Consider the following 144179-nt stretch of genomic DNA (forward strand, 5'->3'; position numbering starts at 1 on the left):
GATGCAGGGCCTCAGCCCAGCGCCTCTGCCCATGTGCTGACCCAAGGCAAGGGGAAGTCCGGGTACTCTCCACACCGTCAAATGCCCACAGATCTCTCCTCATATTGCAGACTTTTGTTTAGAAAAATGATCTTATTTCATGTTAGCATGGTTTTTTTGTATGTGTGTGTCTTTTTCTTATTAATCGGTACCGGGGATCAAACTCACGACTGCCTGCTTGCAAGGCAGGTCCTTATGCCACTGAGCTAAATCCCCAGCCCCTCATGTTAGCAATGTTAAATAGTTGAGAATCTATGTCTATTCTCTCAGGAAACATTAAGTTCAAGTTGGTGGCTTGAGGTCTATTATTAGCCAAGCTATAGGGCCTCAGTTTCTCTTTCTGGAAACCTGAGCTAATCCAGGTACTAGTGAGTGGGCAGAAGATATCCCAGAGGATGAAAGCATGCTGTATGATGAGAAAAGACCATCAGTATAATCCCAGACAGAAGGAAGTCATCTTCGCTTGTAGACGCATACTGAATAGTGAGGTGACCAGGTCCAGGCACTGGCTCACAAGCCTATAGGCAGCATGGATGCAGTATCTTGGAGGAAAGACAGGTAAACTACAGTGTGAGGCACCATGTGGTAGGTGCCATCCCAGCACAGGTAGAGACGGCCATGCCTTCACGCAAGTTAACAGTGTGGGTGTCAGAATTAGACAACCTGGTCCAACTGCAGAGGCTACCAGGGCCCCTGCTCTGCCTTTTTCTTCAACCCTATTGAGCCCAGTGTTCTCCTAATCTGTCGATGAAGCTGCCCTGTGATTCAAGTGTTGCTTCCTCCTGTACATTAGGCCTGCGGGAGGCCGTGGGAGATGCAAACCTGCTTCCCTCAGCTGGGTTCAGTTGCCTTCCCCTTTTCTTGTTTCTCTGGTTGATTAGTTGGCTTCTTGAGTCAGAGTCTCGCTCTGCAGTCCAGGCTGGCCTTGAACTCATTATATAGGCCAGGCTGACTTCAAATTCGCGGTGATCCTCCCACCTCAGCATCCTAAGTGCCGGCATCACAGGTGTGTGCCACACCTGGAGACACTGCCTTCTATAATGAGAACCTGGTATGTGCCCTAGTATAAAAGTCTCAGGGCCACCAATGATCCTCTATTGGTTCACTTCATTATACGTTGTACATAACTGTGTGTGTGTTTACACATACATTGCTGTGTAGGTAATGAACATAGCACAATACGCAATTGAAGGGATTTTCTGGGGCCATTCTATCTGCCATTTTCTTACTTTTACAGCAAAGTTTTATAAGTAAAAATCACAGAAGGTATAACCTCACTGAAATGCCAGCTCACAGGTTATGGGGAGAATTCAGAGGGAAAACACACATAAACCTTAGTGTTGGGCCTGCACAAAGCAGACAGTAAAGGTTAAGGTAAACAGGATTATAATACTCCTGTTACTGTTTTCAACTGAGAGTGGGCACCTCGGTGCCTTCTGTATGGCTTTTACTAATGTAATTCTCCAAAGGGAGAGAGAGGGGGAAAAGGGAGCTCCCAGTTCCCCAGGGGTCAATGAATTTTCCTAGACAAGAATGAATGTTTCACTCACAGCCACTGGAACCAGGTGAAGACCTCCAGTGTCAGGAGCCAGGAGCAGTGTCAGAAAAGAAAAAGAGGCCCCTGAGGAGTGAAAGGCAGTGGCCTCTGGTGACACGAGAGGAGGCAGAGGGTAAATGTCTGGAAAGCTATGCCATGCTTAGATGGCCTTTCATATCTGGGCTTGGTTCAGTTAGGAATGCAGGTCAGTGGTGGTTTCTGAATTGGGGAGAGATGAACGGACATTTGGAGTGGAGAGCCTAGAAACATGGAAAGTGGGGAGGAAACTGTAAGCATTTATGGGAGAGAATTCTGTGTTCAAATTCTGTGAGCAATGACAGAGGGAGGGGGAAACAGTTTACTCAGTTGATGCTTGTAAACTGCCTGTGGTGAGTAGCTTTTTTTGCTAGTATTAGAACCCCTCAGAAATGACTACTTTTCAGAGGTGTCTGCCAGGTATAACTGGTTTTTTGGTTTTGAGTCTATTGCAAGATCCTACCTCTTCAATTTGTTGGGGATGAGAAGTTGCTGCCTGCTTTCCTCTGGTTCTTTGGCACTGGCCCACCAGATTTTCTGTGACCCTTAAGCAGTCTCAGTCTTGGTATACCAGGAAGAACAGCAGGTTAGAACAATTGTGTCACTTTGGCTGAAGTGGTAAAATCACCAATAAAAACAGCAGCAAACACAGCCTAGAAAATGACAAACTGAGGTAACCACTAATTGGCTGCCTTTAAATGGTAGGGACCCAGATTTGTGGTTATATAACAAAATCTAAAACAAACTAGAAAATTACACTCAGTAAATAAACCCTCAACATGTCAATTTTATCCTTGGAAAAAAATTTAAAAGGAGTTAGGGAAAAAATAGAGGAATAGAAGAAGAGGAAGAGATTAGAAGCAAGGCCGGAAACAGGGGGATAATGCAAACTGGCGCACAAGACAGGAGGATAAAGAGAAGGAAGAAATAGAAGGAAAACCAGAACTCCTACCTCAAAGAAATCAGAAATCATGCTCGCACTCATAAAAATGAGATCTAACAATAAAGGAGAAAAAAAAAAAGAGAGAGAGAAAACCACTTCGAGGTTTGTCTCTGCTGTCACTGCTAGACAATACGTGGAGACTGAGTGCAGATCTGTGCTGATTTATCCCAGCAAGCCCGCAGGAGCTGCGTAGCTGGGTAGTGGGTAATCTCAGTGAACCTGCACTTTTATCTCCCCTGAAGTTCAGGCTGGTTTCTGGCCATGACAGTGGAACTAGACCTGTTTGGCCATCAGCGTGCCTTCTGCAGGATTCAACTCAGCTGGAAGCTGCGATCTTCTGAATTCTGAGCTGTGCTGGCCCCTCTCCAAGCTGCCCCCAGGTCAGTCCCTGTCTCCTGCGCAGGACCGAGCCTCAGCACTCACCGCCAGCCGGTGCCGCCCTTCACGTGCACTGCTCCCCTCTGCCCCTCATCTCTCTGTGGACGCCTCTGCTGTCACCAGCAGTGGCTCTGGGTCTGCAGGTTTGACCTGCTTCTCTCATGCCGTGAGTGCCAGCTCAGGGAGGAGACTCTGCTGCCATCTCTTTCTGCACTGAACCCTCTCTCTTCGCTCTCCCGGTGTTTCAGTTCTTGCTTCAGGTTCTTCCTGGACCCAGGGGCCCACTTCCCTCCTTCTTGTCTCCTTGCCGTATTCCAGTGCCTGCACTGCAGCTCTAAGAGACACTCTTTCTCTGCCTCTTACTGCTCTGCCACCTTCCTGGGCTAGAGGGAAGAGAAAGATATTTCATGGCTTTGACTGAGAAGAACATCGTGATCTTAAATTGCACTCCCATCTGAAACCTACTGTCTGCCTCAAACAGTTCTGGAACACGGTGAGGGCAAGGGAAACACAAAAGAATTAAATAATAAAATAAAGTTGTATTCTTACAAGAAATAAGTGAATATAATTATCTCTATCAATCACTTGCGTTTAAGCTATGAATTTTCTGGTGTCCAACAGACACATGTGTGCCCTTATGATGCATCATATCATTCCAGAAATTCAATTTTATTTTTAAAACACACTATGGAGCTTTTCATCACATTTTATGTGAAAAAGACGCAAGCTCTACTATGTACTTAAGTATGGCACTGGAATTCCTTCTTTCTACTGGTTGAGGGTTAGAGAATATTAATGCATACCTAAGTCTAGGATTTTTTACAGAATTATTTTACAGAATATCATCCTATATACATGAATTACACCATTTCCCTCTGTCATTAAGCCAATGTTTAGATTTTCATCGGTAACATGAACATACTAGATGATGTAATGGTGATCACGGGGAAATAGATCTTCCATTCTTGTAATAAGGGTAATGATCTCCGTGTAGGGAGATCTTTTGTTTAACAAAGTGGTCACTGACAACCTATACCACTCAGCTCCTACCTTTCACATGTGTACTGTATCTGCTAGCATGGCTTCTTTCAAAGGCTATGAGACCACATTTGTTGCAAATTTTTGACCACTTATGGGTCTTAAATCTCTCTCTTTTTTTGGGGGGGTGTGGGGATAGAATCATGTATAATAGCACTTTACCAATGGACTGCACCCCATTCCCCCCCCCCCATTACTTTTGCTTATTCCTCTGATAGGCATTTTCAAGCCAAAAAATGAGAAAAACAGGACAAAGTCTAAAGTCTTTCTGGGATTTTTCCCTTGCAAAGGCCAGGGAGACCAGGAATGGCAGTGCATTCCTGAAATCCCAGCCCTCTGGGAGGCTGATGCAAAAGAACTGTAAATTCAAGCCTAGCCTGGGCAACTTAAGAGACTTACCAGAACCCTGTTTCAAATTTTAAAAAATAGAAGGGAATGTTTGTTTGTAGCTCAGGGCAGAGGCCCTGGATTCAGTTCCAGTACCAAGAAAAGGAACAAGCGAGAGGGAGAGGTGAAGGAGGAGAAAAATGCCAAAGAGCAAATGGAATCTGGTTAAGGACTCCGTGTCAAAGGGTGCTATGTCACACACTCCAAAGAAGCCAAATGATAGCTCTTCAAAAAGTAACCACACTACGCGGTGGCAGGAGGATCAGTCAGCCCACAAATTTGAGACCAGTTTGGACAACATAAACACCTAAAAAACAGACAAATAAACATAGAGGCACCATGTGATCTGGAAATCTCACTTCTTCACATATATGTAAAAGAACTGAAAATAATGACTAAATAGACATGTGTACACTCATGTTCATGGCAGCACTGTTCACCACAAGCCAAAGGTGGAAACAATCCAAATGTTCACTGAGAGATGAACAAATAAACAAAAACATTCAGTGGGCTGCAACTCTACTCAAAACAATGGAGTCTTAACACATGACACAGTCAGGACAAACCTTGAGGACGCTGTGCTAAGCAACAGGCCAGTCACAAATGGACCAGCACCGCATGACTGCATTTACATGAGGTACTCAGAGCAGTTGAACTCATAGAGAGCAGAACTGAAAAGGTGGTGACCGGGTGCTAAGAGGAGGGGAGAGGAGGAGAAGGGGCTCAGTGGGTAGAGCTGGGAAAGATGGAAACCTGGGGTGGAGGAAAGCCAGTGACAGTGCAGGAAAATGTGGATGTATTAATTCCACTCGGAAATTGTTAAAATGGTACACTTTATACGATCTTACCACATTTGTCACATGCGTTCACCACATTATGCACTTTATACGTTGTGTATGTATTTTACCATTGTTTAAAACGTCAATTACAATACAGAGGGTAGTTGACAGAATTCTCAAAACTTTCCAGGCTTCTTCCCTTGTCCTTAATAGTCTTCCAAAACATGTGAGCACTTTCATGAGGACAGAGTGGTGGGTATGTGTTTGGAGGTGAAAGTGTAGGCTCCTCTAGGTCTAATCTCCCCTCAAAGAGGCTATCATCTGGAACAGGGCTTTTAGGAGTGTGTCTCTTAAGATAGATCATCCAAGGAAGCGGGGCAGCGTGGCTAATAACTGCCCCAGTGTTAGAGGAGGGTACCAATTACTGGGTCTCTTTTAGAAAGTTGTTGCTTGCATGAAAAGCAAGGAGTTCCCTGAGAAAGACCCAACAGAAGTTCCTATTTTGCCCATAGAAGTTTCATTCTAGGAATTTTCTAATTCTCTGAGAGCCCATCTTGGATCAGTTTGCTCCTGAGTTTTCCTGCCTTTGTTATCTGGAGATGAGTCCCTTGTTTTAGAGTCTTGGTGAGCATGTGGTTTGGTTAGAAGAAAATGGAAGATGTTTTTGAAACACAAAGGCTGTAAAGCCAAGGCAGGCACTCAGGAAAAGATTGAGCTTGGGAGACATGGCTACCAATTTGGAAAGGGTTAGCCCAAGTGGAGAAACACAAAGACACAAGCGGCTAACAGTTGACTGTTAACCTCCCAGACTCAATTCAATGTGACAGTGACACTTCACAGCGCATTGCATCCAATCTCATTTGAAGCTGACAAAGATTGTTTCTGCTTTACATCTATTGGTTTATTAATGGTCTACAGCCTCTTAAGCAGATGCATATTCATTAGGTAGCCAGCTGTTAGGAGGTTCCCAGATGTCGAATGTAACTCTGTCTTGAACATGTTTTTTTTTTCCTTATCATGAACAAAGTAATTCAGGCCTCCTTATTAAAGAACCAGTTAATTACTAAAGCGATACCTTATGGCACCCTTTTTATCATTCAAATCTAAGAACTCATGGGACATCTAAAAAATTTGGTGAAGAGACAATTTTTAAGATCCAACCTTTACTACATAGATAGATGCTATATCCTATAAACACACTTCACATTGGAGGAGTTAAAGGGATGTGAAAAAATTTTAACTGACAAATTTAGCAGTTGCAGTATCTTTTCTTGGTTTATTATAGTAACTAAAGGACAGCATTGATAAACCCAGTAAGTTAATTCAAATTAAACTATTTTAAAATTTCCTTTGCATATGCTTATTACTTTCCCATAAAAGGTTTTTGAAAAATGTTTCCTTGTATAATTTATGCCTCAAACTATATTTTTGAAAAAAATATGGTAGCCACCTCTCCTAATAAGGGAAGTTCAACTATTGGTAATCAAAGAGTATTTTCAAACTACCGAGTATTTCTAAATGCTCTTTGAAGCTTTAAAGATGTCAACTCACATATTGCCAAGAACATCTTAAATCTAGGAATTCCATTTCTAGTTTATTTGACATAAGGTGTCTCAATTCTATGTGCGTTTTGTTTCTGGTGCTGGGGATCACTCTCAGGGAACTCTACTACTGAGCTGCATCCCCAGCCCTTTTTTTGTTGAGATAGGGACTAAATTGTTCTCGGTGGATTTAAACTTGTGATCCTCCTACTTCAAACCTCCCCAGTGCTGGTGTGTCCCAGTGCTGGTGGGTCTGGCTTATGAGGGCACTTTTTGAAATGGAGGCAGTAATGAAGCAGTCAGCTACCAAATGTTTTTGAGATTTGGCTAATACCTTGTGATAAATTAATTACTGTTTTACAAAACAAACAAGTGTACCCTTGAAGTGTACCTTTCAGCAGAGATCAGTTTTTATTTGTTCTGCAACTCATCCCCTGCCATTTACCTTTAGAAAACATAGACAGGTTACATAAACATTTCTGAGCTTAGTTAAAAAACATTTTAGTTAACAACCATTTACTAGTTGTCTACTGTGTGTGAAACACTACATAGGGTTTGGGGATAAACTGGCCAGAAGTCAGGGATAGGCAAAAAAGAACTTAACATTTATCTGTACAGCATGTACAATCTCTAAATTCCAAGGTCTGAAATAATTCATCTTGGGGTAATGAGGAACAGTGGAATGAACCTGGATTTGACTTCCAAAGTTCTATCCCAGGAGTGGCTTCCCTAGCTACCTTGATCTCTTACAATCTGTTTCCTCATCTGTAACAAGAGGACAATAACTGTCTTACCTTCTTAGCTTAGGACTATTGTACAAATGAGAAATGAGTGTAAATTCACTCTTCAAATTGTAATAAATGCAAGCTATTTAAAATACTCTATTTGCTTTTATGTGGCCCCTTATATACAAACAATTCACATCTTTCACATATAAATGAACTACGAATGCATTTGAGCATTGATAGTATCCGAATATTGCCATAAATTTTTCCTTTTTTTTGGCACTGTAGATTGATTGAACTTGGGGCCTTTGAACTGGGCTGCTTGCTCGTCCGTTTTTGAAATAGGATCTTGCTAATTCTCTACCTAGGCTGGTCTTGAATCCTTTTTTTTTTTTTTTTTTTTTTCTTTTTTTAATATTTTTTTTTTTATTTAAGGAGAAAAGAAAAAAAAGTGAAAGGGTACAAGTTATACAGATTTACAGAAGAAAAAAATGAACAGTAGGAAATCACTAGTTAATGGATTACATATTGCCATCTTAAAAATAATTGTTCAAGTCACAAAATTAAAGCTTGTAGAGTGGACATTCCAACAATGATACTGCAAACAGTTCTGTTCAATGATCCAATAAAACTCTGTGATATCATTTTCTATCTTATACACTTAAATATACATGCAGATATATAGTTTAGAGCACTTTCTTTTCCTCTCTTTTGTACAATGACTATTACACATTTTGGGTTTCATTGCTCCCACGGTTCTTATTGCTTTTTTGGAAGAGAGTAAAACCAAATGAGACATAACAGGACAGAATCAGTCAAGTCAAAAGGGTGGACATAATAGATAATATAAAAACATAATACAAGGTGATCAACAATGGTTACCATAATGCCTCCCGCTATCTCTAATAGAATTGCCTATATCATTAGTTATAATACAATTGAACAAAACAGTAAAGAACAAAACCGACAAAACCAAAGCATTGGAGACATTGTAGGTCTTCAAAAGTAGATAAAAGTCAATGAGAATGGGCGTTATAATGAATCTCATTATCTTCTCAGCTGATGCCTAAACTTTCGAACCTGATACTATCCATCAAAACAGAATAGGGGAACATCAGTCAAAAACAAGATGGTGAGAGTAATACAGGGCTTCAAATCGAGATAATAGAAAGTCAAAGTGGGTTACTATAATATATCCTGCTATTTTTTTCCCTTTAATTAAACGGATAAAAATAAAAAAGTAAATAATGGAGTGGAGATTGAGAAAAAAGAGGGCATAACAGCAAAACAGCGCAGATCAAAACATAACCATTTAAGCAGAATAGTGTTTCACCACCAGATAATTCCGACCTAAAAGTAGTTACCATATTGACTCTTTCCTTGAAGTCCTTGAGTACAACTTCATATACTGTAGCATTAGGTATATCAAAACAATGCCTTCTGAGTAGCTGGGATTAGACAAGCTCCACCATGCCTTGCTACACTGAAATTCTTGAAGTCCAAGTAAATGAGCCCTAATGAAAACTGTGCCCAAGAAAGCAAATCTTCAGAACATTCCATTTTCGGTGATAGTTCTTTTCAAGGAATTTCTCAGGAGAGTGAATAATTATTTCACACCCTAAATACCAATTATTAGCACTTCCTCACCTCTCTCTCCTACTCTACTCCTTTACACGGAGCCCCACGCACACCTGTTAAAGCTCTGGCAGTTCTTTTTTCTGTTTTTCATGATGCAGCTGTCCAGGGCTAACCTACTTCCTGTGGCCGGGCATCACTGCCTCCTTATTCTCTGGAGGACCTTCCGTCCCATAAAGGCCCATCTCAGTGACCCCACAGATTCCTCCTGTTCTTTACCAGCAGCAGCTTGCGTCTGCCCTCTGTAACTCTTCTTAAAAAAGAAATTATCAGACTCAAAAGATGTTCCATACTTCAATCATTACGAACAAATTTTTATCTACTAGTTCCCCAAATCCTGAAATGAGGAATTCTGGAATCATCTTTCTCTTTCCATGATAAAACCTGCCAAGTGTATGTACTAACATTTCACCCTGGATTCTGATCAGTCACTGAACACCCATAGTTTTTTGTTGGGGGACCTTCTGCAACAATCTTTCAAAACTTTTTGACTCCTCTATTGTAAGGAAGTGTTTTACAGGTCACAAGACAGGAATAGGCCAAGATGCCCAGTCAGGGATTGGGATGGCTATTTCACGGGACGGAGACCTTGCTGGGTTGTTCTGGATTGGGCACACTTTTTCTACACCAGCACTCTTCTGTCAGGTGTCTGCCAGAGAACATAAATTACAGAAAGCTGCCAAACCACAGCATCCCTTGCAAACAGATCAGAGGTCTTAATCACTCTCTTCATGGATAAAGTCAAAGTTTACAATTCTGCAGGCATTTAATACCTAAACGACACTTCTCTCAAAAACCCCAAACAGGTAAGAAACTCACTCTTCATAATTATAAACACTAGTAGATATATACCGAGTACCTGAAGAAATAATCTCCAAACTGAGAAACTGCTATGGCATCAGATTTTTAAATTCAATGTCCAGAGGGCAATGTGCTTCCTGAGGACCACTGAAGGGCAAAAATATTTCGTTATATTCCATGAAATCACCTTATAAGAATAAATCAAGCAAATGGATCTATTATCCATTATACTAAGAAACAATCTTACTGTATAATTCATAGCACAGCTCACTAACTGCGGACTATGGGTCACCGAGGGGTCCTGAGATATTTTTCAAGGAGCTGCAAGGTCGCACCATTTCCAACTACTTATCCAGGAGTCCAGATGGTTTCTCATACACAATAAACGCCACCAAACAGCTTACCATGGCAGACTGGAAGCAGAAACGAAGGACCTGGCTGTTTCTATTACACCATGCACTATGAGACTTGTGAAAATATAAAGCAACGCCACTCTTCTCACAAACTTTTATTTTGGAAAACATTATAAAAGTACAACTTATGTTAACATGTAATGGTTTGTTAACCAAGTAGTATCTTTAAAGCTTCTCAATTTTAATTTTAAATACAGTAACTATTGATATAACCCATATAAACAAAGGTTCTTTCAGTGTGTTAGGGCATCTCAGTTTTTAAAGCTGTGAACAGAGGGGCTGTTAGCTCAACGGCATAAGCGCCTGCCTTGCAAGCAGGCAGTCGTGAGTTCGATCCCTGGTATCGATAAAAAAAACGAAAAAGACAAAAAAAATACATATATATATATATATATATATATATATATATATATAAGCTGTGAACAGATTCTTGAAACCAAATGGCTCCGCCCACCAACTATAAGCACTCCTCTCATAAGAGAAAGGTGTGCTTGGAGCACCAAAATAATGCAACTGCAAGATGTACAGTTAAGAAGTGTTCACAGATCAGAACACAGCTATTCAGAAGAAATGAATCCATTTTTGGCTGCCAGGACTTCAATTGTTCCCAAATCTCTGGAAAGCTAAGTATGTGAAGAGGACACACACCCATCCCCCACCAACTCGGGTGGCCAAAGGAAGCAGGGCAGGAGCTGCTTATGTCTGGAGGCATAGAAGGACTAGCAAGGCTGCCATTATTACAGAAGACACAAAAATTAAGGTCACACTGAGTGAAACGTAAACAAAAGCCCCACTTCCATGGATTTTGTCTTTGTAAGTGGTTGCTCCTCTGGGTATTAAAAAAAGTTAAGATCTTGATCAACAAAACTACAAGAATTCAATCAATAATAAATTAAGATCGCTACAGCTTATAAAACCAGGAACATTTTAATGAGAGTCATTTGCGTGGCAAATCATATACCAAGAGCTCACTTTAATAGTTCTTTCCCCCACATCTGCACTAATGTGTAAGTAGAAACGAGCCAAAAACAATTAACAATTTTGCCAATTTAAAAAAAAAAGCAGTTAAAATCACGTAGCCAGTAAAATTCTCAATTTGAAATGAACATGGAACAGTCTCTTAGGCTTTAGTAAGTACACTCTGCTTTTAGGAATAATGCAGGAATGTGAACTTTTGATTTGTGGTGCAGACTAAATGGCATTCATGTGCGATGTTAAGCACAATAACTGGCACAAATAAAGCTGTTGATGTGAACACATTTACATAAATAAAAAATGCGAAGCAGAGAAACATTTACAGCACATATGTCAGTCTGATGGCTCTCACTGATCATTTCATTACCCAGCACCTCAGGACTTTTGAGTTTGTTTTAGGAAAAATGCAGCCCAGGAAGGCCAGGTAAACTGATCAAGCTCACTGATCTTGATAACTGATAGCGAGAGGGTGAAACAGGATTTCACCTGCTTCCAAGTACATGTTCTTTTTTCTAGGGTGGGGTGTAGACCACAGGAACTGAGACATAAAGCCACTTTACTCCAGAAGTCCACTGAACATAAGCTGTGCTTTGTGCCTAGTACATATTTGGCTTTATTTCCAAATGCTTTACTTAGAAAACCATGATGACTGATCTATGTAACACAAATATAAAGTTATAAAAGGTAAATGCACCTAAGAAAACCACCATTTCATAAATATTTGAGGAAAAAGTACTAACTCTGATCTTTAAATAAATGTAACTATAGGCCCTAGTGATTTTTGAACAAAACTGGAAGCACCTAACCAAAACACTGCACGAGAGCATGGTTTTTTAAGCTTTCAGAGAAGTACAAATCTAGAAATGGAAATAAAAATGAATACGTGGATCCACCATACGTTAACTGTGAACAGAACTCTCCCCGCTTGTATCAGTCACAATATAAAATATAGACAAAGAGAAAAGCTCTGGTTGAAAAGGAACAGGCAGATAGGCAGCAAGGAGTCCAAAGGTAAAGGAACATGATTTCCTGCCAGATCCAAATGATTTTCGCATTTTTCTGTCTTTCTTCCAAGTTGCCCTCAGCTGTATCTTCAAAAACTGATCATTAAATCAGGCCTTCAGGGAGGTCACTTCTAGGCGTTTCTCTTTTGAGGATTGTAAGACAAAAAACACCGGTAAGACAGGAAACTGTATGCTGGTGTTCCATAAAAGAGGGGAGATACTGTGTATTCTCAGAGACACACAGGAAGGGCCTGGAAAATGCTGTAGGCAGAAATCTTAAGAAAAAATGTAAACACAAACGTTCAGATATAAAATATTTCCAAGAAAAAAAATATGTATTCAATGTATTTCCAAGAAAGTGAACATACACTCCTTAATTTAAAGAAAAAACTTAGGATTACAGGTTTTAAATGCAAGGGAAGCTATTCTACCATACTGCCACCAGAGGTTGGCTTGATAGCTCTGAAGTAACAACACTTGAAAGCTCCTATTCTTTGAAACTAATTTAAACACATTGAATTGTTGAAAGATTAAAAACCACAGTCAGCTAATTACACTCTCTCTCATCTCTTATTCAGCAAATGAATCACTTTTCATTACCACTTAGCTGAAGTACATGAATTTCTGCCTAATTAGAAATGTTGTAGATGGAACATTAGCAAGAATGGAGCAGGTCAGGATATCTTTGCTGCTTCATTTTTAATTCCTAACAGTAGGGCCTGATAGGAAAGAATAGAGAAGTCATTAAATAATTTTGAATTATTTATAAAAATTACTTTGCCCAAATTATAATTATTTTTTCCCCAAATGGTCTCAAATGTCTAACAGAATGAAAAAAAAGCAGTTCAACATTGATTTTAATGAACATTTTAATGTTATGTATAACAGATCATTATGAATACAATGGAAACAAAGTTTTATCAACTTAATAAAAAAATTTCAACATAAAGTAGGGAGGTAATAATTTGATAACTATATTATAATATTTATTTTTAAAAATATTCTCAGCTTGAAGTTGAAACAAATAATTTTGCATTCCAAACTCTAAAATCATGATTTTCATGTGAGCTTAATGTAGAATTACAGCAGGAAAACAGAAACATTTTAATTAATTTCCTTTATTTGTCATTAAATCAATAAAATCTCTGACTGCTACAGGTCTCCTTTAATAATATATATTTAATTCCTTTCTAGTGGAACTGTATTGCTAATGCCATATTATATACACTCAAAACCCAAACAAAACAAATACTGTATAAAATCTAAAAGTGAACATTGCTCAGTTCTCTCATTTAACTTACGGTTTCTGTGGATAGTCACCATTTTGATATTTTGAAAAGACATCAAAAAAGATAAAAATAAATATTTTTCTCTTTTGACTAAGTGATGGCTACCGGGATAAACACAGAAGAAAGTCTTGCCAAGTGAATCACTGCAAATTGTGAATAATGACTACAAAAAACAAAAAATACTGGAAGTGTTTTCTTCTTCTTTTAAAGGAAACCATACAGCAGTCCTGAAAAAAAATTTTTTCATAGTTCTGCACAAGATCATTATGGCAGAAGACAAAGAGAAATGTCCCATAGCGATCACCAATTGCTTTAAAGAGGTTTTGTTACAATAAAAATTTGGATAGTATAACAGCTGTGTTTCTGGAACATTAGCAAAAGTATATACATTCCAGTTACCTTTGATTTAGCCATAATCACATATGTATGCCTTTTTTGGACAAAAATATATATTTTTATAAAAAACTGATCATCCAACTTTAATGATTTCCTATATGGACTCAAGAGGGTAGTAAAAGGAACAGACCCAATTATGACAAGGTGATTCAGGGACAGAAAAATCAAGTTCCTCAGGAAAAGAAAAGTATAAAATTAGAGATTCAAACACATTTATCAGCCCTATTCTCGCCTTCCCACCAACGATGTTAAATGGACTTTTCAATTTATAAAGGCTTTCAGTGGTCTCATCGTGCTATTTGTGAGCTATCCTCTCTTGAGAAAAATTATTCTGACTGCCTCATCTGAAGTGCTCTTGTTTGGTTCTGAAATACTAGGTACTTCATTTTTATAAAACAGCCTTTTTGGTTCATTATGTATGTTTATTTTAATTAACTGATAAAAGAAAGGGGAGCTGATTAGCATTTTCCATCCCAATATCACCTATCTGCCCAGCTAAAAATTCTTCAATCTGTTTCTTTATGATCTCCTATTTGCTAAAGTTGGCGAAATTTGCAAAGGCATCTTGCTTAGGTTGCAAAGTTCCAGAAGTCATGGCCATGTTGGGCATGCCCATTCCCATGGAGCCTGTCAAGCCCATCCCAGCAGCCGACATCCCTATGTTCATGTTCATGCCTATCATGCTCTGGTTCATCATTGGAGCAGTTCCCAGAGGGGCCATTCCCATGGTGCCAGTCATCACATTGGGCATACTCATAGGCACGGGTCCCCCCAGCAAAGGGTTAGTTTGTGGCCGGACAGGAAGCATATTTGGTGGAGAACTGAGATTCACGGCTCCAAAACTTTGAGTCATCACATTCAGAGGCTGCTGCATATCTATCAGAAGAAAAAAAGACAAAAGAACCTTACCAAACTAAATTCTGAACATTTAAAGAACAGAAAACCAGTATAATTTTCCTCACATCAATACTTCTAGTCCCAATAAATTCCTTTACAGAGATTTTATAAGAGAAGTCAATAAATTTGCACTAATTACATTTTTTATTTAGATTTTTAATACAGAACCAGGGTGTCCTAAGACCCACTTTGTAGCTCAAGTTGGTCTTGAAATCAAGGCCATCATGCCTTGGTCTCCTGAACGTGGGATTACAGGCATGTACCACTATGCCCTGCTACATTGCTTATTCTTCATAAATATTTGACTCTAATTTCAGAGATACAAAAACACTAAGAGTGTGAAACATACAATTCCCAAGATACTGCTACAAAATCTACTGTAGATTCTTATTTAACATACTGTCATGAGCTAGTGTATATTAAAATCCTTAAAAAGTTTATATTCTTTGACTTACTATTTCTAAACATTATACTAAGGAAAACTCAACTATTAAGATTTATACAACATAATGGACTTATTTACAGTAACAAAAACTGAAAACAATTTAACCAAAAGAACTGAATACTTATATGATTGATAACTATAAGTCACTTTTCCTAAGAATATTTGATGCAAGAAAAATTCTAATGTTGAATGCAAAAAGCTAGAAACAAAACAATACAAACAATGATCCCACACATTAAAAATATACTTTAAAAAAATGGAAAAAAACTGTAAAATGATTCTTTTTCTGTCATTACTTACAAAATGATTATATGGCAAAAAAATTTTATTTTAATAAGGCTTCCAAAACTCACCATAATACCATAAATATTATCACACCAAGACCAGAATACAGTCAGTTAGTGCGCCAGGAGAGATAAGAGATATAAAGTGACCATCACCCAAAAAAAACAAAGTAAAATACACAATGAACTATACTTCACCACATCTTTTATTAGGTAGTTTTGCTGTTGTTGTAGCTATTTTTATTTTAAGGCTTGAAGTAGTCCTGGAACCAGGGCAAAAGATTAGAAGTACACAAAACTGGGTTGAGGCCACTTACTCTGCTGCTGAATCATGGTATTGAGCGATGGCTGCTGGGGTTTGGACGGCTGCATACCAGGTAGCAAGTTGTCTAGGCTGATGTTTACACTGGGGTCAGACCAAGTAGAAGGCAGGGTTTTGCTGACGGATTTCTGGACCATATCTGTATTCTGATTATAGAGAGGATTAGGCTTCTGCAGCACTGTGCTAACATTTTGCAAAGGCTGAAAAATAAAGAAATGCTCTAAAAATTAAGCATCTGTCCTATAAAGATTATCATAGGGCAGTTTAAACACAATAGACTTCTGAAAACAAAAAGAGTCTCAAATGCTGTATACTAATGTTTGCAAAATCCTGAATCACAAACTTCAGGTCGCTCTGAAGTCCCAATAAAGTTTAGAGTTGAAAAACCCAAATACATACCTAAAATAATAATTATTCTTTGGTAAGCCAATGCCTAAAATATATACTCATCAGCAAATGCCCAGGGCAACTACCAATAAAAAATTAGTATAGTTTTAAAGAAATATAAGTGGAAATTTGTTTATTTACTGTGGTGCTGGGGACTGAACCCAGGGCCTTCACACTGAATTGCATTCTCTAGTCTCTTTACTTTCTTAGTATCTTGCTAAGTCCCTAAGGTGGCCAAGGTAGGTTCAAACTTGTGGCGGATCCTCTTTGCCTCCACCACCCAAAGCGCTAATATCACAGGTGAGCTCAGAAATTTGTTCTTACAAAAGAGTTCAGGATGACTTTTCATATATGAGGCACAACCATCAAACAACAAGTCCTATTTCACATATCGTTACCGACATCTCTTTGATTTGAGCACACTTCTGCATAAAGTGAGCTACACTAATGGAACTTCATATGGGCCAATTTTGGAGAAAGAACTTCAAAGGAAGAAGCAGAGGTGCTTGGTGAGTACTAATAGGAAAAGCACAGAAGAAAAGAATCACACAGGAAGAAAAATTTAAAACATTATTTTACAAAGACATATAACATAGGTACAATTAAATCAAAATTTAGGTTTCATATAACCTAAATGTTTCTGTTATATGAAGAATCATCTTTCTGCTTTTTTCTTCTCCTTCTTTATCCTAACATCCAAGAAAATCTACACATTTAAATAAGTAACTAGCTTCATAAAAATTCTCAATAACTTGAGTCAAAATTACCAAGTTCCTGGTACAACTCAGACACCTATTTTCCACTCTGAATTTGTTCAAATTCTAAGCTAGTAGTAGATAATTTGAATTTAACTCTATAAAAGTGAATTAAAAAGCTCCCATATAGCTGGGTGTGGTGGCGCATGCCTGTAATCCCAGCAATTGGGAGGCTGAGGCAGGAGGATTGCTGCAAGTTCAAGACCAGCCTGGGCTACAAAGTGAGCTCAAGGCCAGCCTGAACTGCATAGTGAGACCCTGTATCAAAAAGACAGACACACACACACGCTCCCACTTTGTTTCCCATAAGAAAATAAAAGTTGAATGAGCAGCCTATATAAAGTTTATATAATGTAGGTCAGCCCCAAAATAGGAAAAAAAATTCACACTTGAGGGAATGATTTTTCTATACTACTAGTAATGATTATTTACCATTAATGACTGATTTTTTTTTTTTTTTTTAAAGATAGGAGTCTCTTTAAGTTGTTCATGTAGGGCTCAAACTTTTTTCCTCCTGTATCAGCCTCACTAAGTGCTGGGATTACACATGTCTACCCCTGTGCCTGCCATGAATAATATTTTTAAGGACATGACCAGAAATTTTGTTGAGTGCATGCTTATAATGGATGAAATAATATATAGCAATACCTTGGTTCACAAACACTTTGGTCTGCAAACAATTCAGTTCACAAACAAGTGTTCAGCAAACTTTTGCTTCCATTTGCAAACTCGGTATCATGTGACAAACACTACCACAGTAATCTTCCCCAAAATCGTGAAATAAATTAAGTTTGTAAACCAAAGCACCACTGTATCTGTTTCTTTGTATTAAAAACAATTTTAAAACACTATTAAATACCAATCTGTTCTAACTCAACACATTTTAAGCATATCCCTTCTCTGTGCAAGGTGCCAAACTTGTCTACATGAGCTACAACATGTATAAAAAGGCTTTGCCCTTCAGAACCCACATGACTATACTAGAGAAAAGTGTGAGATAAATGCACTGTGCAAAACTGATACAGAGTCATGTGCCACCAAAATGTTTTGGTCAACAATAGACCATGTAATATTTTGTGGCCTAGTGTCACTGAAGCCATCTTAAAGTTCATATAAGTACATTATCATGTCTGCACACTGACAAAAATCAGACTACACTGATCCCTACGCCACAAGTCAATACACTACCCTCCAAGGGCTTCTTTATATTTCTTACATTAATCTATCATTTAAAGTATCTCAAAGATTATAAATCACAATTTCCAAGGCAAGCAGACGACTTACCTGTGATCTTGATAAGGGCAAACCAAGCCCCACAGTGTTAGTGCTCATCAAAGAGAAATTCATACTCTGAGAAGATGTCATGGTTGCTTGGGATGAGCCCATAAGATCAAACGGATCTGAAGAATTTGAGGCAGCTACAGGTGGCCCTAAAGCTGGCTGTGATCCACTGACAAGTTCTACTGCTGGCTGGGAGGCACTGCCGAAGAGCTCACCACTGGAAGGAACAGGGGCGGATGGGGCTTGGTTGAAGGCACTCCAGTCACCGAAGTCTCCATTCCCACTTGTTGCTGTTAAGACAGGAAGAACTATAAAGGTAAGAAACTTTCTGAAATGCCCGACTATAATAGTCTATGAGCTGAAACTAATTAGAGTTGATCGAAGTCCATTCTGATTAACATCTGCAGGTACCATCTTCATCTGGACATTATTCTTTCTCATAAATATTGCACTACTGTTAACAAGGTGGCAAAAGAAAAGAAATTTCTGTATCTCTTGGCAGGCCTGTAGGTGACACACAGAAGCTACCATAAAAATTTATTTTCAACCAAGTCTATGTATCAAATGTGCTTCTCTCTAAACAAATATGATACAGCCCGGGACTCCAAAAAGCAAGGAGACTGGTTATGCTTCTTTGGGGAGCTCCTTAATCCTCAGGTGCGGAGATATTCAGTAAACTCATACAACTCAACTTACTGACTTCTCTCTGTTTGGAAGGGTTCAGACAGAAATTTCACTGTAATTTATACTTACGTAATTTTTTAATCCCAAATTCATTTAAAAAATAACCCCAGAAAAATATGGAGGAAAAAAACCTAATAAAATCAGGAGGGGTTAATAAAAGTCTCTGAAGTTCTCACTTCGCTACAGTCTCCCCAACAGCAGAAGGGCCACAGGCACAATCTGTACAACCTTAGGCACATTGTTTCACTGAGCAAGTTCAATTTATTTAAATAGAAAGGGAGAAAGGGAATTTCTGCTAACATTAAAAATAAAATAACGAGTAGAAACTAGAAAGCCTCACCACTATACTTTAAATTATAATTACAAGTTTGAGACGGAATACATTCACTATAAAAACTGGTAACACATGAACTGACAGCGTGTGTTGGTTAAGAGTGCAGATTTTATACCCTGCTAGTTGTGTGACCCTGAGGGAATTACTTAACCTTCCTGTGCTTCACTTTTAAAATTTACAATGTGAAGGTTAAATAATTCAGCGTATAGTAAGTGTCATTTAAGACTGGTTACTGCTACTGTGGATTAAATGGGGAAGTCCAGACATTGCACTCCCTTCTCTTCCACCATGCCACGTAAAATGTAAGTCAGTTCCACAAAGCCTAAATACATAATATTAACTATTTGGAACATGGTGATCATTAAAGATAAGTGATAAAATTGTTTTTAAAGTACGTTACGTATGAAATATGCCTAAGTAAATACGCCTTCCATAAGAAAGAGACAAATGGATAAATATGAATAACTGGAAGTTGAAAAAGCAAAAGCAAAAGGTGAAGAAAATTCTACATTAAAAACTGTCATGTGAAAGTGAATAGTATGTATTTCCAAGTTAATTAACACCATCTTTGCACTCCCTGTTCATTTACAACACGGGAATACATTTTGTCTAGCCTAAAAGGTAACCAACTACTGTAGTATTGTGTCTCATTATGCTAAGTATCAGGAGAGAACAATAACATGAAGTCTTAAATATTATATTCATCTACTACCATATTAAAACGTAAGCATCCTTAAAAGATAAAATAGTATACTTAGCGGCCCTAAGTTCTACGAACAATTTAGTATAAGAAGTGTGCTAATATTACCTCGAAGTTTCACAAAAACGTCTTTGATCTTCTTTACAAAAGAGACTAAAGAGTTTTAAAATTAGTTCCATATATTAAACAATTTGAACTCATTTAAATAAGGCTGCTGGGTAAATATGTAAACATTATGCTGATTTTTTTTATTTGCTTGATCTATAAAGTAGACTGTGATAGGAAACTGGGGCAAAATGTACTGCCCGGTCTGAAAACTCAGCATCTGAAATGATTAATCATGGGAGGAAGAGATTTCTAATGGGGCATATATTGTTCTGAAATGATTAATCATTGTTGTAACAGTTTCAGCCCCCTGTGCAATGGTGATCAGGTTGTATTAATCACATGAATAGAGACCAAGAGATGCATCACTTAGGCAATATTAACGTATTCAAATTATCTGCATAGTAGGCAACTTTACATACAGAAACTTTGAGAATTACAAAGGGAGTCTGTAAAACTAGGGCAATGTTTATTTTTCACTTTGATTTGCTTAAAGTTCGATATCAACCCTTAGAAGGTATAATCATACTTCCAAAATGAAGTAATTACTCAAAATTTTTATCTCTGGGAAATATTTGGAATTTATTAAAGTAGGTTGCAGAAATAATCCCTAGCCACGTTAAAAAGATACACATTTTTATTCATAATCCTTTTGAACCTAAATCAGACAATACTAAATATACATTTTAATCCAGTTTAATACAATAAAATTATTATACTTGTAATGAATAATAAGACTAATTCAGTTACATTTTTCTCCTTGCCTTTACTTCACATTTATGATTATTACAGCTAAATTTTTAAATATTCTCTAACTCTATAAACTGTCCAGATTTTATAAAACATACATCATATTCTCTTTACAACCTGCAAGAAAAAAGGTATTTAATAATGATCTTAGTTTCTATTTGACACACTTCTGTCGATACTGCTTTATCCTTTTAAAGAATTTTGACAAGTAGCATTATTCCTAATTTTAAAAAATTAAGTTTCATTCCTGAAAAATCATATAAACTCAATATGAATCATAGCATTTTTGTTACAAAAATAAGATTACTTATTCTTACTCACATTTCCCCTCCCACAGCTAAACCAGATGGGTAATTTTCATTAGAGGTATCTGAACTGTGTGTGTAATGCATTTGGCACATTTAAAATTCTGGTCCCTCAAAATATTCTGAGAATAAACTACTTAGGAATTATGAATTATAACTACCACAAAGATAAAAATGAGAAAAAGCAGTTAATTTAGGGGAGAGGGAGTTACATATTTTACAACCTTCTCACCGCCTCTGTAAGTCTGGCCAATCAAATCACCTCGTACCTTGGGAAGGGAAACTGCCTGATGCAGCTGCTGAGCCAAAGTCAGCAAATCCCCCAAATAAATCAGCTGATCCTCCTGGAAGTCAAGAGAGAGAAAAGTTAAGCTGTTAGAAATAGAGAACAATTGCAAGCAATCTCAGGAAGACTTTTTAGCACCACATGAAAAATACACATACTAGTGGCCTCAGGCCCTGTGTAGAAGCTGTTTGACCTGGATTTTCAATTAATGTTTCCGGTATGATCTCAGAATACTTCACATTCTTCAGTCTTAGATGCAGGAAGATGATACTACATCTACGATTAAAGTTATCCCATGTTTCAAAAGCACAATGTGGGCATACAATTTACTCATCAATTTTCATCTTTATAAGACTCTTTCATGGATACTTAAACTTGTGTAAAACAATGCCATGGAGTAAGATATTCACACAAGTAAATGAATTAATCCTTGACTGGACCTTTGGTTTAAAAAAGAAGTGAAATGTGGAAAAAACTAAATTGAGAAATACTAATGTGACATGATATACTAAAAGAATAGTATTTTTAATGTTAAACTTTCCAATATAATTATATTATGATTACAAAGGAGAATGTTCTTAAAAGAAAATATGTTAAGTTGAAATATTTTAGGGGCAAATGATGGTACTTGCAACTTCCTTTCAAATAACATAGAACAAATATTATACTATAAAGAACAAACAAGTAGAGAGAGAAAGAAGAAACTAATTTTCTGTATGCTTAAGTTTTTTAAATAAACAAGAAACTTTATGCCTTCAAATCACTTTGTGTGCATAACATCCTATTCTCATAGAACGCTTATGCTTTTTTATAAACACTACATGGGTAATAAGGGTAAAGATATGTACTTTTATTGATAATTTGAGTAATGGTTCAACTTTTTTTTAAAGACTATGTCATTTTTATTTCAAATTTTAACATTCTATTTTCTTTAATTATCAATGAAACAATGAAAGGTCTAAAACCTTAAGTAATTGTTTTTATTTCTGACTGTCCTTAAAGATGTCATCTTGGAAGAATCACCACCTCAGAGCCTGGAGCAGCAGCTCAATTATGGTGCTTTTAGTGTTATGTGAACATTATATAGGTTACATCACAACTGCTTAGCCTGCAGTGCTTAGAAACTAGCCAGGTGGGACTAGAACATCTGGGCTGCACTCAAACATCACCAGGGACAGCTTCCAACATCTGGTGTCATTTCTGAATTGTCATCGCTGCAAGACATTCTGCTCCATCTGCTATACTCAACTGGGTTAATTAAACTAGAACCATCTCTCCTTAATAAATGGCCAGCAGTCATAAAAGGAACAAATCAGATCCTGACACATGTGTACTTGGTATTTTTTTTTAAGGCACATTTTCTGTAGTCAATTATCAGCAGGCATAACTAATTCTTCCTTCCTTCAACATTACAAAGGCATGCTCATGTATGTATCATCCTTGCTCAGCAGCAAACTAACACTAACACAGGTTCTCTACTCTTACCAACACCATAGCTCATGTCTTTTTAATTCATTCAAATGGTAATATTGAAGTGACTTCTCCTTACAAGTACACATATCATGATAAAATGTGATGAAAACAAACAACCAGTCAGTTTAGAAGCTTAAAGTCTATAAATGAGAATATATATTAATAAAACTAACAGAGAAATGAGTGTTGCAAACAGTTGTTGCCTATTTTTTCTGTGGTGTCTTCTCATTTTAAAAATATCGATCAAAGCATACCATTGGGTAATAGAATGATAGTTAATCAATTATTATAACATCAAGGGACTTGAAAATGTGGAAATGAGATTATTTTAATTTGCTTCATCCAGGCAGTGGATAAACACCAGTAAGTAATTTATTATGACAAGTAGGGATTTTCTAATCTTGACTAGTCAGTCTAAGCTACAAAGAAAATTCAGGTTGCAGATAAAAGCACTAACTACCACAGATCACAGCTTAAAATGGGTGATTTTATTTTCACTTTCCTTAAATTTAGTATTTCATATAAACACATACACTTTATTCTGCTGTTTCACTTTCTGCCACCTACACTAAATTACAGAATTTTCACAATATTATTCCTCTCATTACATACTACTAGGAATCTGATTTCAGCATGACTAATTTAAGAACACTGAGAGTACAGAAACATGCACCTAGATATTTTACTAACAGAAGCTCTAAAAAATGTTCTTATTTCATTTAGGAAAAGTTTCTTTGTGCTCTGAGGGACAATCCACACCTATGAACATGATATACATTCTTTTGTTGAGTTTAAAGTTCAACAAAAATTTTCTGTGCTTAAGGATTTCCCCAAGATAACTTCTACCTAAGGAAATACAAATAAAAGTCTACCAAAAATTGCTGCATGTGGAAGAGTGCTAATTTTCACAAGAGCTATCTTTCATGATTCCCACACGAGAGCTGTCATTATAAATGAACCATTTCCATCTGCCTTTTCAGGGCAGCAAGGAGGTTATTTACAATCACCAGCTGGGAACATGTATTTTCCAAAGCAATACCATGAACAAGAAAAATATGGTATGGTCAGACAGTGCTTAAACCACAAATGGAAATTTTCTTTAACAAAGAATTTTGTGTGGACTACATTAAGCAAAATGAGCCATGAAAAATTCTAGTATCTACAAAAGGAAATGACAAAATAAAAAAAATCATAATGATAAGAATTATTCATAATCTATAAGAAATTTTTCTGCTTACCAAGCTGAAAGATTTTGAAAGCTGCTAGTGTGCTAATTTATTTATAATAGAGAAAAAATGGGGTAGAGGGAATACGCTAGTAAACAGAAAATAAGAGATTGGTTAAATTATAGTACAAGTATACAATGTAAGATTATAAAAAGCAATGAAAAGTTCAGTGAAACTATACAATTGTAAGGAAATGGTCAAGGAGATTTTGGGTAAAAAGTAGTTTACAAAATAAAACAAAACAAATCCTTTTACTAGAAGTTGGAAAGATTTCACATGCAGTAAATTCTTAAATATACAAATACACAGAAAATATTTTTAAAAGAATTTTTAGTTATTAATGGTTCACTTTATATGTCTAAGGTGCAATGTTTTTTCACATTTCCATAGTAAGCATGCAATACTTTTAACCATTGATGAGAAGAATATACTAAAACTAACTTTCAGTAACCTTGGCTTGAAACTAGAAGACAACCTCCATCCAAACTGCAATACATGGGGCTGGGGATTTAGTTCAGCAGCACAAGCACTTGCCTTGCAAGCACGCAGTCATGAGTTCGATCCCCAGTACCAAAAAACAAAAAATACTCCCCCCCCCAAAAAAAACCCCAAATTGCAATACAATGTGGTCTACAGAGGATGTGATAAGCTGCTTTATAAGTCATGTAAAAGTAATTAGTGAGTACAAAATAACAGGTTCAAATGTAATGAAAAATTATGGGTAGTCCTCTAAAATTTTTTTAAACCAAAACTACCAAAAATACTTTGGTTGTACTGACTATACTATACTTTCTCTTCAATCTCATTTATTGTTCTAGAAATACACAATAGTATGTTAATCAAAATCTAAACCGTTTACTTACAAAAGGACAAAGATGACACTGGATATAGATTTTAAAAAAGGAATGGCTTTAGCATTCTAACTGAATTATTTTTTAAATATTTAAATTATGCATTTCTTAAAATGCTTAAGAAATGTTCTGTATACAAATGCCATCAAAACATCATGTAAGTGCAGAGTTTAAAAGAGCATCACCATAATGGGACATTTATCAAGATAATCTCAAGTAAATCCTAGTGACTGTTAAGTACAAGGTTTCATCTGTGTAATTTTAAACTTGGTGAGATAATCTATAATGATATTCTATTTTTGAAGACGCTAACAATAAGAATGTACTAAGACATTTTTAAAAATTTTAAGCATTTTCTCAAAGGAGATATTTATCTGATAAGCAGTACAGATGCCACATCTACTTAGTTTTATAATTTATGCCCATTTTACTTGCATTGTGCTACTATTATAAATATGGGCACATCTGGTAAATGACACCCAAATGACATACCAAGTAGCAATGTTAATATGGTAGATTCTTGCACTTTCTTATGTAGATGATAAAGATTTAATATCTAATTTCTTTTCACTGCAGAATTCAATTTAAAATATATTATTAAAATATTTAAATAGAGATGGGTAAGTAAATTTATGTACTGACTGAATGGAGATCCACAGTAACAGGCTAAACACACTGACTAGAAGACCACTTTGAAAAATAATTCTAAGGTCAAGCCGCATTCAGTTATTTTTAGACAATAATGATAAAAGTATAAGGTAAGAAACCTTTCAGATTTCAGCCCAACTTTGCTCTCAATTACTGGATTAATTTTAACTGCTATTTCTATTTAATTAGTCAATCTTACTATTTGCAAAAGAGAAGAAAAATCACTCAAAAGATTTCTTGCCAAGCAAAAGGAAGCATGTTAGTATTTAATAATTCTCTCTGTTCAAAGCAATCTTGGTATCACGGAGGAAAAAAGTTACATTCACTCATCTGACTTTCTTAGTTAATTCTTCAGTGACTGCTCCATTAAAACTTTCCACAGACGCATGAAAAGGGCTCATGAATTTTTCATGCTAGGAAGTCCAAAATAATTGATACTGTGTGACGCTATGTCTGTATTATATGACCACATGCTAACTACTAGTTAATACTACAGATCAAATCTTAAGCATTCAAAAAGAGTATATAAATTGTTAAACAACTAATGTAGTTGTTTGTAACCTTGGGCATTATACTCCAATAAAGATTAAAAGAAAAATGTTAGGAACAGTTATAGTTCAAGAAAAAAGGGGAAAGGAACCGTAAGATCTTGGAAACCAGGTCAAACCAGTAGTCCTATAAACTCACTTCTTATACAAAATAAAAGGGAAATAACTTATACTCTGATTTTGCTGGTCTACATTTGAATATAAAGTGGCATTTAACAGGCTTGGAAAAACTGTCTTTAAACAGAAGTTGTAGTTTCTGAATCTTATAAGCACCCAGATTTGTGTCTAGTTAAAAAAAAATATTTGTTGGACAAATGAACTGAAAGGCAAACAAAATCTAGGCAAATCCATGTGGACAGTAATTAAGATTTAGGGAGTTGGACCTGGTGGCTCAGACCTGTAGTCCTTGCTCTCTGGAAGGCAGTAAGATCACAAGTTTGAGCCAAACCTGCACAACTTAGCAAGACTCTGTCTCAAAATTTTAAAAATGGACTGGAACTGTCACTCAGTTGAAGGCCATGGGCTCAACCTCCAATACTAGTGGTGGGAAGAGAGTTGGGAAAGCAGTAAATCCTTCAGAGGAAAAAAAAATCAAAAGTAGCAGTCTTAATGTAAATTTTATTTTTCCAAATTTACTTGAAAAGATTAAAAATGAGAACTATGATGCTTCCAAAATCTTTGATCATGGAAAATTTCAGGAAGTTTACTATATCTTGAAACAGTACTCATTATTGTTAGTTAAACACATAAGATATAAGGAATTTTATAAATTATATTATAGTGACATGAAGATACTATTATCAGTATTTAATTATAAGGTATCATAAAGAGGTTTTGCCAGGTCTGAAGGTCAGAAAAAGATGTACAACCAGGTGTATTATTTTTTATTTGGTACCAGGGATTGAACTCACGATTGCACTTGCCAGGCAGGCATTTAACACTGCTGAGCTAAATCCCTGGCCCCTCCAGGTTCTTTTAAGGGAGAATCTTAAGAAAAAAGTGCATATGTAAAGAAGTAAAAACAAAAATAGCAATACAGTATTTTCTAAAGAATGCTAAAAGCTACAGGAGCTAAAGAAAAAGGCACCAGGTCTCCCTTGTTTTAGGCAACCAAACACTTCTCCCCCCAATAATGCTCAAGGCTCACTACTTTCACACTAATTATAATGAATATATATACATATATAGATATATGTACACACACACTTCATTGCATTCTTTATATGACATTTTAAAAAATGATTAAAATCAAGATTTTTAAAAAAATATGGAAGGTTACCTGCTGTTGACTGACTGGTGGCATCAAACAAATCAACAAGGTCACCAGATGACTTGCTGCTAGGCACTGAAGTCTTAAAAAAATACATAATTATGTACTTACACGTTTCCACTAATTCTTTTCTAAAATCAATTCTACCCACCTATAATTCCCACTTTAGAACACATACACTTGTAAAATTATCTAAACAAGGACACATTTTCTGAAAAAAAAAAATTTTTATGGAGAAGCATAAGCATTAAGAAATTCTATTCCCAGCACTGAACAATTCCTTAATATCTATATTGTTTTCTAACTCATTCCTTTTATTACTGCATTTCAATCTGGAAAATATACCTCCAAGACTCCACTTACTTCTTGATGGTACATTATCAGAATCACTAAAAAGTCCCCCTAAAATAAAGTGTAACTGTCTAAGTGAGACTCTGCTCTTTAGAATCATACAAAGTTCTCCTTACAAAGACTGATACCCACTGAGTCGGAAGCCAAATTCCTATCCAGCACTAAAATTCTATAAACTTTATAAAGTATTATTTATACATCACAAGCTAGTATAATTCTTTGTCTAATATAACTTGACATCTGTTTTATAATTAGTTCTCAAACTAACAATGAAATCTTGACTTCTATGTTTAGTTCCTCCACAGTACTAACCACTCTGACAATCTATGCCTTCTATGTTCAACACATACATGCTCAATTAGAACTGAGGCAGTAGGGAAACATGTAATTCCTACATATGATATTTACAATACTTTGGGATAAGATTCTCAAATTATTGTAAAAAAAATGATGATTTTCCTCATATAACCATATATGAGTATGAATTCTCTATGACAGGCCCCATGTGTTTGGCTTTTAATTATTACAACTACCTATTAGATCCTCTACAGCAGTAAACTACGACTGTCTATACCAAGAAGGGAAGCCTGAGACCACAAATACATAAGAGAGATATTTCCTCTCTTTAAAACTCAAGTTGGATTAGATACTTTTGAGGTTTTCAGCAAAACTGAAAACAAAAACAACCCCAAAAACCAAAACCACCACCACCGCACAACATGTGTGAAAATTACACACCACTGCAGAAGAGACTTGGCGAAAAGTTTGCCAGCAAGTAGGCCTAATTTTATGTTTAAAGTCAACTACGATTTGCTGGATACATTACAAACTGTTTCCCCCAGCTTTTAAATTCTGTTGTAAGGCAATGCATGCTGTGTAAGGGTAGTGGGCAAAATGACAGAAACAGAAACTTAACCTTCCAGAACAAACTTTCCCTTCGACAGATTTCTGTGTGAAAGACCAGCTTATGGCCAGCTATCTGGCAGGTGGTAATCAAGGTACAAGAGGCAATGTCTTATAGCCTTGATCAGTAATGACAACAAGCCTCCCTGTATAGGCGCTGTCTCAATGTTGAATGAAATCATTTTTCCTGTTTCTTTTGTGCCTCTTCTGTCCTATCTATCTATCTATCTATCTATCTATCTATCTATCTATCTATCTATGTATCTTAGCAGTGTCTCACTACACAGCTCATACTAGCCTTGAACTTACTATGTACCCCAGGCTCACTTCAAGCTCATAGTGATTCTCTTGACACAGCCTGCCAGAGTGCTGAGATTACAGGTGTGCACTATCACATCTAATTCTGTTGCCATTTCTTAAAACTTCCAAATACTACTTCCTGCTTTCCTTAGTGAATGAAGCTGTGCAATATTTAGACGGGAACAGATGTATCATTCTGATTCATACCCATTCCCCAGTGAACCAAGAATCACTTCTACTTTCCTAGAAAGTACATATACAAATCACTGGGCAACTGGACAGGCTTCTTCCCCCAAAGAGATTTCTTACTACTACAGACCAAGGAATATATGCCAGATGATTTATACTTAATACAATTGGTTACAAAAGCTCAAATTGACTAATGAAGAAATTTTAAAAGTATTTATAAAAATAAGCCATGTGTACTGTGTAAACTCCTGCCATTCCCACCTTAACTGAAGACTGAGGTGTGTGGGTTGAAGCATTCTGGTCTGGACTTGCTTTGTCCCCTGTGTAATGCGCTGCTGCTCCAAGATCAATGGTTTTGGAAGGATTGGCTGTGCGCTTGTGTCTAGTTGTGGTGGTCTCTGTGGCCTGTGTGATATGGATGTGCTTTGTCGTCACAGTTTCTTCTTCATCTTTGAATTCACCTTTGGGAGATCTGCCTCTTCTTGCTTTCTTTTCTTCATCACTGTCACTAAAAGATATTAAAAATGAAGCAAATAATAAGACTTGGGATTATTTTAAAATGTAGTCCTCAGTGATTTGAGTTAAAGAATTTCAAATGCAGTAACTCCAGGAATTCACACTTTGACTATTTGACAGGGATCAACACAGTATCAGCTAAGCAATCTGAATGAAGATGTGAATATGGCGGTGGGGCACAGAATTCTCTAGCTAAGTCTAAAACACAAAAGTCTTTACATAAACATGTACAAATAAAAACTGTTTAAAAAATTGTTTTATTTATTATAGATTGAAAGCTTAATTAAAAGATTAAATACTAAGACTATGCAGATCAACTGTTAAGACTGGTTATTTCAAATATCTGCATCTGACAACCATTATTTGGAAATGAATGTGTGCCAATGGCTACACTTCCACTTTGTAACACAGTAACATCACCAACTCTCATGTACTAAGGCACATATGATAAACTATTACAATTTCAAGGGGTACTTTAAACATGTCCTATTTGAGTTCAAATGATTACTCTTATCTGTAAATGCAGAAAAATATGAGGTAATGCACTTTACAACTGTGATTTTATTTTACTACTGTCAGACCTTTACAATACTATGTAAATTGTTTTATAGAAATTTAACTATACTGAAAATGTTTCTGAAATAGTTTCAATTGCAACCCCTCCAATTTTTTTCTTTTGAATAATATAAAAAAGAGAGAGAGAGAGAGAGAGAGAAAAAAAAAAACCTTTCATTTTCATTTGGGAATGAAAATGGGAGCAAAATCTGTTCTCCAGTAATAAGGTATTAGTTCCTTTTTTTGGATGTAAGTAGGACAAAGAGAAAAAAAAAGAACCTTAAATATGTTCCATTACCTATATTACTTAATTTTTTGAATACATGGTTTAATTTATAAATATAAATAAAATGCTCTTATGACTATTACTGATGCAATATAACTGACTAATATAAAACAATTTCTACTTCAATACAAATGAATTTAGAACTTACATAAATCAAAGATTAAAAAGAACAGCTTCCTACACAGAGCAAAGGGGCTGTGTTTTTATACACAAGCATTTTACAGAACCTGTAAGTTCTGGCAAGTGGCCAAGAGTGACTTAATCACTTCTCAATAACAAATGACCTAAATATTCCCACCATCAATCCAGTAAGTAAAGTTGGCATTCTTTGCCTTTTTAAGCCTAATTTTATTTCAGCACAAGATTTCTTTATAAAGTTCAGAATATAAATCTGACTAGCACATAGTGAAGCAGAACTTCTTTATGTTATCAATGTTCAAGAATTCCTAACTCTAATAATGAACAAATAAGGGTGAAATTTTGGTAACTTATCAGAGGTTACATGCACCTGTTCCCCCACGAAAAATACAGCATGAAGAAAGGTCACTGTGTCCTTATTATTACTGTGAGAAATCATACTTGGCATATCTTTACTCTTTTAAATGAGAATATTCTATATAAGAGATTTAGGAACTTGTAAATCCTGTTTTAAAGGTAAGTTGGGAAAAAAGGGAAAAGTAAAGAGTAGGGAGAAAAGGAAGAAAAGAAAAAAAATGAAGGTGGAAGGGCAAAAGAAAAAAGTAACAACATAATACTATACATAGTTGTATCTCTAATCTGCCTATACTACCCAGTTCCCATCCTTTTTCAGGAAGTATCATCAGAATAATGTATGGCCATTGTGTGTTCCAAAAAAAGCCAAGAACATCTGCACAAGCTTCAAGAACATTAAAGGGGTAGGAGGAGCCCAGCATATCTGAAGTATGTGTGGTTTTCCCAAAATTTAATATATATAGTTATTATACACATATTCGCAATATTTAAAGGAGCTAGAAACATAGTTGTACAACACAGTGTTAAACTCTGCCCTTTAAAGATCATATTCTAGAAATATGAAAAAATTTAACATACAAACACTGAAAAGACACTAAACAGTTAAGAAATTGTTTAAAAATTATATTTTTGCTTGTGTTTAATTTGATGGCCTCTAAAAACGAACTACCAAAGTATTTCTAGTTTAGGAAAAAAGGTGATATTTAATTATAAGAATACACTTAGGGCCAGGGATATAACTCTGCAGCGTAGTGCCTGAGGTGAATGCCTGAGCAAACGTGAGGATGTGAGTTCAATCCCTGGTACAAAAAAAAAAAAAAAAAAAACCAACAAAAAAAAACCCAAACAATATATTTAAAGGTGTAGTTTCATCAATTACTGTGTTACTTTAGGCAGGTCCACACACTTTGAATGAATATCTAAAAACTAAGGGTAAAGCCTTTGCTCCACTTCATTCAACAGAAATACTGTATTGTAAGGCAGAAATAATAAAGGCCTTGCAAAACAATGCCCTTCAAATTATCAGAAAAACTAGCTTACAGTTATAGTGGTAGGTGAGGAAAAAGTAAATGTTGCAGAATTCTGTATAATACTCTATGTAATACTAAATTCAAATGCCTAACATCAGAAAATGAAGTGTATGAAAATAGAGGTCTGTATCAGAAAAAGTTTGGTTCAAAGGTCACCTGGATTGTTTTTGTGGTGTGCATTGGTAGAGAACTGTAACAAAACATCAAAGGAGGCCCAGCACAATTGCATACATCTGCAATTTCTAGGAGGCAGAGGCAGGAGGTCACAGTAAGTTTATATATATGGAAAATCAGCAATGGCCTATGAAATGGTGACTAGTAAAACCATGAACTACTCCCTGTTTTTGTCCAGGGCATACTCGCAGCAGTGAAACTTTTCTATATCACTTTATAATGTAAACATCATGCATTTGTGAAAACTTACTGACTGGTTTAACAGAATATGTACATCAGTATGAGTTTTCTAAATTGACAAGTATTCTACACTAATGCAAGACGCTATTAACAGGAGAAACTGTGGGGCGAGAGATGTGTTGGCAACCTTTGCACTTTATGAACAGTTTTTCTGTGAACCTAAGACCCCACTAAAAAGTCTTTATTTTTTCTTTTTTAACAAAGCTGAACTTCAGAAATGCTAATACCTCAAATAAAAACCCAGTAGCATAAACTGAGCAGCTTTTTCAAGAGGCCCTGGAGACAATGTTAATACCTGCATCTTTCTGGCGAGTCTTCTCTATCTTTCCTCCGGAACTTGTTGATGGTGTCATCAATTGTGCTTCCAATTTTATCACTCAGTTCGCCTAATTTATCACTGAATGGAAAAGCACTCTTGTTTTTATCCCACTCCTCATCCCATTTTGATTTGGGCTCAGGATCATATCTTTCACCTATACAACACATTAAAAAAAGAAGCAACTCTAAGGACATTAAATTCAAATGGTAGGTACAGCCTTTATTCCTGAACCTTTTCCTAATAATAAAATCATTTTCAAAGGAAACAGAAAGCTCTTACAGTGCTGAACCAACACAATTACAGCAAGGCACAGCACATAATGCCAGTCATTTAGTGTCCGGAATGCAGACTCAAAAGGTTTTTTTAATAAAAACTTTCACACCTTTAATGTGAAGCATTCAAAAGTTCCCAAAGGCTACTGAAAGGAGTAACAGAAAATACAAAAATCAACACAAGCTCTATAAGCGAAAGAGATAATGGAAATCTTTTTATTTTTCAAAAGACACTTAATGTATTATATTTCACTTCTGTTTCAATGGTTTTTCAAAGTTGAGAACAATAGTGTCTTAAAAACAGAAAGCAAAGCTGGTAGATGTCAGTAGTCTCAGCTATTTGGGAGGAGAGGCTGAGGCAGAAAGATCCCTGGAGATCCAGAGCCACCCTAGACAATACAGAAAGATATCATCTCAAATAAAAACAACACCAGAAACAAACAAATTAACTAAAGGAAGACCTTCCTGGATGCTGCATGTCACAGCATGCTGCAAGGTTGTGGCAACTGTCACTCTTTAGTATCAAATTCAGCGGATTTCAAGGGCATGCGAAAAATTTTATAATTGTTAAAAAGAATAGTCTAACTGCTAAAACTGCACATACTATAATCATAAAGTAATTTCAAGTAGCTCTGAACAATGATGAATATTCAAAGACCAACTGGAAATATAGGCTGGGACTGGTGAAACCTAGAAAGCCTCTGCATGAATTTGAGAATGTAGGGGAAAAGATCATGGCAATCCACACAAGACCACAAAAATCAAGATCTTTACAGTCCTTGCCCTTAGGAGCCCAATGGAAAGATAAGATTATGAGATACAAACCCTTTTGTTTTCACGTCCAAATTCAACTTAAAAGAGAAGGATATAGACAAATAAAATAATGTTTCTTTAAAAAAAAAAAAAAAGAAAAGAAAAGAAAATGGTAAAAACTAAGGCAGGTGGGGAAGAAAAGCAAAAGAGAAGAGAGAAACAATAAAATCCCAAAAAGTGGCTCATAGCCTTTGTTAACAAGTTCTGATGGCATATATGCCCTTTGAAGACTGTAGAAATCCATTTTACTGAATTGCCTACTAAAATTTCAAGACTAAACTTTCTGTAAAGGTCTGAAAAGTTTAAAATACAAGTGGTAGGAGGCTGGGGATTTAGCTCAGCGGCATAAGCACCTGCCTTGCAAGCAGGCGGTCCTGAGTTCGATCCCTAGTACCGATAAAAAGTTAAAGTTAAAAAAAAAAATACAAGTGGTAGAGTTGAGTATATACAGCTGAGTGGTAGAGTGCTTGCCTAAGACGTGCAAAGTCCTGGGTTTAATCTCCAGTACCACCAAATAGAGTAAGACAAAACAAACTAACCAAAACCAAAATCAAAACCAATCCAAACAATGTAAGTACTAAATCTGGAAGTGACCACCAACTTAAGAAAAACATGGTAAAATAACACAATTTAAACCAGGATTTTTTTTTTTTTTTTTTTTAAATAAATGATTTCAGCTGTGTGTGGTGATCCATGCTTATGATGCCAGCACCTGGGAAGCTGAGGTGAGGAACAGCTCAAGCTGAAGCCCAGCCTGGACAACTCAGTGAGAACGTGCCTCAAGACAAACATAAAAATAAGCAGCAGTGTAGCTCAGTGCACAGGTCCTAATTTAATTGCTACTGCTGGGCTGTAGGAATAGCGGGTAATATTCCAATGATCTGTGTGCACATTTCATTGTCAATACAGAACAATGAAAATACATGAAAACCATCAGTGTGGTAGGCATCATACTACATTAGTGCTAATAAAGTGGACAATGCTAAACCATCTTACATAAGAATGAAAAAGTACAAAACAGCTTTGTACCTGAAAGCTGAATACAAGCTTTGATGAAAAAGTTGAGTAATTCAATCTGAGAAATACTAATAATAATTAAACAAATTATGTGTTACAAATATACAGGTTTAACTCCACTTTCTAATACCGATCCTACAATTATTTCGCTGTGATTTAGTCTAAAAACTTCAATTTTTAAAATCTATCTGACATAGTTATATATTGTAATAGTTTAAAAAAAAGGGTAGAAGAAAGTAGAATGAAGAAATGAATTGCAACAATAATTTGTACTTAAAAACATATTAACTGCTATAGCTACAACTGAAAAACGTAAGGAATATAATAATCACTTGGATAAATAATCTGATTTCTTATTCTCCTATAGAAACATCCTCAAAACCTGTTTAAATTCTTTATTTAAGAGAAATATGTCTGTGCAATTCATAAAAGTTTTGTGCAATTAAATATTCTTCATTTTAGGGAAATAATCTTGTCCAATTCAATTTCTTATTCTCTTACAGAAATAACTTCAAAACATTTAAATGCTTTAAGAAAAATAGTCTTGTCCAACTCATGAATTGAATTTTACATAGCACCTCAATATAAAAAAGGGAAGTTTCCTGCTGTTAGAAACAATAGAACAAAGCAGGATTTTTTTTGAGGGTAGGAAAGCAAAAGAACAAAGGAATGAGATCTTTTAGGTAATTACAAAATATAATAGCAGATTTTCACACAGTTCCATTGAAGGTCTATGTAAGCCAAACATAGATGGACCTAGATATGGGAAGAGGGAGCCACAGAGCCACAACAAGCAACTGCTTAGGTGCACCACACTGGCCTGCTTTGTGCACACACAAAAATGACCAGGAGAATGTGGGGGCTCGCAGAAGAAAAGACAAAGCCAAAGGGACACTCTGTGGAACAGTTATTTTTGTACATGTATTTTAAGTACCTACTAGGCTTTTGTATATTATTATATTTAAAATAAGCATTAGAAGTGAATGTTCTAGTTGCCTGTGAATGTGTTAGGTACAAAGTAAATAGTCCCAGGTGAAAAGCTAAAAATATCATTAATCACCTTTTTCTGTATCAAATCATAGACTGTCTGCCACACATGGTGCTGCAATCCCCAACACTCATGAGGCTGAGGCAGGAGGATCACTAGGGCTGGAGGCCAGCCTGGGCTACACAGTGAGTTCAAGGTCAACCTGAACTACATAGTGAGACCCTGTCTCAAAAAACAAAACAAAACAACTCCAAAGCAAAGCAAAGCAAAGCAAACAAACAGAAACAACCAAAACCAAATTATATGCTGCTGAATTATGGGAAGAGAGACTGAGACTGCATAGTCTTACAGAAGCTTATGTTTTTGGTCAAAAATACGAGTATAACTGGTTTTGAATTAGATGGATCTGCTGATCAAATTTTGTGTTTTTATGTTCTTTTGAAATACAAGAAAATACAAGAAAAAGTTCTTTTTTTTCATTTTTAAAGAATGGTAACCCTAAGAGATAAGGATACACATGTTTTATTCTCTTTACATTAATTCAAAGTTTGTAACATCTAATTATCCATTAATGGTTAAAGGTCGTATTCTTCAATCCACACTAAAAACAGGAAGATTCCCATGATCCATGTCAAAATGAGTACCCTACGTATTTTAGTATTCTATATACTTCTTAAGACAAATTTAAAAAGCACTTTGGCACTCTTCGGTATTTCAGGGATCCCTAAAATCCATTAAGGAGCTAAGCTAACGCTTAGGTGCCAGCCTGTCCTTGATACTCACTGTATCTGAATCCTCCAACACTGTCTGAGGAAACCCCAACATATTTGTCTTTGTTTTTCTTTGCTTTTTTCCGCTCTTCACGGAGCCTGTCGTCATCCTGGGCAAATTCAACCAATTCCTTCACTTTCTGGCGAATATTTATACCTTGATCCTTGCCATGTTCATCTTGAGGATGGTAAGAGAGAAACAAAAACCTTAAGAATTCACTATGTCCCAAACTCTTTAAGACAAAACAAAGAACTAAAGCCAGCTCTTCAGTAAGAAACCAACTTCAATATTTGGAGGAAAAAAAAAAAAAAAAAAACAGAAGTAGATTGTCGTTTTTAACTGTTGTTTCCTCTTTGGCAAATTTCATGTTCTGAAATGCCTTTTGGGTTGAAGGACCCCCAAAATACCATGCAAGGTCAATTAAAAATCCAGTGACAAAGATTACTTGATGATGACCATATAAAATGAATCTGTAAATGTCTTCTATTCCTATTTTAATATAATAAATCAAAACAGTAACCACTTTAACATTTTCATGACTGAAAAGCACCCCAAATATCTTGGCTTCCCCAATACAAGTATGGAAACATTAATTACCAGAACTACATATAGCAGACAAACTAAATTTTTAAAGTGCTTTCAACTAAGGTAAACTACAAAATGAAATGTGCTTCATTCTCTATCCTCTTTCACATTCAAAACACACTCTGGCCTTGCTGCCTTTGCACAGTAAATACTATTTGGTGGGAGGGGAAAAAAACCCAGCTTCAAACAGATGTGTGTGTTTTGGAGCTCTAACCTTTTCTTCCCATATGATTAAAGCTACTTCTTTATGGACACCACAGGGGACCAGTCTCCAGTGCATATTTTAATATAAACCCGAACACTCATGTTGTATTGGTTCTGTTGTTATTAGCCAGTCTTTTCTGCAAGTTCTTGTCTTCACTAATTAATACTCTAGGGCCCCACGTCTTGGATTCTGCACTCGTCACACAACCAGCAACAGTCACATTCTAATTAGAGCAGAGAAGCTTCTAAGCTGGTTCAGGTGACTGACAACTCCAACTACTGTTTTAATTTGCTTATAAGATTTTTCTATCGCTCACCTACAAAGTGGTAATTTTCCAGGGATCGCAAATCATAAATGTGTTCTCTGGCACTTGTAACAACACGTTCTGATCCATTTCTTATGAGGTAAGCTAAGAGCAGCAACGACTGTAAAAATACAAAGCACCAAATCATTTAGTGAAATGAATTCTGGTAAGGCTTTGGTACATGGTTATAAAAAATTCCAACATTAGCAAATAAACAATCTTCATTGTGGCCATAGGGAGGGTTTTTTTTACTTTGTATTAGACTTTACATAGTCTTGAATTTTTACACTGTCAATTTGAAGGTCCTATAATATCAACATAATAAATACAGATTATTCAATGGGAACTGTGTATCAAAAATTTTTTAAAAATCAGTAATTTGGATTTTTGAGACTATCTGAATATATAATACAAATAAAATGAAAGATTTCATAAAGCTGGCTCAGTTTTTACTTTTTATTAGAAATTTTAGAACAACTGTTTTATAATTACATAATTCCATGGTATTCTTCCCAGATAAAATTTCATTTTAAGGTTGATATAGCTTTTGTTTAAAAAAGTTGCTGCCAACACAATAAAGAAAAACTTAAAATGTTTCAGAAAATTTTAACAAAATATGAATGAAGAATGACTTCCAATGAATACTGGAGATTTTATGGATGTTCTGGGATTAGATAATAGTGACTCTTGGACAACTCTGTGAATATATTAAAAACCACTCTGAACTGTATACTTTGAACTCAACCCTGCTTGACCAAACCTGACTTAAATGAAAATCTAGTCACACTAATGAAATTGAGGGGCACAAAACTTCATTCTATCTGAAGTTTATTACTTTTTAAAAGTAGTTTCAAGTATTAAAGCACAGCAACAAAATCCGAAAGTCTCATTTTGAAAAGCATTTTAATTTATAGAAATTTCACTATTTCATTATACCTACTATGCAAGCAGATGGAATGACAGCAAATGTTTTCAGAAACAAAATAAAGAGCACTAAACTAAAGCACGGATCTTCACTTCTGAAAGTCAAAATGTTCAAGCTCCAAATATCAATGTTATCTGTCATTCTGGAAAACATACTTTGTGTAGCAAGAAAATATGGTGGGAACAGAACAAATTATCTTGTTTTAGAATTCTATCATAGCTATCTATACATCAGAAATACAAGAAAGGCATCAGATAAAATGTACATGTTCACAAATATAAAATGTTAGAGAAGTCTATATGTTATTGAATTTCGAAGTATATTTTTGGTGCTAAAAACTGTTACAATAAATTATGTAAGTTTTTACATAGACAACAAATCATGTTAGCCTCTTCTTACCCTAACTGCTGATACAGTAAACATGTATCCGATGAAGACATTATCTTTGATAAACACAAATATTTTTAGCAGGAAAAAATTAACAACTAAAAATATTCAACATTTAAAAGTATTATGATGCCAGGTGTGGTAGCTGAGGCCAGCGGGCTTCAAGTCCAAGCTCAGCCTAGGTAACAGTGAGATCCTATCTCAAAAATAATAAATGGCTGGGGATGTAGCTCAATGAAGGGCCCTGGGTTCAATTCCTGGCATAGGAGAATGAGGGTAGATTTACTATGGTTTCAAATATCTTACTTTGAGAATAGTTGTTTATGGTGTCCAGAAAACAACACAAATAATAAATCCATTTCTTTTATGTCTATTAAATAATTTAACTATTTAATGATTTAATATCCTTCAAAATAATTTCTATATGGATGTCTTAAAATTTCAAGCATTTAAGTATTACCAAACAGGCTTATATTCCTACCTTATAAACTCTTCTCCAATTCTTCTTGTTGTCTTTTAACATTCGGGACCACAGCATGTTCATAAGTTCTGGAAACTGTTCATACATAAATGTAGCCCTGAGAAAAGGATAATTTACCTTAAGATTCTGCAATGTGTTAATTCTGACAGTAGATGGCAGGCTTGTTTTAAGTAATCATTTCCCCAAAGAGTTTAATTAAATAAGCTTAATTTAAAAAAAATTATTTTAGAAGACATACTTTGCCCAGAATATTTTTCCTATATTTAATAAAATACCTAGACATTTGTAAATGCCATTAATATCATACTTCTCAAACTATTTTCCTAGCACAGTGCCCCAGTTGTTCATTAGGTGCATTCTTCAAAATGTACATGCCCATTAGTTTACAGTAAGGTCATAAACATCACTGAAAAACAAAAATTGTTTTATTTTTTAGCTACTTGTTAAGAGGAATGAACTTTACAACACACTTTCTATATTACTATGTGAACGATTATGCAAAATTTATATTTGGCAGCTAAACAGTTTGAAACTGCAAACGAACTTGGTATTTCTGTGTCATGATACTTTGATTCTTTCTGCACTGCTGAGTCAAATTATCACTTACTTGGCAATCTCTCCCATGAGTTGCCCAGAAGGTCCCCAAGGATCATCATTCGTTGCTTCACGAACTTTAGACTCAATTTCTGAATAATTCATAACCACATTGGTGCTGCAGAGAAAAAAAATGCATGCACATACGCACAAAGATTAGCATCAAAACTGAGAAACACATGAAAACTTAATAATGACACTACTGGGTGTCCTAATGAGCTACCTCTATAGGGTGGGAAAGAAAACATCTTTTGTGCACAAACTACCCCAAGGACACTATACACACATTTTAAGTTATTTTAAAGATTTTACTATTTCATTAGCATTTAGGAATACAGATGAGAGATTATATTATTGCTGGCTTACGTCCAGTTTAAAAAAAAAAAAGATGGCTTTGGGTCAAATTAAAAAGGAAACTAAACAGGCAGACTTTATTATGAAACTAAGTTGTCAGAATTTTCTCACCAGACTTGGTTTATATGCAGGCTTATATTTCCTGCTTACAGAAATTCTGTAGATTAAGTAAAATAATACAACAGCTGAACATTATATAATATTTTTTTTGTCCATTTCATTTTTATCGGTACCGGGGATTGAACTCACGACCGCCTGCTTGCAAGGCAGGTGCTTATGCCGCTGAGCTAAATCCCCAGCCCCCTATACAATATTTTTTTAAAATAATGATAAACCCAAGAGAGTACTCCACAAATGTTTGGAACTAACATGAACATTTACTTGTATTTCTGTATTTTGTTTCTTTTAGTCATGGGAACTGAACCCAGGGCCTTCACACAGAGCTATGCCTTCTGCTTATCTTTTATTCTGAGTTAGGATCCTAAGTTGCCCAAGCTGGGCTCAAACTTGTGATCCTCATGTCTCAGTTTCCAAAAATAATAGGGTTATAGGGATGCACTGGGCTTCTTTTTTCACTTATTGTATCAGATACATTTTCTACATCATTGCATAGTCACTATAACCTCCATTTTTGTTAGCTAAGTAGTATTTCAGCAGGAGATTTAATTTTCACTTAAGCAGCTGGGCATGGTGGTGCATGCCTGTAATCTCAGCACTTGGGAGGCTAAGGCAGGAGGATCATCATGGTTTGAGGCCAGCCTGCACTACACAGTGAGATCCTGCCTGAAAACACAGAAACAAAATTTAAAAACACTTTTCATTTAAGACTTCAGTGATGGCCAACAACATGGGCTTTAGGAATCAGAAAAATCTGATGGCAAGCACTTCCTTTGTGACTCTTGGCAAACTTACTTTAATTATCTTAGTATCAATGTCCCCAAGTGTAAAAATGGTAATAAAAATAATACGCAAAGGACAGCATATCATAAATGTTATTTAACACGATGTCCAACAAATAGAAAGCATGCAGTGTTAGCTATTATTTTTGAATATAACAACCATCTACTAAGATAACCCTAAAAATTAAGTATTTAACAAGAAAGAATTAGCTTTGAAAAGAAAAAGATTTAAGACATGAGATGGCAAAATAGCTGGCTATTAAAGTGTAATGTTATACTTTATGAATTTAAGAATGCAAAGGTATTCTAAGGAGGAGTAAAGAAATACTGTGAAAACAAGACACAGTACAGATGTCTAAAGCTCCAATTATTACTGAACAATTGTTATAATAGGTGCCTGTGAATATGGTAATTCAAATCTCCCACTTAAAATTAGATCTTAGAAACAGTGAAGGAAAACAAAAAAAACAGAACTCAGTAGCTGTTACTTTCCTTCTTTTGCTATCTGGTGTTGTGGTCATGAAAAAGTTTCATCTTTAAAAAGGTACACCTTGGTTGAAACTGGCACTCAAGTCCCTTAAATATAAATTTCAAATTTATTGTAATCCCTTCAAGTTCTTTAAACTTTAGGATAGAGAGTAATAAACAGGTTTGGGTCAAATTTAAAAGAATAATTATGTATACATGTGACTTGTTAAGTCACTAAGGAAATTTGACTTCAAAATTTATACTTAGAATACTGTTCTAAGGGAGAAAAGTAAAATCCTAGTATTTTTGTTTCAAAGCTTGAAGAAAGCCCTTCCTAAAATATCAACTAGTTTGATAAAATAATATTTCTTTGGAACTAAAATAAAACTGTAATCCCTACTACCTTTTTAAAGCTGAAGACTATTAATGAATAGAGTAATTATTCTATTGACAATAATTTTATGTATAAATGTAGACAAGTAATTTCCCTCTAATTTTATCAACAATGGACCCAAAATAAAACCAAGGGAAGCCAATAAACCTATTTGCAATTTAAGATGCCACAAAATGATGGATTTCAAAATGCTTTTGTTTATCCTGGTGGCTGAAGAATGCGTGATTTAGGCAGCTAAAAGTGTCAAAATGCAGCTGTGAAAATGAACAATAGCAATTAGGATTATAATTCACCCAAGCATTTCATTATCAAGAATGCACTTGAAATCCCTCTTCATTGTTTAATTTGTCAGAGAACAAGATGAAAGGAGTTAATCGCTGATCCACATACATGAAATATTTTTACAGAGCTTTCATAAATGCTGTAGTTTTGGGAACACTACTCTTTTTGTTCAGGCTACAAAAGCCAACAGGTCAAGTGAGAAAAGCCCTGTTTCTGTAACCTTCACAAGATTCTCTGCTAAAAGCTCATGTGTTTCAGTGTATGTATTTGACGAAAGAAGTGGCAGACGGCCAGTAACCTAAGAATCTCATTTTTTTTGGCTGAAAAACAATGGAAACCATTAGGACATATAATACAGTTAAAAAGTTTATTCACAAAGGATATGGGAAGTACAGTAACAAACAAATAACCCAGAACACTCCTATGAAAAAAATCAGGCTCTACTTTAATGCTATTTTTCCAATAAAATTGCTGCTCTCAGACAGTGGAAAGAATTCTTTAAAGATGAAATCTGATAGCATAAGTAATTCCAAAATAAAATATTTTAAAATTTCACATAATTCAGAAACAGCTGTAAACTAAGACAATGACAACAAAAAAGCCCAAAACACTGTATAGTTTGGCCTTATTTCAAGTCATTTAAAAATAATGATTTCTAAAAAGGTAGAAATGGTATTTTAACCCTTTCTTTCCCACACTTTCTACTGTCCTCAGTCCCTACTCCACTCTTAAGTACACTAATACTTTTAAAAGAGGAAAATAATTCTCTCTCCTCAGTAAAGAAAAAAACTTATTTCCAAATGTGAAAGAAAAGCACTGTTTAATTGTTAAAATGTTCTATGATTGACAGAATGGCTCAGGAATGGCTACTTCAGACACTAGAGGGGGCTCTCTAGTTAGTTTTTAAACAGGCACACAAAATCCAAACAAAGGTCTTAGAAAGCACTCAGCTCACAATATCACACTCAGTAATTCATACCACTTAGACTAATACTACAGTCAAACAAGTGACTTTTGGACTTCTACTGCTAAACTGACATTCCTGACTTGAAATTTTTAAAAAAATATATCTCTTTATACTCAGTTAAAAGAAAAGTACAGCCAAACACTATTGTGATCCTTTGTTAAAAGCCAAGTATTGTTGGGTATAAACTTTTCTACTTATATATTTCCTTTCATTGTGAGAAGGCAACCAAAAAATACTCTGATAATACCAAAACGTTTTTTCTGCATATTACTTTAAACCAGCTTGACAGTGATATCAAAAGAGAGCTCATCTTAAAATTTTTTCTAGTGATTTTTAAATTTTTAATTATGCTTCTGCTGATCATCAGTGACTTCTTTCTTTTCTCTTCTTTCTTTCTTTTCTTTCCTTCCTTCCCTTTTTCTTCTTCTTCTTCTTCTTCTTCTTCTTCTTCTTCTTCTTCTTCCTCTCTCTCTCTCTCTCTCTCTCTCTCTCTCTTTCTTTCTGCCAGGGATCAAACACATGACCTCTTGTTGGCCAAGCAGGCACCTGTGCCGCTGAGCTAAACCCCTAGCCCCAATAACTACTTTCTAACTCTTAAGTTTTTACCTACTTTATGTATTTAATTTACTCAACCAAGAAGACAATAATAAGGGAGGGGAAAAGTAAAAGAAAAATTAATTTACTGCTGTATTTGACATTTGTTTACTAGCATTAAGTGATATCCAGAAACAGAAAACCATCTAATGGTTAGCAGAAAATGGAGAATGAGCTCTCCTCACATGTGTTCTAGAACATTTAGAATATTATCTTTCTTTTTGCTTAAGATAACACAGTGATCTTAAAAATTGGTAAACAGAAAACGAGGTAAATGTCTCTAACTTGATAATGACGATCACTCTGCCTAAATGTGAACAGTACCGTAACTATTGCTGAGTAGGTTCAGGGTAACTGCTTAACTATACTAAAATTTAAAGGTCTTGAATGTTAGGCTGGAAAAGAAAGGCAGTGTAGAGAATTACCAGAGCAAAGAACACATGAAGCCACAAAGATAAAATTCACAAATACAATCATCACTGTTCGCATGCGCAATGCTGTTCTTCGCTTCCACAGGGCTTTCACCCACTTTCACATTTGCTCAAGACACTCCAGCAGCAGGTGTCACAGAACTCAGAGATTCCCCAGAGAGGCTTCAGTTCTCCACAACCAGCAGCGCTCAGCGGACTTTAATGTGAACTGCTGACAGCCAGCACCTCAGTCCCTGTGCACATGCTTCTAAGGCTCTAAGAGGCCAGGGCAGACCATTCAAAAGGGCAGCATTCGCTGTGGCCCTCCTTTTTGCTGCCCACTTTCATCTTTCGTGACACTTGATGGCAATAAAATACCAAGTTATTTTACAGGTAAGTTTGGATCCAGGATTCAAGGTAGAGCTAGCTGAAAGTAAAAGCTAAGTGCGGTTTTTATTTACAGTACATCCTTCTAATCTGCATTAAGAAAAATCAGTAAGATGATTAACAAGAAAAAACTCAAGCAGGCATTATTACATTTTCTAACTGCTAACAAAAGAATGAGGAAATTAAAATAGAATGACGCAGTAAGAAATGTTTCCTAGTTTGTCTCTTAAATGTTGTTTTTTTAAAACTACAGTCAAATGGATCTATATTTTTCATAAAGTCTCTTTTTTATGTTTTAATCTTATTATAACAACCTGAAATCAGGCAATATTTTAAGACCTTTATATGTTTTACCACATGCACATATACAAACTTAGAAAGAGAAGACAGGCACAGTCATAAACTTAGTTCCAAGGCACAGTTTTACTTTTTAAATTTTCCCTATGACCATGACAGAGTAACAAAGGGAAACTATTAAATGCCACTTAAAATACAAATCAAGAATTGGGTATGGTGGCATGTCATAACCCCAGACAGCTCATCTATTAATCCTAGTCATGGGAGATACAGGAAGGAAGATGGCAAATTTAAGGTCACCCTAGACATCAAGAGGTCCTGTCTCAAAAAACAAAAGAACAGAAAAGAACACAACAACACAACACATACTACATCACAACTACAATGTAACTAATTTACAGGTGAGGAAGCATGGTATACATATTATTAGTACTTCTAGAATGTTGGTTTATCAGGTTAAGAAGTGCAACAAAGAAATGACTAAAATATATGTATATACACTAAAATATAAGTGCTATGTGTATAAAACTACAGGGGACAACTTACCCCAAGTTTCAAATTAACATGATGTTTAAAAACTGTATTAGCAAAGAATTGTGTGTGTATGTATGTGTGCATATATATACATGTCTTTTTGAGACAGGGTCTTGCTATGCAGTTCAGGCTGGCCTTGAGCTCACTTTGTAGACAGGGCTGGTCTCAAACTCACAGCAATCCTCTTGTGTCAGCCTCCTGAGTGCTGAGTGCTGAGTGCTGAGTTCTGAGTGCGTGTGTCACCATGCCCAGATAAGAATGATTCTTGACATCAGAATCTGTGTTTAAAAACCACTTCAATCTCAAGCCACAAAGATTTCAAAAAAGATATTTTAGTAGCAAAGCTTTGTAAAACAATCATGCTCAATTTTGCAAAATCAATCATGTAAAATATTTCATAAAACAAAGACTGAAGGTTTCCTTAACCTAGGAAAATTTGTCTTATTATTTTTTTAGTGTTTCTAGTCAAAACATTAAGGCAACAGCATGAGGAACAACTCTTAAAGTTTATGATAGGCCTTATGAGATCTGTTTTTATTAGGGGATGGCCTTCATCACATTACTTTATTTGCAAGCTCAACATTTCATAGGTTCAATATTCATATTTTGAAGCTACTCCTGTGTGGCATCTTGTCACATCACATAAACAGTCACGTATTTATTATCAACAAACAAGTCCACTACCCCTAAATTTGACAATCACACAACTTTCCTTGTTACCAGAAAATCTAAGGCTCTATAGAAATGAAAGAGCGGTTTAGTCTACTTAGTTGCACACTGATCACTCATTGTTAAGGTCTTTTCTTGATCTGAAAATGAAATACAAAGCTATGAAAAAGTATCTTCACAGGAGAAACAACATGAGCAAATATAAGCACTTGACCCTGGCAGGTTATTCCCCTGTTTAGGGGATGGTAGAGTGAGGAAAAGTAAAATACACATTTAATAGCAACTCCTTAATGATGAATTGAAATAAACTCAGAATCCCACAACTAGTAAATGTCAGTAAGTCTTGAAACTTTGTTAGGTCACTCCAAAATCGATTTTCTATTGTACAGTACTGCCCTAAAACTCAAAGAATTTGTAACTAAATGGAAAAAGTTTATAATACATAAAATGATATCAAAGATGGGCACGTAATGCAAACCTGTATTCTCATTGTTCTGGGAAGCTGAAGCAGGAGGATTACAAATTCAACCCTAGCTTGGGCAATTTAGCAATCAGCAAAGATCCTACCTCAAAAAACTAAAGGGCTGGGGGCACGGACACATGCATGCACAGAGATGGACTTACACACAGACACAAATCAACTCAACAAAAATTACATTTTCTTTAGTGTTTAGTAAATGATAGAAACCATCTGACTAACGGGGAAAAAAATTAACGTTCTCTCCCTTTTATATGTGTACTTTCTAAAAGCAAATCAGCACATAAAAATGCTGACTTTCAGGAAGGTCTCACGGAACTCTCTCCCCACAAAACAAAACATAAACACAAAAATTTAGCAAGTGACACAAGCCTGTGGTCCCACAGCACTTGGGAGGCTGAGGCAGAAGGATTGCTGTGAATTTGAGCCTGGTCTGAGCTACACAGAATTTGAGGCTAGCCTAAACTACAGAGCCAGATCCTGTCTCAAAAAATAAAAAACAAAATAAAACTATAAAAAACTTAGCAAATGCCAGTTTGAGTAAGGAGAACTGAAATCAGAGACATGTAAAAAAAATCTGAGGTTCCCTTAGCTTTTCTTTCGCAGCAATAATCTTTCAGAAAATAGCATGGCTACTTAAAAAGCAAACAAAACCTACTTTATGTAATCCACTGAGACATATTTAACTGACTTATTTGGGATATACATATTATTTATGACTTCCATTCTTTACACACAAAGGATTATAATAAATTATATACCTGATTTCTTCTACTTTTCAAAAGGGCACACTAAAACTCAATGCTGTAACATGAAACTTTCTTTTAAAAATAATTATCAAGAATTTGTACTGAAATATTATACCTTATCCTTTAGCTTGTATCACTACAAAAAAAAAAAAAAGCAAACAAATAAAAAGAGCAACCTCTTGCCACTCTGAGGAAGGAGGAAAGCCCCAGAGTTCTTTTCAAATCTTTCAGAATTATTCTGGATACACAAAGAAAGATTCACTTAGTTACAATAACCTGTTATCTGAAGTATTTTAAGAACAAAAGTACAAAACAAAACCTGCCTAACCCCAAACACAAGCTGCTTGCTAATATTAAAAAATTTTTAAAAAGTGCTAATGTTCAAAAGCACATTTCCAATTTTCCCCTCCCCACATGATGGAAGACCAACCCTAACTTTAACTATTTAACTATTATTGACATTTTCTTTTTTTAAGAATTGTAAGAAAATTCTTTTTTAGAATACAGAGCTATTCTCACATTAATTCTAGTTCCAAATTCTCTGTTTCAGTGAGTGATGCTTGCCTTCAATTTGAGTGCTATTTCAAACAGTAACACCACAAGGTCAGGGAAAGAAACTGTAGAGTTATTACTAAACATTTTTAATAGATATAACTTAGCATTCTTGTAACCTTAACTCAAATTTTTAGGCTGCCTTGTGTGATTTACAGATGAGTGTTTTTTCAAAATTATGAAAATGGAAAGATCTGTATAGTCTTCACAATCTAGTAGAATCAATCCAAAGTTAAAGTATCCTGTATGCACTTCCTCACTTCCTTCCTTACTACAGGGTATCAAGTAAGAAACTCGCATGGCTGAACACTTTGCATAAATTCTCTAATTCTATGTAGATCTATGTCATCAATTAAAATTGTGGCTAAATTTGATGTTCCCTTCATAATATACATAAACCATTACTTTCTGTCCGTGACTTGACACTGTCTATTCCTCATGCACTATTAGCACTACTAGTTGATAGTGAATCACTTGTTTTTAAACAAAGAAATAAGTTGTTACCACACTCTCACAGCTAAAAAAACAATGTGCCATGAAGTGGATACAAGTAACTGGTCTAAGAAACTTGTTCCCACAGGTACACATCAGACTTGGGTTACAATAAAAATACAAGTTATTTTTTGTCACTAACATATCTATTTTAAAAAGTTAAAACTTTCAAAAGAAAAAAAATCTAGCAAGAAGCTACTGAATTTTAGAAAGAACTCTCACACAATAGGGATTCTGAGAACCACTATCATCAATGGACATTATTTATCCCATATAGTATTTTCTCTTCTCATCCCTAAAAACACACACATTACAGACTACAAATATTACAAGTAGATTTCATCAAAAATTTCAAGCTTAAAAATCAGCATTCCAAAAGACAATACACAGGAAACAGGGAGGCATATCTCTTGTAATTGGGAAGAGGATCAAGAAATAAAGAGGGATAGGGAGAGGAGGAAACATAAAAATGAATTAAGACGGGGCTGGGGATTTAGCTCAGCGGCATAAGTGCCTGCCTTGTAAGCAGGCAGTTGTGAGTTCGATCCCTGGTACCGATTTAAAAAAAAAAAAAAGAATTAAGATGTGTGATGTATACGTGCCAACTCCCCATCATGAATGTAATAATTAGGCACTGCAAACACACACTAGTAAAAAAAAAAAAAAATCAGTATTACAAGTCAGGCATGGTGGTACAGAACTCTCTGAGGCTAAGGCAGGAAGACTGCAAGCTTGAGTCCTGCCTAAGTAACTTATTGAGACACTGACACAAAAATAAAAAATGGGCTGAAAGTAATATGGTGAAGGCCCTAAATTTAATCCTTAGCATCCTCCCATCCTCCAAAAAGTCAGCATTCCCAAATCCTGTAACTTCAACCTTGTACATTAAAGAAAATACTTGTTTCCTTGCTTACAGAAGAGTTCATCTATTATTCAGAAAAAATTTAGGTATTGATTCATTATTAAGTTTGGATGGGACAAAACTAACCAAACTCACAGCTTAAATTTCTGAGATCCATAACGGATATATTTTGTCACTTAGTATACATAAAGTTGTCCTAAAATACAATAAGCAGAATAAATCTTAAGAATTTTTTTCTGAAGATTTCACAGAATACTGTTATTTTATGTTTTATATAAAATTCATGGTCAGAAAATAGTACATTAAATGAAAAACTATTAAAGAAGTCAACTCCAAGTTCATTTTCCAATAGTAAACAATGCATTAGAGTAGAATGGGTAAATAATTCCATCTCTAAAAATATATAAAACTTATTAGAAGCAGAAACTAAAATACTCACTTTATGTAAAAGATAATTAAATGTTTACAATCGAATATAGCCTTCTGGGAAACACTAGAAACTATATATAATTTTTTTAATACTAAAAAATTAGGAATTCAAAACAAAATAGAATTTAAAACAAAACAAAATAGGATAGCTGTGGATTTCTTCTCCTTAAAGCTTGCTGTTTAATTATTTCCAAAAGATTCCAACCCCTTAATTGCTATTAAGTAGGCCAAAGAAATAGTCTAGTAATTTAGATCACACATGTGCAAGAAAAAGTATATGAATGAGATAAGTTCCCCACAACTGAAAAAACAAAACCCATCCTGATGTCTACAACTAAATTATGACTCATGGGAGGAAGAACTGTAAAACTTATTTCCTTCTCCTTACAATTTCAGTGGTTAGCAATACCAAGTAAAACAACTCATTTGAAGGCATTCCACTTTCATACAGGAAGGATTCCAAATATGCTACAGGAAAACATTGCACATTTCTTCATAAGCTGCTTCACTTTTTATAGTTATTTTGTGAAGCTAATATGTTAACTGTTTAATAATTTATTAAGATTAGAACCTGAAACTTTTACTAACTCTTATTTGATCCCGGGGGGGGGGGGGAATCAACCAGTGTGGCCTTGGTTTCCTCATCTAAAAGAATATTGCTATTATGCAGATCAAATGAAATGATATGGGCAAAGCATTCAACATAGACGGCTTTCTAATTTATCATTTGTTATCTTCAAATGTCTTTCATCTAAATATATAGTTCAAATGTATATATAGTTCAAATGTCTTTCATCTAAATATACTGCTTCATGAGTAAACTGTGACAATACAGGCAGACACTAAAATTACAATTTCAAGAAGACAATGTTACTGTAAGGTAAAACAAGTTAATTCTACTACTTTAAAAATGGACTGAAACTGAGTATCACTACACATAGTGGACAAAAATGTATCACTGAGGCCCACCACACTACCGCTTACTCATTGCTAAGCTGAACCAGTACTTTGAAATTCACTGTTCTTAATAATATGTGGAAGCATCAACTTGAAATTAATTTTTAAGTAGCATTATTCCCTTGGTAATCAATTTCAGATGGTAATATTACATCTAATAAAATAAACAAATCTCCTGTTTTTTGCATTTACTAACTCACGTGTGTCAACTACTGGAGTCACAGATTCTACAACAAATTATACCCCCAAAATTGTCTCTAAATTATTAAAATAAAAATGAAAATTATCTAACATGAAACTTATAATTTAGGAAAATTAATATACTTTTTCTTGGTACTGAGTATCAAACTAAGGATCTCATGCTTCCCAGGTAGACTTGTGCCACTGAGAAAAGTCCCTGGTTCTAGGAAAATCAAAAGTAGCAAATGGAACCAGTTCTGCCAACCTACACCATTAATTTCATTGCTCTAGGAAGTTAGGACAACAGGATCATAACTTTGAACCTAGCCTGGGCAACTAAGTAAGAACTTGTCTCAAAATAAAAAATTAAAAAGGGCTGGTGAGGTAGCTCAGTGTGAAAGCCCTGGGTTCAATCCCAGTATGATCAAAATCAATCAATGAATCAATCAACTAATCAACCAACCACTCACTCACTACATGATGTGTCTGGCTGAACAAAGGATTTCAGAAGAACCACAATACCCAGTTTCTGTGTTGCATTTTATTTCCAAGAACTCCCATCATTACCCTGTACAGGAAACGTCTGGACATTCACTACATTCACTCTAATGGTTTATAAGGAAGTCCTTCCATCTTTCTAGCACAGGTGCTGTGGAGACTATAACCTGGCAAGCTGACAGAAAATTTGTCCCAACTCAGTACTCCTCAGTCTCATGGTACTGAGGAGTAATTACTACTTTCCAGTGAGATATCTGCACCAAAAAAGATTGGCAGTAGGGTGTTTTATGGCTACAGAAGGAAAAAATAACTTGTATGGTTAAGAGAACAGGATGAAACTCCACTTCCAAAATGTGGCAGTAATGGTACTTGAAACAGTGTAGCAACAGAATAGGCAGAAAAAGACATCGGAAAGTTTCTTGAAAAAGAGATCTTAGGAAGCAAAATTTTATGTACACTTATAACAACTATATAAAAACATATGCACGTAAACACTACATGAAAAGTTAGTTTTGGGTGATAATAACTGGTTGGGTGAGGAAAGGACATTTGTTTAAATATTTAAAAATTAGCCAGAAATGTAGCTCAGCAGTTGGGTTCTACCAGCGCCTGTCTAAAGAAGGTGAAAGGTATCAAAGCTGCCTTCTGTCCCTTTGGCTATGGTACTTCAACTGGAAAACATGCTCTAGGAATGCCAGTCACAATCCCACACTACTTTGTTTTCCACTGACTTTTTACAGTCATGTTTCTCAGCAACGTTCAAAGTTTTTGTTTTTATTTTCTTCTACAATAATAGTCTTAAAGGATGCTTTGTGGATAATACTATCAGGCAGTGATGATCAGTGGTACCGCTGGTTAAACAAAGGCGCCTTTTTCTGTTGTACTTTTTGAATCTCCACGTATCACTGTTAGCTTATACTCTTCATCTCATCATTCTCATTTTTAGTATCTTTTTTTAAGTTTCTATCTAACGGACAGTTTTTTCTTTAGCTTTTTTAAAAATGTTTTTAAACTCTTGCTTTCAGCCTTTAAAGTGGCTTTAAATCTTTAAAAAAATCTCTTGATAGTTCTTTACTGTTGATTCTGGGTTCCACGTTGCTTGTTCATAATTTTTTATTCTTATTTTGTTCCAAGGTATACTATATACATTGGTAAATGGTATTATGTTTTCATACATGCATATACTATATAATAAAATCAGAGCACTTAGCGTACACATCAAGGTATACATTTATCAATACTTAGTGGCAAGAACATTCAAAATCTTTTTGCTATTTTGAAATACTTGATACAACATTGTCAACCATACTTACCCTACTGTGCAAAAGTACCTAAGAATTTATTTCTCCTAACTTTTTACCATTGATCAATCTCTGTGCCTGCCTGCTCCCTCTTCTATCTTTTGACAAATTCCATTCTACTTCTACAGGACCAGCTTCTTCAGATTTTACACATGAATGAGACCATGTCTTACTTGTCTTTTTGTGTCTGGCTTAGTCCACTTAACAGGTCCTCCAGGTTTATGTATGTTGCAGCAAATGACAGAATTTTTTGAATTGCTGGGTAGCATCCCATGGCGTGTATATGTATCACATGTTTTATCTATTCATACACAGAAGGGCACTTAGGTTTCTACATCTTGGCTACTGTGAACAGTGCTGCAATGAACAAGGGAGTGTAGTTATCTCTGCAATGTACCCATTTCATTCCCTTTGGATATGTACTCAGGAGTGGGATTACTGTAGAATACAGTAGCGCCATTTTTAATTTTTTAAAGGACTCTCCACAGTGTTCCACAACAGCTGCACTAACCTACTTTCCTACCAACAGTGTACACAAATTCCCTTTTTTCCATATGCACGTCACTGTATCTTTTTAAATTTTTATTAGTACGTGTCTGCGTACATAATAACTGAATTCATCATGGGGAGTTGGCACATGTACATAACACATCTTAATTCATAATTAGCTTTATGAAATTCCAAGAGTGAAAATAACTATTCTTCTAAACTACAACTGCTTTTTAAACAATAAAATGTTACTTTCTACATATCGAGCAGTAGCAGCAAGACAGTAACTTCACTACTTTTCATCCTGAAAAATTGTCTTGAAGATTTATCATCAAGCGGAGAAGGCTCCGTGAAGTAGCTGGGATGTTCAGAGTCACCTCTGGGGGCCTCTACCCTTTGGGTCTACTTCCCACTATTTCCTCAGACTTGTTAACTTTGCATTAAAAATACAGGAACTTACCTCTGGCCTAAATGACTAGAATCATCATTTTTAAATTTTTTCTGGGTTTTTTAATTGGTACATTGTAGATGTAGTTATCATTACAGGCAATTTGTATTTGTATGTGATATATTTTGCTGCTTTTTTCCCTTTCCCCTTGTTTCTCTTCAATCCCTTTCTCTCCTTATTTATGAAAGCTTTGTTTCCACTTTTTTCCTTTTATTCTTTTTTCTCTTATCCCTTCCTTCCTTTCTCTCTAATCACTTCCCTGTTCTCCTTTCCATTTGAACATTTTCTTACCATTTTCCACTATCTGTCATACATTTCATCCTTATTTACACTTATGGTTTCTCACACCAGAGAAAAAAGGGTATTTAAACAAATGTCTCTGATTTACTTCAAAGTATGGATTCAAGATGCATCCACTTACCTTCAATGTCTCAAATTTGTCCTTTATAACACAGAAGTACTCCACTGTATAAAAATATCACGTCTTCTTTATCCATTAATGGACATTTAGGCTGATTCTAAGATTCAGCTATTACAAACTGTGCTGCAATAAATAGGAGTGTGCATATAGCAATTCTATGGTATGATGTTTTTCCTTCAGGAAGATACGAAAAAGGGAAATAACGGGAAGCTGTGGTTTTAGTTTTTTTGAGGAATCTCCACTCTGATTTCCATTGTGGTTGCACCAGTCTACACTCCCAACCAATAACAGAAAAGGTTCTTCCCCCCAACTCCCACAGCTCCAACAACATTTGTTATTCATTTCTTGATGATAGCCATTCTTTTTGGGGTAAGATGAAATCTCGTGTTCTTTTAATTTGTATCTCTCAACCAGTGATGTTGAACTTTTTTTCATATATTTATTTGCTGCTTGTTTTTCTTCATCTGAAAAATGTCTATTCATCTCAATCACCCACTTTTGGTTTGGGAGGGCTGGTTTTTTTGAGTTCTTTAGATATTCTAGATGTTAGCCCTTTGTTGAACAGCTGGTCAAAATATTTTTCTACTCTGTATGTTGTCTCTTCACTTGGTGGGGTTTTTTTTGCTGTGCAAAAGCTCTGTAATAAAATGATACCTCATGTATCAATTCTCTTTCTGTGTGACTGGGGTTCCGTCACACAGTCTTTGCCACACCTACATCTTGCTATGTAGTTTAGGCTGACTTTGAACTATGTAGTCCACGTTGGACTTAAAATCTGGGTGATTCTCCTGCCTCAGTCTCCAGAGAGCTGGGATTACAGGCATGTAATACTGCATTTGGCTGAGCTCTACCTATTCTATCTTCCAATAGATTTAGGGCTTCTGTTTTAATATTTAGGTCTCAGAGATATGGGTCTAGGTTTAATCTCTTCTGCATGTGGAAAGCCAGTTTTTTAGCACTAGAAGAAAGAGGCCATCTCTCTTCCAGTGAAGGTAGTTTTTGGCCCCTTTGTTCAAGATAAAGTGGCTGAGTATTTTAACAACCTACTTCTGGTGTACAGTACCTTCATCTCATTCAATTTCCAAACCATTATCATCCTCAGTTTCCTAATATTTAGTTTTGGCCAGGTTAGTCCATCATAAACTCATTATCATTTTCCTTCAAAAATGTTTTCCCTCCCATATCAATGAACAGCATTATCCAGGGTTGTGGTTTAAGTATCACTGCTGATTATTCCTCTCTTTCGCTCTCATCGGTCAATGTACTTGCAGGTGTTCCCAATCCTATTTCCCAAGTACCTCTCAAATACGGCTGGTCCACATATCCCTATGCACACCAACACTACCAGCACCAGGGCCACCACCATTTTTTATGTGACATGTTGTCAACAGCACTGTAACCAGTCTCTGTTTCTATTTATAACTTCCTGCTAGTCCACAATTAGCTGCTCTGAAGCAGAAACATCATAGTGAAAAGGCATGGAGGAGCAAAGATGAATTCAAAACAGCCAGGAAGCAGATGGTAATAATGCCAGAGAAGAAGGGGCGAGGACCAGACACAGACCTTAAAATCATGCCTTCGTGACCCTCCCAGACACACCTGAAAGTGTGCTCCATCAATCTCCTGGGGGAATCTTAAAGCCAATCCAGTTGACACTACTTTAGCCCTCACATTCCACTTCTTCAACATTCTATCCAAACATATCTCCTTAAACTATAACCTCCAAATAAAGACAATAGCAAGATCCTAATTCTGCCTAACATAATACAACTATACTGCACACAATCAGAAACACTTCAATTTCATCCTAAAAGTCTCAATGGTGGCAGCATTTTTCGAATGTCCAAATCCCTTCTAAGATTCAAACTTTTAGCTGTGAACCTCTGTAAAACTAAAAAGCAAGTTATATAACCCAAAGGCACAATGGCACAGGGTAATCATTTCTATTTCCAAAAGAAAGAACAGTGAGATAGGAAAGAATGTGACAAGCAGGTGCACATGGTGATAAAATGTGAGTTTTAAAAGGGTTTGGGCAGCTCCACCCCTACGGCCTTGCCAGGCGCAGCACACACAGCCTTTCCTGGGCAGGCTCGATTCTTGGGCTGTGGCATTCCTCAGCAGATGTTCCTACTTCCTGGCATCTCCAACTTCCTGCAGTCTCCCTATTCGTTCAGCTTTATTCCCACAGATCCATGCTTCGCTCTCTCAGGGTTCTTAACCTGGTATGCCAGGCCTTCCTTGAAATCTGGATGGAAGCCCCTGACCCAACTCTTGTATTCTGCATGCCAACAGAATTAACATCCTATATGAACAACACAAAAGTCTCCTGCCAGAGGGAGCAGTCATCAGCCTCCTTGGACCATGGGTGCAGTGGCTTCTGAGTGCTTGTGTAGAAGGTACTGGGGAACCAATATCCTGGAATTCTCTGCTGAAAAAGGTTTACATTCTTGTACTCTTTAGCCTACAGAGATTCCCTCACAGCATCTTTCTTCTTGTCCCTGTACAAAACATCTGGTTTGTCTTTAATGATGCTAATCTCTACAGCAACCACAACTCCTTTGGCCTCAATTTTACACATGGTTCTTCCTGGGACAAAAACTTGCCAAAATTTTCTGCTCTGCCTTTTGTCCCTGACTCTCATGATAATCTAAAAGCTGCCAACAGTACCCATGCTTTAGCCTGAATGTTGGAGTGTCTGAAGTTTTCTCCAACAGATTAACTCGGACACTACCCTGAATCTACCTTTTACGAAGTTTCAGGATATTGGCAAAATATACCGAAATTTACTGCGAGAGAATAATGCAAGTGGTCTCTAGTTTAGTTAAGAGTGGAGTGCTTGTTACCAACTGAAACCTCCTGCACCCAACCTTTATTGTCCACATTTGTATCAGCAATCAGGTCTGCTCAATTCTGATCAGACCCACTCATCTGCCTCTGCTTAAATGGTATTCTAGGGCTTCTCTAGCCCCCATCTCCAAACCTTTGCAGACTTCTGCAAACCAGTCCTAAAGGCTTCTAAATAACACAGTCAGGTAGTCAGCAATAGTCCTACTTCTCGGATACCAATATTCTGTATCAGTCACTTCCCCATCCCTGGGGCAAAATACCTGAAACCCATAAATTAGAGGAGTGTTTTATTTTGGCTCAGTTTGAAGGTTCAGTCCAAGACTAGGTGGCTCCAAGGCAAAAGTGACACGGCAGAATGGCATGGCAGAGGAAAACTGTGCAACCTAGGGAAGCCAGGAAGCAGTGTTACCGCTTGTGTCTGGATGTTCTCCCCACAAAGCTTCATGCAGCCATATGTGGGGCTTTCTCAGGGGAGGTTGGATCTAAAGTGTGTACTGCTGGGATTGATGGATGGTGCAATGCTAGGCTCAAGGGCACTGAGATTAAGGGAGTGAGAACTACCCACCCTAAACAGCCTGGATAAGATACAAACGACAGAAAGTGCAGTGGTTGTCCTTTCTTTGCTATCATCTGGCTGCCAGAACTATTTCCCTCTGTGTTGCCAGTCTGCCATCCACTCTGCCTTGGGGTCAGGTGATTATGGACTGAAATCTCCACAAACTCAACTAAATAAACCTTTCCTCTTTTAACTTTGGGTGTCAGGTATTTTGTCTTAGCAATGAGCAAAGTAACTAGGACACACAGGGGGAAAAAAAGAGGTGCTAAACGTAAAAATACATCCTTCTATATCTTCCAACCAGGTCCCATTTCTGAACACAAGAGGGGGTACATTTTAGATCTAAATTATAACAGAAAGCAAATGAAGATACAATGGGAGATGAAATAGACAAAGAAAAACCAGACTGTACGACCACCTCTCAAGGAGGAAGCTCCTGAAAAACTGTTGATATGGGAGTCAAAGAAGTAAAACTTGTACATGAATGCAGAAAAAGAGAACGCAGGAAAGGGCTGACTTGTCCGATGTTCCTGAGTCTGAATGGTAAGGAAGCTGCTTTGGCAGCTACTTCTAGAATTTCTTTGGTTCCAACCCAAATCAGTCATGGTTAACTGGTATAAGGTAAATGAAAAAGTACAGAGAGTTTGGTTTGAATATCTTTTCAATGTCTAAAATATCTGCAGATGAGACTCCAAAGAGGAGCAGTGATCTGGGACTATCACAAGTTCATCAGGAATTAGAATCGTTAGAGAAGATACAGAAGCAAGAAAGAGAAAAAGAAGCCAAGTGTGGTGGCTCACACCTGTAATTCTAGCACTCTGAGAGGCTGAGGCAAAAGGATTGCAAGCTTAAGGCTAGCCTGGGCAACTCAGTGAGACCCTGTCACAAAATGAAAGTATTTTTTAAAAAGGAATTGGGGATGTAGTCCTGTGAGGGGACCGTGGGTCCAATACTGAGCACAAAAATAAAACTGTATTGTACTGTCAATTGAACCCAGAGCCTTCATTCTGTGCTTAATCTCTAGTAGTTCTTTTTCTTTTGAGAAAATATCTTGCTAAATTGCCTAGACTAGGCTTGTATTTGTAACTGTCTGGGGTTAGCTTCCCAAAGTGCTGGGATTACAGGGGTGTGCCATCCATATGGTTCACTAAGTTTTTAAAACATATAATGCTGATGGGCTGGGGATTTAGCTTAGTAGCATAAACAACCGCCTGGCAAGTGTAAGGTTGTGAGCTCAATCCCCAGTACAAAAAAAAAAAAAAAAAAAAGCTAATGGGTCAGACACTATCCTAAGCCATTAACAATTTAAGCCTCCAAACAAATCTAAGTGGCAGTTATTACTATCACCCCAATTTACAGATGAGTGAAAAGAATTTGTATCTCATTCAATGTTACACAACCATTGTAATGTGCTTGGGACTTCAGGGCTTGACTTCAGGCAATAAAACTCCACTGATTAGGTTTCTAATTATTCTAAAATCATGTTTTTAATCACTAGCCCTTCTATTCCTGTTCTGCTCACCAATTCTTTATCCAAATCAATAAAAAAGATTAAGGTACAGAGTGGGTTGTTTCCCTCCTTGTTTATCAAAATTCCTCTCCAGCTGTTTACTTGACACTTATAAATCCAAACTCCATGCAACAGTTTACAAATCTCTTCTGTGCTTTACTAAATTACTGTTCTTTTTCACATACTCTTTCTCTGTTGAGTGTCTTTGCTCATTCCATAATACCTTCTCCTTAGAATATCTTTCTCTACATTTTAGACTTCACTTTTTAGTTTTAATGTAGATGACATATCTTCCTCTGGCCACTCTATTTCAATAGCTCTATTAATCACATGTACTTCAGTCTGCTTTCTTTCTTTTTTTTTTTTTTTTTTTTTGTACCGAGAATTGAACTGACGACCTCACACTTGCCAGACAGGGGCTTATGCCACTGAGCTAAATCCCGGGCCCCAGTCTGCTTTCTTTACAGGTCTTCTTACCACAGATTATGTGAGTACTAAGAATATACTTTAAGAGCTGGGGGATTATGGTTCAGTGGTAGAGCACCTATTTTGCATGTTGCAGCTCTCAGTTCAATTCTCAGCAACACATTAACTTGTCAACTAAACGATGATTATCATCCTGTATTCTAAAAATTCATACTTGAGAATTGTAATCAGTCTAAAATAAAGATCAATCATGTATACTACTTTCACATTACTCTATACATTTTGAGATGGCTAGAGATATATATTAAATTCACACAGCTGAATAAAGTGACACTCCCAGTATGGAGGCTGAGGCAGAAGATGGCTGGGAGTTCAAGGCTAAATTGGGTTGCACAGTAAGTTCAAGGCTAGCATGAACTACACAGTAAGATCCTGTCTTTAAGACAGATTAAAAAATTTAAGACAAGTACTGTATCTTGAGCACATTTCTCAAACTCCTCTACTCTCAATGTTCAAATAAAAAATTTGAACATTTAAAATTAAAATTTTATAGTTTTTCCAGCTTCTATGTATTCATATTTTTTAATTGCTGGAAAAGTGCTGTTCTCAACTTATGGCCAGTTTTTTTCCAATTTGGATCGATAGGTTTATTCAAAATAGATTATACATTTGCTTGGAAATTAAAACAGGCATTAATTTCACACTTAAGACACATGTGAATGTGGTAACACATGGCCGGCACTCTGGGAGGCTGAAGCAGGAAAACTGCAAGTTCAAATCCAGCCTTTTCAACTGAGATTTCCTAAAAAAAAAAAAAAAAGGCTGGGAATGTACCTCAGTGCAAAGGCCCTAAGTTCAATCCTCAGAGAGAGGAGAACAGAAGAGGTATCCTAAGCTTAACTAGACATCAATTAACCTTTCATACTATTTCTACAAATTTCACAAATGTAAGTACTTCTGTTTGCTAAATAAAGTGCCAACATCCAGGATTCTAATTAAACTAGTGCGGCCATAATTGAGACTCTTAAATTACTCAGTAATCAGCTGCTAGTATAAACAATTCAAAAGCCAAATGAGTTTGCAATACAACAAAAAGTATGTGAATCATAGGCTTATCATAGGAAATACCATTAGGAAGAATACATTCTATGAGAGCATTTTATTGACATAATCAGAATAAACATGTTTTGATTTTGGCTGCTCATGCTTAACTGACTTTGACAAAGCAAATCACGTTGCTGGAGGTGAGAAAAATGGGGAGAAAACAGGTATGTTGCCTTCTTTATAAATTCGTTCTCTTAAGACTTAAAAATAAAACTTAAAAAATAGGATTGCTAGCACAAGTTTGTAATCTCAGCCCTTGGGAGGCTGAGTCAAGAGGATCCCCTCAGGCCATCCTGGGCGGAGTTCAAGGCCAGTCTGAGCTACACAGGATGGCTCTCGCTAAAACAAAACAAAACAAAACAAAACTCTCAATTTGAATTAATCAAAAGAAAAATAACACCACATTTTCAAAAAGCTCTGTGCCCCATAAGTCAACTCTTTTAATTATTATATGATCCTGTATACTAAAAGTTCTATCAATAATTTAATGACAAAATTATTTCTATATATGATCAACTATATAATCTCTTTTTTATGGAAGAGGGTGATGCTGGGGATTGGACTCAAGGGCTTTTCAATGAGCTACATCACCAGCCCTTTTTATTTTGAGACACAGTCTTGCTAAGTCAAATTACTCAGGCTAACCTCAAACTTGCAATCTTTTTTTTTTTTTTTTTTTAGGTACCAGGGATTGAACCCATGACCTCCCACTTGCCAGGCAGGCGCTTATACCACTGAGCTAAATCCCCAGCCCCCAAACTTGCAATCTTACTCCTGCTTCCCAGAGCGCTAGAATTACAGATATGCACCACCACCAACATACTCAGTTTATAATATCTATTTTAAAATTCTGCTCCACCACTAAAAGGAAACAAAAGCACATGACTTTGGAGAAATGATTAATTTAGGGCTGAAAATACAGTATAATAGAAGAAGGACACAAAGGCTAAATTTATGAAACATCCACAAGGCAAATTCATGACAACTGGACTACAACATACAGAATAATGTGAATGTCCATGAAAGGGAAAGTTTTGCCTACAATACTGATAAATATGGGGAAACTGGTAGAATCAGAGGAAAATTACCATGGTAAAGATTAGTTCAAGTAAGAAGCACCTATACAGGTTAAATCTAGGGGTGCTAGTAAGTGAGGAAAGGACTCAGTGTCTCTTTGTGTATTAGCTGCAGTCGGTAAGTTACAAGAACCAGTCAACCGTAACATCACCAATGAGGACCTTATAGATGCTGTCTTCCTCCTGAAAAGCATACAACATGTATAACCTCAGGAAACATCAGCTGAAACTAAATTGAGGAGTATTCTATATAATAAATGGCTTAAGATTTTCTAAACTTTGTACTGTATGAAAGACAAAAAAAACTGGTTAAAGAACTCTTCATTGAGATTAATGAGTCATGAAAACTAAATACAATTTATGGTCCTAGACAGACATCTGTATTGGAATAGAGCCATAAACAAAATTGGAATATGACTGAAGATACACTGCGGCCTTACACTGTTTTCTGTGAAAGAATAATCCTTTTCTCAGGAAACAACTTAAGTATTGAAGCAAATGAAAAATGATGTATCTAACTTACTTTCTTTTTGTTTTTGGTGGTGGTAATGGGGACTGAACTTAGAGCCCAAGCATAGTTAAGCATTCTGCCACTGAGCTATATCCCCACCATTTTCTAATTAATTTTTTCAGATAGGATACTGATGAAATGCCCAGGCTGGTCTTGAAATTGTGACCTTCTTGTCCTACTAGGTAGCTGGGATTACGGAAGTATACAGTAGCACCATGCCTAGCTTTGTAACCTACTTTCAAATGAATCAGTGTACATGTGTAGATGTACACATGAAGGCAAAGAACAAGCAACTATGTAAAGTGTTAAATATGGACAAAGAGCATGTACATATCCTTTTTACTACTCTTATAACTCCAATTTCAAAACAAAAGTTTTTAAAAATCTTTCTTGCAAAACACTGGATACACTAAATGTCACTGAACACTGTAAATGGTTAATTTTGTGTAATGTGACTTGTGGTGGATTGACAACTGGTGTGCAACTTGTAACAAACAGCTGAACTGAATCAGCATGGCGCTGGATGTGCACGGCCCACCTGAGGATTGCTGCCAACACAAAAGGGAAAAAAGGGAAAAAGAGAAGAAGTAGTGCTGCTGGTTCTCCTGGTGGAGCTTGTCAAACTCTTTTCGGAAAGGAACTCGGCTGTTATCATTGTTAGAGGAGCTTGGGACCTTGTTGGCACTGAGAATGGCTGAGGTTCACTTTGGGGGAGCTCTCTTCTTTACTTTACCACTTCTTGGCTCCAGAAGAGAAGATGGTGTACTGTTCAGTCTCCAGAAGCCTGTCACACTGGCTTCCTAACATTAACTCGGATGTTCCCGTCACTGGAGGAGCTCATGACCTCACTGTTGCTGAGGATGGCTGTGGTACTTTTTAGGGGAGCTCTGGTCCTTACTTCTGGCTCCAGTGCAGAACCCTCAGCCTACTGGTACAGATCCTTCATCCTGCTGGCACAGACTTTTTAGCTTCCACAGTTGATCTCTGGGCCTTTCCAGCGTAGATACATTAAACAGACTTGCATGAGTCACTGTCATGGGACTCATGTAGGACACTGCTGTCGGATCTGCGTCCTCAGCTGGATTCTTTGGGTCTTTAGTGTGAGGCTAGATTTCCTGCACTTTCTTTTTTGTTGGTCTTTTTGAGACAAGGCCTCACTATACAGTTCAGGTTAGCCTTGAGCTCACTTTTTAGTCCAGGCTATTCTTGAACTCATTATGATCCTCCTGCTTCAGCCTCCCAAATGCTGGGATTATAAGTATGTACCACCACACTTGGCTTCCTCCATTTCTTGTACTTGACTCTTTCGGTGAACACTATAAAATAATTCTATAAATTATGTGTCCTGTATTAAACTGTTTTCCTTGCAAACCCCGGCTGCAACATGACTCTTACCTCAATCCGGATACCTGCCATGTGTCACTTCTTAGTACTGTACACTGATTTTGTTTTAAAACAGAGAGAACTGCCAGGTGTGGTAGCCTCACCACACACCAAGGGTGGCTGACGCAGGAAGATCAGAAGTCTGAGACCAGCCTAGGCAACTTGCCAGTCTCAAAATAATTTAAAAAGGAAAAGATTTAACTCTGTGCAAAGTTCTTATGTTAATCCATAGTACCACCCACACACACAGGACAGTGTGATATTATTCCTGACCAACAGTATCATATGTTAAACTGATCTCACACCCAGATCAAATATTCGAGGTACTTAAAAATGAGCACAGCAGGATTTGCTGGTGCTCACCTGTAATTCCAAGCTGAGGAAGAACGAATGTTAAGCTTGAAACCAGCCTGGACTACTTAGCAAGTTCAACACTGGCCTGGACTACACAGCCAGACCCTGTATCTAAAAACCTAAACTTAGTTAATTAAATTAATAAAGACTACATATAAGAATCTTATTTGCACTATAGATCTCAATTCTAACTTTTACAGGTATGATAAAGCAGCTATTAAAATAATTTTAATAATAAGATTTTATTGTTAAAGGGATCTAACATTTTACAAAAACATATAGCAAATTCTGAATTCCTATCAGAACCTGAAAAATAATCTTTGTTCCTCTGTAATGTTTTACTTTCTGATTACAACTTTTAAAGCTGCCTCACAATAATAAAACTAAAAAAAAAAGACATCAGAACAAAAATGTAATAAGAATAGAATAGCAGTCTTCACAAGTTCATTTAATTATTTTAATAGTTCTAAAAGGCAAACTGTCCCCATTTTATAGAGCACAAGTAAATTAACTATCTTGACTCATGTCTCCCCTCCAATATCCCCATAATCCTCATTTAAAAACTACTGAGGCTAGAGAATCACAAGTTTGAATCCAGCCTGGGTAACTGAGCAATTTATTGAGACCCTGTCTCAAAACAAAAAATAAAAAAGGGCTAAGGATATAGCTTAGTAAAAAAAGCTCAAGGTTCAATTCCCAGTACTGTGAAAGTAACTGAAAGATATAAAAAAAAAAATACTTAAAAATTCAAAGAAATCTGTTCAACTATGACACACTAAACTAGTTATCTTTTTAACTATGCAGTCTCCTATTTAAAACACTCTGTTAAGGTAGTTTTACAAAATGCATATCCTTCCTCTTCAAAAGAAAAATCTGCAAGTACTGAAACCAGTACACCTTAAAAAAAAAGCCACACAACCTTTCGACAGAATGATAAAATGAGTCCTAAGACTTATGCTTGGGGGCAACCTCTTTGGGACCCCGCCTGTCTCTCAGAATCTATTCCTACTCCCCAACAAATTTCCTACTCTTAAAAAAAAAGAAAAATACGTTTGCAGAAACAAACTTTTTTGTCATTGTTGTTGTTTTGCTTTTCATTTTGGAAACAGGTTCTCTCTATAGAATTCAGGCTGGACTTGAACTTACCATGTAGCCGAGACTTGCCTCAGAACTCATGGTAATCCTCCTGCGTCAACCTCCCACGTGCTGGAATTACAGGCATGTACCACCACTCCCACAAACTCTTCGTATTGTACAATTTTACTGTACCACACATGATTTTCATTTCTGCTCTATTCACTTCAGAAATACTGCAAAGTATCAAACACTAATTGTACGTGTGCAATTCTAAAAAAAAAATCCTAATGAAACAATACAAGAAATTCTATACCTCAATAGTTCTAAAATTGAGATACCACCTTTATCAACTTGAATACTTGACATTATACGTAAGTTAAAAGTTTTCATTTTCACCGGTGATTAATTTCAGATGCATAACCAAGCCCCAAAACTAGAATCAACTTTTTTTATATTAAGGCATGAATGATATTCTTTCAGAACGTTTCTGTTGAAAATTTAGAAACCTTATATTTTCTCAAGTTAAAAAAAAAAAAAGATAGCAAAGAACATCCAATTTAGGATAGAATACAAACCTTCTTTTCTTTCATAGACATAGTCTCGCTAGGTTTAATACTTTATTTAGCTTCATCTTCCTCTCAGCAAATACACATTTTTAAACATCAGGATGAGCCACATGTAGTAGTGCACCCCTATCCCAGCACTTAGAAGGCTGAGATGGTAGATCACTGAGAGTTCAATATTTACCAACTCTGGATTCAGATATGGTGTCATATTAGATTATTAATTTTTCTGTGCTTTTCATTTATATCTACTTAATACAACCATAAGCTGCTCACTGGAACTCTAAAAGCTTTTGCACATTTTATAGTACTCCTGAAGGCGTGTAGTAGGTATTTAATAAGCATGCATTAAAGGACCTTTACAAGGAATGGCCAAGATTACTAAGGATATCAGTAATATATTTTTACATTACTGTATAACATCTAAGTATTATTACGGCTTACACCTAAACGTCTCCTCAAAGTCTCACGCATTCACAGGTGGGAATTTTCAGAGGTGGCTGGATCTAGGGTTGTGTTGCTTGGACTGATTCATGTGTAATGCTACTCTTAGCCTAAGAGTGAATAGCCTGGACAGGATATAAGGGACAGAAAGAGGGTGTCTGCTTGTTGCTCATTGCTTGCTGCTTGCTACCTTGATGCCTTCTGCCTGCCATCAACTACTTCTCTGTGATGCCCCTCTGTCATGCCACCCTCCCTAGGAGTCAGCCAACTATCAGCTGAAACCTCTACAAACTGTGAGACAAATAAACTTTCCTCCTTTAACTTTGTACATCTGGCATTCTGTCTCATCAACAAAATAATACAAGTGCCTATGAACTATTTAAAAAACATAGTATTTAAGTACATAAGAGACTAAGAAAAAGTATTCCTAAATAATCCATTTTGAAGAAAAATTGGAACAAGTTAACAAATCAGATTTATACAGCAAGCCTGATAGGCATATCTAACCACCAAAACATGAGGACCAAAGAGTATGAAACTCGCTGGTCACAGAAGACAAGCAATTCTCAAGTGATACAACTCATGAATGCCTAACTTTTTTAGGGTTGATAAGAGTACATTTGTGGTGGTCAGGGTGGAATCCCAACCTCACAGGTCTTATGATCTGTCCTGGGAATCCAGGGAATATGCATTTAGCTAGGTCTGAATGGGTCACAGAGCCACTGCCGTGGGGTCTGTGGTCCCTCACTCCTTCAGCTCTGCCACTGGTCTTCACCCTCTGCTTCCCAGCCCCTATGAACTAAGCAGTTTGCTCTTCCACATTCTTGCGGCATGTTTCTGCCTTGGAGCCTCTGAATTCCTTTAAACTACAAACAAATTTAACCTCTTTTCCTTTAAGTTCTGAGTACTGGGAATTGTTTTTCAGTGATAAGAAAGCTAATAGTTAAGATTTTCTTTCTCTCCTACAGAAATGCCTGCTTGTATTCCTTTCATGGAGGATCATCTAACTTGGATATTATTTAGAGCATTGTAAGGGTCTAGTAAAAGTCTCTTTGGTGGGTGCATAAGGGAATGGGGGAGATATTGTCCAAATTTGTTTCTCAATTTTAAATACTATAAATTTCAGATTCTATAAGATATATACTAGTAATTAAACTTTATGACAATGAAACATGACTCCATCGTGTGTGTGTAAGCATGCATGCATGCACATCTGTGAGATACTGGATGACTGAAACCAGGGGTCTGCACTAAGCTGCAACTCTAGCCCTCTCTGTACTTTGAGACTGGGTCTTATTAATTTACTAAATTGTCCAGGTTGAGTTCAAACTTGCAATCCTCCACCTTCAACCCCCCAGAGCTCTGGGAATACAGGTGTGCGTCACCATGTCTCAATTTTCTTGTTAAGTAATACCTTGTAGAAGATTAGTAAAGACTGTTAAATATATGTTCCCAAAGTAGATCATCTTTATTTAAATTTAGACTACAGCATTTTCCAAATGTGTTACTTGTAACAAGTTCCACAATTTTTCTGTACCCAGTTTCTCCATCAGGAAATCAAGTAAATTATCACTGTACTTGACACATGGCAAATACTCCACAACCACTGGCTTTTATTATTAGAAATGTCTAGATTTGAAAGATATCCACTCTAAAAACTATCAACTTATCAAAGTTTAGAAGATCATTTAAAAATATCTATTGATCACTTACTAGGCATTGTCCAAGTAGTAACAAATGTAGTAGCCAGGTTTGGTGGTGTACATCTATAATTCAGCTACTCAAGAGGCTAAGACAGAAGCCTGTGCAACTTACTGAGGCCCTGTCTCAAAAGAAATTTTATAAGTGCTGGGAATGTAGTGCAGTGTTAAGAGTGCTGCCTGGTGTACACAAAGCTTCAGGTTCTCTCCCCGTACTCCGAACAGAACAACAACAAAGTTGGGCATGGTGACACACAATTTGCAATTTCAGCACTGAGGGAGGCAAAGGCGGGAGGATTGCAAGTTCAAATCTACTTGAGCACCTTAGTAAGATTCTGTATCAAAGTAAAAGATATAAAAGGGCTTGGAATGCAGCTGAGTAGCAAAGTGTCCCTGGGTTGGATCTCTAGTACCATACCCTTAAACATATACAGCGTTATCCATACAATCTTAAGTCATTTTAAAAAACGACAAAGAATGAATAAAAGGGTGAATAAAATTCATACAAAAAAGTCAAGTACGCCTATTTGCACTGTTCTTTAATGATTTACTAAAAATGCATGAAAACAAACATCAAGAAAACAGATTTTCAGTGCATTTTTTCTTTATTATAAAAATATAAGGTTAAGGACAAGACATAGCTAAGGCCAGGGATATAGCTTAGTAGCACAGTGCCTGTCCGGCAAGTGTGAGGTCATGAGTTTGATTTCCAGTACCAAAAAAAATAAAGGATATATATAAATATATGGCTATTAGCATGAGAATTCTTGAGCAAAATATTACAAAGGCATGCTATACATATTTTTTACAGAATGGTGGGTCTGTACAAAAGTCACAAAAAATTATTTATTTACATTAAGAATGATCAAGATGCAATAGGCAAATGTACCAGTTCCCAAGATAAATGTAATTATGTATCACAAATAAACATATGAATAACAAGTAAAAATTTTAAAGTTTATCTCAATTAGAATTATATACAATACTCTCTTAAAAGTTAAGAAACTAAACAAAATCCATATTGAAAGATGACAATCTAATACTAGGCTAACTTGACTAAGTACAAAGCATGTATGCATCACATTTATAATTTATAGCTTAATCTACCTAGAAGCCACAAATTCATTTCTTTATTTATATTCATTTACACAACAGGGCAAGCCTGATAAGCCAAAAGATTTTCTTGCCAATTTGGGCTGGTAAGTTGCATAGCTAGCTAAAGGGCCCTTTCTGGAATGTGCTTTTCTGTACATAGTACTAAGAATACTACTTATTATTAAAAACCATGAATTTGATAACACATATTTTAGAGAATTCTTTTTCTTTGAAGACAGGTATGCTCACTACTATACCTCCAACACTGAATGAAGGTTCTTTTTCTTAATATTAATATTGCCCAAATTGTCAGTTCCAATTTGCACTCATAAAATACATCTTTTCATATTTTAGAAGAAATATTTTACATTCATAGTATCTCTAACATCTTGAGGAAATACAAAATAATATCCATGAAATATTATAGCTGGCAGATGGAAATTATAGTATGTCTTCCTAAAGGCTGTATGCCTCAACATGTCCTTTGAGAGAGTATCTGTGCAAGTCTTTATAATATTTAAAGCAAAAAAGCATTCATGATTTGATCAAAAAAAAAAAAAAAAAAAAGAAAAGGAAGAAAGAAAAACAAAGCACACACCAAAGGTTATTAAGCTTTCTTATCTGATTTCTTAAACTGTCTACTCATTTGAAGAGTTTTAGGAGAATGCTCACTGAACATGACTGCATGGATTTAGACAGTTCTTACATATTTCAAAATCATTTAGTCTGACAATATCTTTATTCTTTCAAACACAGTATTTCTTTGATTTTTCTAGATAGTTTAGATTATTCTGCATATAACAGTAATAACTCATGTTCCAAAAGTTTATAGTACATTAAGCAGTAGAATAAGGTTTCACATTCAATTCTCATGATCCTGTAAAATAACTATCATCACTTCTTTATAGACAAAGAAATTCAGAGATAACATTTTAACATCCAAGACCACTTTTTCATAGTAGTCAACCTAAGATTTCAATCCATTTCTTATCTTTGACCCACTAATAGTTTCTCTAATCCATGAGATACCACCTAGAGGGTATGATGGGGAAGTGTATTTGGCTAGCAAATTATAACAATACACAGAGAAATATTTATAATTAAACAAGGAACATTCATAGGAACTGACACCTTAAAAAAAAAACATAAAAGAACAAATAATTATTGCCAGGTATTATGGTACTTGTCCAGTTACTTGGAAGACTGAGGCAGGAGAATAGAAAGTACATAGTACTAAGCAATAACTTAGTAAAACCCTGGCTTGAAATAACAAATAAAAAAGGCTGGGGAATGTAATTCAGTGGAAGAGTGCCACTAGGTTTAATCCCCAGTATTGTCAACAAAATAAAGAAAACTGGAGGTGTAGGCTAGCTGTAGAGTGTTTGCCTACTACAGAGGTCCTGGATTTGAGTATCAGCCCAGCAGGTTCGGAGTAGGACAGCAGCCAGGGGTACTTAAGCACACCTGTAATCCCAGCACTCTGGAAGGTTGAGGCAGGAGGATCAAATGACTGAGCCCAGTCCAGGCAACTCAGCAACAATGAAGTAAGTTTTACCTAGATAATAGATCTAGTTATGAAACACAGAACACAATATTTCTAAGATTAAAATTTTAAGAGGTATTTAAACTACCTACAAGCTTTCTTTTCTCTTACATTATTAAATATTATAAATAAAAAGGAAAATAATACAAGAGAATGTAAGATGATTCAACTTAGCCATATTGTAAAAACTAGGAGTACTATTAAATGGTACTAAAAAAAGGCCAAGTACTTTTAATGGAATTATCAACAAGCAGATTAAAAACTACTTGTAAACTAACACTAAAGGGCACTAAAACACAAGAGGCTGCTGAGTGTTTTCAAAAGGCACCTTGACGGTAGTAATAAATATACTATTTTAAGCTACAGAAAATCATGCCCAAGAAAAGCTGGGAGAAGATAAACTAAATTCATCTTTATTTAGAGTTAAATTCTTAATATCTATTTCCGAGTTCCGAAGAAAAAAACTATTCTGATCAGTGCCTGTGGACATAAATAAATCTGCTTCCAAATTAAAAAGAAAAGAATAATGATTAATTTATTGTTTTAGCTTTAACTACTATCTACAACTGGCTCAGACACAAGTAGATCTGAGAAAAGTGACAATCTTATCATTTTGCTTTCAAGTTCCAAGAAGCAAAAGGAACAGAGATTTACTGGCAAGATAGGGAAAATAAGACGGAAGGACTTAAAAAAAAAAGGCAAAATCACCAATATGCTTATGTTGCCACACATTTGTAGCAGCAAATATTCCTGAAGACAGGTATTCCATTTTGCAAGTTCAGAAAATATAGAAATAAAAAACATATTATCCGTTTAAAAAAGTTTTCTTGCTTAACATGGTAAAGCATACCTGTAATCCCAGCGCTCTGGAGACTGAGGCCAGGAGAATTTCAAATTCAAGTCCAGCCTGGACAAGTAAGACCATGTCTCAAATAATTTAGGGGCTGGGGATTTAGATCAGTGGCATAAGTGTCTGTCTGGCAAGTGTGAGGTCGTGAGTTCTATTCCCGGTACTAAAAAAATATATAAGTAAATAAAAAATAAATAATTTTAAAAGGGCTGGAGATATAGTTCAGTGTGAAGGCCTTAGGTTCAATCCGAGTATTACTCTAAAAAAAGAAAGAAAGAAAAAAAAAAGAAAAGCAAGTTTTTTTCTCTAGGATAAGTTAGACTAAAACAGTTTTTACAACTCTATTATATTATTTGAACATTTGGGAACCAAAAACAAGCAAAATGATACATAAAAATGCAAGTTATGATTCACAGAATAACTTAAAACACAGTTTTTCTAGCAGTTGCTTAGGACCTTAACTAGAGCTGTTAGAATCACCATGGTAAAAAAAAGGTCACTGATGAAATATACTGACCATTAACATAAATCCCTATAAGCAGAAAGAAGGGGTTAGCTGCGCTTTCCCAATAAGCAGCAGTCTTGATCTACAACTAAAGTCACCTCCACATTCTGCATATTTGCAAAGAAAATATAGTAGGTCTGCAGCGGCTTTCAATTTATACCATATGTGGGGTGACAAATATAAACGTGCCCAATTTTATTACAACTTCAAATTAAGTAAGACAGGTGATAAGGTGACAATGGTCAAGCCAGTCCTAGTTGGTGGGAGTGATGCCATTTATCCTTTCCTGCAACAGTTGCCTTTTCTGCAACTTGACAATGAGTGGGAGGAAACTGGCACCCCACACTTTAGGACTACCCAAGGAGCTTATCTGCTTTTCCTCAGTTCCATAACTGCAACATAGGTCATTTAATACCACCAAGAGGTGCAACAATTGCAGAAAACATCCCCTACTTTCCAAAAAGAGTCTTTAAGATCTCAAAAGCCAAGGTTTGAAGTATATCATTATATGCATGAACTGCCACCACAATGACTCTTAAGAGTGATCCCAAAAGAACATATTTTGAAAGCATATATTTTTCTTTTTGAAGTAAGTCACAATAAGTAGGTATATACACTAAAATTCTAGTTTTCCTGAGTCATAGCTGTATTTCTTTATTGCTAAAACATTTAAATATGACATTTATTGATCAAGTTTTGCCCTTGAAGTACTCTAAGATAAAACTCAGGGACCTGCACATGTCAGGTAAGTACCCTGTCACTGAGGTATACCTCCGTACCTGATTATCATTTATTAAAAAAACAAAATTTTCCTTTTCAGCCTTTACTGTCTCTGAAGGATACTGACTTGACAAAATTCACCTGATATTGTGAAATACTAGTTCAAATTATTTTTCCTTGATGGAAACTCATTTATTAAAGCAGTCATGAAAGCAGAAATATTCTAGCCCAGGACAAGGCGGTGTCAGAATTTGAACTTCCACACTACCTAGCTGTGGTCACAGCTGTCACAGCAATTGTTAATCACATCACTGTTCACTCACTTGCCAATTCCCTTGTCATTTTATCTCTCTGACAATCAAAGCAGTCACTCTATGGAGCTATGTCAGTTCCACTGTGGCATTTTAAGGTGCACACACTGCTACAGTACATGGTTCTGTAATACAGCTACATTTCAGGGGAAAATCTCTTCCTGCCAGTGAAAGAAATTAAATCTTGAGTAAAGATAAAAATTAAATAATTTCACCCTATTTGCATGGCAAATTTAAAATGAATGTTTGAAAGGTACTAATTTGGTAATAACACAAATTTGAATGGAACAAAAGAAGCAGAAACACTGCCTAGATTTCTGTCTTCTGAAAAATACACTCCAAATTTTTAAGTCCCACAAATTTAGTGCTTTAAGACAAGGTGTTACTAAGTGTTTTGTTTTTTTTTTTTTTTCTGTATCCTGACCTAAATGTAATGAAGTAACTTTATAGAGACTTTGTAACTTTTAAAACAGTAAATTTAAGCTGGGAGTAGTGGCTCACGCCTGTAATCCCAGCATTTGGGAGGCTGAACCAGGAGGATCATTCAGAGTTTGAGACCAGCCTGGGCTACAAAGTGTGCTTAAGGTCATCCTGAACTGCATAATGAGACGCTGTCTCAAAAAGACAAAACAAAAACAAAAACTTGTAAGTAGGAACCGGGGATTTAGCTCAGTGGCATAAACACTTGCCTGGCAAGCACTAGGTTGTGAGTTGGATCCCTGGTACAAAATACACACATACACACCCACACAAAACCTTTAAGTTATACTGCACTGTATTCAATATATTAAACAATCAATGAACTTGAAGCTGGCAAAGAGTCATTTTATCTTCAATGAGCAAAAACAGTAGATACATAAATTGCAAACAGCTCAAAATAACTACCTGAGGGCACAATGTTCAAACGAATAGTTGCAAAGGGAAGTTATTAAAGCAAATAAAACACTTTTCAAACTTGGGAGTCAGTCCCCTCTTCCCTGCAGTAGGGAGGACAGAACCTAGGGCCTTCACACTGAGCTACATCTTCATCTTTCATTTTTTATTACCTTTCAAACTTGGAGTCAGTTGGTATGGGGTGTGTGTGTCTTTCAGTGGAATGGGGATGGGACCCAGAGACTTCTCAATAAGTTATATCTCTAGCCCTTTCTTTACTTTTTATTTTGAGGCAGTGTCTTATGAATTTCTGATCCTCCTGCCTCAACCACCCAGAGTGCTAAGATTACAGGTGTGCACTACCATGCCCAGTTTCCTCTCTTGATGACAGTTATAGCTCATTTTAAAAGCGAGTTCAGAAGTATACTTATCTAAACATGTTGTGTTAAGGGTTTTATACACAGTCAAAGCCCTTGGCCCCGAATCTTTACAATCTCCTAAGTTAGGTACAGCTACTTCTGTATTGCACTGCAGAAAACTGGAATACTAGGAGATTAGATACCTTCCCAAGGTTGCAAAGCTTGAATCCAGCTCCTCTGGTTCTAAAACCCAGGCTCCTTGGGCACTCTACTGCCTTCTTGGTAACATAGAAAACATGACAGTACGGTCAAACTCTAGGCTGCATATGGTGGCACACACCTCTAGTCTCAGCATTCTGGGAGACAGACAAGAGGAACAGAAGTTCAAGCCCAACCTGGGCATCTTACTGAGACCATCTCAATAATAAAACTTTCCAAAAAGGGGTGGGGATTGCAGCTCACTGTGAAGGCCTGAAGTGCAATTCCTAGCACAGCACACAAATCAAAAAATAAAACTCTAGTTCTATGTGATACATTACCTAAGCCACTGTTAGTTTTTCTTTGTGTGTGTGTGTGTGTGTGTGTGTGTGTGTGTGTTCTGAATGTCTAGAAAAGTTTGCCATCAGCATTTCCTGCTTTTTAGGTAAGGTAGGTGGCACAAATGAACTGTTTTCTTTCACTGCACTTATTGCATAATCACTAAAACCCAAAAGGAAGAGGGCTGACTGGTTAAATTCTTAAACTTTATTTCCTGCTGACTTAGAAGATCTTACTGAGATACAAAATTTAAATGTTACCATTTTCCTACCGTAGTAAGAAACTAAAGTTATTTCAGCCTTAAAGAAGTCAACTAAGCACTTGGTCCTGTTACTTGTCGTGGAAGTTAAAAGCAGGTCAACAGGATATAAACCTCTTTAGGAGAAATTTCTCTTGATGTCTTAATTAAACCGAACAAGCGGCCCACCAAAAACAAAGTGACGAGGAAAAATTGCAGGAAAAATATCAAAAGTTATTGTATATGGTGATCCACTTTCACTAGTGTTAGAAACGCAAAGGTTAAGTCTCAGTCTCCTCTTGAGTAACTTTGTCCTGACCACAATGAGTACTTGTGAGACCTACTATCCACACTTAAGGTTCAGGTAAAAGACAAGGCCCTCCACTCCATCAGGACTTAAGTCTCTCAACTGCATCATGGGGGGCGCAGAGGACCGTACCCCGCGTCCCTTGCTCTCGCACCTCCGCTACTGCCCAGGAGGCACAATTCATAACTGGGAGCCAGGACAGAGCTCTTGCCAGGGCAGTGACCCAAGTCTAGAGTACTGGCCCGCTCCTCTACCCACAGAGTGCGCGCTAGGGGTCTGGGGCAGGGGCAACAAGAGGAAGTTCTGGGTAGGACAAAATGGGGCTAAGAGGAGGTATGGAAGCGTGCCTCTCCAGCCTCCCCAGCCGGACGAAGGCCCAGGCCAGGGAAGGAGCCGCAGCCGCCATGATGCGACTGGTCGTGCCGGGGGGCGTGACGCGTACGACCCCGTGCGCAAGGCCGGCTCCCCTTGGCCTCTAACTCCTCCTCTCCCTCGGCGTGGGCCTCTGCCACAACCGACCCCGATACTCACGCTTTGTCCACCAGCTCCCGCACCTTCCACATGTTCAACATCTTGCCCCACGCAGGCTGGGCTGCCACCTCCCTTTCCTGCTTCCCACGGACCCCAGAATACTTCCGTGCCGGGGCAAGTCCAGGCCGGGATCGCTGCCGTCACCCGCCGCCTAGAACTCCCCCTAGAACTCCCTTGCTACAGCCACAGCGCCGCCGGTGACACGTCGAGACGCGGCGGCAGAGGCGCTGCGTGGACCGGAAGTGCTCGCCTTTCCATCCCCGCGCGCGAAGCACGCCGGGACTTGTAGTTTTCTTTTGCACGCGTGGCTGGCGGGAGTCGCGCGAGTCTTTCTCCATTACCTCAGAGCTACGGAATCAGAAAGTTCTCCTTGGGGCACAGTGATCGGCGCTCTAACAAACTCCCCAGGTGATTGTGGCGACGGTCAAGTTTTAGAACCGGTGGTGTAAGATGTAGCCACATTTATTCCTTTAAAATGTATTATTAATGATTATACAGAAGTGTAGGGGTCATTTATATAGTATTCCTCATTATCAGATACCTTGCTGTATTTGCGTACAAATGTCCAAAAGAATTTACATCTTTGAGCCTTATTTTCCACCCTTGTACATTGAAGAAATTGTATTCTAGTTCTATGGCACAGTAGTTTTATATTTAGATTGCTGCTTGGTACCTGTATTAACAACTTTGCAACTTATTTCAAATTCTATAGGAAACTGAAAGGCACACGTACACGTACATATTTGTGATATATATACACGCATACACATACCTACATATTTTATACGTGATATGCAAACTTGGCAGGTTTATAGTCTTCGTTTTTAGTTTTTAAATCTTTTTCTAAAAAAATTAATATGTGCAAGTTTATATTTTTAAAGCATAAGTATATGCACTTCCAGGGTTTTGTTGCAATAACTGTCATCATTTTGTTTTTCATTTATTCAATTCTGTCCATGCAAATGAAAAAGATTCAAGTAATCTTAAATTTTGTGTAGCCTGCCTGCGTAAATTTTATAGTTCTTTTCATCCCACAGTCCTCTTTATCCCAACCATATGGAAAATTGAACCCAGGACCTTCACACTAACCTACTTCTCTAGCTCTCCTTTTTGTTTTTTATGTTAAGATACAGTCTTATTAAATTGCTAACTTGCCCATACTGGACTCAAACTTGTAATCCTTCTGCCTCAGCCTTACAAACTGCTGAGATTACAAACATGTGCCACGACAAAAGGCTTTGTAATTGTTGACTATCTTCTGTGAACTAGAAATGGAAAATGAAACTGGAGCCCTAGTTCTCTTGGAACCTAAAGGTTGTTGGAAGAAACAATCATCAACAAAACCTTTAATTGCAAATAAGAGCTTGAAGAAAACAAGGTAATACTGTAGATAATGATGTTACAGAAAATAACATTAGAAATTTTGGGTCCCTCTTTGAAATCATTGTATTTAATGTGGAACTGGAATGATAAAAAGGGACTAGCCATAAAATAAAAAAGATCTACAAGAAAAGATGAGTTGGTGAAGGGAACATAAGAAGACTCTGATTCATACAGAAATGAATTGAAGGTTGCTAGTCATGAAAGTAAGTGGTAATGATCCCAGAACCTCCAACTCCTGATCCTTCAAGTCAAGTCACCTCTTCAAATTGTGTCAACCTACTTATTAGAAGAAGCTCTGAAAGGATTTAGGGAAGACTGGGAGAAAATCCCAGAGAGAAGCAAGCTAAAGGAATTGCCAGAAAGAGCAGAAGTCAGGACAAACCCAACTCAGAGATTGATCAAATAGAAATCCTTGGGAATCACACAAAGTCAATTGGAGTAGTGCTCAAGGAGGGCAAGTAAAAGTGAGTAGAGATTAAAAAAAAAGTGAGTAGAGATAGAGGAATGGGGCTTTCAAAATGAAGTCTGTGTTTCTTGTTAAAAGGAACAGCTAGCCCAAGGTCCAAAGGATGGAATGAGGCCAGAGGAGATAAGGTGAACTACTTTGCATGAATAAGAGCTCAGTAAGTTAACTTTCAAACAAACAAGTCCAGAGTACACTGCAGAATGGTTTGTCATGAAGAATAACCACCTTCCCTGCCCTGTGTTTGTTTATATGTTTACAGCAGTGTGCAGCCAACCTCACCAGAGAGAGCCGGAAATACAATGGCCTTGTCTAATATTCTCATTCCAACACCAAACTTGAGAAGAACTAGACTTATTTCAGAATCAACACCGTGGCATTTTCCAGCTGGGGCCATCTAGAATGTCACATAAAAAGCTTACCTTCCATTTCAGACTGCCTCTAAGGGGCTGAGAAGCACTCCATCAGAAGAATTTGTTAAAAAGTCTCCAGGGGCTACCCATTTTCATGTCAAGGAACTGTTCCAGTTTTACCATTCATTGTGCAAGTTGGAGAGCAGTTTCCATAGTAATTTCTTTGTGGCGATTTAAATATGTCCATGGTAGAACAATAAACGGGGAAATACCCCACCCACCCTTCTTTAGGAACACATATTTTTTTGCTAAATGAATTGACACAAACCAAAACACGTTTTGAAAGAAAACAACTCAACTGTGTTAATTTCATGTAAGGAACAGTTACAGACAATTAACACTGACTGCTTATCTCCTGTGCATGGCTCCCTAGTATTTTCTCAGGAGAAATTTAATTACTGGTATGTAGGTATGGCAGCAATGGGAAAACCTTTGTGTAAAAGAACAAGTTGTAAGGAGCATGGCTGGCTGGCACCTTCCCACAGCCTCTCCTCTGGGATCATTTATGCCATCAAGGTATGCTGAAACTGGGGCACTTCTGCCCAGTGCTGGGCTTCACGTGTGAGCAGTCATTGCTGTCCTGATGTCCTCAGATCTTCTTGCAACCAGGCACTTTTCTTACCCAATGTGCCATCTTTCCTTTCAAAGAACTTCTCTGTGATTTGATACTCTAACAAGCTACTATTGTTCTCTCTTCCTTTTTATCTTCATAGGCTTTGTCCCCAGTAGTATCCACACATTTTCTAATTCCGTCTTGGCTTTACTTCTTGCAATATCCAGTGACTCGGAGGCAAACATGTGTACATTGGTTTTGGTAGGTAGGACATGAGCCTTTTTTTTTTTTCTTTTTTAATTGCACCTGACTACTGCTCTTCTTTAGAAGTGAGGATACAGTTCTTGATTTCTAATCATAATTAACGGTTATCACAGGGTCATGCAGATTGTATATTGAGCAATCCCAAGGGCACCATTTATGTTAACTCTCATGAACTGCTAGACAATTAACCAACAATAGGAAGAGCAGTACTTAGATGGTGTAGACTCAGAAATCAGACAGATCGATAGCAGTTGCATCTGCTATTCAGAATGCTGGTGGTTATGAATGAAATAAATCAGTGTACTGTAATGGCTGTGAATCAGGACTTTAGATCCAGGTTGCCAGAGATGGTTGATGGTTGATTTACTATATTGGAAATTGAATCTAGATCCCTCACACTGAGCTATATCCCCAGCTCTTTTTATTTTTGAGACATAGTGTCAGTAAGTCACTGAGTGATCCAGGCTGGACTCATACATTTGTGATCCTCTTGCTTCAGCCTCCCAAACTGCTAGAATTAGGAGTGTGAGCCCCACACCATGCTTACTACTTACTAACCAGTTGACCCATGGGAAATTGTTTGACCTCTCTGCTCCTCAACTTTTCATTTTAACAGAGGATGATGAAAACCTAAAATCTAATCTCAAAGATTTTTTTCAGACAATTAATTGAAACAGTATTTTAAAAGAACTTAAGAGTAGTATCTAGCACAAAACTAACACTGAGTAAATATTAGCAACTTTGCTGCTAATAAGAGTAGCTATATGAATCTGTAAATTTCAGTATTCAAATATTTGACTTCCTGTGTTCCAGGCTAGATGGTAGATATACAATTATAGATAAAATATATACAAAGAATGAGTAAATAGACATTTAGTAGGTAAACACAATACACTCAAATGATGTGCTGAGAGTCAAGTCAAATAATAACTCTCTTCACACTAACAAAATTCTACTTCATTACCAAAGCCCTTATGTGGATTTGAGCTTTTTTCTTATAAACTGAGTAATTAGTCCATTAAAGTATCCTAAAGTTAGGTATTCATCAGAAATTCATAGCCATGTTTAAAAACATCAGACTCTCTTGTTTAACCTCTTGAATTTCTGATTTATTTTATTTCCTATACTTCTATTTGTGAGAGATACTTCATTAAAACTAATGCCAGGCTTGGTTGTTGACACATATTATCCTGAGACTACTGAGGCTGAGACAGAAGAATATTGAAGTTGAGGCCAGCTTCAGCTACATAGCAGGTTCAAATTCAGCTATCTAGCAAGACCCTTACTCAAAAACAAAAACCAAAGCCACACACACACACACACACACACACACACACACAGTGGCTAAAGCAGAATAAGGAGTGGAAATTTAGCTCAGTGGTACTTGCATAGCAAGCATAAGGTAAGACCTTGAGTTTGATCTTTGAAATTCCCCAAATAAAATTACATAATAAAATAAAAGCGTAAAAGTGGAACAAAGGAATTTATTAACACAGGGCACTGAGGAGTTTTCATTGGGAACTTAGCAAATATTACTGGTTCTCTCTCCAATTCTCATTTTACTGTTTGTAGGTAGTCTTCTCCTGGTTGGTGGGATATATGGCTACCTCCTGATGAGGGGAATAGGTACCATTTGTTTCCAGTCAGGGGTCCATAGAAAAAGAAATACTTTTGTCTTTCATCCATGAAGGCTATTATCACAGGAGTTTACTCTGATTGGCCCAGTCTGGATCACGTCTCTGTCTTGGTCAGTTACCTCAAGGGAAGGCACCATGATGGGATTGATCGTCTGAGTAGAACCTCACCAGTAGTGAGAGAGAAAAGTTCTTTGAGAAAATACAGTATTGAAGAAAGCCTTCCTTGTCAGACAGAAGCAACAGATATTTATAACTGTAAATCTGAATTGGAATGTAGGGATGCATATTTTAAGGGAAAAAAAGCAAATAAAATCAAAACCCCTGAAGTGTGTTTTTGGCAAGAGTTTCATATGCTCTCTTTTACATGATGCACAAGCCTTTGCTCTCTTGAGTTCATCCAAAGAGGTTGAATTGGGAAGAACAAAAGAAAAAAGAATGTTCTGGGGAATAACATGAAAGAAAAAGAAGCAATAGAGAAAAAGAGTTGAGAGATGTGTGGCTGCTGTGGAGTTGCCTGCCTTGGACACTGGTAAACCACAGGTATGCCCTTGCTGTTCAATTGATCTTGGCCAAAATTCAGACCCCTTTGGGGGTGTTAGCAGGGCCCAGGTTGTCGCCAACCAGTTGAAGTTTCTTTTGCTCAATTCAGATAAAAATAATAAATAGGCCAAGTACAGATCTTCCAGGAGCCCTGAGGCCACCAGTTGACTTCAGTTAATGTGGATGCCATTGCTTGACACTGCTGACGATTGGTCTCTGCCAGTATTAGACGTTGACTTATGCTGAGCACTGTTGAGTCTCTTGGGTGCTGATCTCTGTTGCTGCCCGCACTTCAGTGCCTACTTGTTTGAGATGTTATCAGGAGACTCTGCTAGGTGACAATCAGTTCTGCTAATCTTTGTTGGCTTCTAATCTCTAGAGTTTTTCAGTACCAGTGATTTCCAATGGATCTAAAGCAACTCCTGTGTCCATACTACTCACAATAAGAATCCTGAGTAGATTTACACCACCTTCTGAGCCTACACTATCCAAGAAATAAATCACAAACAGATTCATGGGACTACTGAGGCAAGTCTTTATTTTATTCAGGACATGGTTGGTAGCACAGGGGTATTCCTAGAGGAATCCCTCTTAAGCTAACCTGAAAAATGGAGGGAGAGTGCTGCTTATAAAGCAGCTGTAAGCCTGTAATTGGCTCACATGGGTGCCAGGCTCTTGGACACATGCAGCTGCCATGGCTATGATTCAGTTTGCGAGCTAAATGTCACATCTCTATGAAAAATATCAGAACCAAAACCGGGAGATCTTTGGGAAAGATAGCTGTGTTCCTTACTGGGGATTGGGGAGGTTGGGGGATGTTAGTAATGAGCATAGATCCCTCCTTCTCTGATGTTAATCACCCTAGGGTGCCCTCTCATCCTGCTTAATCAGAAAAGCTACAGGAATATGTGCCAGGGCAGGAGTAGAGAAGGCACCACAGCTCACAGCTGAACTGCATTTACTGTTGGAGATGCTCTGAGAGCAGCTGTGAAATGACTTCATGGTGGAGGGTGAGGGCAAGACTAAGGCAGGAGAAAAGGTGTCTCAATTTGTTCTGAGGGTGGAGTAGATCAAAGAGAAATGAACGGGAGGGGCGTGACAGCCACTAGCCAAACCACATCCCGCACTGGCCTCACAGGAAAAAGGAAAGAGTTGGGTATTTCTGTGTCTCAATGTAGGCCAACTGCGACATCCTGGGTGCTCTAAAGAGGAACACACTGCAGGCCTTCTGGGAGAACGAGAGGAGAAATGGAGGCAGAAGTTTTCTTGAAAACATTACCCTGTCTCTTGGGATGCTTTTCTCCTTTTGTCCAGAGCCCAGAGAGGATGTGATGTTCCTATGTCCAGTCCTCTAGAAACTATCCATAGGGAAGGAAAGTGCTCTAAAGGATATAATGGTATGTAGAGTGTGTAAGATAGATGACCACATTACTAAATTTCTGGTGAGATATTGAACAGAAGGATTTGAACTGCCAATGTTTGAGTGTCTAGCCATTTTTTATGCTTTGATTTTGTGACTGTGGCAACTGTTTTTAAGATAACAATGGGTAATGTATCAACTAGTGAGTTTATGATGTTAATTTTTTTTTAATTCGGTATTGTTCTACCTTTTTTTTTTTTTTTTGCTGTTTTTCTATTTTTTAAAATTTTCTTTTCTTTTTTTCCTTTGGGAAAAAAGAGAACAATATGTAATATAATAACCATTGTTAAATTTCTTCCATTCTGGTTTTAAAACCTATATGTTACTGTTTGGGGTTTGTTGTTTTGTTGTTTATCTCTTTGGCTTTTTTTCTTTTCTGACTTTTTTCTTTTAAAAAAAAAACTGTCCATAGGAAGCCAAGGTGTTGTTAGTGAAGCAATTAGTGTGAGTGACTGTGGAAACCCACTGTCACAGTCAAAACAGGTACACCTCAGAAAAGATATACTGGCTTCTAAGGCACAGTCGCCCTAAATAAATAAGGAAACCTCATGCATCCAAAGTATTGAGGTTGCTCCAGTCCCTCAACTCTATCAGTTCTTTAAAAGAATTAGGCTCTAGACGGAGAGCTTACTGTAGTGATGCTCAGAGTTTGACAGCTGAGGCCACTGCTTTCAGTGAACAGAAGCTATGTGCCTAAGAACTGGGGTGGAAGATGACAGTCAGCTCTGAGTGTGCTCTTCTGCTGGGACAGAGTCAACATTTAACATTTATTAGGGACTTACAGTGTGCGGTTGGGTTGAAATTAAAGCTTACTGCCTTCCAAAGGAACTTACAGTAGTTGGGGAAGAAAAATTTACTCTCTTATGTCTGTACCTGGGGGCCTGTGAATTAAATGGCTGATTGGTAAGGAAGAGTTTATATATGGACTGCATATCCAAGTAGAAATATTTAGTGATTAGAATTTGGTTGGGCCTTGTATACCTGTTGGTTTGGGAAGAGAAACAGGGAAAAAAGGTTCCTGTGGGAAAACAAATACTGTACCTTTTTTTTTTTTTTTTTTTTTTTAGGAAAGACAGTTGGAGTTTTTAGAAGAACAAATGGGAGATATGAAAATTAGTGAAAAGGTTTTTCTATTTAGTTGTGAATGGTCTGTCTGCTGTCTTCAGAGCTATGAAATGCCTCCAGAGAGGAGCCTTATATTAAATTTACTCTTAGTCTGTGTCCTGGGAATAGAAGCCATTCCAAAGAGGGAGTTTTATAGCAGCCATCCTGTCTCAGAAGTTCCTGTCTTGAGTTAGATAAGGAAGACTCAATAAGGCCCTTTTCTGCATCTGTTGACTCTCATATGTCTTAAATTTAAAATAATCTTTATATCAACTCTGGGTTTCCGGTGTGTCTCCACATAGCCTAATATGGAATACATAAACACACACAAAATACAAACTATGTGAGAAGGCAGTGCTGTGTGCAGGACAGGCTCAGAGCACCAGCTATGGCATCTGCAGGGCCTCAGTTCACACCCAGCCTCCACCACAGTGCTAGAGCCCAGGTCATATAACTTGGCCCCTTGAGTCTCAGCTTCCTTGTGAGAAAAATGGGGCTGATAAGTGTCCTTGTGTCATTGGGATATTGGGAGAAGTAAATGAGACGACAAACATTACATTTCTAGCATGTTGATAAGCTGGCATGTAAGAAGGTCTCCTTAAAGATCAGCTCTGTCATTGGCAAGCTGTGTCCAGAGGTTGTGGTTGATGAGAGGGTGGGTGCTAGATCAGACGCATGAAGTCTTTCAATAAATACTTGCATGGGACTTCCTCATTGCTTAGAATTAGACTATAAAAAACAGACCTAATTCTTTTCCTTATGGAGAAGAAAGATATTAAATAATGCCATGGGACTGCATTATTACAAACTATGATAAATGCCATTGAAGAAAAGAACCAGGCATTATGAGAGACTATAACAGTGGTACTTCATCCAGATTAAGTAGGGGTAAGAGCCAAAAAAGGCTTTCAGGTGAGGGTAGAGGGATAATTTTGAGTTGAAGAGTAAAGACAGAGGGGAAGAGTGTGCTAGATGAAGAGATCAGCCTGTGCCAGGCCTGAGGTAGGATGCTGCTTGATATCTTCTGGTACTGAGAGAAAACCTTGCAAGATTGGAAGGAGATGAGGCCAATAGGCAGAGATGAATCCAGGAGGGGAGCAAGGATGTGCTGGCTCCTTGCTTGCACAATCCATTCTCTGTCTTTCTCTGTTCTGCTCACAGCACCCTAACCTCTAGGGACTCCACAGCATGCATTCTTATTGTTCCAACTAGGTCCAATCCAGAACACTATGCATGTTTTGGTAGGGAGCTTTTGAAGATGAAGAAGAAAGAGATTATGGTATTTCTTCTTCCTCTTCCTTCCTTTGGCACCATGCTAATGGTAGGAATGCTCTATGGCCACTGCTGCTATCAGGAATCCCTCTCTCTGCAACTCTAGTTTTCTCTTAGTATCCTTCCTTGCCTCCTGTGGGTGGCAATATTTTTGATCTAGTGCCTACTGGGATCCTACCTGATACAAGGGGCCACAACATGGAAAGATTTGCACGTAAAGTGAAAATCCTGGGACTTGAATGAATGAATGTTTGCAGTTCTGGGGGCCAGCCTCAGTTTGCTGGGCAAACATCCTTGCCTCTTTCTCCTTTTCAAAACTCCTGTCAGTTTACATGATCCCACCATCTTTTGGTTCTTCCAATATCTCAGGCTCCTTGCAAAATGTTTCCTCTTCTTCTGCTAGATATTGGAGTCTCTGTGGCCTTTCTCGAACTCCGCTACCCATATCACCTGTAGTCATCTCTCAGTATCTGAACTATGACAACAATCTTTAGTTTGTCCCTGCAAAGCTTTTTGAAACATAAATTTGGCCATGTTACCACATCCACAAAGAATTTCAGTGGTTCTCCATGGCATTTAGAGTCCAAACTTGATCAACCAAGCATTCAACCCTGTTCCAAACAGCTATAGCCAGGAGGAAAGAGTGATATTGTGACCTTCCTGTGGATTAGGACTCAAGGTCAGTTCTCAGGACAAGGGACAGACAAGGGACAGACAAGGGATGGGAACTGTTCCTGGCAGGTACCACTAAAATCTTTCACTAACATTATGACAGTATATTTTTGTATTATCTACATTTTCTTTCACATTCATTTATATTTTATTTATACTCCACTTCCTCCTTCCTGAGAAGAGATCTTCATAGTTTTCACTGGATTTTTTAGGACCCAAGTTTGAGTTTGGATTTGGAAATAACCAAGTTTTGGTTCACAATTTGTTTACAAACCCTGCTGGAGGTGAAGTTATTTTTGCTACTCTCATTCTTGATGTGTTGATTTGACTAGTTTCAGGACCTGCTCATTTCTTCTTTTTAATGCAAAGTATCTATTCTGGTGACACCCTGTTATTACAGAGTACCAGTGTCATGAGTTTTGTTTTGTTTGTAGGTGTAATTGAAGATGAATTGTTTGCCTATGAAGCTGCTTTTCCTGTGTGCTAGCAGTTTTTTGAATTATCACTTGAGTCTCTTGACTTCTCTTGGTAACATGAAACCTAGTTTCTCTTTGGCAGGGCTAACCCTGGAATTTCCTCATCTTTGATGATTCATTCAGGAAAGTGGTGGGTCAGTTATCTGGTCTGGAAAGTTAAGATCTGACAGACCTAAATGCTAACTGAGGGGAGGAGGGAATACGGAAAAAGATAGCGAGTACTAGTATTTTAAATATAGATTTATTTTCTTCAATTTTTTTCTTTAAATATTTTCTGTAGTTTGTAATCCCAAGGCTTTACAAAGCAGAGGCAGGAGGACCAGAATTCTAGGTCCAATCTGGGCAACTTAGTGACCTACCAGATCCTGTCTCAAAATAAACAAAAAGGGATGAGGATATAACTCGAAATGGGAAGGCCCTGAGTTCAATCCCCTGTGCCATACATATTTTTTTATTTTAAAATTACAGTAGAAAATATGTTCATATGTCCTTATGTATCTACCTTTGACCCAGACATGAATCCTAGGTGTTCAGCTAAGAGAAGTAAAAAGCTATAGCAAAATCTCATGCAAGATCATTCTTAGAGCTTTATTCACAGTAGCCAAAAACTAGAAACAGCCCAAATGTTCATGAACACAGTAGGTTGAACAAGTTATGGTACATTATCTGAATGGAAAATGACAGCAACAGAAAGGAACCAATCACCAACGTGCAACAATCTCAGATATAAAGAAGCGAGCAAATGAAGTTGGATACAAAAAGTTATGACTCTATTTATATAAAATTCTAAAAGAAAAACTAAGGTAAAAAAATTACAACTGTGGCAGCCTCTTAAGAAAAAGGAACTGGGGAGCTAGGATAATTCACCTTTTGTTTCCTACTGTCTAAAATCCTGCCAGTGCAAGGGAGTCTGATTAGTGCAATTTCAGAAGCTAACACCCTGGCTCCAGGACACAGAGGGGTCTGAAAAGCATATAGAATGGATTGGAGATGGGTGGCAATTGGCGAATTGTCCTCTTTTTATGATGCAATTCACATATTAGAATATAAGCTTCATTACAGCAAGAGTGTGGCCATACAGCCAGCTGGCTTTCTACCAAGTGTCTGGCACTTCACAGGTGCTCATAAAATATGTCGAATTGAGTTTCATTGTCTGAGAGCTTTTCAATGCTGCAAAGGAAACACCTGAAAGATATCAAGGTGGAGGTAAGTGAGAGACACCTGCTTGATCCTGACACAACATTTTAGCCACAAGCAGATTGATGAGGACATTTTCTTAAATACAGCAGTAAGGTATCCTATGGCTGTGACACAAATACTCCACACCCACATCTCACAGGAGGAAAGGTCTATCTTAGCTTCCAACTTTTTTTTTTTTTTTTTTTTTTTTTTTTTGAGACAACCTCTTGCTCTGCAGTGCAGTAGCCCAGGCTGGTCTGGGATTCACTATGTATTCCATGATGGGCTTGAACTCACAGACTTCTTGCCTTTCTGAGTTCTGGAATTATAGGCATGTACCACCATGCCTGGTTTAAAAGACACTTTTTAAAAATATGAATTCAGTGTTTCTTTTTATCTATCTTCATAAAGTATGTGACCATTCTGCTATCTAAATCTAGAACATTATCATCCCCCAACCCCAAATAAAGAACCTCTTGTATCCATTGACAGCCATGTCTTCTCCCTCTTTCCCTTCAAACTCTGACCATCACTAATATGCTTTCTTTCACTATGGGTTTGCCTATTATGGATTTTTTTTTTTTTTTTTTTTGGTACTGGAGACTGAACCCAGGGCTTTCACACTTAACCGCCATCCCCAGCCTTTTTTTTTTTTTTTTTTTTTTTTTTGAGGCAAGGTCTCTCTATGCTGTTTAGGCTGGACTTGAGCTCACTTTGTAGCCCACGCTGATCTCCGAAGTGCTGGGATTACAGGTATGAGCCACCACACTTGGCTCTTTTTTTTTTTTTTTTTTTTTTTTTTTTGAGACAAATCTCACTAAATTGCCCAGGCTGGGCCACAGATTTGTGATCCTCCTACCTCAGACTCCTAGAGTGCTGGAATTGCAAACACACCCCATCAGGTCTATCTAGCTCAGTTTTTTTTTTTTTTTTTCTTTTGATGAAATCCAGTTCATTTGGTTCCTCCCACTTGGGTTATTTGTGCTTTTGGTGTCATATGTAAAATGTATTGCCTGAGGATTTAACTCTAAATTTTCCTCTTAAGTGTTTTATAGTTTCCGCTGTTATTTTCTAGATGTGGTCTCCCTTATTTTTCTTCTTTGTTTTGTGCTAGGTAGTAAAACCAGGACCTTCATACTAAGCTACTTTCCCCAGGCCCTCTCCCTTTAAAAATTTCAAAAGAGACTTACTAAATTGTGAATCTGCCCAGGCTGTACTCAAGCAAGAACCTGTCTCAAACATGTAAGGAGGTGGAGTGGGGTTGGAGATGTAGCTCAGGGCAAAGACCCTAGGTTAAATCCTCAGTACTAAAAAAAAAAAATTCATTCTTAGAAATTTTTTTTTTTTAATCGGTACCAGGGATCGAACTCACGACCGCCTGCTTGCAAGGCAGGTGCTTATGCTGCTGAACTAAATCTCCAGCCCCCTAGAAGTTTTTTATAACTTCAGTGTTAATGACTAGAATTATTACTGGCTCTTGGTTTAAAAAAAAAAAATACTTTTGTCTTTTCCTCTCAGAGGTTATTTTTGAGATTACTCCAGGATCTTGTGTGTGTGTATGTCTTTGTGTGTGTATGTGTCTGTGTGTGTGTGTGCATGTGCACGCACATGTGCTTTTGGTAGTGCTTGGGACCCAGTGACAGTGAACCTATAGCACACATGCCGTAGCAGGCAGTTTGTGTCATTGAAAGCTCTAAAAGGCTCCTGATCACTGACTAGGCCCTTGCACATACTTGCACACTCTACCAGTGAACTACATTCCCACCCCTCAAATTTTTAATTTTTGATTAATAAAACAAGGGAACACAGTAAAGTCTTCAAAGGATACCACAAGTACTATTACATAAAGATGTGTAGGTAAATAACTTTGTAAATCTTCATTTATAAAATGGGATCATAAGAATACTACACGTAGGGTGGTTGTGGGGGTTAAATGAGTTTTAAAAGATTCCCATAGAACTGTGCATCAGGAAGAACAATTATAAAATGCTGTACAAACATAAAGAAAGCAAACTCGAGTCTGTCAGGAGTTGTGTTAGGATGTCAGAAGATGAGCTCTGTTCTTTGATTAATTAACTTATTGACTTTGCCCAGTCACTTACAGTCTCTGAGTCTCAATTTCCTGGTCTATTGAATGTAGGTAATAATGCCAAGTCTAATGACTTTTCTGGGTTATTATGAGACTGCAACAATGTACTGTGTGTAAAAGTTCTTTGGAACAGATATTATTCTGGGCATTGTGAACTACTCGTGGAGAATTACTTGCTTTCCTTGACATGTAAAAAGGCCCTGGATTTAATCTCCAGTACACACACACACACACACACACACACACAGTCTTTGAATTGTTTATAATGCCTGGTTTATCCTTGCTTGAGGCCAATTGACCAAATCACTGTTTACCACAATAAAGCATTAACGTGAAATTTCTTGTCACTTATTTGGGTTAGAGCCAGGATCTTGTATCTGGCTCAAAGAAAGTAATTATACATTGTTTAATAACAACCAGGCCCTGAGGGAGCGCTCAGTGAATACTCCTGGTTCCAGGTTAGCATGTGACCAAAGAATATCATCCATAGTCTTTTACTGTAAAGGAAGCGTGTTAAAACAATACAAAACTAGTGACAAGAGAAAAGAACAAAAAAGCCAAACAAATAAAAGCTGGTTGACTTTCTAAACATGATGTGAGAGCTGGAAGACCTAGACCTTCATCTATCCTACCTACCCCTCCACCTAGTTACAAAGTGGGATGGATGAGAGAAAGGTACTTTGCCTAACTGAATCCAACTGAGCACTGTTACTACAGAGTTAGAGATGTATCTATAAACTATAAAGCATTTCCAGTCCTTTTTCTTCATTCTTCTTGATTGGTTGAGACTCAGATGTCTCTGACTATTGATATTAATCCTTGGAAGATACACATATGACCCAACTGTTATTGTCAGTGGTAAAGATCCTTAAATGTCACTTACCATGTCTCAGAGACAGCAAAAAAGCCACTTTGTGTTACTAGTACCACTGCTAGTTTTTCAAATGTTAGTTTGGATTAAGTAACTCCAACTTTGAAATTTTTCTCCCATTGGAACCCTATTTCACCATCTACAGAAAGAGGAATGGCCCTGGGGCAGGAATAGTCCTCAGAAGATAATAGAATTTCCCAGAGGGGTAGACAAGAAAGCAGTGCTGCCATGCAGAATATGAGGGTCACCGGGCATGGAGATGCACACCTGTAAACCCAGCATTCTAGGAGTCTGAGGCAGGAGAATTGCAACTTTGAGCCCGTCCTGGGTAACGCAGCAACTTAGTGAGACCCTTTCTCAAAATAATAAAAGAAAAAGGGGCTGGGGATACAGCTAAGAGTGAAAGCCCTGGATTCAACACCAAGATCTAAAGAAAAAAAAAAAAAAAGTCCCTGCTACTAGGGGCTAAAGTTTGTTTAAAAAAGACTGATGATGTAGCTCCATGGCAGATCTTCACTAGGTTCAATCCCCACTATCACCAAAAATTAATGAATAAATGAATGCAAGTATGAAACAGCTTTAGGATCATAACCTCCCGAAAAGGAACTCCCTTTGCAAAAGAATTCATTTAGTAGGTGCTTCTCCCTTTAATTATGAAAAGTTATACCTTGTGTTTGTGTTTAAATGCTTTCCCTCATACTGTGGAATTCCATGTAGCTTCTTCCCACAGCCCTTCAGTGACATGTGAAACACACTTACTTACCAACTGTCCCTCAGTTTCCTTACTTGTAGAATGTAGATACTCCTGGTGGGGTTGTCGTAAAGATTGAATTAATACATGCTAACTGTGCTAATGAATATGTGTTAAGTTAGGGTACTGGCCAAGCTCTGGCACATAAAAGGGCTCCGAGTATGTTAACTGTTGTAACTTAAAACCACAGCACTTTTTCCTCTTTGGACAGGCCTTTTGGTTATTGAGATATCGTTAGATAACTTCACAAGGTCTTTCAGATGTTGAGAGAGACTAGGGCTACTTTCATTGGTTAAAGCTTCTGGTACAGTGGATTAAGAATAAGGAAATTACAAAATAAGATTGCAAAATATTGTACTGTATGATTTACACATTCACATACATAAATTAGTGCTCTACAACACAAAAAAGTACAAGCAATACAACTGTTGATCACAGGGTGACTACACAGTACACAAATTGTGCGCTATAGCTTAGGATTGGATATGTTTGAAGCTCAGGAGTGAATATCAGGATCTTCCAAGCCTGTCAGTTCTCCTCCCCCACCCTGTACAGGAAATTAAACCTAGCATGCTGAGCTACATGCCCAACCTTATTTATTTTTTGTTTTCAGACAAAGTCTCATTAAATGTCCAGGCTGGTCTTAAAATTGTAATCTTTCTGCACCAGTCCTCCAAGTAGGTGGGATTAGATGTATGTGCTAATATTGCCAGCATGTCAGTCTCTCTATCTTCATATAAACAGCTTAATTTGGAAAGCGCTGTAAAGGTGAATTTCTGTTTCTTTCATGAATGAGAAGTCGGACCAAAATGTCCTCGTTATGGTCAATCCTTTGGGCCCAAGGCAGATTCATAAAAGAAGTAAGAAACCCTTCTTCCAGAGCCTCCTAGCACCTCTGCAGAAGCAAGGCTTGGCTTATCAGAGAATAAAGAGCTTGAGCAACAATGTCAGGAAGATGATTCTAGGGCAAAGGATGTAGCTCAGTAGTACAGTGTTTGCCAAGCATGTGCAAGGTGCAAGTCTCTGGGTTCTGTACTGCAAAAAAAAAAAAAAAAAAAAAAAAAAGATTCTGGAAGGGACGAACTCTATACCTCTTACCCTGATATTCATGTGGGATGGGGAAATGTGCAGAGAGAGAAAAGTGGTCATTCCAGTAGATGGAGTAATGTTGAACAACATTACAGAAGAGCTGAGCTTCAGCTTCATGGGCTGACACTTTCATTTTTAAAAAAAAAAATTTTAGCCATGTTTGCAGTACATAATATTTACATTCTTTTTTTCCAATTTTTTTATTTTAAAGAAGCAAAATAGAAAAATGGATAGAAATAATTTTAGCCAGCTGTCCCTTAGACAAAGGACTTACATCTTTGGACATATAAAGAATCGATTGCATTCTTTGTGTGGAGGTGGTGCATGTTCATAACGCATTTTAGTTCTTTTTTCCATGCCATTTCCCCTATCCTTCTTCCTCCATCTCTTGATTCCCTTCTCATTTGGGAAAGATCTATCTCCCTACTTCCTGTTATCTGTCTTTCGCTTTGCTCTTTATTTGCAATTTGGGTTTCTTATGTAAAAGAAATCATGTGATATTTAAACTCACATATCTGATTTATGTTATATAAAATTATGATCTTAAATTACATGTATTTTCCTACAAATAACTCAAGTTTATCTTTCTTTATGGAAGATTAGTACTCCATTGTGTATAAATACAACGTTTTCTTTACCTATGCATATGTTGATGGACATAAATTGTGCTGCTATAAATGTGAGTATTCATGTATCACTGTAATGTCTTTAATCTTTTGGGGAAGATACCTAGAAGCAGAATAGTTAGGTCAAATGGAATTTCTAGTTTTTTTTTTTGATAACTCTGCATACTGATTTCCATAATAACTCCTACCAATCATGTAGAAGTTTCCTCTCCCTCCACAGCTTTTCCAGCCTTTATTATTATTTGATTTCTTGATGATATCCATTCTTTCTGGAGTAATATGGAATCTGTGTTGTTTTCATTGGCATTTCTAGAATGGCCAGTGAAGAGAAATATTTCTTCATGTATTTATGGGTCATTTGCACTTCTGTGACGTGTCTATTCATTTCACTTGCACTTTTTTGACTGGGTCTTTCATTTGGGAGCATTTATTATCTGTTTTAATGGGAGTATTCTAAAATGGAGCTTACTTCCCCATATTACTTTGCAAACAAATAGATCAATGTTATTTTATTTGGGATATCATGTGAATCATATCTCAAAAGTTTCATTTTGTCATAGTATCTGGAAACTTATAAGAGAATAAAAAAATGCACACATATTTTCCATATTATCTGTGCTTCTATCACATTTTCCTGTCAGTGTCATAATTTAATGTATATCATCACAGACTAGTTAATTAGTCTGCCACCCTTAATCTCAGTCTCAGGCAAAAATCTCTGGACATGAGCAAAATGCAAACAAACTTTTTGCCAAGCCATAACATATATCATTTGGACTCCAACAACCAATTCAGTCTTTCTCAATAGAAGCTTCCCACGCTTCATTTTAACCAGCAGCATTTTCATTAGTACTCTGAATTTCTAGGCTCCAACCAAAGTCTCCAGTATAGTTTGTAGCACACAGGGCTGCATCTTTGGCCAGTCTCTCAAAACCCTTCCAAATGAATTCTAACGGTTCTTAAGCCACATGATCAGGCAACACCACAGCAATGACCCTACTCTTGGTACAAATTTTGTTGTTGCCAGGGATTCCAAGGAAAAAAATTTAATACAGGACATATAATTTACAGAATTATTTCATAATAATCATCCAAAGAGTCAAATACAAGAAGTGCAGGAAATCTGTCCACACACTAAGACCCAAGGAATCCCCATCTGAAGGCCCAGATCCCACAACAATGTCCTATGTGAGTCCAGAGCCCATGACAGTACCCTCCACGACTCCAGCTGGAGGCCTAGAGCCCGCAACAATGACTCACACCGGTCTGTTTCACAGCTGCAAAGGCCCAAAGGTCAGTGGTGGAAGCTAGAATGTCTATGCCAGCAGGCTAAAGTCTGTACCAGTAGACTGAGAGTTCTGCAGTGGAGCCAAGAAACAATGCTCAAACTAAGAAGCAGAGCTCCCCTGAAAAGTACGACAGCCACAGTGAAGTCTTGAGCTCCTCCAACAATGAGAACAGCTGAGTTCATGTCAGGAAGCCAGCATGACAAGCATCTCCAGGAAATTGAACAGCATATCATCTTGCCCTCCAGAGCCAGGAAGCAATGCTCAGAGTAAGTACCAGAGCTTCCCCAAAGTGAACCACAGCCGCTTATGGCAACAAGGTTCTGAGCTCCTGAGGATGAGAGCATCCAAGTTCATATCAGGAAAGAAGCTCAAAAGCTCCTCCAGGAGATCCCATGGCAACGGGAGAGCCAACAACACAAAGGAGAACCAACAGCACTACATTTTCCTCTCAAGTTCTTTTTATATTGACAGCAATATAAAGTGGGCCAGCCACTCTCAGTGGCTGGTTCAGTCCAGTTGGTATTTCAAGTTGGCCACCAATTGTCAATCCACCATAGCAAGAGAGCAGACTTGGTACTCATTGCTATAAAAGTGAACTTGCAGAAGAAATGTGATTGTAAGTACTTTGGTTGGGCAAGAATCCTTTTAAAGTTTTTTTTTTTCTTTTAAAAGTGAAGTATGGGTGACCCATTAAGGCATCAGTAGTGGCAGTGGGGGTACCTCATATAGTCCAGACTAGCCGAAGCAGGGACTCCCACTAAACTACCATGGCCCTGGTTAGGGGTGAACTAGCATTGTACTTTGGCTCACAGTACATGGAAAAGAAGTGGGAAGGTGGAACCACCATTCTTTTCTTTTCTAAATGTATATCAAAAGGTGTGAGGAGAACTCCAGCAACAGGATGTCAAGATCAGCCCTTGGCTGGAGTTCACAACACATTTCTGGGATCTAACTTGGAGCTACCATAGTAGTGTGAACACCAGAGGAATTTTACTATGTTTATTTTTCTATGTTTGTTTGATTGGTTTTCTTTTTCTGTCTAGGTGGGGTCTTTTGTTTTGTTTTGTTCATTTGTTTGGTTTTGTTTAGTCTTTTTTTTTTAGATTTTATTTAAGGAGAAAAAAAATAGAAAAGGGTACAAGGTATACAGAATTTCAGAAAAAATAAACAATAGGAAATCACTAGTTAATAGATTACATATTGTCATCTTAGAAATAGTTGTTCAAGGGGCTGGGGATTTAGCTTAGTGGCATAAGCACCTGTCTTGCAAGCAGGCAGTCGTGAGTTCGATCCCTGGTACTGATAAAGAGGAAAAAAGACAAAAAAAAAAAAAAAAAAGAAATAGTTGTTCAAGTTACAAAATTAAGGCATATAGAATGGACATTCAAACAGTGAGACTGCAAACAGTTCTATTCAGTGATCCAATAAAACCTCAGTAATATGGTTATCTATTTTATACGCTTAAATATACATGCAATTATATCCTTTGAAGCACTTTCTTTTCCTCTCTTTGTACAATGACAATTACACATTTTGGGTTTTATTACTCTCACTGTTCTTACTACTTTTTTTGAAGAGAGTAAAACCAAATGTGACATAACAGAACAGAGTCAGTCAAATCAAAAGGATGGACATAATACATAATGTAAAAACAAAATGCAAGGTGATCAACAATGGTTACCATAATGTCTCTTGCTATCTTAAATAGAATTGCCTATATCATCAGTTATATAATAAAATTGAACAAAACAGTAAAGAACAAAACCAATAAAACCAAAACATTGGAGACATTAAAGGACTTCAAAAGAAGATAATAGTCAACCAGAATGAGCGTCATAATGAATCTTATGTCATAGTTGTTGCCTATACTTTCAAACTTGGTACTATCAAGCAAAACAGAATAGAGGAAAATCAGTCAAAACAAGATGGTGAGAGCAATACAGTGTTTCAAATCAAGTTAATAGGAAATCAAAGTAGGTTACTATAATATATCCTGCTATTTTTATTTTTTCCCTTAATTAAAAGGATAAAAATGAAAAAATAAATAATAAAAAAGAAGATTGAGATAAGAGAGGGCATAACAACAAAACAGCGCAAGTCAAAACATAACCATTTAAGCAAAATAGTGTTTCACCTTAAGATAATCCCGACATAAAAGTAGTTACCATAGTGTCTCTTTCCTTGAAATCTTTGAGTATAACTTCACATACTGTAGCATCAAACATATCAAGACAATGTAAAACTGCTCAAGAGAATGACAGTATTACCAGGTATTTAGAATCAACTAACAGAAAATGAACAATAGTTTCGGTATAATCTCCTTATCTATAAAAGTTTTTGTTTATATTATCACATATAATAAAATCCAATAGATACAACATGTTAAGATCGATGGAGACAGAAGAACAAAAGCTTGATGGGACTTCAAAACAAGATGATATTAAATCAGCACTAGCTTATTATGATGTCTTGTTTTCTCCAAAATAGCTGTTCCTACCATCCAACCTTCTCTGCCTCATTTCTGTTGAGCTCTTTTTCTGTCATTAGTTGATAGTTTGTCTTCTTCATTTCGCTTTCTGCTCCATTCATTGTGGCCTCTCTGCCACTGTTTCTGGAATCTTGGTATTTTTCTTTTTTAGAATATCCTGCAGTATTCTCTGTAGAGTTGAACTGATGGTTGCAAATTCCCCTAGTTCCTCTTTATTCTGGAAGCACCTTGTTTTTCCATCAATTTCTAGGAACAGTTGTGCAGGATATATCAATCTTGGCTGGAGGTTATTATCTTTCAAAGCTTGAATTATTTCCCCCCATGCTCTTCGTGATTTGATGGTTTGTGCCGAGAGGTCTGCTGTAATTCTGATGAGTGTTCCCTTGTAAGTGATCTGTTTCTTGTCTCTGACAGCTTTTAATATTCTGTTCTTATATTGTATTTCTGAAATTTTGATTATTATATTCCTGGGTGTAGCTCTGTTTGGGTTGTAGGTGGCTGGGTCCTGTATGCCTCATACATCTGAGTATCTTTACCTTTTGCTAAATTAGGGAAATTCTCCTGGATTATTTCTCTGAATAGCTTTTGTAGTTCATTTATTTGTGTCCCTACTTCTTTTATGTTCTTAATTCTTAAGTTATAGGTCTTCTTATCTTCTAGCTTTTGTATTATTGCTGTTTGTTTTCTTGTTATTTTTAAGAAGTTTTTCATTTCATGCTCCCACCTTACAAATCTGTCCTCCAGTTCAGATAATCTATCCTTAGTTTCTTTCAAGCTATTTTGCCAGTTTTCAATAGTTTTTAGTTTCCTGGTAATCTGCTTCATGTATTCTATGTTTTCTCTATTTTCTCCATCAAACAATTCTCCCCTTTTTTTCTGTTCTTCCTTTCCACCATCTGTTTTTTCTTGGGCAGTGCTTAGCATTTCTCTAACTATTCTACTTATTTCTTGCTTTATTTCATTAAATACTTCATTTTTTTTTAAATACTTCATTTTTGAACTCATCTATGAGGCTCCAGAGATACTGCTTTATGTCTGTTGGTGCCATGTCTGATATTGCATGTGTTCTGTCTTCATTCTCCTTTGCATTTACCTTTCCTGGATCAGTGTTCTCAGGATTGGGGACTGAGGACCCTTTCTTATTGCTCCCTCTTCCCATACTTTTTGTTCCTTCCATACAAGTGTATATAGGAGGCCCAGTTTTTTTTTTTTTTTCTCTTTGTCTGTTACAGTTTGTTTGAATCCGTCAGCTAGGTGTTCCCACCCACTGCAGTGTACTAGGGAGACACAGACCTGGGTAGCCACTGCTGGGCGCCCCTCCAGTCAACCTACTGAAGGCTTCACTGCTAGGGTGCACCACCAGGCACAGAGACCTGGTTTGGGCTAGCCTACTGGATCTTAGTCTGCGATGTCACCACCAATGCCAAACATTCCCCACCAATCCCGCTTGAAAGGGGAATATGCAACTAAAGTCACTGCAGCGTCCTGTTTCGGCTAGTCTGCCCGGTCCCAGAATGTCCTCTGTTGGAGCCTCCTAGTCTATGAAAGGGTCCCCGTTCCTCTAGGAGGAGCCTCCTAGTCTATGAAAGGGTCCCCGTTCCTCTCACTCACCACAGGTCGATGCAGGGCTCCCCACCAGTCCCGCTCTCAACTCTGTTTGGTTCGCTGATTCCCACTCTCAGAGCTTTCGCACGCTCTGTCTCCCTGCTGTGCTGATTGGGATGTAGCAGCGGCAGCAGGAAATTCAAATCACGGCTTCCAGATGCGTGGGTTCCAGCTTCCATGCTGAGATTTTATCTGTTCCTGTTATCGCATTGGGATTGCATATCCAATTGGTTTCTCTCAACTTAGTTCATTCTTGGGTCGGCAGGGTATATTTCCCCCTGCTTAGGACTCCTCACACCACACCATTCCTGGATTCTAAGCTGGCTAACTCAGAGAGCCTCCATGGCTGCTGTTATCTGTCCACCATGTTCTCCCTGAAGTCTGTGTAGTCTTTTTTTATGGTTTTGTTTTATGCTTTTAGTCTCTTTTCTCTCTCTTTTTTTCTTTTTGCTTTCATGATTTAACTTATGACTTAACCTTCCATTGTGTTTTTATCTACTTTTCTGCTTATTCTCTCTTGGCAACTATCTTGCTTGATTTTATGATACTTTCATGTGAATAAACATTGTCTCTTCTCTTCTTGGTTCACTTCAATACTCCTCTGCTTTCTCTTTCATTCTTTCTCTCCTGTGTCTTCCAGTTTCCCATAACTTGGATAAATATCATTCTTTCTCCTACTATATTGGACTAATTCATCTCTCTTTCTTACCTCCTATCTTTCTTAATCCCCCACTTATGCACAGCAGGGTAAAATCATGCCATAAGGGAAACATTTATTGCATGCAAATTCTTGGTAAATGCTGTATTCTTTATATAACTATGGAATTTGCTCCTTTGGTTAAAAGGTATCAGACTAATAGTTTCCAAAGTTTAAAAAAAAAGGGGGGGGGATTGGGGATTTAGCTCAGTGGCATAAGCACCTGCCTTGCAAGCAGGCAGTCGTGAGTTCAATCTCCAGTACAGATAAAAAGGAAAAAGACAAAAAAAAAAGTTTTCAAAGTTTGTCAGCATTTGAGGCTATTGTTATTGTTAACTGTATTATTTTAGCTGGGATATCATACTGTTATAAACAGTTTTTATCTTCTGTATGACAATGCTGTGATTTTTAAGGCATCAGTACCATCACCATAATGCAATACCAAAGGATTGGGTGCTGAGCCAAATGGATAACAACTTCTCATCCTCAGTATATTGGAAAAGTAGTTTCTTCAGATAGACACAAAGACCAAGAATCACTGACATATAGAAAACATCCCTGAGGATCACAAATTTCCTAGGGAAGCCTTTATACTAGGGACAAAGCTATCTATTATAAGAAATTTACAGAAAACAAAATAAAATAGAAAACAGAAATAACAAGGCACAGAAATAAAATGCAACCCCAGACTCCTGAGTCCACCCAGGACAAGCCCAGAGCACAAGATAGAGGAAATCAGAAGCCAGCCACTGGAAATTTCTGAAATGATAGCAACAGAAATGAAAAAAAAAATGGAAGAGGCTATAGAAAAAGTTATTTCTAAGATGCAAAGAGAAAGGACAATCAAAATGAATGATATCAAAACAGACACAGATTTTGAAAAGAGGAGTTTAGGAAAACAATGGAAATTATGAATGCCCAACATAGGAGAGAAATAGAAACCATGAAACATCCAAACAAATCCAGGAGATTAAAAACTCCACTGAAAGTGTCCATGACAGACTGAATGAAGGTGAGGATAGAATATCAGATCTAGAAGATAGGATTGTAACTAGTGACCATGAAAAGAAAGATATCTTGAAAATATCAAGAGATCATGAAAAATCAATCCAACAGCTACAAGATGAAACAGAAAAGAACAACATAAAATTTGTTGGACACAGTGGGAAAGCTGAAGATGGCACAAAAGACATTTTAAAAATCAAAATAATGGAGAAATTAGATACTTCCATGACAAAGAACAACTGAATAAATTCATGATCACTAAACCAGGTCTTCAGAATGCTCGGAAGGATGTATTAGAAAGAGAAAAAGAAGATCATAAGCATAATAACACCAGTAGAAAGAAGCCACCAGGCAGGGCAAATCATAAAAAAGAATAGCACAGGAACCCACAACTGGAAAATAACCTGAAAAAGATAACACATATCAGTCATAACCATCAATGTAAACAGTCTCAATTCACCAATCAAAAGAAACAGACTGACACAATGAGTCACCAAACAAGATCCAACAATATGCTGCATTCAAGAAACACATTTAATTTAAAAAGAAATTCACAGACTGAAAGATAAAGGGTGGAAGGTAGTATGGCATACCACAGGAACCCAGAAAAAAGCAGGAGTAGCTTTTATTTTTTCAGTCAGTGTGAAATTTCAAGCCAAGCTGATCAAAAGAGACTAGGAAGGTCACTACATACTTGTTAAGGGAAAAGTCTAAGAAGAGGAGGTAACAATCATAAATATATATGCATCAAATACTGTTGTACCCAACTACATAAAATAAATACTAACAGATGTGAAAAATCAAATAAGCACCAAGACAGTTGTAGTGGTGGGTCTTAATGCCCCATTTTCACAAATAGATCGATCAACTACACAAAAAATCAACAAGGAAACATCAGAATTAAACCAAATCTGTGAACAAATGGACTTAGTAGATGTCTACACAGTATTCCACCCTACAACATCACAAATACACATTCTTCTCAGCTGCACATGGGGTGTTCTCCAAAATAGACCACATATTAGCCTGTAATGCATGCTTAAGTCAATTCAGAGTAATTGAAATCATGCCATATATATTATCTGAGCATACTGCAATAAAATTGAAAATTAGCAGCAAAAAACATCACAAGAACTACAGAAACACATGGAAATGAAACAATACACTCCTGAACAAATGAATCACAGTGAAAATTAAAGAAGAAATTAAATAGTATCTGCAGTTAAATGATAATGCTGATATAATGCATTAGGATTTGTGGGATGCAAAGAAAGCAGTCCTATGAGAGAAATTTTTCGTGATGAATTGTTACATAGAAAAAGAGAAAGAAGCAGAATGAGCTCAAATGAACAACCTAATCTTGAACCTCAAGCTTCTAGAAAAAAAATCAAGTGGAACTCAAAGTTTGTAAAAGGAAGGAAATTACAAAGAGGAGAAATTAATGCAGTTGAGACTAAGAAAACAATACAAAGAATTAGTCAAAGAGCTGATTCTTTGAAAGATTAAATAGTATTGGTAAGCCCTTAGCCAACCTCATCAAAAAGAGGAAAGAAATGATTCAAATTCAAGCAATTAGGAATGAAAAGGGGTAAATCAAAACGAAGTATGCAGAAATACAGATCATTAATACCTGCTTCCACAACCTGTACTCTAATAAAATAGAAAACACAGAAAAAATGGGCATATTCCTTGACGCATGAATTGCCAAAATTGAATTAAGATATAAAAATTCCATGTAACCTGATACTAGTCAATGAAATTGAAAGTGCAATTAAAAATTTACCAACAAAACGCCAGGTCCTGATGGATTCACTATTGAATTCTACAAATAAATTTAGAGAATAACTAATGCCATTAATGTTGAAACTCTTTAAAGAAATTTAAAGGCAAACAATACTTTCAAAATCATTTCTGGCAGCAAGTATTAACCTGATACCAAATCAAAAAATAATTCTAGAGGCCAGGCTCCCTAATGAATATAGATGCAAAAATCCTCAATAAGATACTGCCAAACAGAATACAGCAAATCATCAAGAAGATTGTATACCATGACCAAGAAGGATTAATTCTAGATATGCAACATATGCAAATCATTAACTGTAATACACCATATTAACAGAGCCAAAAACAAAAAACACATGATCACTTCAATAGCTGCAGAAAAAGCATTCAATAAAATCCAACACCCATTCATGATAAAACCATACAGAAAATTGGGGTGCAGGGTTTTAAATCTCAATCTGATAAAAGCCATCTATAACAAACCAACTGCTAACATACTAAATGGTCAAAAACTGAAAGCTTTCACTTTAAAATCAGGAATAAGACAAGAACATCCACTATCATCACTCCTATTTAATATAGTTATGGAAAAATTAGCCACAGCAATTAGACAAGAGAGAGAAGTCAAAGTAATAAGGATAGGAAAGGAAGAATTTAAATTATTATTTGTGGATGACATGATACTATACATAGAAGCTTCTACCAAAAGACTTGTAGGTTTAATAAATTCAGTAGTGTAGCTGGATACAAAATCAATAGCATTTCTGTACACAACAAATTCACTGAGAGAGAAATTAGGAAAACCACACCCTTCACAATAACAGCTTAAAAATGAAATATTTAGGAACACATCAAAGGAAGTAAAATATCTGTACACTGAAAATTACAGTTTTCTGAAAAAGGAGATTTGAAGAGGATATCAGAAAATTAAAAGATTACCCATTGCTCATGGGTAGAAAGAACAACATAGCAAAAATGGCCATACTCCCAAAATTATTATACAGATTTAATGCTATCTCAATCAAAATACATTAGCACACTTTACAGAACTAGAGACAACATTCCTAAAATTTATTTGGAGTCAAAAGAGAACTAGAATAGCAAAAACAATTCTGGGCAACAAAGGCAAGTCAGGAGGTATCACAATCCCTGATTTGAAATTATACTACAAAGCTACTATGATAAAATCAGCATAGTACTGGCAAAAAGACAGCCATAAGGACCAGTGAAACAGATTAGAACATACAGGTACAACTGCATACACAGTTAGCTACCTTATCTTTGACGAGAGATCAAACAGGTTCATTGGAAGGAAGATAGCCCCTTTAATAAGTAGTGTCGGAAAAACTGGCTTTCCATATGCTGAAAACTAGAACCATGTCTGTCACTAAACTAAAGTCAAAATAGATCAAAGATCTAAATATTAATACAGAAACACCAAACTTATAGGAAGAGAAAGTAGGTAGAAATCTTGAAGACTTAAGCGTAGGCAGACTTTATGAACAAAACCCAGACTGCATGGGAAATAGTTCAAAGAATCAACAACTGGGATCTCATATTATTAAAATTATTTTGTATATCAAAAGAAATGACCAACAGAATGAAAAGGCAACCCACAGAGTGGGAAAAAAGTTTAGCCAGTTCTCTGTCAGACAGAATATATCTAGAACACATAAAGAACTGAAAAAAATGTCTTTCAAATTCAAAGAACAAATCCAAAACTGGGTATCTGAGATAAATATGTATTTCCCAGATGAAATAAAGAAGGCAAATATATGAAAAAATTTGCAACAGTATTGATTATTCAAGAGATGCAAATTAAAACAACACTGAGATTCCATCTGACTCCAGAAAGAGTAGTGTCATGAAGAAATCAACCAACAACAAATGCTGGCAAGGCTATGGGGGAAAATATTTTTATTCAATGAAATGAGACTTTTATAGGTAAATGTATACAACTAGGGAATGTACGCCTAAGTGAAATAAATCAGACTCATGTGAATATATCATATATTCTCCCTAATATGGGAAACTGAAAGTATAAATAAGATCCAAAGTGTACAATAGATACTGTTAAATGGGAAGAAATTTTTCAAAAGGAAAAAGAAACTAGTATGGGGGAAAGAGAAAGGGAAAGAAAGAAGGGAAAACAAAAAAATACAAGACAGGTGTGCTAATAGTCTTAGTTCATTGAAAAAAGATTTGTGCTAACCTTTTGGAGAATTTTTATGCTCATATCTTGTACTGTTGAGTATCTATTTTAGAGATAACATTAACTATTGTTATTTTCCTATTATTTCGTTATGAAATTTTTCTTTCTTTTCCATGCAAAAAAAAAAAAAAAAAAGTGAAGTGTGGGGACTAGAGGCATAATTTGGTATTAGAGTGCTTGTGTAGCATGTGCGAGGCTCTGTGTTTGTTCCTGAATGCCACAAATTAATAAAAAAGTACAAATAAATAATAAAACTAAAGACCAGTTATAGAAAATAAAACAAATTAAGATCTTCAAATAACTTTTCCTAAAATCAACATTGATTTTTTTTTTTTTTTTTTGTCTTTTTGAGACAGGGTCTCGCTGTGCAGTTCAGGCTAGTCTTGGGCTCACTTTGTAGCCCAGGCTGGTCTCAAACTCACAACGATCCTCCAGTCTCAGCCTCCCGAGTGCTGGGATTACAAGCGTGAGCCACCACGCCCAGCATCAACTTTGATTTTTAAAATATATTTCATATTATCTTAAAATTAGTTTTTCAGATTATAAGATTTAGGCATGAAACAAATGATCAATCAAACAAGGAAAACACAAACTGTTCTTTTTGATAAACTAACAGAGATTAGTAGGTTTATTTCTTCATTTCAAGAGGCCATTTTCTCTTGACTCAAAGCTCTGCTCTTATTTCATTCCCTTCTGGCTCCCAGAGATAGGGTGGGAGGAGGGAAAGGGCATACAAATTGCAGGACAAGGTCTCCAGTGGGGTGTGTCTCTGGTCTTTCCCAGCTGTGTTTTCAGGTGCCTTGAGTCTTTGGTTCCCTATTTCTAAAATATAGATTACCCTATTACTCCTCTGTCTCAGATGAGATACAATAGAGAGTTGTGACTATAAATTTAAGTGGTAATTGTGCCTGATGCCTGTCCCAGAATCTAGCTGGTGCTCTACAAATGTACCTACTAGCATTTATTAACCACATTTTACTTCCAATCAGCCTCCTTTAGTACATTCATTTTCCTTGTTTGCATCTCAGTGGTACTGGTTCTGCTCAGTGGGATGCATGGTATAACTATGAATTATTCATTCATTCACTAATTATTAATCAATGTATTTATAAACTTTTTATTACAGAAAACCTCAAAAATACATAATAAAGACTGATACAATGAATCCCAGTGTACATGTCACATGCATAATAGTGACTGATACAATAAATTCCAATGCACATGATACAATAAATCCCAGTGTACATGTACATTTATTAATTCATTGTCACTCTTGCTTCATTCATATTTTCTCTATATTCTTTCATCTTGATCACTGAAATAAGTTCCTGACATCATACCGTTTATCTGTATTTCAATATGTATCTGAAAAAATGAGAAATGCTTTAAAATATATAACCACAATGACATGATCACATCTAAACATAATTTCTTAGTACTATAAAAATATTCAAGATTATAATTATACAAATTTATATCTTTTTCCTTTTCCCTTCTTTGATTATATTTCCCTTTTATGATTGTCATTATCTTTATCATTTACCATGGTGGGGATTGAATCCAGGGCCTTTGCTCTGCATTACAACTTTAGCTCTATTTATTTTTTACTTTGAGACAGGTTTGACACCTTCTCTTGATTCAACAGTACTCAGAATAATCTAGTTCCCTAGAATCTACCAAAAGTGAGTCTTTTTTGTTTTGTTTTTAATGAATTCATAAAGTTTGTACATTTTACCTGTTTTAACCAGTTATATTCACTATATTACTTTTTTTTTTTAAATGTCAAGCCATTATAGTTCTGCCCTGTGGAATTTTATCACATAACTCTAAAATCTTTTCTATGCAACACCAATCTCTTTTAATATTGCATTCCTGGGGGGTTTATTTTGTTTGTTTTTAGTTTTGTTTCATTGAACATCTGGGAATTGAACCCCAGGTTAGCTCTTCACACTGAGCGAAGCGACATTTATTTATTTATTTATTTATTTATTTATTTATTGTTTTGAGACAGGACATCACTAAATTGTTAAATTGCCCAGGCTTTGTTCAAACTTTTGGCAAGTGTGCTACCACTTGGCTACATCCTCAGCCTTACCTAGAGCTTTGATTATCTTCCTATTTACATTTTACATTTCACCTCAAATGTTGCCTTCTCAGAGGAGCCTTTCCTAAGTGGCCTGGCACAAACTCAGATGTTCTTTGCCATTTCATTCTGTTATATTGCCTTCAGTGTGTTTGTCACTGCTTGTGATTATTTTGTGTGTGTGTTTTAATTTTATTTTTGTTTTATTTCTGTGAGATAAGATCTTGCTATATAGTTCAGGCTGGTCCTGAATTCACTGTATAACCCACTGTCGCCTTGAAGTTATGATAGTCCTGCCTCAGACTGGGATTACAGGTATGCATCATCATGTCTATATTTTAATTTTGTCTTCTTCTCCCAACTCCTTCTCTATGGAGGAAAGTTGCTATCTTGCTGATTATTTTATTTCTGTATTTAGGAGCTCAATATAAAGGAAATAGTAAATCAGTGTTTAATAAAAGAATGAAAAGGAATTAAGCAACATTTAAGTAAAATAATGCTTGTTGATTGATAATCCAAAGGTAGGGTCCCTAACCTGGAATTGGGCCACACCACAGGAGGTGAATGATGGGTGAGTAAGGAAAGTTTCATCTGTATTTATAGCTATTTCTCATCATTTATGTTACTGAATTTACCTTCTGTCAGATCAGTATCAGCCTTAGTTTCTCCTAGGAGGGCAAATTCTTGCTGTGAACTACACATACCCACGGATCTATGTTGCATACTTTTTATAAGAATCTAATGCCTGATGATCTGAAGGTGGAGCTGAGGAAGTGATGCTGGTTCTGGAGAGCAGCTGCAAGTATAGATTCACATTAGCTGGCAGGTTTGACTGCACAGAGACCATAATAGATCAGTTGCTTGCAGACTTATATCAAATGCTCATCAGTAAGTGACAAGTAACAGTTAAACAGCATCTGGGACCAGGCTCCAAAGTGGTAAATGGATTTATCAATTTCATGTCAGTTGTGATTTGTGTTTGGATGTCCCCTTAAAGCCTCATGCTGTCATGGGTGTGATTGAATGTAGCATTTCTGATTAGTTTATTGTTTAGCACTGGGATTGGCAGTGTGAGTGCTGCACTTGCCCGAGGCAGGCAGCTGCCATACAAGATAAAGAAGGGAAAGTGGCTTGCTCCCCTGCTTTTGCCCTTTTTACTCTTGTCTCTTGTGGCTGCTATGAATGGTTGCCCCTTTGCCATGCCTCCCGGCCTTAGAGCCATCTTGGTATGGACTGAGATCTCCATAAACTGTAAGCTAAATAAGCCATTCCTTCCTTCATGTTGGGTATGAAGTATTTTGTCTCAGCAATGAGAGAAAAGTAACCAATACAGAATTTGGTACCAGTAGAGTGGGGTCATTGCTGTGACTGCACCTGACCATGTGGCTCAAGAATCTTTGGAAATAGCTTGTGGGAAAAACTTGGAAGGATTCAGAAATGTCACCTGAAAGAGTGGTGATAGAATGCCTTAGGATTGTTCTGTATGGGAGATTCTGGTCAGAGCACAGAAGACCAAGAAGGCTGATAGAAATCCCATCAATAAAGACTAGGCTTGGGAGGTTTCTGCTGTGAAGAAGGACTGCATTGGTTGTTGGAGTCCAGATGATGTGTTATAGCTTGTTATAGATGTGTGTTATAGCTTGGCAAAAAGTTTGTCTGCATTTTTTTATGTAGAGACTTTGCCTGAGACTGAGATTAAGAGTGGTAGACTAATTAATCTGGCAAAAGAAAGTTCAAGGCAGTTGAATGTTGAAGCAGTGGCATGGCTGTTGTTGGAGATTTTAGCCAGATTTATGTTTCAAATCAAAAGGAAAGAGCTCAGCAGGATGGTTTAAAACATGAATTTGGCCAAAAAGAAAACTCCAGTAGAGTTGTGAACTGCAAAGATAGAGCTGATATCTGGATTGCTGAGAAGGAACAAAATAATAGAAAAGATGGACTTGCTATATAGTTCAGGCTGGTCCTGAATTCACTATATAACCCAATGTGGCCTTGAAGTTATGATAGTCCTGCCTCAGACTGGGATTACAGGTATGCATCATCATGTCTATATTTGCCTTAGATCTCAGGGGAGACTTGTGCTGCATCACAGGAAGCAGCAAGTCTTTACTCTTTGCAGCCTCAAAACAGCAGAAGTGAAAGACTTTGAGGAGAAAGTGACAGAGCACCATGTTCCAGAATGGTGGCAGTGGCCACACCAGGTTCCAGAATGGAGTCAACATAAAAATTCTGTTCCTCACAGTCAGGTTCAGTGCCCAGTGATCCAGGCACTAAACCCCTACAGCCAAGAGAGGAGAAAGCTTGGCTATTTCTCTAACTGGCAGCAGACTTTGGCATCATCCATGTGGCACTGGTGTCTGGTATATACAGAATTTAAGAGTTCTGAGGTTAAAAAGGCTTCCACCTTGATTTCAAAAGACCTGGGAGTGCAGGCAGTGTGCCTCTGAGAGGGCAGTGTGTGAAGCTGTGAGGGTGAAGCAAAAGGTGCAGTGGAGAACCCAGAAGTTTGGAAAAGCTAGAAGCATGGATTGTCTAAGGAATCCTGTAAGGAGGGAGCAAAGGCAGCCCAAGAGAGAATCCCTGGGACATATAACCACCAGAAGTGACATGGAGGTGTAGTAACTCAAGCCTTTTGGAGCTCATAACCAGATTTCTTCCGATGCTGAATGTGTAATTACAGGACTTTATCTTTGCCTTGTTGGATTTTTGTCTTGCTTTGGTCCCATTCCTTTGTATCCTCCTATTTGTACCCTTGGGAATGGTAACATTTATCTGTACCACTGGAAGTTGGGAGTGTTTAACTTTCCATTTGTACAGGGGGTTACAGCTCAGAGTTTGCCTTAGATCTCAGGGGAGACTTGGGACTTGGACTTTTCAGCCATGCTGAAACTGTCAGGACTTTGACAAATCTTGGAAATAGAATAAATGTCTTTTGGCTAAAGGATGTATGTAAGTCTGGGGGGCCAGAGGTGGAATATTATGGCTTGTGTTTGGATGTCCCCTCAGAGCCTCATACAGTCATGGGGACAGCTGACTCTAGTGTTTCTGATTGATTCATTGTCTAGAGCTGGGATTGGTGGTTTGAGTGTTGCACCTACACAGGGTGCGTAGCTGGCATACAGTACAAGGGAGGAAACATGTCTTTTCCCCCTTCCTTTTGCCCTTTTCACTCTTGTCACTTGTGTCTTCCATGAATGGTTGCTCCTTAGCCATGCCATCCTGCCTTGGAGCCAGCTGAGTATGGACTGAGACCTCCACAAACTACAAGCTAAATAAACCTTTCCTTCCTTCATTTTGGGCATCAAGTATTTTGTCCCAGAAAAGACAGAAAAGTAACCAATAGTGTCCAACACTTATTTTGGTCTGCATGTGGCCCACCCATTATTTTATTTACTCTTCTGTCTGTGCCTCTCTCCCACAATGAGCCACTGTCTTAGTCACAGTTTTGATAAGCCCATAAGCTAAGCCTGGCTTTGAAAAAAGGGAACTACCTGGTGAGGAGCTAGCAGAAGACTCGGAGCAACAAAATGAAAGCTGCATTTAAAAGAAAATGATAAGAGTTCTACTTAAATTATGAATTAATTATAACAGGTGATTCGTATTCTCAAGTCCACTTTGTGTTGTATATGTGACTGGCTATCCAACAAAACCATAAGATCTTCAAAGCTGTTTTTCTGGCCTCTGTGAGTCTGTTTACCCATCTTCTCCCACTTTGTAGAGCATACTTCTCATCTTTAATAAATGTATATGCTTTCTACCTTTTATGTATATCTTGTCTAATTCTTTGCTCAGGACACCAAGAACCTACAAGGAATTTTCCCACAATCCACTATCTGGTAACATTTCTTGGTAAGCCCAGTGAGGAAATGAACCACCTTTTCAGGAAATATTTTAATACCTTTTTTCTCTTCTCTTTTCCCTTTTTTTGGTGTCTTTGGTTACTCATTGTAGGCATAAGTCAGAGAACTAAGAGGTCTGTTGCTTGAGGACTAACACATCTCTTTCACTCCCACACTTCTGTTCTTCCCAATACTTTACTAAGCTTCCTCATTCTTTGGGGAAGGATAGCTAGCTGTAACTTGGCCTCTTTTTTGAGTATCCACTTACCCCAATCTGCCTATTTTTGTATTCAGCATGATCAAAGTTGGGCTTTGGGCTTTCCCTGTAGATGGCCTTTTATGTCTGTCTTTTAGTGAGTTGCTTGCTTCAGGATTCCTGTTCCCGCAGCCTCAGGGAGGCATCCTGGTTGGGTATTCTGCCATGTTTCCCTGTTGTCCTCTTGGACACCAGGAAATCTTTGTGGATAAAAGCTGTTTTTTCCACTTTTGGGGAACAAATAGGCCTCCTCCTTTCTTCCCTTCTAAATCTTTCCTTCTAGATCTCCTCCCTTCTAACAAAAATTCAGGTCATTTCAGAATGTTTACCTGAAGGCCTGAGCAAAATAAACAGAACAGACAGTGAAGGTCAACCCAACCACTGTGAGTTTGCAGAAATAGAACTGGAATGTTTTAGTGAATAATGACAAGTCCTGCTTTTGTACTTGGAATTTCTCAAGGTCTTTTCTTAAATGCTAAAGAATAGGCTTCTATCTACTGCCTCAAATTACGAAAGTCTTTTGTTACTGGGATAAATGGGAGGGATACTGTTTTTGAAGTAGATAGACAGAGCCAGTAGAGAGCTCCACCCTGTTCTCTATGGAGTCACAATAGGTCACAAGTTATGTTTAAGTCTAAGGGAAAAATTAAGTCCTTAGTGCTGCTTGCTTTGCCAGATATATGGCAACAAATTTGAGTTTCTAGAGTGCTGCCCCAGTGCTCAGTGTGTCTTTGTCCTTCTGTGTGGATGCCCTAGAAAGGACATAATCTTTTCCCTTTTCTTTTTTTTTTTTTTTTTTTTTTTTTGTCTTTTTCGTTTTTATCGGTACCAGGGATCGAACTCACGACTGCCTGCTTGCAAGGCAGGCGCTTATGCCGCTGAGCTAAATCCCCAGCCCCCATCTTTTCCCTTTTCTCCATAGGCCCCACAAGGCACCATGAGAAATGACCCACTGACCTCACCATTAGGCTGTTTTCTTTAGAATTGGAAACAGTCTGACCCTGACAGTCTGAGAAAAGAGAAGTGTATCTCTTATTGCAATTCTGTTTGACCCCAGTATGAACTAGGAAATGGCAAAAGATGGGTACATAATTACAATACTATCCCTCAGTTAGTTCTTTCCTACAGGAGGCAAGGAAAGTGTTTTGAAATCTCTCGTGCTGCAGATTTTATGGCTTTTTAAAAGAAACTACCCCTCTGTAAGGCCACAGAGATGTGGTCCTTAGAGAAATTCCTGAAGAAGAAAATGACATTGATGGTCCCCTCCCTACACTTGCACTTGTGTCTCATGGCAACATGGAACTGCCCCACTGTTTAACGAAACAAACCACACCCTGAGGTCTCTTTAGCCTCCTACAAGGAGGAGGCCAGTAAATCAGTCCCACCCTTTCCAAGTGACTCAGAAACTCCATCTATAGACAGCTCTCCAGAAAGACCCAGTATTCTCTAGTGCCCATCTCATGTTCTTCAGACAGCTGTAAGTCCCACAGGACATACTTGAAGCAGAATTTCCTCTCTTTCAATTCAGGTCATCCTACCCTGAGAGGTCCCAGTGGGACAAGTGGCTTCTTGAGTCCAGTTGCCTTTTTCAGTGGCAGGTCTTCAACAGTGCACAGCATGTTTAGACAAATTTTCAAAATATCCTGGTGGTTTTGCAAATGTGTTACAAATTTTAACCCTCACTTTTGGTCTCTCATGGGATGAAGTCCAATTTGTCTCAGCCCCTTTAAGTACCTCAGATGAAAAAAATCCTAGAGGAGGCTGGAATATATGCAGATTCACAATAGACTCCAAGAAGAGAAGGGAATCATCCCCAAAGAGGTTACTGTCCCTCTTGTAGACCAAATTGGGACTAAAGTACTGGGGTTGAACCAGCTTGATGTTTAAAGTGATGATTGCTCTCATTATGGTAATAAAATGATGCACTAGGAAACCCATTAATTATGAAAAGAGAGGTTGCACAGGACAAAGGAACTTTCAACTGTCCTTCATACTCAATTAGAAGAAGCTTTCTTTAAATATACAAACTTAGATCCATCTTCCAAGGAGAAGCAGACACTCATGGGACAACATTTTATTAGTCAATCAGCCCTAGGTATTTGACACAAATTACAAAAGTTTCAGATGGGCCTCCAAACTCCTTTGATCCAGTTACTGGACACAGCGTTTTCTGAGTTCAGCAATCAGGAGCTGAAAGAGAGTAAGGAGAACTGAGAACAAATGCAGGCCAAAACTATGGTTGTTGCAATTAGCAGTACTTTAAGCAAACTCAAATTGCCTGAGGGAAAATCCAGGTGCTATCAAGGAAACTTCCCTTTTTAAAGGAAATGAAACTGGACACTGGGTGTATGACTGTGCTAGGCCACTGCTTTGTGTGTCAGGAGGCTGATGTGGCTGGTTCATGGCACTGGCAATTGACTGTTGCCACTCCAGACAGGGACCAGGCCAACCAAAACCCTCATCTCCCACCTTCGTGAAGAGAACTAACGGGGCATGGAGCAAATCGCAGTGCCCCCGTCGAAGGAAATCTCTATCTCCTGTGAGGAACTCCAGGTGACTCTGGCTGTCATGGAATGAAGCTGGCCCCACCTAAACTGCCTGAGGCAAAGGACCACCCAAAAGAAGGGTTTTCTTGTGAACCTCTGGAAGATCTAAAGCTTCTCTTCAAAGAGCCAGATTCTAGTACTGCTCCATGTGCAGATAAGTAGAATCATTGATGACCCCTGATCCACCACAGCTTAAAAGGGCACCCATCAACAACAGTGACTGCTGTTTATAATAGGATCCATAATGTGAGTAATCTTGCTAGCACTATGTTCTCAGGCTCTTGGTAGTTTATTTAATACCCTTCACCATGCTTCCTCTTTCCAGGAAGCTTCAGAATAAAACTCATTAGTAAACTTCTCCCAAATAAAAGCATTGAGAAATAATCTCTAATTGCTGAATCTGTCATAGTCCACCTTTTAAGGCATACCAGGAAGGCCTGTTCAAGATGCTTTGATTCTTTAAATCTTAGCTTCCTAAAATCCCTGGGTTCCTCATCTCTTGGGACCATCTGTGGTCATCCTACTTCTTTTTCATATTTGACCACTGCCTCCTCAACCTAATAGTAAAATTGATCTAGTCAAGGCTTCCAAACATCCACATGCAGATGAAGACCCAGACTATAGGCAATGACCCCTCCTGAGAATTTCACTAAGTTTTCTTCCATTGAATGGACAGCTCTATAATTCCTGACATATAGGCATGGGTTCTTACCAGCCTGATCATCAAGCCCCAACATCCCAACGTAGTCAGAGAGAACATAATACCCAGTAGATGGGATCTGTAATTCCTTTCAGCAGGAAGAGAAGAAAGACTTTCACCTTCTCAGCATGCCATAAAGAATTATGCGAGACTATTTGTCTCAGGGGGAAATGAGGTAGAACATTAGCATTGGGGCAAACCAGTTAAACAGTTGGATGGAATGAGTCAAAGGCATGGAGAGCCAGAGGACATGTGAGAGCACAGGCTCTAGGATACTCTGCAGATCCTGTACAGGGGACCAGTCAGAAAAGTGCTATTTTCAAGTCTTCATTTACATCTGGTAAGAAGCCAAAGGTTTTGATAGGGCATTTTAAATTTAGTGCCAGGCCCTGTAAGATTTTGACAGGACAACTGTCCCTTATTTGCATGAAGGAGAAGCCAATCCAACGAGCTTTGGATACAAAAGACCTCTTTTCCTTATCCTTGTGACTGCTGTGAGTCTGTAGAATGTACTTCTTTTTTGCCTTCAATAAATGTACACTCTTACTAACAAAAAGAAAAGAGAAAAGTGCTTTACCACATGGAGACCAAGCATCCCTGCATGGAAAGACAAACCTTTGGAATTTTCTAAAAGAAAAAAAAGTGAACATGAAGGACAGAAGCAATTACTGATAGCCACCACTTGATCAAATGTGTCTGTACTAAGAGCATTATTCTTAGTGGCTATCTGTACATCTAAAGATAAGATTTTTACTATTGGTGAGGAGTTGATTCTTCCTGCTACTAAGGATATTTGTTGTGAAGTTTAGAAGACTGCAATTCAAAATGTTATATGATTCCTCTTTTTGGCTAGTACCATAACTAGAAAAATTAATGAAATAGCAGAGGCTATGAGACACATTTGTTAGAGAGGATTTATGGTGTACAATCTAGATTGATGAGTCTACTTATATTGACAAAAATAACACAATGCTTGTTTCTACATGTTATATTTTTCAGGAGGATGTGCACAAGGATATGTTATGTGAACTTTTGTTGTTTACTGATATCACAACTGCAGAACTATTTAAATCTTTGAATAATTAAATATCAGGAAAATTTAATCATTTTGTGTCAGCATATGCCTAGTCAGAGTGGCTGCCATGATGGGATGGGTTTTTGGTTTCACTAGCTGGGTCAGAAAGGTCACTTCTGAATGTGCATCTGTGCACTGTGTCATGCATAGAGAATTACTGACTGAGAAACACATCTCCTGAATTTAACAGCATTCTGCCGGATGGGATTAAAATTACCAAGCCCAGTGAAGTTGCATGTCTTAGCCTCATATCTGTTTACATAGTTCTATAAGGAGACAGACCCAGAAAACACACATTTTTTCCTATAAGGAGAAGCGAGTTGCTTTCTAAAGGTAGATCACTGGCCAGAGCTGTTTTTGGTACCGGGGATTGAACTCATGACCTCATTTTTGCTAGTAGGCACTGTGCCGCTGAGCTGTATCCCCAGCCTAACCCTGGTTAGAGTTTTTGATTTGTGAAGCCACACCCAGAGATTTCTTTAAGAAAAATAGTCATCACTGGCAGCACATTTCAGTGATACAGCCTAGCTTGTCAAATTTGTTTAATCATGTGACATATGCTAGCTGCTCAACAAAGTCACACTGTTACTTCAAGGAAGAATGACAACTGTGTTCAAGTTGGTAGATAAAATGGGTGCATTTAAAACCAAACTGGAATTATGGAAGCAACAAATGATCAATGGGATTTTTGACATGTTTCAAATCTTAGCAGAGATTTGGAGAGAGACCGAGTCAGGGCCTTCTTCCCTGTTGGAACATGATCACATATCTTGGCTTTCCAAACAGTCTGACATTACTCCTCAGTCACAAAAGTCTCCCAGACCAGGAAGGGATGGATCTGCCATCCATTTGTAAAGGAGTGACACCTCCCCTTCCCACTAAATAAGTGTGAACACAGAGGTCCTATTCCTTAGCAGACATAACAGGTCACTTCAATTTGGCTTGAATATTTTGGTTTCCCTCAGTATATGAGTCACACTGAAGTTATTTACCACAATGGAATGAGTAGTCTTTTTGACAAAAGTCAGGGAAAAGGGCCTTTTTTTCCCTTCTTTTCTCTAGTTTGCCTCACATTTTTACCTGTACACTGAGCCTTATTATTCACTGAGCAAGCATTTTGCTATGTTTTAGACCTGGTCTAGTCTCTAGAATAAATTTGCATTTGAGGAGAGCTTTCATTTTTCTCTACTAAATGTTTGAACCTAGCAGAATGTGGTGGCACCTGTAATCCTAGACACTGAGGCAGGAAGATTACAAGTTCAAGTCCTGCCTGGACAACTTAGCAAGACTCTTTCTCAAATTGAAAACAGAGATACACAAACAAACAAATGGAGTGAAGATTTATCTTAGGCCTGGAATCAGTCCCTAGTATAGAAATTTCAATTTATTTTTTTTCAGAGTGGTACATATTTTCACTCTATTTCATGTTACTTACAAATTTTCCTGGGTTATCAGTTGTTTTAGCTATCAAATTTTATTACACGGTCAAGTTTGACAGTTTTGAGTTGATGGTGGTAATTGCTGCTTAATTATTCCTTTGCTGAATCACTGATGATATAGTGCTAGTGGTCTTCTTAATATAAAGCAAATAAAATTACACTCAAAGTCTTTTTAAATGACTTGTGTAATTATAGGTACCATTACTGGTAGGAAGCAGGGTATAATTTGGTTTCACTGTCATAAAGTATTAAGGTGAGAAAGTTTGTGAACTATATCTATTGCTTGGAGAGAGTTACTTTTTAATAGTCTGTGTGGGCCTATGTTAAATGATACAGAGATTTAAAAATGAGGAGTATTATATTTTAAATTCAAAAATGTTCATTAAGGTGTTATTTACCATGCAAAATGTTGGGTATGATTTGATAATACAAAAAAAGAGAATTGAGTAAATTAGACGTTAGTTTTAGTTTAGAATTAGTAACAATATTTAGTTTAGAATTGTAATAATATTTTAATTTACTTATAATTTATTACTAACTGAAATAGGTTATGGCAGCATATAACTCAATATTCTTTTAAAAAATTATAAATAAACATTTATCTGAAAAAATTGTTTTAATGCTAAAAGCAAACCAGGCAGGGTGGTACACTCCTGTAATTTCAACATCCTGAGAGGCTGAGGCAGGAGGATTGCAGTTCTAGCCCAGCCTAGGCAACTGAGCAATTTAATGAGACTCTGTTTCAAAATAAAAAAATAAAACTAATAGTGCTGGGAATGTAGCTCAGGGAGAAGGTCCTGAATTAAATGCCTAGGATTGCCATAAATAAATAAATAAGCTATTTACATGTAAGTAAAATGTTAAATAAATAATATTGCCAATATATACTTTATTTTTATATATATTATTTTATTTGCCATGCTGGGTATTGGATCCAGGACCTTCAGATCGAGCTACTCTTGGAGCAGTTAAAGCTGAATACATGTACAGGGCTGTGGCATGGCCAGGCATGTTGAACTGAGAAAGTGGGGACGGCTCAGGAGGCAAGATTGGCCACAGCTGAGGCCACCTGGAGACTTTCTGTATCGTTTTCCTTAATTAGCATCATTTGTTGCACTGAGGGGTCCTTGAACTCCTCCTAAGAGCCTGCTCAGGTTTCCTGCATTTTCCATTCAATTCCTTGCTTGTTCAGATTAAATATGGGCTGCCCAGGGTCAGTTGGCTGGCTGGCCAGCAGAGTTATGAGTGAGGGTTTTAGTCTTCCTGGAGCCCTAAAGATCATGTCAGTTGTCTCATTCCTTTGGGCATTTGCTGTACACTTGTTTGGGGGATTGGAGATCTAGGCACAGACATTTTTTGAGACAAGTTCACATACGTATTTATCAATATGGAGGAACATATTAAATTATTAGTAAATATAGTTATTTCTAAATTGTGGGTGATTTGTAATGTAGTATAGTGATTAGTCTCACAGACTCTACAGCTAGACTGCATTTATACAAATCCTGAGCATTCTCTAAAATAGGACTGATAAAAATTGTACCTGCCTCAGGAATTGTTTTGAATAATAAGATAGAAAAAAGTGCTTAGAGCTAGATGTGGTGACAAAGAAAGCATTAGCAATTCAAGTATCTGCAACCCCAGCACTTGGAAGGCAGAGACAGGGAGATTGCCTAGCCCAGCTAGGGCTACATAGTGAGTTCAAGGCCAGCCTGAATGGCAGAGCAAGACCCTGTCTGAAAAAATGCTTACAGTAATGTTTGGTGCATAGTAAATACTGTATGTCATCCTAATTTTCTGTATTATCTATGTTCTTAACAATAGGGCAACTGTTGTATATTTACTATGTCCCAGGCTCTATGCACCACAAAAACAAAACAAAGAACTTTTTATTATGTCATGTTTTCGGTATGCAAAGTGTATCTGCAAACATTGTCTCAGTCTTACTTCACACCAACCATTTGTGGTGGATCAGATGTGATTAACCTCGCTAGACAGGTGAATCAGCCAGACCACAGAGAGGTTAAGACGGAAACCCAAGCTGGAAAGTAGCTTCGATGGGCCTGAACTTAGTTTCTTATTTACTCCCCACCCTGTTGTCTTTTAAATATATGATTTGAACTGAATACTTAGAGAACTAAATATTCTCTAAGGTCCTTTCCTTTTTCATTAATTTTGTGATAGGTACTGATTGAATTAAATGATGGTCAGTTTTTTGTTTTTTTGGTACCAGGGATCAAACTCACAATCTCGTGTTTGCCAAGCAGGCACTTATGCCGCTAAGCTAAATCCTCGGCCTATGATGGTTAGTTTTTAACCTATTATCCTGATGCTGTGGGCAGTACTTTCAGATAAGCATTGGAAAGTCTTATTATAATCAGCAGAACAAATTAAAAACTACTTATTGTGTAATAAGGAATAGTGATGTTAACGACTAGATATTAAAATACACACGTTTACATGCATACATATAGTCACCCACATATATACATATATATCTGCTTTTTCTTTTTTGAGGGATTTCCAAGTCTATTAGGGCAGATAAATAAACAGAAAATACAGCTGAGCATTGTGGCACATACCTATAATCCCAGCATTTAGAGACTGATGAAGGAGGATCACAGGTTTGAGGTCAGCCTTGGCTCCATAGCAAGCTCACAGGGATTATATTCTGAGGCACTGTATCAAGTAAATGAAAACAAACCAAAAAAGAAAAAAAAATCACAAACACAATACTGTGCTAAAATGTAGGAAAGACTGATTGCAGAATATTTCTATATTTACCACAAAAATAAGCTCCCAATAAGTGGCTATATCATCATGTGCTAATGGTATTAATTACTCTGCTAATATTAATTATCATAGGCTAATGGTAATTATTAGAAGGAATCACCATAAAAACTTAACTGTATTTTATAATTATGTTGAAAAACAAACATGGTCAAGACTCCATGAAGTTTAATGTCTACATTGCCTTGCATGAAGAAAGCATTTAGCAAGTTATGTGAGTAACCTTACATTTCTGTGCCTAGCAATAAATGTTTTTAAAAAATATTTAAAAAGTGAGAGGAGGAACAAATCACCATGGTTTATTCTTAGCTTATATTTTGCTTTATTTGTTGTGGTAGGGTCAGAAAAATGAACAGAAAAATTCTCCATTTGTATCAGAGAAAAAGCAGGCAGTCTTAAATTTGGGGTTCTCCTGCTCTGTGGGTGCTGTGACAACAGCCTTATTTTTCCAAATGAAACGAGAAGGCTACATCCAGGTTTCTGAAGCCTGGGGAAGGAAAGGCATTGTAGACTTCTGTGTACAGTGGCCCAAATCTAGTCTGCTTCTTGTACCAAGCACTTCGAATACCGTAGACCATTGGCTGCAGGGTAGTTGTGTGGATTCTGTACTCTTGGGAAGACTTAGAACAGAGTGGATGGGGAATGTAGAGCAGCTGGTGCCAACAGAGGGGGAGAGACACTCTCAACCACGATGCGGAGTACAAAGGACAGAGGCCCTAACAGGGACGGCGAGGGGCTGCTGCACAGAACCCTCACTTCTGACTTTCCAGCTCCATCAACACTACGTTCTGAGAGCAGAAACCACAAAAGTGGTAGCTGCTTGGCTTCTTAGTGCCTATAGGACGAGAAGTGGATTTAGAAAACCGAAAACATGACCTTGTTCAAACCTCGAGTAATGAGTCACAATTTCTCCTCATTAAAGTAGCTCCCACACAGACTTCCATCTACTGGTCATATTGTGAGTATTTTTAAACCCCAATTCATCTGTTGAAGCAAACTGATCTAGGAGAAACTGCCCCACCCTCCTGCCCTAGTAGAAACACCTGCTTGTGGGTGGCGTTGACCTCCTCATGTCCTTCTTTTCTTTCAGTCTTGAAGGGACCCTGTACACTGGCAAGTCTCCAAGAGAGGCAGGCACCCCTCAAAGTCATGGGTGGATGCCGACCTCATGATTGTATTCCTAGTGGTGGTCATGTTTTACCAGGCACTTTATATTTTTCTATTAATGGCTATTCAAATTTTGGACTGTTACCAGTGCTGCTACTGCTGGGACACTGAGAGTCTTGGCATAAGAATATCGTGCCACCCTTGCCACCACCCCTATTCACTTACCACACCTTTTATTCCTCATAAAACCTCAAAGGGCTGCAAGGAGGAAACAAGTTGCCACCTGCTGTGCTGCCCTCCACTCGTGTGACTGGTTTTTCTGGCTGCAACCAAATCCCTCCTCCCCGCTGCCTCTGAGGCTCTGGTGACCCGTGGAGACCTATGTAGTTAGCCTCCTAGGACAGGAGCTCAAGTTTGGCAGGCAAACAGTAAAATAGGTCTTTTCAAGTGATTCTGAGAACCTGAAAAGTGACTTTGTTGTAAAATCTGTGATTTTCCTTTCTCCTTTCCGATGAGTTGGATATTTGAACTATACTTAGTATTCAGAACTCAAAGTACTCTCTGTTCTCCCTGCTTGTGAATGCATTACAAAGTGAACCCTTTCTCCCAGTAAGAGGCAGGGGTTTTTGAAGAACCCTGCTGCTGTCCTTCAGAAGGTAATCATATTTGACACACTTGAACTGACCATCATTACCCCAGGTTCTAAATTCATTTCTGAGCAAAGAAAGGGGGAAACTATTCTTTTACTCTTAAAAAAATGCACCGAATATTTTAATTCCAGCCTTCTCCAGATATAAATTGTTTGCCACAAAAAATGAGGCAGAAAACATCTAATATAACACCTACTGTTTGCTAGGGACTAGGTACACATACACTCAATCTTCCAGCAGACAAATTTAGACCAATTGTCATTGATACCCAACTGTTTGTCATTAATTCACGTTTCCAGAAGAGTCATGCCAGAAATGCAAGTCTTATTGAATTGCCCATTGTTACCTATTCTGTTGTCTTAAGCATGTGATGAGCTCAGCCCTGCTCTGAGGGGTGGGGAAATGGATTCCATCTGTGTACACATGAGGGCTAGCAAGACTCCATCTTTTCAGATCAGCTACCATAGTAGACCTGAATAAAAGAGAAATAAGGCCCGGCTCAAAGGAGAAATGCTAAATGAATGTTTTGAGTCACTTTGCATTGCCATGCAGTGTATGACCAAGGTAGAGGTTTTAAAATTCCACTATAAGTGGAAGTAGTTTCCATTGGTTACTATGATTTACAAAATCAATAAGGTAGGCTTAACCAGGTTGGGAGGGTGTGGTTGCAAATATCAGAATATAGATAATATTTATTCTACATACATAGCATTGACTGTGAGGAGCTCAGTTCTTCAGAGACACAGAGTCATTTACTAGAACGGCTGAAATTGAACTGAGGCTGGAAGTGTGTGACAAAGTTTTGAAATGTTCTGGGTGAAAGAACACACAGGTTTCAAATATGAGTACGCCCGTAATTCCAGGACTCTAGAGACTGAGGCAAGAGGATCACAAGTTCTAGCCCAGCGTGGGAAATTTAGTGAGACCTTGTATCAAAATAAAAAACAAGGCATGGTGTGTAGCTAAGTGTAAAGGCCCTGGGTTCGATTTATTTATAAATGTGTTTCCCACTGAAAGTCAAAAGGGTGAGTCCTCCAAGTGGCCCATGTTGATTTGCACCTGAGGTGTGTCTCACATAAACCACCACTGAGAAGCAAGCTCTGGGCCAGGCAGGCCATGATTTATTTATCTAACATGGTTAATGATTTTCCAGACCACACGAGGTAAATGTGCTACTTACTGGTATCTATTGTTATTTCCTTATCTTTTAAAGTGTTCAGTCTTTGACTGTGAGTGTGATAAACTAGGCATTATGTCTTGATAAGGTTTATTTCCTAGAATGGCCTTGGCCTTTTTGTTTCCTGGTAATGGGCCCAGAAAAAGCCAAAAAAATATAGGTGGAAAAAAAATTCCTAAATTTAAAATACTGTAACCAGGAGAGCAGTAGCAATGATATAAGACTGGGATATAGAAGATTGTGTTTAATCTCGCTCAGCCAATCACCAGTGATTCTGAGGTGGTTCCCTCTCTTTATCCTATGATCATCATATCTGTCTGGTAATTACCTCTTAAATGTAATCACTGCACTACCTCTCTTCTGCCAGTGTCCAGGTCTTTGTCAACTATCATTCATGTTAAAGCAACATCTTTGTAGAGTCCATGTTGCTTCTGTGGCTCTCTAGCGTCCTGAGTTGGGCAAAGTTTTTCATGATTTGAACCTACCCATCTGTCCAAGTGTTGTTCTTGCTATTGCTCTGAGTCTCTGGAAGAGATTAGTCTGATGAGAGACAGAGAAAGGGGTAGAGCTTTTTTTCCCCCTAGTCATAAGCTTTGTAATATTCATGTGTCAAGGTGTTAAACCTATCTTTCTACCTTTTGACTCTAGGCTGGCTTTGTGACTTTCTTTGGCTCATTAAATACACTATAAGTGGCATTGTGTCAATTCTGAGCCTAGGCCTCAAGAAGCCTGGAGTACTGATGGCTCATTTTTGGTACCCTGCCATGTGTGGCAGGGTCAGGCTAGCTTGCTGGAGCATGGGAGCAAATTTGGAAGAGGGGACAGATGTCACAGCCAAGGCTGCCCTAGACTCATGTGTAGCTAGCTAAACATGTACAACAGAGCTGACAGTCCACACTGCTGACTGCCAGTACATAAATGCGTCTGAGAGGAGAATTACCCATCTGACCCCTTAACTCATGCACAATAAAAATGCTGTTGTTAGTTTAAGGTTTGGAGTTTGGAGACAGGTTGTTACATAGCAGTAGCTATGATACACTGTAAATTCCATCTCTTTACACTGTGAACTCTTCTAAGGCTACCATTTCTGTTTTCTGTACATACCATTCTTGTTTATATATTTTGGCTGTTATACAAATTGGTTCTTCTGCCTGGGATGCGTTTTTATTTTCATTTTTTGTGGTACTAGGGATCAAAACCAGGACTTCATGCTGTACAAGTGAACTGTATCCTCAGCCTTTTAAATTTTTTATTTTGAAATAGAGTCTCACTAAGTTGCCCAGGCATACGTCCTTGTGATCCTCCTACTTCAACCTCCCAAATAATTGGGATTATAGACAATCATCACTGCATCCAAGTTCTGAGATGCTCTCCAGGTTTCATCCTTTGCTTGAATAAAGTCTATCATTGTTTTAAGATTAACTGTAGATGTATGGTTCTTTCCCCATGTTAGAGTTTGAGTTTTGTCTAACTCTTGTATGATTGGGTTAGTTGTCACTACTGATAGCAACTCTCCTCTCCTTGACCTAACTCTGTTCAGGCTCCTCTATACCATTCCTTCTTTGTCAGATCTGCATCACCTAGATTTAGCAAGAATCCTAAAAACTTGGATTATGAGGAACTTCTTACCTTTGATATCTGTTACCTTGGTCTTCCTTTAGCAAGAATCTAGGGCATTTGGCAAGTATTACTCTACACTGTTAGGACTGTAATTTCCTAGCTACTGTCACATCTGTCTTGCTTCTTGTTTATAAATCTTCATTTTTCATTATATTTGGAGTTATGCCCAATCTTTCTTCTCTACAGGAAGTCCTCATTATAGTTTGGGATTTTTTTGGCAGTACTAGGGATTGAACTCAGGCCTTCACACTGAGTTCCCTCCCTAGAATCCCTTCTATTTTCTATTTTGAGGCAGAGTCTTGCTAAATTACTCTTGTCTCAGCCCACCAGAATGCCACAATTACAGATATGTACTACTACACTGTTTACAATGGACTTTTGAGGACAGTGTTTTAAATTCATTTTTAGTATCAAAATAAATTTTTTTCTTTTCTTCTTCCTTCCCTCTTTCCTTCCATTTTTCTCTCCTTCCCTCTCTTCCTTCCTTTCCTTCTTTTATGGTACTTGAGATTTTACCCAGGGCCTACATATTGAGCTACATCCCAAGCCCCCACCCCTTTTATTGGGAAATGGATTTTGCTAAGTTTCTGTGTTATTCAGATTGGGGTTACACTTGTGATCCTCTTATCTCAGCCTCAGATTGCTGCGATTACTAGCATGAGATATCATATCCAGCTACATTTTTCTGCTTGAGCACAGTTACATTTCTCAGAATGTTCTGCCCTTTTCTTAGAATTTGCTACACTCTGTCGCAATTAAGTGTCCACTCAACTGACTTCCCACAGTTCTTTAAGTTCCTGAATGCAGGCCTGAATCTGACTTGAAGTAACTTGACTGAGTTCAGCATAACATCTAGAATATAGCAGGAACACAATGTACTTTTTCTCAGTGAATGAATGAAGTTATTCTATACTTCTTAGGTTTCAGTTTTGTCTTGTGCAAAATAAAAGAGATTGTTTTGTTTGGTGTGCCATCTCTAATCAGTGTGTCCTGAATGATAGAACTGTGGGGGACTGGCGGCGGCTGAAAAGATAAGTATGAAACATAAATGACCTTTATTTTGAGAATTCGGGGAGAGACACCCCCGATCCCCTGGCATCTGCCCCTGGGGTCAGCGATCTCTCCGTGGAATACGTGGAGTGGAGGCATATAAGTAGCCTAGGTTTGGGGTGGAACCTAAGAGGCATTAGTGATGCACAGGTAGCTCATTGGCACTCGTTTGGTGCCAGAGGTAAATTCCTAGGGTGGGGGAGATGGAGATCTGGGCCAAAACTCTTTCACTGAATGTCTGTAGTTCTATACTAAGAAGGGTTCTGCCACTGTGACTGGAACAATGGAGAAGAAATATCATGATTAATTAGCCGTGTCTACTGTGGTCAGGAAATAGGGAGTGACAGCAAATCTGCCAAACATGTGCCAATCTAGGAAAAGATGATTTCTCTGACTTTTGTGAATATCAGTCATCTCAGCATAGCCATGTCTGCACTGCATATTGTGCCAAAGTTGAAAAATAACCAATGTGAAACTAAGTAGACGCCAGAGTTAACGGTATTTACTGCAACAGAGACCAGGTGCTCGATAAACCTTTTTCTTTGCTGCTTAGGCACAGTAGAACCATGTTTTTTTGGTTTTGTTTTGTTTTGCTTAGCTCCTTTGCATTGAGTTTGAGCCACAGACCAGCTTCCACTTATGTAATGTAAGTTGAAGTGATGTGAGTCGCTGTTGCTTAGGTGCAAGATAGTCTTGATGTCACTGCTTTCTCCCTTATTTATTAGCTCCATGCATAGAATCCACTGGAAGGATCTGGGTGCCTGAGTGACTGCATCCCACACTGGACTTAAGAGCAATGGGGGTTAACCCTTTTCTCTTAAGCCTCCAAGATTTTAGGGCGATCCTAAACTATCTTCTTACCTTATTTTTCTTTTTATATATAGGTGTGGCAGCTTTGGAGAGCTATATGCCAAATGTCAATTCTATCCTTGGGAATCAATAAAAATTATATTTAATATTTCAAGGGCTTCAGCCAACCAAAAGTAATGACGTTATAAACAGAGTGACTTTGGAAGCCTGTGTTATTGGGTATGCATTTGTTCTTGCTCTTTCCGTGAGCTCTTTTCCTGCGGAAGGTTACCATGGCAGGAGCACAATAAAAGCTCCATGTGGAACTCCCCTCACCACTTTCAGTTCCTAAAAAGGGACTGAAAACATTTATGACTTTTTAAGCCCAAGGAGTTTAGAATTTCTTCCCTCAAACTTCTTGCCTTTCACAATTTGACTGCAAAACGTTTGCAAGCTCCTGACAGAAACAGAGAATGTAGACTTAAAATATTGACGTGTCTCTGTCTGCAGCAGCGTGGGGCCATGAATATGCATATCCAGCTAGACAGCTGCTGTCTCTGGTTCAGCGAGGCAGGTCCCCAGCTGTATGAAGAGGAAGTGGGAGAAACTGACCTTTCTGTAACTCTGCCCTATCGCCTTGAGCATCTTACCTCCTTATTTTCTGGCTGTTGAGCCCTCATTCTCCACCCCCTGCCCCATAATTACCGTTCCCAGAGCTGCTTGCTTCTGATGTGTAATAAGTTTCCTCCCTCTGCTCGCATCAAAACTTCCCCATCCCATGACCTAATTTTCTCACTTGACTCTCTTTTCAGTGCAGTAATCTGATGAATTTTGATAACTCTTGGCTTATTGGGTCCCTAGGAAGGGAAATGGTTTTCCTTCATTGCCTATGTAATAAATGAGCATCTGTATAGTGTCCCAAGAAAGTACGGTATTGCTAAACTGGAGGTTTCCCCTGGGTGCATAGGCAGTAGAAGCAAAAGGACGACTTTGCAGCAGACACCCGAGGGACGTCCTGAGATATGCATGGCCTCCTGGCTTTCTTTGCAAGTAGCAGTGTGATCTGCAGTACTCAGGGTTGATCGTGTGTGTGTGTGTGTGTGTGTGTGTGTGTGTGTGTGTGTATGTGTGTGTGTGCTGTGATTACCAGATCCAGAGAACAGCTATGGGAATAGTGGGAGTTCTGATGTAATGGAAGGCAGGATTTTAATGAAGTGGTCCAGAGCACATGTAGGAGGGCTATCTCAGTGAAGGTCAGCGGGGTGGTGTAGATTTCTGATAAAAACAGGGCAAGAAGAGGGTACTGGGACTGTGTGGGAATAGGCAGATTTTAGAATGCAAAAGAGTGCAAACAAGAAAATGAGATATCTTTAAGATCATTTTTTCTATTTTTTTGTATTTATTTTTGTGGGCATCATCATTAGGCCTGAAGGCTTGAATATCTGTGAGACTTTTACAAGGAAACTTACTTATACCCCATCACCACCACGAGTACACAAAATCATGTATTTTAAGATTTTACTATGCACCAGTGATTTACTCATTACTCCCTACAACTCCATGAGGTATAAGTATCATTATCTGACATTCACAGTTAAGTATAAGTATCATTATCTGACGTTCACAGTTAAATATATATATATATATATATATATATATATTCCCAGTCTGGCATCATCTTGGTCTGGAGGAGTCCACATTGGTAATCCCAGGGAAGAGTTATTGGAATTCCAATAAGTAAATTCCAGTCTATCACTTCCAGTGCAACTCATGGCGAGAATAAAGAAACAAACACATATCTGTAGTTGTAGGGAGCCAAGAGAGTCCTAAGTCCATTAAGAATAATGACTAGAACAAAGGCCATGACCCAGGGCTGAACCTGAGTTTTATTAATTTGTGAAGAGGTGAGTGGCTCAGGGTTGAGTGACTGTGAGAATGGCAGGAAGTATGTGAGTACTGTGAGCTGGGCTAGGTAGGTGGCATAATAGCACCTCTGCAATATCCAGAGAGGTAGGCAGAAAGAGTGCCAGATCCCAGTAGCAGGTAGCCTCTAAGTTTGGAAGAATTTGCATAACACAGTTTGAGGAAGTTTTGTGTTTTTGGTTGGCGCTTCAGCTTTGATGTCTGGCCTTCATGCCCTAAGATTTTATGGGCTCTTTCTCAAGGCTTTCTCAAGGATCAGTCTCAGTGACAGCTCATCAGCATCACTCAATTTAGCTGTGAGTTATAGGTGGGGCACCATTGACATGTGTGTGTTGCTTCAAAGGCTACACATCAGCTAGACTTATTTGCATTGCTTAAAGTCAGTTGAGGATGTAAAGTATTATCCTAGCCAGTTCTGAACATATCAATATATGGAATTAGGACAAGGTTTAATCAGCATGGAGACAAATGGTCTTCTTTCAAGGAGAGTCGTCCTGGTGGCCCTCCACAGTATACCTGTAATGCCAGCATTCTGGGAGGCTGAGGCAGAAGAATTGCAGGTTTGAGCCCATCCCAGGTAACGTGACTTAGCAAGACCCTGTCTCAAAGTAAAACTATATCAAGCAAACAAAAACAAAGGAGGTGAGGGGTGGGGTAACATCCCTCTCCCCCAGACCCCTAAAACTTTGTGGAAGGGTACAATGCAAATACAATGACAGTCACTAAAACCTTTTTCTTAAAGACCACATCTTATCATTCCAAACACTCCAGAAAGGTAAAGCAGGTCATGCAGAAATCTTTGAAGGGCTTGGACTGCCCCGTCATCAGTCCTAGCTTCTTCATGAAACATTCACAAAAGGCCAACATGGTAAAGATGCCACGTCAGTGAGTGAGCTGTTTTGTAGGGAGCTGGTCCCTCCAGCATGGGTTCCACCAGCCTCTTTGGCCACATTATTTAAGGCAGGTTTTTGCAACCAGTATCCTTTGGCCGATTGGAAAAACTAGGATGATGTTTCCAACAAGATAAAGCCTCATCAGTGCAGGAGAACAGGGAACATCAAGGTGAAAGCCCGTGGTACTCTGGAGTTGTCATATATCACCAGTCAGGTAGAACTTCCCAATGGAAGATTCCTCAGACAGCAGCTGTCCCCAGAAAAGCTGATGTGCCACCCTTCAGAGAGTCAGGGCGATAACAAAAGACAGGTGTAACTGTATGTCTGGAAGTGGAAAAATCCACTGTGACAACAGGCTCCATTTGAGTCACCAGATGCACCGGGCCACATTGCTGGAACTTGACTGTAGTGGCACATCCAGAAAAAGTAGTGGCTGAAGCCCCAGCTGCCAGTGGGAGAGAAGCAGTTTAGCAGTCAGATCTTTCAAAATCAATTTAGCTCATGCTCCAAAGTCCTGGCTGGAATTGACAGCCACTTCCTCCTTGGTTTCCCTAACCATCAGATAAGTACAGAGCCATTTTAAACCTTTTTTGAGGCCATGGCTCACCTTCAGGTGGAATTTAAAGAGGTGCCTGCAGAGAGATTTGACTTAATTCCAGACCTTTCCTTCCCACTAGCATGAATAATTAGCAGAGCAATCCCAACCTTCTGTACCTGGAGTTTATGTATGCAATCTGAAGTGGGAAATATTCAAGAGCAAGTGCCTAGTGGTAGAGTAGAAGGGTTTCTATCCTCCTTTTCTATTGTAAGAGATGGGGAAAACAATAATGAACTCTTCTGGGTGGATACTGTCCAATTAGTCCACGTTTGTAAAGCTTGGAGTCTTACAGCTTTAGTGCTTGTGGAGAATGGGCGGCCCCTTCCTGTGACTTTGCATGTGAAACTAATTGCCCTGGAAATGTCGGGAATTTGATCTTCCATCAAATCCTCCAGCCCTTCAGATCCCTTGACAATCTTTGGTTATTTGCATCTCAAGGTTAAAGTAGTCTGTTGCTTTCTGGATGCTAATCAGTTGTGAAAACTTTTGATCTCCTCTTGAAAACTGAAACCCTTTGCTGTTGCCTCATTCTGAACATACTGAGAGCTGAGCAATAGAAGTGCAGACAGGTGGATGAACAATGTGGCTAGCAGTTGTGATTTCTAACTCTTGTCTGTGGGTTCTGTGGTATGCTGAAAGATCACTAAATATTCCTGAGCCCCCTCCCTCATATATGGTCCAAATTTTGTTGTGTCTTGCCAGGGCTGTAGAAATTTCCATTATAAAACTGTAAGTTTATATTAGCTTATAGGTTTAAAAGACAAAAAGTCTTTGTGGTGGTGGTGGTTGAATACATATACCTATACATAAGTGGTGGTACTTGGTAGTGATAAAATTCTCCCTGCTCCACTCCAAGTAGAACCTTCCACAAGTGGTACACCTCCCAGTCAGACCTTTGAGGAAAAGAAACTCTATGTTCTTCTGAGATCTTCACGGGCCCTTTGAAAGTCAGACCCAGGAGTTTCTCTGAGTTCTTCCTTTTGCCATTTGATCAGCAGATATTTTTTGAGCAGCGATTGTTCAGCCAGGTGACACCTGGCATACAAATAAGGAAAATGCACAGTTTGTGCCTGTGAAGAAGCAGCAAGTTGTACTTTCCCATGCTTGTTGATAACAGGTGGTGGCACATCACCAAGGTCTAGTGAGGAACAAGAGGAGCAGCAGGTGTCCGTGGGAAGCCTTGTGGAGTGGGTGAGATGGAGGGATGGGAGGTCGGACTGGTTGGAGCCATGTGAGTCCTTGGGATGATCTATAATTCAGTGCTCAAAGCAATTAATAATATAGTGATCTTTGGAATTGGTTGTCCTTAAATATTTGGTTATATTAATTTATAGGAAAAGTAGAGCATGAATGGGGGATGACACAAAAGGAAGCTAGCTTTTGTGAGCCTGCTTTTTATCTTTATTCCCAACAATTTATTTTAAACACACACACACACACACACACACACACACACACACACACACACACACGCTGTTATGGATTGTTGCTTCCATTGATTGCCCAACTAGTCTCCCTTCTTCCTGTAGGTCTAGGAAGTAAACTCAGGGATGCTCTGCCACTGACTTACAGGCCCAGCCCTTCAATTTTTTTTTTTTTTTTTAATTTGAGCTAGGATCTTGCTAACTTACCCAGGCTGGCTGTGGACTTACCATCCTTCTCTCTCACTGCATGGATTTCTAATTTGTCCATTCAGTATTTATGGACAAATGTGTTATTTTCAGGTCTTGGCCATTACATATAAATCTATTGTAACTAGTTGCTTGTAAGTCTTTGTATGAATATTTGCTTTTTTCTGAATTGAGTGTTCACTTAGTAGAGGAATGCCTGAATTGTGTAACTGGTATATATTAGACATTTTAAGAAACTGCCAAACTTTTCAAAACGCTTCTCCTATTATGCATATCTATCAGCAGCACACAAAAACTTCATTTCCTGCACACATTCTTTAATACATGCTTTGGCCAGTCCTTTTAACCAGCCCTTCCAAGGGTTATGTATGATATCTCATTGCAGTTTAAGTTGCACCTTCTTAGTTACGAATTATGCACATCTTTTTCTGTGCTTTTTTTTTTTTTTTTTTGGTACCGGGGATGAAACTCAAGACTGCACACTTGCAAACCAGGTGCTTATGCCACTGAGTTAAATCCCCACCCCCTTTCTGTGCTTACTTGCAGTCTGTATATCTGCTTTGGTATGATGTCTATTCATGTGTTTTGATTATTTTGTAATTTGGTTGTTTTGTTTTTTCATCACTTGTGTAGTGTGAGGCCTGGGGCCTGCACACTGAGCTTTAAAATTTCTTTTTATCCCCAGCCCTTTTTTTATTTTTAAATTTTGAGATAAGCCTCACTAAGTTGCTAAGTTACTAACATTAGAGTGAAATTTTGAATCTTCCTGCCTCAGTTTCCTAGAGTGGTGAGATGGCAGGCTTTGCCATCATACCTAGCTGGGCTGTTTTCTTATTACAGAGAATACATGTCTTTTACATATTTTTGCTATAATTCTTTGCTGGGTATCTGTTTTGCTGATATTTTCTCCCAGTCTGGGGCTTGATTTTCTTTTTCTTAGTAATGTCTTTTTGTAGAGCACAATTCAGTGAAGTCCAGTTTACTGAATTTATGATTTGACCTAAGAAATATTTGCATACTCCTCAGTCACATATTTATTTTATTAAATTTTATAGTTTGTGTGCTTACATTTAGCTCTGTGATTAATTTTGAGGGTTTTTGTTTGTGTGTGTTTGAAAGATTAATCTAGGGTGAGGTTTATTTTGCAATACCATTTGCTGAAAAGATCACCTTTTTGCCATTGAACTGACTCATATCATTATTGCAAATGAATAGAGCATGTATATGTGGATGTGTTTTTGGATTTTCTGTTTTATTCTGTAGATCTTAACTATATCTCCTTACTATCATATTTTGTTTATGAAACTTTTATAATAACTACTGAAATCAGGTAGTGAGAGTTCCCTTAACTCATTCTACTTTTCCAAAATCATTTGTGTATCCTCAGCAGTTCTCTACTAATTTTAAAATTGGCTTGTCAATTTCTATGAAGAACTCTGGATTTTCATAGGGTTTATATTTAATCTATAGATGAATTTGAGAGAGAGTTGACATCTTAATGCTGAAAGTATATTTCATTATGATTTGGTTTTTACACAAACTGAATTTGCATATTTACAAGTATAACTTCGATGAGGGAGGAAATCAGCAATTGCCCAAGGCTGAATTGACTTGGCCTACAGGGACTAAACCATGACTTTGACCTCAGTAATGTAGTATGGTCAGCAGTTGCTTCTTAGCTTGATTTAGATAAAATTTGTTTGGTGAAAATTAAATTCTTATTTTTGTGTAGTATAAAAAGAAAATGATATTTCTTAACTGTGGTTGATGTGGGATGATTGATGTGGGATGACAAATGTGTGAGATAATCGTATTACTGCCTTGCATCTTCTTTGTTACCAAGATAGGAATAATTAATTAAACCCAGCATTCATTTTTAAAAGACGGTTAGCATGTAGTTACTGTTTTTCTGATTAATAGTGACCCTCAAGGGACTAGAGTTGTCTTTCCTGTAGCAGAAGGGATCAGGGTGTTGAGTAGATTTACAAGGGTCCTTATGATGCTTTGCCAGTCTCTGCATTTGTGCTGTTAATCTTTGCATTCTTCTCCTTTGAATCCACTGGGCCAAGGATTATCCTTTCTTTCTTTTTTCAATACTAGGAGTTGAACCCAGGGTTGCTCTACTACTGAGCTACAAATTCAGCCCTTTTAACATTTGCTAAATTGCACCAACTGGCCTCAAGAACTGCAGTGTTCCAATCTTAGCTTCTCAAGTAGCTGGGACATGGTATGCACCACCAAATGGTTTTCACTGGGTTTTGCACATCAAATTTTGGAGAAAACTTTTAAATTTGAACATATTGGATTTCATTTTAGAGTTGCTGAGTTGAAATAAGTTGGTGGTAGCATGTCTTGGTTGAAGAGGGATGCAGGTTTGTAGCTCAGGGAAAAGTTAGCGCGATAAATATGTATTAAGAAGATATGTATGTATAGGTCGCCTGCATAAGAGGAAACATTAGATGAAATCTTTAGATGGGAACATATAAAGAGGAAGGCCTACAGATGGACATCAAGGATGCTTACATTTGAGAGACTGCACTAAAATGAGGTTGAAAGAGTGGAGGAAACTGAGAGGAAACAGCGGGGAGAAAACCTCCAGTGCCACATTTGGAGCCTTCCCAATTCCTGCTTGGCTGTAGCCTTAAATTCTTATGAGAGTGATTAGCACACAGTTGGTGTTCAACAGAACTTTTGGTGAATGACCAAATGAGTAGAATCAAAGAGATAGTTTCTAGAAGAAACCTAGAGTCCACAGTCTCTAACTGATGCACCACGGGAAGGTTTCATTGAGAGTAGGGTTTTGAATTTGGGGATAAGAAAATTAGTAGTGACTTTGCAATATGGAGCTTACAAACCTAGCACCTCACACTCAGTTCATGAGACTGTAAAATGCAGATGATAAAACTTAATCCTTGAATCAGTGTGGAAATTCATTGAAATAATCTGTAAGTCAGAATAAATACTTGGCTCAACACCTGACTCAGATGAAAATGCTTATTCATTCAAGTTATTTATGGAGTATTTACTTTGGACTCAAGTATCATTCTGAAATCTGTGGATAGAGCGATGAACAAGACAGAATCTGTGCTTTTGTGGATCTCATATTCAATGTGGTGTAAGGACAGGTAATAAAAATGTCTAAGTGACAGATACAACGCAGAAATGAAAGGACGATGATTTGACAGAAGTCGATGGATGACTGCTTTAGGTAAACTGGAGAGGTAAGGCTGTGAATGACAAGAAGAGCTGATATTGACCATTTTGTTGTTGTTGTTATTCATCTTTCTAATTTTAGGTCCTCTGCCTTTCCAGTTCAACCATTCACCTGCCTTACACAATCTCCTCATGTCACTTCAGATTTTGCACAAAACCTTTCCATGCCTTGAATGACTTTGCAAATTATCTTCACTCTCAAATAGCAGAAAAGCGAGGCTCCCACATTAAAAGCTGGCCTGCAGTTCCACATAGAGCTGTGGAAAAGGCATCCTTGCCTGAGGCAAAGGCATTTACACCTTCCAGGGAGACAGATGATTAGAGAAGGCAGACACAGTAGAGGGTGGATGGGAGCTAACTGGAACTTAATCTATTAGAAGCGAAAAGGCCTTTGAAAAGTGAATTAACGATATTTATAGCTGCATCAGGTAAGTAGCTGGCGAAAGCTTGCTGATAATGAGGCCAAGGTTGAATTCCCATATGGACCAGAGCTTCCTGTGGAGAAACTAAGCTGTTGTTCACTGACTAGCTGTGAAACTTAAGCACGATACCCTCTCTCTGAACCTCAGTTTGTTAAAACAGAAGCATGCACCCCATCTGCTTGTTTCATAGGATTGTTATGAGGATCATGTTATGCATACTGAAGCACTTTTTAAAATCATATGTTTGAAATATGATCTGTTATTATTGCTCAATCACATTATTTAGTGATCAAAGTTGCCCCACTTCTGCAGTGTATCAGCTGGCCACGTCAGCATGGCAATTCAGTCACACTTGTGATGCCTTAGAAATCTATCGGTAACCTTTTGGTAGACCTGTTATACTGGCTCTGAGTCTAGATTATAATCATATCATGAATACAACACAGGATGTGTGCAACTCTAAATTGGTAGTACTTGGTCTATTTTACCCCTAGTTTTGTTTGTATCTTTCTTAAGTATGTTGTACATCATTTGTGTTGTTCCTAAATACTAACTGCTAGTGTAGATTTCCTGTCTTCTCTCCACGAATAAGTCTTAGGTTAGTTAATTCTGAATCTTGTTTTTTTGCCCAATTTCTAGAAAACTAAAATTAGGTAATTTAGCATCCACTGTCTCGTGTTAACAGTCATATGGCACATATACCTCTCTGCCAATTCACTACTCAGCAGAGTCACTGCTTATTAATGATTGGACTGTATTGGTATGGCTACTCATATTATCTAATGAGGTAGTTATTGGTCACTTGTGGCTACCAAGCATTGGAAAAGGGCTAGTCTGAATTCAGGTATGTTGTGTAGATAAAACGCACACCAGACTGTGAAGAACTAGCATAGAAGATAACAATTCAAAACATCTCAATAAACCAGGCATAGTGGTGCACACCTGTAATCCCAGCACTTGGGTGGCTGAGGCAGAAGGATCCCTGGGTGTTTCAGACCAGTCTGGGGCTACATTGTGAGTTCAGAGTCAGCTTGAATTACACTGTGAATGCCTGTCTCAAAAAACAAAACAAAAACCCCAAAAACAAAACAACTCCCAAAAATCTCACTAATAAGTTCAAATAATATTTTGAGTAGGCGGATTAAATAGCATATTGTTAAGATTAATTTTACCTGTTTCTTTTAACTTTTTGTAAAGTTAAAAGACAATGTAAAATTCCACAAATGGCTCCCATCTGGGGCTCATGTATATTTTGGCAGGACAGTGCTCTTGAGATAGATAGCTAGGCAACTAATCAGAAAAACAAACAGTAGTGTTTCATGAATACATTTTGGCTTATCTATCTTAGAATGAAAACAAGAATCTTCCAGTTCCTCGAGGTTAGTTGTTCCTGAATATGTCTGTGCTTTAGAAACTCCTCGGATCTTAAATTATAAAATGACAGATTTCCAGGTTTTATCCTGGAGATGCTGGTTTCATAAGTCTGGGATGCGGTGGCTGTCGCAGAGTGTGTAATTTTAAAAGCAACCCAAGGGCTTCTGATGTGCAGCCAGGTTTGAGAACCTTTGAACTAAACTTTTTTTACATTTCAATGAAGGACTCTCCAGGGGTGACAAGTTGATATTGGCCAAGCAAGCAGCAGAGTGCATGCTCCTCCTGGATTATATTTTGCATTACAGATCTCTAGAGTATTTTCTACTGTTTGCACCTAAGAGGCGGTGCAGAACTTGGGCTGGAATCCTTACCTCAAACTGCAGCTAAGCAGGCACTGTGGGGCCTTACTTGGCAGAAGCTGGGTTAGGCTCAGCAGCCCCCTCTGCTGTCAGAAATCCTTAGTTTAACCTAAGACAGCCCATCCAGGGAAAGGGAGAAGGGAGAACAAACACAGAAGACGGTAGCATAATGATGATGGCAGGGGAATCTGTTTGCAGCCTGAAAATAGTCAGAAGAAGACACTGCAGATGGGAACCTTTCGAACCAGGGGAGCTGTGGAGGTGATTTACCTTGCTGCCACCTGGTCTGAACGAATCATTTCACTTCCTTGCACCTCAGGCCCTCCTGTGAGTAAGGGGAGGTATAATGACATGCTCTGCTTCCCTGCTTCCTTGGAGACAATTGTAACAGTCTGAGAGAGTAAAGGGAATGTTGTTACCCATGCTTTGACCTCAAGACGCATTGCACTTCACCTTAGAACCTGACTTTGAGCTCTGGTTCCTTTGTTGAGGTGTGTGACACAATTCTGGCTAACAAAGGAGAGATGTGTTCAACTGCTTCCAGAGGAGCAGGAGCGGAAGGAGCTTATGAGGGAGATGAAGTTGGTCTCATGTCTAGATGAGTTAAAGCCAGGTAGCTATTCTCTCATTTATAATTCATTCATTCACTTAGTTATTCAGCTTACTTTTATTAAGTACCTCTTGCATGATTGAAATTGTACAAGATGTGATGATATTAAGTTGAATTAGATGTTCTCACTATATCTGTGGTTCTTGCTATGTCTCCCTGAACATTACCTTTGTAAGAGACAGCCTCAGCTAGCTGCCACGATACATAAGCACCATGACTAGTGAAATAACGTTAGCTACCTATATTGGGAATTAGCTATGTGTCAGGCATATCTCATGTATTATTGTACTGTCGTGTACTATGATCAGAGAAGTAGGACTGAGAGATTAAAGCACAGTGCTATACTACCCTGAAAAGCATTCTCTTTTGGTGAATCATGTAAAGAGGTACTTGATTATGGTGACTATAAGGCCCTGGGAAAAATGCATATTAATTTGCTCATGTTTATCCAAGTGTTATTTATAACAGTAAATAACACTAAACAACCTAACAGTAAACAGTACCAACAGTAAACCATTTAAAATAGCCAAAATATATTTAAGTCCATTTTAAAACAAGCATTATTTTGTTTTCCAGCTTAATTTCAGGGAAAACGGCTGTTTTCCCAAAGCTAAAAATTAAAGAGTTTAGGCACTCTCCTACCAAGCCATCAGATTTATTTACTTATTTATTTTTGGTCAGCAGAAGGATGGCAGGTATCTTGTGAGTGTTTTTACTAGCTAAGGAAAATAAAACATAAATCTTACTCAGCATGAATATTCTATTGCTCCGACCTAAATCTCCAGAGTTTGCAGAGGGCTGCTCAGGAGTCCACACCCACAGAGCATGAGAGACAGGAGACAAGAACATTAAGCAGTTCAGGGAAAGACCCTGGTCACAGGAAGATTTTTTATCCAGAATCATTGAAAACAGCAATGAATCCTCTGTGATTAAGTATCTTAAGAATCCTGTAACACATTTAATAGGGTAGAAAGCAAGAAGATTTTTCAGTGCTATGAATACAGACTCTGGATCCACCCTTCCTTGTAGATATCTTAGGACCAAATCGCTGCACCCTGGAAGGAACAATTACACTCAGTCCCCTTCAACCCAAAGCTTAGAAAACAGAAGAAATGTTGATGCATTCTTGTGCTTTCCAACACAAATTTATTTCATAAAGTTTTTGCTGCTGTAAAGAAATACTTCGAATGCAGAATGTAAGAGAGCTTTGTTTGTAGAAAAGTCCTTTCTTCCCTTGGCTAAGGGAGCTTGTATTTTTTTTTTCTGTCATCTTTACTCCCTTCTTGGCCTCCTTTGTTTATGTGACAAAGTCTGTATTGTACTCCACTTACTCGCATTCATTATAGTAGCGCAGATGGAGTTGTAAGTTGTGGCCCCAGAGCCAGTATGGCAGAGTGGAAAGGCCCGGAACTCAAGCATCATGAATTCAGCTTGGATTTTGCTAATTCCTTCTCAGACCTCAGCATCTTCAATTATATCTGAGGAAAAGATTTCATATGTTACAATGCATGTGAGATATTTAACATGGGACCAGGCATAAAGTAAGCCCATCACAAATTCTAGAGGTAGCTGGTGGGAAAGCTGGTTTTACCAAGTGTGTTCTTTTTTAACAGGTGTGTAGGACAGGGGGCCTAGACTGCTGTGGAACATAAAATGGCTATGAAAAGACAAGGAGATGTGGGAAGAACAGCTTAATACTGAAGACAAACACTGGCTAGTTCTGAAGGCTGATTGCTCAGCTGGGGGCCAGCATGTGATACAGTAAAAATGTGGTGGACTTTGTCTAGGATAGATTTAGGTTCTAGCTTCCATTCCACTAATTTTAGTTGTGCAAAATTTTGTATGTTACTTAACAATGTCTTTCTTAGAAGGTGGTTTTGAGGACTGACTAAGATTATGTGGCGACAGCCTTAGTAGAATGACTTGGGTTGTCTGTATTCTTTCTGGGTTTCCACACTGGAACCTGAGAAAGCTAGACTAGAGCACTGAGAATGAAGGCATTCTCTATGTGAAACAATCCTACAGAAGCAGCTAAGGCAGCCCGGAGGTACTGAGAGAGCACTGGTAAACCTCATGGGTGTAATTTATCCAGGACTGCTAACCATCCTCACACTTGGGGTTCTTCTCACAGATTAGCATCAATGCCAAGCCCTGTTGAAGAGAAGGGATACAACTGGTTCTTAGTTGTTGCTTTGGGGTACAAGTTAGCCTATCCTTTCTGAGAACAGTCTGTCTGAAGCTGTATGTACAGTTTGCCCCAGTGAACTGATAATTAAGTAGAAAATTCTCTCCGTGCTCTGGTTGTAAGGTCTCTGTGTAGCCCATCCAGTCTGGCTGTGTTTTGGCACCATGTGAGGACCAGTCTTGCATAGGTTAAAATTGAAGCAGGGAGATAACAAGAGAGCTGGAGAGAATGAGCCGTGAGCCCTCCATGCTGATGTGTTCAGGTCTCGTTTTCTAAGGTTTGGGTGTCGTCTTTTTAGCCCAACAAGAGGCACCTGACTGTAGTCTGAACACTGTTTCTGTAAAACATGGTGTTGGGAAGAGCAGGACCCTGGGGCAAGATGAGAAGATTTCTCAGAGGGATCCTGGGCTGGGAGGGAGGGGAGTGTGGGAAATATTCTGGCAAAGAGAGGCCTAAACACGGGGCAGGCAGCTGGGAAAGGACCAAGCCATAGAGGAAGTTGAAAGATTCAGTGAAGGACACAGTGTCCACTGCCAGGGTGCCGAAGGCTCCACAAAGATTTCATTAGATTGGTGGGGTTTTCATGCCCAGAAATAAGATAATCCTACCTCTCTAAAGAATGTCTTTGTTGGGTTTAAAGTTACCATTGATGATGCTTGCCCAGGTACGCTTGGGCCCCCCTAAGTTAAACTTTCCTGCTTGACTCCTGATCTTTGCTGCGTCTCCTGCTCAACCTTCAGCTTAGAGCTCACATCCGGGTTAGTTTTCCTTGATACACACTCTGACAGTTCTCTGCCACACGTTCCCACACGCTGTGTTTACTGGTACCCATTGCTCCCCTCTCATTCCTCTGGACTGGGAGCTCAAGGAGAGTATCAGAGGGGCTTGTGTCTTTCTCATTCACTTTTTTTTCCTACCACGCTTAGCACTTTCTTCTTACAGGCTGGCATTCTGCCTGGAGGCCAGATTTACCTCAGTCATCCTTTTATTTGCCACTATTTGTTTTAATTGCATAGTTGCACTTGACCGAGCAAACGGTGGACGGGTACCTGTAATCAAACAGTCCGGAGATTTTAAGCACTTTCGTTCCCTCCCCGAGCAGTCACTCAGCCTTGGCAATAGGTAATTTAAATTCCAAGCAACGAGTTTTCAATGTAGCCGCTTCAATGGCTACATTTTGAGAGCAGCGGAAAAAACCCGACCCTTTGATAATTAGACTGAATCACTTTTCATAATTCTACTTTAGGCAGTAGAATGGTTAGCAAACTTCATTATCAGCAGCCTGATGAGAAAGCTTTATGGATCTAATAGATCTTGTGAGTAATTTCCATTTTGCAACCAAACTAAGGCGACTCTGCATGGCAGCATTTCTCAGACAACATGGTCTTATAATTTCATCATTATAAATAATTTCAAAGTAGGCACAGGAAAAAGCATACAATTAGCATCTTGTCTATGTATGTTTGAGCCAGAGAAAGGACAGCTGACTGTCACAGATGAAAGCAGCCTCCATAAACCAGTACAACCAAGCACAGTAGCATTTGCTGAAGTTGTAAATTGGTATCTTTTCTTTTGCTTGGTATATCTGGAACATTGCCAGGAGCCAAATGACACTTTGTAATTAGGTAGAATGTGTCTTTAAGAAATTGCCAGAGCAGACATGTGCCTTCCTGTTTGACAAGGGCTCACAGCAGCCAGGACTGCGCTTTTTCTAACACTCATAAATTACTCCTTTGGTGTTTCTTTAACCCATGGTAAGTAGCCTGTGAGCTCCATCAAGGTAGAGATCATTTTTGTTTTGTCTTTGCCACTGAGCACACAAAAGAGGCATTTCATAATATCTGTCCATGGCTACATAAATGACTCAGATGAATAAAACTTCAGTGATGTCAGTGGTACTTCTGTTCGCAAATGCTTTTGTTTGTGAACAATTTGGTTCTCAGAAGCATTTGGCAACACTTTGTTTTTGTTTGCAAAGTTTACATCAGGTGACAAAACATGACTGAGGACTTCTTTTCTACACGAACACGAACGTGACTATCTCTTCCAGAATGATGGAGTGGATTAAGTTCATGAACCGAGGCACCACTGTATTCATTTATATGCAGTTTTATTTTTGGCAGCTCAGTCTAACTGTTCTGAGTTAGAACTGTATACATTATTGGCATCCTGCTTTCAGTTACTGTGGCTTATATAACGAAGTACCCTATAGCTTATGTTAAGGATTTGAAAACATTTATTTTGCTAATAAATCTAGAAACTGAACTGAATGTCCTAAAGGAAGCCCATTTCTGGTCTTCTTGGTGCTAGCTGGGACAACTTGGAGGCTGGAGAGTAGACAGTGCATCAGCTGAGAGCTGCTCCTAGCCTAGCTAGGGACTCCGAGCAGGTGAGGGCTGACCAACGAGGCCTCCTCAGGCCCCTCTCTCTAGTTTTATTTGTTCTCTCTGTGCCATCTCTGGAGAACATAGCAAAGCACAATAGCTTCAGGATAATCAAACTTCTTATCGGATATTTTGGGGCTCCAGAAGTTCATGTTCTCAGGAAAGAGAAGCAGCTTGTGGAAATTGTATTGATTTTTATAACCCAGCTTTGTAAGTCTTGTAGGATCACTTCTGTGTCATATCTGTCTGAAGTCAGTCACTAAAGCCAATTCATAAGCAAGGAGAGTCCATATTTTATAGGAGAAATGTCAGCAAATGTCCTGCAGACATGTTTTAAAACCACCATTCACCTAATCATTGTTCTGAAAGTTTTGAAAGAGCTTTTGGCCAAACTCATAACGTTCAGACTTGAACCCTCATTCTGATGAGACAAGAACTCATGTAGATAAATAAAACCAGAATATCACTGTGACTTCTTATGTACAGGGAAAGGATTAGGGACTTTCTCATCTTTGAATGGGTAGAAGTGGAATCTTTCAAAGGGGATGAGGTGTAGCTGATGGTATCAGTATAAACATTACTTGACAGGATTTTCTGTACTCCTCTTGCTTCTCCAATCTGTTCTGGTTTCATTCCCCAGGATAAACTGCAGGAAGCTTCACAGAGACTTTTCTGGATCTTTGAGTTACCTCTTTAAAACCTTTACTTGCTTAACTCTACCCAGAGTTGCATTAAGTATAATTTTTATAATCTAATAAACTTCTTATTCCATGTTACTGATAGTGTTGCTTTATTTGATTGAATTCTACCTGATAGATGAGTGTCACATTGTTTTACAAGATATTTTTGCCTAATATAGCTTGAGCAATTGTTTATTACTTGTAATAATGAAGCCTCAACTAACATGGCAGGTAAAAGCCATGTATGTAAGACTTCTAAAAATCTAATGGTACTCCTGGAATACTTTACATTGACCTCTATTAAACCATCATCCAAAGGGACAGTACAGATTTATAATAGATCACATAATTATCTATCTATCTATCTATCTATCTATCTATCCATCTATCTACCTATTATCTATTCCTGTTAGTCTTGGACTGGTAGCAAACTTTTTCTGAAAAAGTCCAGACAGTAAACAGTTTAAGTTTTGAAAGTTCGTGTGGCAGAGACTCAAATGTGCTATTGTAGCTTAAAAACGGCTGTAAACAATATGTGTGGGCCTGATTGAGAAACAATACTGTATGATGGAAATAACTTTCTAGAAAAGCAGAGATTAGAACAAGCAAGAGTGTTGAAAAAACAAGATAATTTTCCAGAAGTACAATGTATTCAGAAGGAAAAGTGTGTGCAAAACAAGAGAAAGAAAGGGTTGAAGGAGTTCAGAAAATTCTACCCCCAAATATTCTATGTACTTTGGACTTGAAAGTGAGCGTAGTTGGGGAACAGTAAGTACAGGACAGGGCTTTTTTGATCTTCCTTTATCTGCCTAAAGAACTCAGCTGACATCAGTCTGTTTGGTGGGAATCTCATCAAGCAAGGAAGATTAACTCCTAAGATAGGGAGAGAGTGGGCAGGAGATTGGAGGTCAGTGCCCTGCAAACCAGAGATCAGCATCGGACAGACTTGCCATAGGCTGAGTCTATTGCCTTTTCTTCTAAGGGGCCTTTCCCAGAAATAATTAATTCTCCTTGTGTGAGCTTTCTGTCCTAGTGAAAAAGTACCTAAGATAAAGATTGATTTTAGTTTGGAAGTTTCAGTTCATTGTTGCTTGGCACTATTTCTTTGGGCCTGTGGCAAGGCACAGCATCTTGGTGGGGAGCTGGGGAAAAGAGGGAGAGGAGAGGAAAGGAGGGGGAGAGGGAGAGACCAGGTCCCATCACCACCTTCAGGGGCATGTCCTCGGTGACCTAACTTCCACTACACCCTACCTCCCAAATGTTCCTCCACCTTCCAATTGCTTCTTCTAGTAGTTTATGATTTCCTCTAAATTGCCTATATTTCCCCTTTCCCTCTCCTCTGAGCTTTTAGATTTCGCTGGCTTTTTGAGTGTTCACTTTTCTGTCATGTAATGCAAGTAATACATTTTATAACTTTTTTCCGCTAATCTGGCTACCATTAGTTATTTCATAGACTCAATTATGGAACCCTTAGAAGGTAGAGAGACAGTTTTCCTTCTACAAAGAAGTAAAGGTTAATATGTACAAAACCGATGATTGAGTAACTTAGGACTTTTTCTTTGTAGTGGTAGATAAAATGTGTTCTACAAAAGGTAAGATTGATTTTATGTCGTGCTATTACAGCATGAAAATATTAAATACAGCATTGAAAATATTAAATCTAAATGAGCCACGGTAGTGCACAACTGTAATTGCAGCAGTTTGGGAGGTTGAGGCAGGAGGTGCACAAGTTTGAAGCTAACCTGGATGACTTAATGAGACCATGTCTTAAAATTTTAAAAAAATGTAAGAAAAAAGTTGCAGTCTTAGAACTCCTGAGCTGAGGCATAAAGATCACTTTGAGTTGAAGACCAGGCTAGACTATAAAGTAATTTCAAGACCTGCCTACCTACATTACACAGTGAGACCTTATCCCTAAACCAAACCAAACCAAACCAAACCAAACCAAACCAAACCAGCATAGAAAAGGGCTGGGGATATAATTCAGTGGCTTCCTGGGTTCAATCCCCAGTACTGGAAAAATCTCCCTCTCTCTCTCTCAAGGCCTCACTTACCAAAGATGATAATGCCAACGATGTCAGTTATTTGTATGTCAATATTGTCATTAATATGGAGCTCTCTTTCCTCTCCTAGTTTGGTTTGAGATCCCACAGTTCTGGAAAATGGTGTTTCTGGCACTCAAAGCCCAATGGTCACCCTGGTGCCAGCATCTATTATGGGATGGTTGCTAAGACTTCCGAGGCCGTCGCAGTGAGACTCAGGCTTCTGCATTGGAACCCTTCCTCAGGATGAAGAGGCACCTCTACTCCGAGTCCTCAACCTCAGGCCTGACGAACCTGTATCTTGTAATCTCCAAAAAACCAAAGCAGTACTCTACAATAATCTTGCTGGGTACAAAGTTGTCCTTTAGAACATTTTGCCCAAGCCAGGTGTGGTAGCACACACTGGCAATCCCAGCACTCGAGAGGCTGAGGCAAGAGGATCCTTGCAAATTTGGGATTGACCTAGGCTACAAAGTGAACTCAAAACCAGCCTGAACTGCAGAGGAAGACTGTCTCAGAAAGACAAAAAAAAAAAAAAAAAGAGAGAGAACATTTTCTCTGGGCAGCCAGCTAAGTATTTATGATGCTATTGGAAAACACCTACTTCCACTAAAGGTCTTACTCCCAGGGCAATTCCTTCAGAGTCACTGAGAATAATCTGGGGATGTACTGTCATTAATATGGAGCTCTTTTCCTCTTTTAGTTTGGTTCAAGATCCCACAGTTCTGGGTAGTTCTGGACTCCCAGTACTCTCCCCTACCCAGTTTGGTAACTTTCTTTTCAGATGCTGGAACAAAGTGCATCAGAGAGGGAATAAAAATTATTCTTTCCTTCCTGATATGCAAGAAGAAATAGATACAGAGAACTACATCAGTAGGTTATCCTGCCACAGTGAATTCTTGGTAAATTTTCATACCCTCTCACAGGTTTCTTTTAGCAGCAAAATGTATGCTGTTAAAATCAAATAAAACAATGTATTGGAAAATTTGCTTTCTTTTATTTTCTCATTGAGGGGCATAGAAGTGAGGAATACATTTCCTGGATGGAAGACATGTTCAGAGCTCAGATGAGGAGACAGCAAATAGATTGACTTTTACTTGGTTTGAGGAGTGGAGGAGGTGGAGAAAAAATACTTTTTATACAGCTGTGAATTTGCTGACTCCTCTCC

General features: G+C 37.7%; 1 protein-coding gene and 1 long non-coding RNA gene across 4 annotated transcripts; both read right to left on the bottom strand.

Moving 5' to 3' along the window:
• Window positions 1-13082: 13082 nt before the first annotated feature.
• Window positions 13083-75918, bottom strand: Clint1 (clathrin interactor 1). 2 transcript variants are annotated; one of them, XM_063230711.1, is made up of 12 exons: window positions 75697-75918; window positions 40179-40283; window positions 39572-39668; window positions 37791-37899; window positions 36697-36861; window positions 32800-32977; window positions 29472-29718; window positions 27477-27549; window positions 21435-21509; window positions 18291-18577; window positions 15860-16010; window positions 13083-14792 (listed from the first exon to the last, which is right to left on the bottom strand). In XM_063230711.1, the coding sequence occupies exons 1-12, from the start codon at window positions 75735-75737 to the stop codon at window positions 14446-14448; spliced, it is 1875 nt and encodes a 624-aa protein (XP_063086781.1). In that variant the 5' UTR covers window positions 75738-75918; the 3' UTR covers window positions 13083-14445. The 2 variants fall into 2 exon arrangements, with proteins under 2 accessions (XP_063086781.1, XP_063086780.1); XM_063230710.1 differs by having other exon boundaries at window positions 15860-16064.
• A 35883-nt stretch (window positions 75919-111801) lies between these two features.
• LOC134471706 (uncharacterized) lies at window positions 111802-119708 on the bottom strand. Of its 2 annotated transcripts, none has more exons than XR_010041291.1 (3): window positions 119637-119708; window positions 118097-118193; window positions 111802-111944 (listed from the first exon to the last, which is right to left on the bottom strand). It is a non-coding gene; the product is annotated as an uncharacterized LOC134471706 (long non-coding RNA). The 2 variants fall into 2 exon arrangements; XR_010041292.1 differs by lacking the exon at window positions 119637-119708 and adding an exon at window positions 119348-119571.
• Between the last annotated feature and the right edge of the window lie 24471 nt (window positions 119709-144179).

This window comes from Cavia porcellus, unplaced genomic scaffold, assembly GCF_034190915.1.
Source record: "Cavia porcellus strain 051 isolate PalLab524CR breed Dunkin Hartley unplaced genomic scaffold, mCavPor4.1 scaffold_19, whole genome shotgun sequence".
In the NCBI taxonomy this organism is placed as follows: domain Eukaryota; kingdom Metazoa; phylum Chordata; class Mammalia; order Rodentia; family Caviidae; genus Cavia; species Cavia porcellus.

Excerpts from the sequence above, each read along its gene's own strand:
- Clint1 (XM_063230710.1), bottom strand. The coding sequence starts at position 75,737 with ATGTTGAACATGTGGAAGGTGCGGGAGCTGGTGGACAAAGC. Across the intron at positions 27,550-29,471 it reads CACCTCAGTCTTCAGTTAAG|ACTTCAGTGCCTAGCAGCAA; the intron begins GTGGGAATGGCA and ends TATTTTTTTAAG. Across the intron at positions 18,578-21,434 it reads AGGCAGTTTCCCTTCCCAAG|CAACAAGTGGGAATGGAGAC; the intron begins GTACGAGGTGAT and ends CTGTCTTAACAG.